We start from the raw sequence: 144,179 nt of genomic DNA on the forward strand, positions 1-144,179 counted from the left end.
TTCGTAGCTATCACTCTCTTCCAAAGTTGCTCAGTATTAATCATTGATATCCACTACCATTTGGCTAAAAGAGCTCTATTTACCAATTTCAGCTTTCAAACCCTTGAAACACCCTCCTTTTAGGTGCATACTCTATCCATTTAACTAAATGGTACTTCCTTCCTCCATTTATTGTTCTCAAAAAAATTCCTCATCAATTTTCAATCATCTTAATGATGCTACAAAAACAGTATTAATAAATCATCTTAATGTTACTTCTTGCTTCCATTTATTGTTCCACAACAATACTTCATGATCGCACAACTCCATCAAAGTATGAAACTTCCTCAACCACTATCAACGAAGGAACATAACTAAGGGTCCTTCTAGCCTAGCCATACTTCTCCAAGTAGGACTGCACCAACACGTTGTTGGGAAAATCACTATTACACCGAAGTAGGAGAAATTAGAATTTATTTTATTAATAAAAAAAGTTTACATAAGATTGCAACCTTAAAGTGAAGAATTACGGTGAACCTAAAAGATCCATCAGAGAAAATTGCTTGGATGTTGAAAATCCCTATAAGTGACTGTCCTAAAAATAGTATATCTTGCAACTTAGTATCGTGCAAAGATTGTTTGGATGTTGAAAAGATTGTTTCGAGTTCTAAAAATATAAGATCTTGCAACACATTATCTGGACCGTCTATTTATAATATTTTCAAGTGTTTATAGATATACTTGATTTAAACTATTTTTGGAGTTTAGGTTTTTATAATTAGATATGAAAATAGATTCTCTAGCGATTGTCAAAATTTTCGACAACAAAAATATATTTATGATACAATTTGGAGGCACACTTTAATTTGATTGTTTAAGGTTGCAACCTAATAAAAACTGTACCTTTTATTAATCATACAACATTGCTTAAGTTAGAATAAAAAAAAAAAATTATATAGAGTTCAACTATTAATGTAAATGGGTAAAGGCCATTCTCAATCAATTGGATGAACTATTTAAAAAAATGTGCGCTAAGAAAAAGGGATCCAGCGAGTAAGTGAATCGACTCAATTGCCCTTTAAGCAAGAGATAAATCTAAACTACAATTGCTCGCAATTTCCTAGGCTCTAATTCCACATGCATTCACCCTTCAAGAAGTCAAATTATCATATTCCATGTTCCTATTCATGCAGCCAAATTCGGAACTACACAATATTGATTATTTGACTTATGGAAACTCAAAACAACATTACTCTATTTTGACTTGTTGGCATGAGAAATTTTGGCCTTCCTGTGTTATCCCAGATTTCAAACAATATTAACCCCTTATTCACAAATTACAAAAGGATAACTTTAACAGTGAAACAAGTCCAACAAATCCATTCTTCAAATAAATAAATAAAATCAAGAAAATAAAGCCTGAACTCTTAGATGCCATTTGCATTAATAAGATAATTTCATATAATTACTTTTTTCTGGAGGAGATAAGTTAATGTTCAAAAAAGGATCAAATTGAGCGCATCACATCTGATCCCTTCCACATTTGTCCCAATAATTGACAGAATTGCAGTACTTGGTCATAACTTTGAAACACCACCGACAAAGGAAAAAAATAAAAAATAAAAAGGCTAATGATGTGGAATTATTTGTTACTCACTTGATTGAACACTTCAATTGTGTTCTAGTTTGAAGGAATATTGAGACCATAAATTCCATTTCCCATTAAGGTATTTTTAAATAAGAGTAATGGGCATGGACCTTTTCATTTTAAATGAAGTGCACTCTCTTTAAAGTTTATTTTTAATCATCATTTTCAGTCTCATCAAACATTACCTACGTTAATTTTCCCACTAAACCTTCATATGCGATGGTGGGAATGGCATGATCCCCAATTTTGTTTTCCATCGCAGTATTTTATTAATAGCCCACAGTTGTGTATGGTAATTTTCCTAAAAGTTCGTATGATATTCAATAAATGTTCCTTATAGAAGCTCTCTACAAGTTCTCAAGAAGCAATCTCTTGGGTGTGTTGTTTGAATCTTATTAATTATGTGAATTTAAACTTGTTCATAGCTTATCTATGATTATTTAAACACTAATTTCGTTAAACCTGTTGTTCTTAACTACATGCACAGTTGAGGTCATGCCGAAGAATGAAGATTTTGCGGATATCTCTCCATGCCTTTCTGTCAAGCTCATTACATTCGACGACTAATGCCAATTGAAAATGGCTAGGAGAAAACCCCTTCTAGGAAAAGCGAATTGATAGAGTGGAGAATCACGAACAATATGAAACCTACAATGCTGTGAATGCTGCAAGAGGAAGACAACTACTAGATAACAATTCTGTTGGAGAGACGAGCAACGTACAAGAAAAACCAGCGTTCAATCTTCCAAATGATCAAGAAAATAGCATTGGTAGTAACCAACCTAACTATCTCAGTGGAACCAGCCATCATGAGAGCAATGACAACGAAAACATAGAGGAAAATGATCCATACGATCACTATGGCGGTTCGACCATCGATAATCATCACCAAATTACAATTGACAATTTTAGAAAAGTGTACCATAACCCTCCCTAAGACAAACATAACTAAAGTACGAACATAATACTGGCTTGTGTTTGTGCAAACATTTAAGCGCCATATCCTTATCCATGGATCAAATGTGTGTTTCAATACGTATTTTCTTATGTTAGTGAGTTTGCAGTGAACTAGGTTTCGAACAAACGTATGCCTCAGTTCAACAAAGACTTTCCTTTGGTAGTAGTGTGTTTTTTAGGGTTTGTGTCCCACGCATTAATGGAATTTGGGCATTGGATTCCAGTAAAGTTTGTAATATATGTGTAAGTCTTGTGAGATGGTTAGACATAATATATGTGTGTTTGTGTTTTATTGTGAAATTTATTTTGTTTTCTTCTCCCTTTGGATTTCTACTAGTAGGACATGTTTGAGGTCTCATGTTCCTTCTTTCTTGGCAAGAAACAACAAAGACATGACATAACTAATTCCCTTTGAGAAAGATAAAGCTACTCAGTACAAATATTCTTAGCCTTTAATTATGGAAGCTTTGGATGCTTATCCATATCTTTATATGCTTTTGTATTGTGCTGCACTTTATAGGCGTTTATATTCCGATACACTTTAGATGGGTTGCAAGTTGGCGACATGGATCTAGTTCATCCATGAGAAAATATTTAAAGAGAAAATCGTAATATGAAAACATAGAAAAAGAAAGAAGTGGAGAAATATCCCACCTTGGATATTTTGCACGCACTTAAATGTTGTAATATAAATTAATTCTAGCATTGCTTAACCCACCATAATCCATATACATATGATCTCTTGCAGTGTTTGAAAAATCGAACCTTCCTCGGAAACCAACTAAGGCCGGTTCCAAGTAACAGGTACAATGGCTGGTCCAATCGACCTCACCGAGCAAGTCCTGGCCAAGTCCAAAAAGCGTTAAAAAAAATACCAAAGAATATTAAAAAAAAATTAAAAGTATATTTAAAGCATGATAAAACAAAGTAAATTCAAATTAAGTTGAAAATTAGTGAAAAAAAAGAGCTTAACAAATCGATTTCTCACCAGGGGAATTTTTGAAATATTTTAAAAATGGCAAAAATGTAAAACTAAGTACCATGGACAAAACGTGAAAAACATTAAAAAATTCAATACAAATATATCCTTTTTTTGGGATTTTAAGTAATTTATTTTTATTTTTTTTTAAATACCTAGTTGGATCACCAAAGCCGGCTAGTTCCAATTTGAACCGGCCGATATTACAAACACTGATCTCTCATTTTTGCTCCTTTGTTGGTTAAATGAGCACGCACTACCTTCGCTGTTTTTGTGTATATCTCCATGAACGTGTGCCATCATAGTGTTCCTGCATTTTCTCTTTCCCACCCTTGCTCTCACCCTTGCTATGCATCTCTTAAAACGTATGTGTCTTGCTATATGTCGGTATAAGTTAGGACCTGTGATAACTGAACTTTTAGAATGTCTTGTACACTATTTATGTACCCATATCAAGCACTAATCATCCATCAGCGCAGGAAAAAATCACTCCAATTCAAAAGACAGTTAAAAAGTAGGTAGCAACTCATCACCTAAAATCCTTAGATAAATCTAGATGGTGGATCTTGGGTGTTAATACCGTATTCCATCGTCATCAAATTCAACCATGGAACAAATTATACAATATTTTCCAACCTCTCGAATTCTTAAAACTCATTTACCAAAACTTGTTCTATGTTGTGATAATGAAATATAGAAGGAAAAAAATTATACAATATTTTCCAACTTATTCAATTCTTAAAACTCATTTACCAAAACTTGTTCTGTTGTGATGAATGAAATATAGAAACCAAAAACCTTGTCTATCATCCTTTAAAGCATGAATGATACAATACCTCGAACTTGATTACGAGAATTTTATCTTAACGAGTAGTAAACCAATGAAAATCGTATTATATGGATGTGCCAGACAAAAATCAAGATTTTGGAGAGAAGTGTCAAAGAATTAGATATCTACCCTTGCCGAATACTGACACACGTAGAAGTCATATTCTGTCTTTAAATGACCCAGTTAATTCAAGAAATTTACTTTAAATGACCCACTTAATTCAAGAAATTTAATTTCTTTGAGAAATGAAAGAAAGATTGACTACGCTCATCTTTTAAATTATTGTGTATTGAATTTCCTTTTGTGTTTCTATTTGTTAAATATGTAATGTAATAATGGTATAATGCACCTAGGGCTGGCAATGGATTAGGCAGCCTAGCCCTAGCAAAGCAGGGGCCTTGAGGGCCGGGCTTGGGCTTGGGCATGGGCATGGGCTAGTGCTGGCCAGGATTGGTCGGGCTAGTGCCGGCCAGGATTGGCCCCGCCAGGTTTGGCCTAGCCAGTGCAAGGCGGGGTAAGGCCAAGGTCCGCCATGCCTAGGCCTGGCCCGTTGCCACCCTTACATACACTAAAAACTTCCCTAATGGAATGCAATAAGAATGTATATCTGATGTAATTGGCTTTTTTTAGGGAGAGAAAATGCCCATTCATGAGCATCTGTTTGATAGTTTTCCAATATAGTCATGTGGCGTATGTATGAACTTTAATTGCATATGGAGACCACAAATTCGGGGCACAAACTTTTTTTTTTTTTTTTTTTGAATTGGAAAATTGACAAATAATCCTTTCAATAGGATAACTGAGCCCAATAAATATCTATGATAGGAAATAAGTTTTTATCATCTTTAAATTTCCTTCTAAATCATCATTCTTGGGATTAATAACATCAACCATTGGCTACGGCCAGATTTCCACTAAAGCTCTTGTCAGTTGGTTCCGGGAATAGGAATGACACCCCATTTGTTTGCCATTGTTCTATTTTATTAACCACTGACAATAATGCCAATAGTAATTCTTCTATAATATGGTGATACTTCTCTATCATGGCAGCTCTGTAAAGGACATAAATTGTTCAAAATTTCAAGAAGCAAAGTACAAGGTATGTTCATTTAATCTTACATCTTTGTATTTTGATTTTTTATATCACACAGGTTCTTAGCATAATTGTTCCATTATAGAAATCAGTTCATTCATATTATTATTATTTTCATCCATTTTTCTGTGTGGAACAGAGGAGAAACATGAAGGTGGAACAGAGGAGAAACATGAAGGAATTATGTTTATCTCCTAGTCATTGTACTGACCTTAACGATTTCCATGATGGATGCAAACAGAATATCAATGGAAGGAAATCACCATGGGGTAAAGCCTAAGCTCAGGAAAGAGGAACAGGCACAAGCGGTATCTGAGGCTGAAAAACATGCGATCGGATGACAATTGCTAATGGTCAATGATGTGAACGATCAATAAAATGGCAATGTAAGCAAACAACCTGCTAACAGTGACGAAAACAGCAGCGCTGATGGTATCAGCAATGGCAATACTGAAAGCAACGAAACTTACAACCACAACCACGGTTCTACCCTAGAGAATCAACACCAAATTTCTATTGATAATTTTTGGCGAATATCCCGTCAATTAGGGAGAAACCCTAAAAGAATGAAGCCAATGGAAAGAGAGCTTGACCAGAAGATGGTGTTCGTGTGAACATATAAGCACCATAGGCATGGCTTATATCTGTTGAACTTTTTTTGGGAAGATATGAACCCACCAAACTCTTTGGTATTAATGGCAATGTCATTAGACCGTAAATCGCAAAGATTAGAGTTTTACCAAAATTATTGAGAACTCTGTGTTTTTCTCTGGATGCCTCTCCGTAGCTACAAAACCCTACTTATAGAGGGATGGGAGGAGGCCATTCTCCAACATTCGGCTTTCCTCATGAAATCTTTGAATTGGTGGCCTTCTTTTCCAAGGAGATGGGTAGCTATCTTTTTCATATTGGATAAAAGCATATTCTCTCTCTAATAAGCCTTTTAGTGATAAACATTAAAATGTATTATTTATGATAAATATTAATTAGATTAAGAGAAAAAAATATAACACATATGAGGCCCCATGGTCACCCACATATACCGAAATCTCCCATTTGGACGTGAGAGCCAGATACATTGAAATATCACAAAGTCTATACCATTCAGTGTATTTAAAATTTATGAGCATATCCTTGTCATGAGGCTTTTCACACTAGTGCAATTATATATCTCATGATACCAAAAATATCCAAAGTCACGTCATGGGGTTTTTCATGCTAATACGGTTTTTTCTCTCATGATCAAAACATAAAAAAAAATATCCCTATGGGAGTTCCTGACTTAGATATTCCTAAGTCTCATCAAAGCTACATGCTTTGATAATATTTCTGCACTTAATAGGGTCTTAAAGACCCTTATTTTTATCAATTTTGTGTAACTCAATAGGCTTATTTAAAATATGTTCATAATCTATATTTTCCAAGGAATGAGCATCATGACTATCTATTAAGGATCTAATATCATGGTTATAGAATCTATAGCCCTTAGAATTTTCTGAATAACCTATAAATGAACATTTTATAGTTTTATTTTATAATTTATCTTTATTTTGAGGTGGTATAAGTATATACGCAAGAACCCCAAACTTTCAAGATAGTAACGTCAGGTTTCCTATCTGTCCATAATTCATATGGGGTCAAGTTTATAGATTTAGTTAGAACACGATTAATAATATACATTACAGTGTTGTGAGCCTCACCCCAAAAATGAGGTGATAAATTTGAATGGCTCGTCATAGACCTAACCATGTCCATCAGAGTTCTTCTTTCAGCTATACCATTTTATTGTGGTGTATATGGCATGGTGGTTTAGTGAATTATGCCTTGCTCCTTATAAAATTCGATAAAAAAGGTGAAGCAATATTTACCTCTCCTATATGTTCGAATAATTTTAATATGTCTACCCAGCTGATTTTCTACCTTAGCTTTATATTTTTTAAATGTTTCGAATGCATCTGACTTTCTACTAATTACGTATACATATCCATGACAAGAATAATCATCTTTGAATGTTATGAAATATTCCATACATCTATGTGTCTTTACATTTAATTGGTCGTATATATCAGAGTGAACAATACTAAGTAGTTCACTAGACCTTTTTCCTTTAGGGAAAGGCTTCTTAATTAGTTTACCACAAATTCATGGCTCACATGTTTTGAATACAATTTCTCCTAAGTTGGGGAGAAAGCCTCTTTTAACCATTTAATTCATTTTATCGTTATTTATATGTCTTAATTTTAAGTGTCATAAATACAAATCATCTACACACATATAAGCATCAAAAGAGACATCAATATAACTAGAGTAAGACCAACTTTCGTTAATGTTCAATCGTACAAATTGTCAACCTTAGTACCACACACCAATGCTAGAGAATGTTTACCAATGATAACTCTACCAAACCTGAACCTTATTTTATAACCCTTATCGTCTAGCTTAAGAATGGAAAATAAATTGCACATCATATTGGCCACATAAAAGTATCGAGCAATAGGAGATTCGTTCCTCTTGGTGGACACAGCCTAAAAGTATCGACACCAAGTACATCACAATAGGTGTCATTTCCATATAAATCCGTTGGTTACTGGCTATGAACGTCGTCAACTCTGTAAATCCATCTTTAGTCCTTGAGACATGTCAAGTGGAGGCTAAGTTGACCCACCAATTCCTCAAATCATGGTCGGCAACTAAAGATTCTAAGACAACACAGCTTTAGTCCTTTATTTTATTTTAATTATTTCGAGCATTGTTATTATTCTGGCTCCTATTCTTATTTTTTAGCTTAGGACAATTAAACTTAATGTGTCTAGTTTCTTTACGATTAAAGTATGTCCTTTCATCCTTATTCTTTGGATTTTTAAAAGTTTTTCCATTTTTCCTTATACCTATTATTGTTCTGATTATTCTAAGGCTTCTTTGGAAACTGAAAAGATGAGCTTTGAGCAAAGTGGAGCTCATTTGTCTTCTTCCTCATTATTCTCTCAGCTTCAATACTAACGTACATGAGAAGATTCAATATTATTATCCCTTGTGTAGAATAGTTTAATGCAATTACAACAGGCTCCCAAGATAAAGGGAGATTGCTAAGGATAATGGACACTTGCATGAGATCAGGGACTTGATTCCCGGCCGTAGCAAAGTCTTTTGCAAGCACTGTCATTTTGTTGACATGCTCGGTCATTGAATCCGATTCTTTCATTATGCAAGAATATATTTTTCTAATAATAATTACACATCGAGTAACAGAACGACAAACTTAATCATACAGAAACGAAACATGATAGACATAGACATATACATATACATATACATATACATATACATATACATATACATATACATATACATATACATATACATATACATATATATATATATATATATATATATATATATATATATATATATATATATATATATATATCACCTCATCTTTTGACTGAAATTAAAAAAAATGGTCCCTCACCACGCCAAAGATGAGCACTATTTAAGTACTCATTAAAAGGCCGTTTGGATACCTGGAAATATATTGTCTGTGAAATATATTACGGCTGTAATACATTAATGCATAATACATTACTTGCAAATGGATTGTCACCGTTTGGATAGTATTTAGATGCAACTTGGGAAATATATTGCTACTGTTTGGTTATGTCTGGAAGAAATATGAGAAATGCATTACCATCCAAATATGAAAAATATGGGTATGTTTGGCTAACATGTTTAGACTTTGGTTTCAACCTGATAAGTCAGTGGAATAATATGATTGGAATAACATGATTTTATTGTGATAAGCCTTAGTTTTATTTATGTTTTATAGAAGTCTTTCAAATGTTTCTCTATATATAATTTCAAATAACCAATAAATTTATGATTCCAAAATCAAAATCTTTATGGTACAAGTTAAAAACTGGGAAGAAGTTTGATTAGTAAACTAGAAGGTTTGGTAATTGCAGTAGAAAATTTTGAAATATTAGAGGAAACTAAAGAGGTATCTTATTTCAATTAAGCTTTTACTAATCTCTTAGGAGGATTATGTTGTGTGAAATTTTTTATTATGATTGTGTTGTGTAATTTGTTATTGATTACCAATTATTATTTTTATTATTTTTATTTTTATACGAGAGCTTATGGCGGGCTACAACCCAAATTGGGGATAGAGGGATGAAGTAGAAAATGGTCTCTCATCAAGTTCTACAACTGTTCAAATCAAATTGGATTTCTGTTCAAATCAATTTAGATTTCCTTTTATGTTCGCTTTCCAATTATTAAAATTTTTTATTTTTATATGAGAGTCAGAGGGTTACAACCCAAATTGGGGATAGAGGGATGTAAATTTTTTTTATTATGATTGCAGTAGAAAACTGACCTCGTACACCTGTTCAAATCAATTTAGATTCCTCTTTTTATATCCCCTAGTTTCACTTTCTATTTACTTTAATAATTATACAATATACTTGAGAGAGGTACACATGTTCAAATCAATTTAGATTTCTCTTTTCATCTCTCCTACTTTCCCTTTCTATTTACTTTAGTAATTATATAATATACTTGAGAGAGGGAAATGTTTTTTTTAGCAGGGATAGGGGAGACACACACGAAAGATTTTTAAAGATTACCTGTCAACCTCGTAATAGATTTTTCACCCCTCACCATACGCATAATGGATTTCGTGATTTTTGGGGAAATCTCAGATAATGTCTTTCTATTTCGTTCCTCTTAAAGTGTACCCAAACGGTGTAAATGTTATATTTCCTTGTAATCAATTCTCACGTAATAGATTTCCACGTACCCAAACAGCCCCTAAAAGAAAAACCACTTAGACACTTCCCCCTTTCTTTTAATGATAGCACCACAAGTCGTAAAACTTTAAGAACGGGTAGAACGAATGATTCCAAAGGGCTCTCCTTTTCTAAGGTAGTGGAAGGTGCTTAGCTTTAACAAAAGAAACGAAGAGAGAGATACTATCAACTGAGAGAAAAATAGGAGATATGCAGATGGCAGAGCTTCTCTCAAAGCCTAGACCACAAGCTGGAAAGATGAGGCTAGAAAGCGCTAGAGAACCAGGGCTCAGGCTAAAAAGAAAAAGTAAAAATAGGAGAGAGAAAGAGATCCAAAAGATAGAGGGAACAACAAAGCCGAGATAAATGACTACAAAACCATGAGAAAGATCGACTCGAGAAAGAAGATGGAGCAACCAAGAGAGCTTCAAATCTAGATGAGGCGCTTCAGATCTGGCGGAGGATGTGCAGATGAGAGATTCGTGTGGATTTCAGAGAAAGTTTCAATGATTTTTTAGTGGTCTATAGAGGCAGTTTCTTAAACGTTGTTTCGTAGAGGCTAGTTGATTTCAGATGGAAAACAATAATTTTTCATAGGTGCATAGGAGTTATTTTTCAAAGCGATAGAATGACCATATTTGATAGGGACAAAATGCCTATTTTTCATAGGCGGATTTCAAAGACAGAGGATTTCAGATCAGGTTTCAGATATTTTAGGTTAGGAGGTTTCCCAACAAGTTCAGGGGTTTTTTCTAGTGAGCTCGGAGCATTATCATACAGGCTTAGATAGTTTTCCAGTGAGCTCAAAAATTTCTTTTTTTGGGGTAGCTAATAGAGTCAGATTTCAAATGGATCTAAACCCTAGGATCGAGATCCAAAGACGAGACACCTAAATAGAAAAAACAATAGAGAAAAGGATGAGTAGATCAAATAAAAAGTGCACCAGATCGACCGATAAACAAGCTGATTCAGAGGACTTTAATCCTAATATTGACCTTATGTAATCCACCATCTCTAAAACCAGGCGACTTTCCTTTTAGTCAACCTCTCAAAGATTAGGTGGCAACCTTAGAGTTCAGAGAGAATGGAAGATCGCAGATGTAATGAAGACCAGTGATTAAGGATTCCGAGAATCATAGCAGAAGCAGAAGTTAGATTGGGACAAGATTGAGTAATAACAGATTAAAAGACTCGATCGTTCATGAATGGACATGTCGAAGATGAATCTAGCTCTAAAACCATGTCAAGAGTCTCGGGATTATATGAATGAAATCTCAATGTCTATTAATTTATATGTTTATACTAGCTTTTCTTATATAGACAAATAACATATGACAAGAACATAAATAAATCATAGACACATAAGCTACACCCAAACATAACATGAAATACATGATATTGTACCGACCTTTCCCATATGCACTGATTACAATATACACCATCCATATTAACCTGGTAGATTATATACACTTGCCTAAACACGAAAAAACATGATCCAATGTAGGAAGATAAGATGTATCTAGCCTTGGTTGATTTCACTAGATTTGTTTTCCTTTGTTTCTCACCAGGTTGGTTACTTGTCATTGTCGGCATTGTTGCCTTGCTTTCTTGCCATGAGAAGTCACCCACCTTTTTCATCATCACTAGAACTTTTTTCCAACTATTTCGGGTCGGCTTTATGAGTCCTAGTATGTCATTTTACACTTACGAGTGTTCTGTTTGTATAGTCACCTGCCTATGTCAAAAATTAAAATATCAAATATACAAATTGTCCATACTAGTGTCCATGTAACATTTTAGGGACTGTATATATAATATCATTTATCTTTGTTACAAGTAGGTCACAGTTTCTACTACCATCATATGTCAAATTGCATGAATTAAAGTGTGTGACAAAGTTGGAGAAATTTATTTTTTTAACTTTGAGTCTAGTCAATAACACATTCATATCCACTAAATTTGTAATCGGATGGACAATAAATTAAAAGTAAACGGTATTTTTGTATACATTTCCAACATTTAATGTCATTTCCTTACTAGTGGAACCTAGCTTTAACTGACAAACTCATTGGTCGTTTTCTAGGGTAATGAAAATTAGAAAGAAAGGGGACTAGACAAACACAAGGAAAATTTCATAGCAGTTTATCATTAATGAGATTATTAGCAACACTAAGATATGTCCATTGAAACTGCATGGCCACCCCAATCTTTCCCAATAAAATCTTATTTCCATAAAATTGAACTTCAACTACTCAATTAAAATATTCTCACAAGCAATTGGAACTAAGATGAGTCTTAGTCTGGAGAGTCCCAAAAGTGGTTCAGAATTTTTGGGGCGTTTTGGTAATTAGTTGGCCCTAGGAGCTACCCTGAATAAGAGACTGAACCTAACATTTTTACTCATGAATATATGGACGAGGGAACAACCATATTTGATAATGAATGCACCATCCAAGCAGGGAATGGGAGTTCACGGCATTTAATGTACTTTTCAACTTTTGTAAGTCATCCATCTACACATAAGGAAGTACAAATAAAAATGTTACCTTTAATTTCTCTCAATTCTAATTTTTTCCCTCAAAATACCTAAATTATCTCCTTCTCTTTTGGCTTCTCATAACACTCTAACCAGAATGCTTTTGTTTTGAAATCACTTTCATTTCTGAGAAAAATCCAATGATGAAGTTGCCAAAAAAAAAAAATCTCCTTAAAATATTTTTCGTTTATCTAATATTTATTCAAAAAATATATTATTAAGAAGAAATAGGATTTAAAAAATTAATTAATATATAGAAAGGGATTTTTCATGCTGATTTTACATGTCAAAATAGGAACTATGGACAAAAATGATTTCTATCACAGTATTCGGCTCAATGTTATCATATACGTTTCGCTTTCAGCTTGGATCGAAATGAAGTGAAGCTGTGATCCATCCACTTCGGCCTGCTTCAGGCCACTTTAGGTTTGATTCGGCCTCTTCAGCTAAAGCATAGAATTGTCTTTTTTAATTGTTTTCATTTTTTATTTTTTATTTAAATTTTTTTATTATTATATATAAATACTTTATTTATATTAATTTGTTAAAAAATTATGAAGCCTTCCCTGAATTGGCCAAGGCACCAATGTTCTTTTACCAAAACGAAAAAGGATCGAAATCAAATATGAAAACATTGATTTGGCTCCTTTGAAAAAGAAAAACACATTAATAAATTAGAAAATGTTGGAGAAGAAAATTAAACCGCCACAACACTAAGATTGAATGAATGAAATAATTATTCATCAAGAGCATTGTGCAACACATGTGCCATTTACTTTTGGCACCATATGTCAATAGTGCTTATAAAATCTGTAAAAACTTGAAAAAACAGAAGAAAAGTGGTGCAGACCTGGCTCCTAGAAAGGAGAGATCTGAAATCCGAGTACAACAATACTTGATGAATGCGGTAGTCCATCAATCAAGAATGAACTTCCACAATCACCATGAAGGAAGAAAAAGAACTAAGGGTTCTTCTAGCCTTACCACACTTCTCCAAGTAGGACTGCACCAACACCTTGATGGGAAAATCACTGTTACACCAAGTAGGAGAAAAGAAAATTCACTTTATTAATCACACTACAGAGTAAAAAAAAAAAAGGGTGTGGTTTGTATAGAGCCTAGGCTCTAAACAATCAAATTAGAGCCTACCATCAAATAGTGTCGAGAAAGGTAGTTTCAATACTGGAAATCTTTCTTATAGTCTTGAAACATGTTTTCATCTTTATTTATAATGTTTAAAGTTTAAACAATAGTTTAGATCGACAGGTCTATGAAAACTTTAAAATCTTGAAAATTGACCGTCCAAAAATGCCTTACCAAATATACTATTTTCAAAACTTGAAATCCAATTTTTTCTCATGTCCATACATCTTGATGTCAAAATGATCAATTTGAAGACATTTAGGCATCAAAACAACTTGTTCTAGTGAAATTTATATGGTAGGTTCCAATTTAATTGCTTAGAGCCTCGGCTCTATATAAACTTTTCCCAAAAGGAAATTATATACAGTTCAACATTTCATGTAATGGGAAACTATTACTGTAAATGGGGTCAAGGCTATTCTCAATCAATGGATGAACTATTTAATGATATGCACAATAAGGACAAGCTCAAACACTGGAAAAAAAAGAATCAATTGCCCTTTAAGTAGAGAGAAATTTCTATACTACACCAGCTTGCAATTTCTGAAGCACTAGTTCCACATGCATTAACCTTTCAAGAAGCCAGTGCTCATGTTTCGAGTCCCCCATTCATGCAGCCCAATTCCCATGCATGGGAACTCCACAATATTTGATTATTTGTGTCATGGGAACTCAAAACGACATTACTCTATTTTGACTCATTGACTGCATGATAAATTTGCGCCTTCCTACGTTATCCAAGACTTAAAGTTATATTAACCTCCTAATAACAAATTACAAAAGGATAACTATAACAATTAAAAAAAGTCCAACACATTCATTCCTCAAATTTGAAAAAAAAAAAAAACGAAGAGAAAGTCCAACGAATTCTTAGATGCCATTTGCATCAATAAGATAATTTCACACAATTACCTTTTTGTGGAAGAGATAAATAAATGTTAAAAAAATGGGTGAAACTGAGGCGCCTCACATCTGATCCCTTCCACTTTTATAACAATAGTGGCCATTGACCCTTTCATTCTAAAAGAAATGCATTCTCTTTAAAGTCTCTTCTTAATCATCATTATAGGTCTAAAATCATCAACCATTAGGTACATTAATTTCGCCACCCGTCGTTAAGCGGGATAGTGGGCATGGCATGATCCCCAATTTTCTCTGCCATTGCAGCATTTTAATGATAGCATACAATAGTGTAAGATAATTTTCCTATAAATTGGTGTGATATTCACTCAATGTTCCTTATAGAAGCTCTCAACAAGTTCTCAAGGAGCAATCTCTTGGGTATGTTGTTTGAATCTTATTAATTTATGTGAATTTAAACTTTTTCATAGTTTATCTATGGTTTTTCAGGAACTAATTTGGTTAAACCTGTTGTTCTTTACTACATACACAGTTAAGGTCAAGTAGAACAATGAAGATTTTGTGGATATGCCTCCAGACCTTTCTGTTATGCTCACTACTTTCAACGACTAATGGCAATCGAAAATGGCTGGAAGAAAAGCCCCTAGAGAAGAATTACAAACAACAGAAGACCTACTATCCTCTGACTGATGCAAGAGGAAGACAAGTACTAGATAGCAATTCTCTTGGAAAGGAAAGCAGCGTACAAGAAAAACCAGCTTTCAATCCTCCAAATGATCAAGAAAATAGCAATGAAAGTAACCAACCTAACAATATTAGTGGAACTGTCCAGGATGAGGGCAAAGACAATGGAAACACAGAGGAAAATGACCCATACAATCACTTGCGTGGTTCGACCATCGATAATCATCACCAAATTACAATCGACGAATTCCGAAGAGGGAACCATTACCCAGGGCCACATTCCTAAAACAACAAAGCTAAACCACAGAGCTTAATACTGGCTTGTGTTTGTGCAAACATATAAGTTCCCTATCCTTATCCATGGATCATATGTGTGTTTTAAAACGTATTTTCTCATGTGAGCAAGTTTGCAGTGAACTAGGTTTTGAAGAAAAGCATGCTCAGGTACAAGAAAGCCTTTGCTTTATTATTTGTCCCCAGCAATAATGGAATTTGGGCATAGCTACCAATAAAGTTTGTCATATATGTGTAAGGTGTGTGAGATGGTTAGACATAATATTTGTGAGTTTGGGTTTTCTTGTGGATTTTTGTTTTTTTTTTTCTTCTCCTTTTGAATTTCTACAAGTAGGACATGTCTGGCCTCTCATGTTCCTTTTTTTCTTGGCAAGTTTACGTACACTGGATAGGTTTTTATGTTATGCTACACTTCAGAGGGGTTACAATTTGGCGATATGGATCTAGTGTATCGATGAAAAAATAATTACAGAGATTCCTTTTTGAAAACAGAGAAAAAGAAAAACTGGAGAAGTATCACCCTGCAGACATTCTGCATGCATTTAAATGTTGTAATATAAATTGATTCTAGCATGCTTAACCCACCATATTCCATATGAATAAGATCTCTCATTCTTGCTCTTCTTATGATTAAATGATCACTCACTGTCTTTCGCTGTTCTTGTGTGTTATCTCCATGATTATGTGCATCATTTGTGTTCCTGCATTTTCTCTTTCCCACCCTTATGCTCACCCTTTCTTTCCATCTCTTAGAACGTATGTGTCGTGCTATTTGTCACTAGAAGAGGTCTTTGTTTTTTTTTATCAAAGTTGGGACCTGTGAAAACCGAACTTTCAGAACTTGCATGAGTATACTATTTAGGTACTCATATCTAGCATTAATCACCCATCGGCGGCGCGGGAGAAAAGCTGCTGAAAATATAGACAGTTACAAAGTAAGCAGAAGCTCATCACCTAACATATTTGGATAAACATGAATAATGGGTGTTGGGTCTTAGTGCACTAATCCATTCTTATCGAATTCCAACTTATCCAATTCTTAAAACTCATCTACAAAAACTTGTTCTATGTTTTGATAAATGAATTACAAAAACTTGTTCTATGTTTTGATAAATGAATTATAGAAGGCAATAATTATACAATTCTTGAAACTCATTTACCCAAACTTGTTCTATGTTGTGATGAATAAATTATAGAAACCATTTTTAAAGCATGAATGATACAATACCTTGAACTTGATTATGAGATTTTATCTTAACGACCAGTACAACAAATGAAAATACTATCATATGGATGGAGTAAGGAGTGAAGTATCAAAGTATTTGATATTTACCCTTGCAGAACACGGACACAAGTGCCGTTGTATGCGTAGAACTCATATTCTATCTTTAGATGACCCACTTAATTCAAGGACATCAACTACTATGAGAAATGAAAAAAAGATTGAGTATGCTCATGTTTTCACAAGTGTGTATTGAATTTTCTTTTTGTGCTTCTATATGTTAAATATGTAATGTAATAATGGCAGAGCACAACTAGGGCCGGCAATGGGCTGGGCAGCCCGGCCATAACAAAATAGGGCTCCTGAGGGATGTGCTTGGGCATTGGCTAGTGCCGACCTAGTTCAGCCTGGCTGGTCTTAATAGGGTCAGTCTAGCCCGGGCCCTGCTTGTTGCTACCCTTAAATACACCAAACACGTCCCTATTGGACAGCAATAACATAGTATCAAGACATTCTGATATGGTTTTCTTTTTTTAAGGAGAGAAATTGCCCATTCATGAGAATCTATTTGATAGTTTTCCTATATAGTCATGTGGATGATGTTTGTGTTAGTATTTTTGGTTTGAAAAATACTTGAGTGTATTTCAAAACAACATTTTGGTTTTATTACTCTTTATTAAATTGCTTTTGTAGAGAGAGAAAGAAGTGGGTTTGAGTCCCACATTGAAGAGGAGAGGGTTTGTTGAGCTGTATTTAAGAGCACGCATTCCCATGCAATGTACTCTAAATATAAAGGAGCACGTGAAGGTGCACGTGCGGAGTACGCAAAACATGCGATGTGTACGTGCATGGGTGTGGGCATGGGTGCAAGGGCACTTGATGGCGCACTTCACACGCTCGCATCAGTGCATGAGGTGCCCCTCATCCGAGCACGTGCCTGTCGGGCTCGTGGCTTGTTATCCTTGTGTGAGTCCAGCTCGTAGAAGGATCCAACGGTCATCTAGCCATTGATGTGCAACGGTTATCTAACCATTGATGTGATGGAGGCTTTTAATCGTAGCCATCGAGTGCAAGTAACTCATGTAACTTGTAGCTGTTCGGGTGCATGTAACCACATGTAACTTATAGCTATTGGGTGGTGCATATGTAACTTGCAGTATATTGGTGGTGTATGTAACCACCACAACACTAAATGAACAGCCTCTTGGATAGCATGTAACTCATGTAACTTGTAGTTGTTCGGGTGCATATAACCACATGTAACTTGTAGCTATTGGGTGGTGCATATGTAACTTGTAGCATTTCAGTGGTGCATGTAACTACCACAATACTAAATGGGCAGTCTCTTAGTGCTCTATAAGAAGGGCCCTCCTACCCATACGATTTTGGACACTTGAAATAATTTTTTAGCCTCTCTAAATAGACTATTGTTTGCAATTCCAACAAGCAAACGAGTGGGCTAACTCTCTCTATCTCTACTCGATTTTATCTCTCTCTCACTAAACTATCAAGATTCTGGTATCTATTGTGTGGGTTCCAAGCTAGGGTGCATAGAGCTTAGGAACATTGTAAAAGAACTTTCTGTTTTCTTGTATCCCCAGGACAAATTGCCCTTCTTATGCACATCAAATAATCAATCGAAGGAGAACAAATATCGTCTTCAGATAACGCTTCTGCGTGCTCGAAAACAAGAAGAGTTCAAACTTTCATTTTTGCAAATCGTACTATTTTCTACCCCCATTTTACCCAACCAATCTCCAACAGTTTGAACTTTAATTGAATATGGAGACCCCAAATTCCATTTTCAACACAAGCAATTTTTCTTTGTTGAATTAGAAAATTGACAAGAAATCCTATCAATAGGATAACTGAGCCCAATAAATATCTACAATAGGAAAGAAATTTATATCATCTTTAAATTTCCATCTTAATCATCATTTTAGGGACAAATAACATCAACCATTGGCTACAGCCAGATTTCCACTAATGTTATTGTCAGTTGGTAGCAGGATTGGAAATGACACCCCATTTTGTTCGCCATTGTTCTATTGTATTAACCACTGACAATAGTGCCATAGTAACTATTCTATAAATTGGAGGATATACTCTAGCGTGGCAGCTCTGTAAATGACATAACTTGTTTAAAATCTATAGAAGCAAACTACTATGTATGTTGATTCAATGTTACATATTCGTAGTTTGATTTTTTATATAACATAGGTTCTTGGCGTAATCGTTCGATCATAGAAGTCGTTTCACTCATGTGAAGCATGAAGGTATTTTGTTTATGTCTTCTAACTATTGTACTGACCTTGGTGATTTCAATGACGGATGCAAAGAGAATATTAATGGAAGGAAACCACCATGAGGATAGAGGAACATACCCAAGCGGCACCCGAGACTTAGAAACATGCGATTGAACGGCAATTTCTATATAATAATGTTGCGGAGATGACCAACAGAAAACAGGAAAACTCAGTGATCAATTACCTGAGCAATCAAGGAAATGGTGATGTAAGGAGATAACCTGCTAACAGTGACGAGAACAGCAGTACTGAGGGTATCAGCAATGGCAATACAGAAAGCAACAAAACTTACAGTCAGAACCACAGTTCTACCATAGATAATCACCACCAAAAGTTCTATTGATGATTTCCGATGAACCAGGGCCAAATCCCCAAAAGAATGAGGCTAATGGAGAGACAGCATAACCCGGAGATAGTGTTTGTGTGAACATATACGCACCATAGGCATGGCTTCTATCTGTATCATAATATCTGTGTTTTTACAAGAATGAACAGGTAATGCGTGAGGTGCTTCATGAACCGTTGGCCTAATGCAAGACGCCTTCCCTTTGGCAGTAGCATGGTGTTTTAGGGTTTGTATTGTGACTCGGCATGGACTTTCAATAAAGCTTGTCGTTTCTGCATGGTGTGTGAGATGTAAATAATATTATGTATAGTTTTGCTTTTGTCTTGGGGATTTGATTCCATTTCCTTTTTTATTTGAATTTCTCTACAGGTTTGATTTGCATGAGGTTGCAACCGTAAAAAATTAAATTAAGGTGCACCTCAAAATTTTATCATATGTAATTTTTGTGTAAAAAATACTTAAGATGGTACAATAATCTATTTTTATCTCTAATCATAAAACTTAAACTCAAAACATGCTTCAAATCAAGGAGATCTGTAAACTCATGAAAATCTTGAAAATGGATGGTCCAAAGTATAATTTTTAGGGCTTGAAATCTCTTTTTTTTTTCATATCTATTTACCTGATACCGAGACGAACAATTTGGTGCTTTTCCAACATTGTAACAACCCTTTTTGAAGGATTTTAGTGATGCACTTTATTTCTAGGTTTTAAGATGTCTCAACCTGTTTTTACTCTTTTTTCCCTAAAGTGTGAGAAATGCTAACACCCTTGGCCATTTGATTACATTATAGAAAAGAAAGACTAAAACTACCCCGACTTAAGTTGAAACATTATAAAAATATACCATAAATCAAATTAGATTTCCCTAAACTCAAAACATGCCTCAAATCAAGGAGATCTATAAAATGCATGGTCCAAAGTACACTTTTTAGGGCTTGAAATCTCTATTTTCTTTTTTATATATATTTCTATTTACCTGATGCCGAGACGATCAATTCGGCGCTTTTCCAACATCATAACAACCTTTTTTGAAGGATTTTAGTGATGCACTTTAATTCTAGCTTTTAAGTTGTCTCGACCTGTTTTTACCCTTTTTCCCCTAAAGTATGAGAAATGCTAACACCCTTGGCCATTTGATTACATTATAGAAAAGCAAGACCAAACCCACCCCGACTTAAGTTGAAACATTATAAAAATATATCATAAATCCATTTACTTAAATTACAACATAAAAGGTCCCTAAATTACCCTTAATTTTAATTAAAACAATAGAAACAACTAAAAGACTATAAAAACAATAGCAAATTAAAAATAAGTACCTTTAAAAATTTTAGCTTTCTTTTCCAGGATGTCCCAGTGACCTTGCGATGTGGATTGCCATAATGGGAGTTGTCAAAGGTTGGATTGATTGGGTTGAGAGGCTCATAAGGACTAACTTGACTAGTTAAAGGACTGCCTTGTACATGAAGAATGTTGTACAAAGAAAGAGAGAGACTGAGAAGAGAGAGAGAGCAATACAAGCTTATGAAAAACAGGTGACCAAGGATCTATGAGAAATCTTAAAAATAAAAAATGAAAGCCAGACTTGAAAATTAGAGAGGCACAAAGAAATATGGTACCTGTTTTGCATTGAATTGTTACAAATAAGAAGAACTCACATTTGAAAATTCTTTGGAAGTTTCTTTGACTGAAGATGCCTTTGATAGTAAAACAAAGCAATACTGAAAGAGCTAACGAACTAGGAGAAGGCTCTAATACCAAGTGAAAGAAGAAGAATTTTTCTATCTTCAACTACTTGGAGAAAATCCAATATATGTATACAGAGGCGGTTACATTATACATAACACGTGCAACATAAAATAAAGGAAATACTATAAATGTGCAGGGCCCCTAGTGTGTGGGACATCCACTATTTCAAGACTCTCGTTAAAAAGGACATTCTTTTATTTTCTAAGAGTATAGTCTTTTGAAATTCCATGTGACATTACTTGCTTTAGTGGGTTTTTCTCTTAAATCAATTGTAAATCAAAGTTAACCTACCCTTGTCAAAACCTTATTTAGTGGTGACATATACTAGTAAACCCCTTCGTGAGGCACAAAACTTAAATAAACTATTAGGCATATAATATTTAGAAAATGTCCCTCTGATATTAAGGCCCTGCAATAAATCCTAGTATGGATACTAGTGCTAACAATAAGTACACTTAATCTCACTTAATTTAGAAGCAACCTATTGGTTCAAAAAGATTCAAGTTAGAGATTGAGAACAGTAAGAGAAGAGATTTGTGGTTCTCAAAATTAACAGGTTGTAGACGTACACATCAAAACTGTTTAAAGTAGTTCTCTTACATTGAGGGATTAGTTAGCAGGAAACTCCACAGAAATATAGTATTGCAAAGAAAGGAATCATACCCTACTAGACATGGTCTTGTCCATGGTAGAATAGTTCGGTTTTTTTGTGAGCTCTTGGGATATGCTCTGTTGACTGCTGTTTGCGTCCTAAATAGACAGCATTCAAAAATATGTGCCAAAAACCACTTAGGAAAGTATGGGCCAACACAAAATCCCACTTTTGCATCTTTACCTCTCATGACTTAAAGAAGAAGTCTATAGTGCAAAACCTCACTAGATGTTTTAATAACTCTAATGGCTAAGTTATAATTTTGAAGAGGGTGACCGGATAGAAAATTGAATCACGTGATATGGACTTCCTTGAGTCGAAGTTCCTAACAATGAGATTGTCTTGGATGAATCCAAACATATGTGAGATCGTTTGATCTCAAATCAACAATAGTGAGGAGATTCCTCCACAAGGGGATGACAATAGGAGCGTTCATGGTTTTCTATAGGTATTCTCTACAAGCTTGTGGAAACTATAGTCATGGCTTTAGGGTATACGGTTCACTAGGGTTTATTGTACGAGTAGGGATCCTAATGACTTATTAGGCTGCTCTGGGTATTTTAGGGTTCTAGGAAATAATTGGAGTAGACTTAGATTGTAGGATTCCACTAAGGTTTGGATTTCGTATTTCAGGGTAAGGGATTTTAGAAATACATCCAGTTTTCAAAAAGTAATGTCTACAGCACTCCTTATAAATTGTTGGTGCTGTGCATGGCTCAATTACTTGTATTTTCATAATTTCATTTTGCCCTTTCCATGGTCGACATTTCATGTATTGGTTCCAATCGATGCAGCACAATTTAGAAGTTACAATAACATTTGACATTGGGCGGATTGGTGGATATCAGCTCGACTTCACTCCCATTTCATAGTCTTGATATCTAAGATGGTCAAAGAAAGTTTTTGGCTACATTTGGCTAACCAGTTTAGTTTGTGATTCTTAATCCTCTAGCACCTTAGTCTCTTCAAAATGTATCTCAGTGTTCATTAATTTATATGAATACAAGAGCTTGTCAAATATTAATAAATTGGGAAAATATCTCCTTATCCCCTATTTTAACTTCCATATCTGATAAGACCCAAGAATTGAAAATATTACTTGTAATCAAAAGGTCTTCATATTTTCTATCTTACAATCCCCTGGACCCCTTTGACCATAAATTTTTTATCCAAACAAACACTAAAATGATACCATATTCAAACTCTATCTCTCTCTCTCTCTAAAACTCCATCTCTCTCTTTTCGCTTCTCTGTGAGTTTACTAGCCAAGGGGTTTAGCTTGAGCTCGAACACGAGCACACCTTCTTATGTGTGTGAGAGAGATGGAGTTTGGGCTTTACAGAGAGATGGAGTTTTCGAGAGAGAGATGAAGTTTGGGTTTTAGAGAGAAAGAGATGGAGTTTGAGTTTTAGGGAGAGAGATGGAGTTTTGAGAGAGAGAGACGATGATGTGAGAGATAGAGATGGAGTTTTGAGAGAGAGAGACAATGATGTAAGAGAGATATAGAGTTTTAGAGAGAGAAAGAGATAGAGTCATTTCATAAGTTGTTGAGGTCAATAATACATGGTCAAAAGGGTTTAGGGGGTTGGAAGATAGAAAAGATGGAGTCCTTTTGCTTACAAGTAATATTTTCAATTCTTGTGACTGATGAGATATAGAAGTTAAAAATAGGGGATAATAGGATATTTTCCCTAATAAATTACATATGACAAAAATAGAAGTAAATCATAGGCACCTAAACTATACTCAAACTTACCTTAAATATAAGATATTAAACCTAGATTTCCCATGCACATTGACTATAATATACACCTTCCCTTAGAACCCGGTAGATTTTATAACTTTCCCTAACACTGCCCCTCAAACTCAAGATGCTTTAAGAGAGAGCAGTTGGATTTTGGACAACAAGTTTTGGAATCTAAATATTGGACCTTCAGTGCATAGCTTCAAATTGTTTGATCAACAATCACAGTTGGATCTTAGATTCGGAGCTCAAAACGATAAGATCCCAGATAGATCAACAGACTGAATAGGACATGCTCAAGCAATGGTTGATAAGTGGGCCTTAGTAACAGAAGGCCAAGACAAAGCAGGCCTGAGCATGGGCACATCAGCCGACTTAGAAAGGGACAAAAACTCTAGATCTTTGCTAGAAATAGAAAAATAATTGGGACAATTGAAAGAACATAACAGCACATGGAAGAGCCAACACAACTCGGTGAAAATCCTATACCAATTCAATGGCTCACAAACAATAACAAACACGATCGAGTAACAAACTAACATACTAAATCATATAAAAAGGAAACAAGGTCATTTTTTTTTTACTAATTTCCTTAAAACAAATGCTTCCCATTTTAAACAAAATGGTCCCTCACCATACCAAAAAGGATCACTAATTAATTAGCCAGCAAAAGAAAAATAACTTAGGTGCTCTCTCTTTTCTTCAAAAGATATCAACACAAGTGGTTCAGCTTTAACAAGGGGTAAAATGAAGGGCAAATATCTCCATATCCCCTATTTTTAGTTTTCATTTCTTGATAAACCCAAGTTTTCAAAAGATATCTTCTAACCCCCTGACCACATTAAACCTATTTTTTAACCTAAACAAATGTGAGAAAGACATAATCTTTTTAAATCCAATCCATTCTCTCTCTTCACTTATATACTCCAAACTTCTCTCCTTCTCTCTCTTCTCGTGCTCTCACTCTCTCTGTCCTCCTGTCAAACTTAAAAAATACATATTTTTCTGAACCCTTCGCTCTCTTCTCGTTCTCTCTTCCTATCTCCCAAACTCCTCTCTTTCTCTCTCTCTCTCTCTCTCCCTCTCTCTCTCTCTCTCTCGTTATTCCCCTATTTTTCTCTTCCAGACCTCTTTCTCTTTTCGTATTCCACTATTTTTCTCTCCCAATCCTCTCACTCTCTTTCCATATTCCTCGTTATTTTTCTCTCCCCCCTGTTTCTCACTCTCTCTCTTCACGTGCCCTCTTCTTGATCTCTCTCCCTATCTCTCAAACGCCCCTCTGTCTCTCTCCCTTATATTTCTTCTTATTTTTCTCTCCTTGTACTCTCTCTCTTTTCATATTTCCCATTCTTTTTCTCTCTTCACACCCTACTCTTTCTCTGCAACATAAACATTTAAAATTTTATAGAGAACATAGATGGATCACAAAGCTTCAATGGACGTCAGTAAATATTTTCAGAAACTAGTATAGAAATAGTTCTCAAAAGACATTCTCTAAGCTTTCAAAGGTTCCCAAAACACATCCTCTATGTTTTTAGATGGGTTGGTGAACAAATTTGAGCTTTCAGATGGGTTGGCAGTCAAAGTAGGTTATGCATTTATCTATCACATTGATCATTGGTTGGGTTCTACAATTTGTCTATCATGGGGAAAGAGAAAGAGTTTATCAAATTGATTATTGGTTGGGTTCTGCAATTTGTCTATCACAGGGAGAGAGAAAGAGTTGGGGGAGAACAGGAGGAGAGAGAATGAGAGACATCGGGAGAGAAAATGGGGGAAATACAGATAAGGGTTTTGCAAATAGGGAGAGAGAAAATGTGAAGAGAGAGAGGTTTAGAAAGGGAGGATGGTTTTAAAAAAGGCATGTCTTTTAGATTTGTTTGGCCAAAAAAAACGGGTGTAAATTAGCTTAGGGGATTAGAAGAAATAAAATCTACAATTTTATGCCCCAATATATCTTTTAAAACCTTGGGTCTAATGTGAAATGAAACCTAAAAATGGGGGGTATGGAGATATTTTCCCTAAAATGAATGATTCCTAACCATTTTTAAGGTAGTGGAAGGTGCTCAATTTTAATAAAATAAATGAAGAGAAGGAGAGAGAGAGAGAGAGAGAGAGAGAAAGAGAGAGAGATAGATAGAGCACGACGTTTGAGAAGCAAATGGAAGATCTTCTCTCAAAGCCCACACCACATGCTGGAAAGACCAGGATGGAACGAGAGTACCAGAAAGAGAGCTAGAAGGAGAGATAGAGATAGAGAGAGAGGAAAGAGAGAGTGGAGAGAGAAAAACATAACCCAGATAAACAACTGAGAAACCATGAGAGAGATCGATGTGAGGAAGATGTTGGAGCACCCAAGAGAGCTTCAAGTTTAGATGAGGAGCTTCAAATCTAGAGGAGGATGTAGAAGATTAGATATTCATGTGGATTTCAGAGAAATTTCCATGGCTTTCAAAGTGGGCTTTAGAGGGAGTTTCTCAGAGTATGGTTCCTTTCAGATGGAAAGTGGTGATATTTTAGACCAACGGAATAGTTGTTTTTTAATGCGATGGATGACCATTTTTCATTAAGACAGAATGGCCATTTTTCAAAGGTGGATTTCATAGATAGAGAGTTTCAGATATTTCAGGTTCAACTAGTTTCCCAACAAGTTCAGGGGTTATGTCAGGTTCAACTGGTTTCCCAACAAGTTTAGGGGTCTTTCTGGTTGGTTCGACAAGCTTTCAGAGTCTATAGCATTATTTAGTGAGCTCGAAGTGTTATCATGCAGGCTTAGATAGTTTCCCAACAAGTTCAAATACTTTTTTTTTCTCCATTTTGCTAGCTAATTGGGTCATATTTTAGATGGATCTAGACCCTAAGATCGAGATCTAGGGGTGAGACCTCCAGAAAGAAAATACCACAGAGAAGAGGGTGAGGCAAGAAACAAAATACATACTAGATAAAAAAAAGTACACACTAGATGATGTCCCGCTACTAACCAGAAGATACCCCACCAGAAACCGGACGATGCCCCACCAGGAACCAGAAGATTGGTGGGCTAATAACCATCTCTCTAGACCATGCAACTTTCCTTTTGGCGAACCTTGAACAGAATAGGAGGCTACTCTAGAGTTCATAGAGAAGGAAAGTCGTAGGCCTGATGAAGACCAGCAATTAAGGGATTTCAAGATTCATAGTAGAAGTAGAGGTCAGATCCGGGCATGATCAAGTAATAAGGGTTAAACAGACTTGATCGTACAAGATTGGACAAGGTGAAGATGAATCTGCCTCTGATACGATGTTAAAAGTCTCAAGTTTATATGAATAGACTTTCAATGTCCATTAAGTTATATGAATATACTAGGTTTTCTTATATAAACAAATAACATATGACAAGAATAGAAATAAATCAAAGACACCTAAGCTATACCGAGATTTACCATAAAATTCAAGACATTATATCTTCCCTTCCCATATGAACTGATTACAATATACGCCATCCATTTATGCTGGTAGATCATACAAACTTTTCTTAACACAGAAGACATGTTCCAATGGCTTACTTAGGAAGATAAGATGTCTCTAGCCTTGCTTGAATTCACTGTATCTGTTTTCCTTTGTTTCTCGTCAGATAAACTGCTTGTCATTGTTAGTATTGTTGTTTTGCTTCCTAGCCAGAAGAGTCACCGATCTTTCCAACTATTTGGGGTCAGCTACGTGAGTCCTAATCCATCATTCTACTCTATCAAGGGTCCCTAAGTGGGACCACAAGTCCCCATGTCTTTTTTTATTACTTCTAACCATGTCCTTTTGGGCCTGGCCCTTTTCCTTTTTGGGCCTTCCAATTGAACTGACTCATACCTCCTAACAGGAGCTATACTTACTAGTGTTTCGTTAATATAGTCACCAACCTATGTCGAAAGTTAAAAAACCAAATACATAAATTGTCTATACTCACTATTGTTACATGTAACATTTAAGGGACCGTATACTATAAGAGTAATCTTTGTTACAAGGAGGTCATATTTGCGACTTTCATTCGATTTGATTGTGATCGTATATTAAAACTAACTGGTCCTTTTGTGTAGTTTTCCAACATTTAATGTCATTTCCTTACTATTGGAACTTAGCTTTAAGTGACAAACTCATTGTTCGTTTTCTAGGGTAATGAAAATTAGAAACAAAGGAGACTAGAGGGGTAGACCAACAAAAGGAAAATTTCCTGAAAGTTTGCCATCAATGAGATTATTATCAACACTACATGTCCATTGAATAGCAGAGTGAACCAAACATTTTTATCAACACTAATCCATGAATAGCAGACTGAACCAAACATTTTTACTCTTGAATATATTGACGAGGGAACAACTTTATTTGACAATAAATGCATCATCCAAACTGGGCATGGGAGTTCACTGCTTCTAATATACTTTTCATCTTTTGTAGGTCATCAATCTATACATAAGGAAGAACAAATTAAAATGTGACTTCTTAATTTCTCACCATTTTATTTTTTTCCCTCAAAAATTCCTAAATTATCTCCTTCTCTTTTCGTCTCTTTTAACACTCTAACCTGAATGCTTTTGTTTTGAAAATCACATTCATTTCTTAGAAATATCCAATGATGAACTTGTCAACAAAAAAGAAAAGATTTCCTTAAAAATCTCTTCGTTTATGTTTGATTGGCCTGGTTTAGGTTTGATTGGGCCTCTTCGGTATAAGCATAGAATTGCCTTTTTTAATCATTTTTTATTCTTAAATTTTTTTATTTAATAATTTTTATTTTTTAATTATAAGTACTTCATTTATATTACTTTTTTTAAAAAATGTTGAACTGTTCCTTTGAATCGGTCGAAGCACCGAATTGCTATGTTTTTCCAACCAAACCAAAAAGGCTTCAAAAACAAATATGACAACATTGATTTGGCAATAAATTAGAAAATTCTATAGAAGAAAATTAAACCCCCAGAAAAATTAACAATGAAAGAATGAAAAGTTGAATAAAATAAGAAATATTATCTTTTCAATATAATTTTTTAGAAATTACCTTACATTCTAGTCGCTCATCAAGAGCATTGTGCAACACATGTGCCATTTACTATTGGTACATGTCAATAGTGCATAAATCTGTAAAGACTTGCTTCTCATAAAACAGAAGAAAAGTGGTGAAGACCTGGCTCATATAAAGGAGAGATCTGAGATCGAATTCACGACAATACTTGATGATCTCACTAGTTCATCAATACAAAATGAAACTTCCTCGATCACTATCATGGAAGGAAAAAAACTAAAGGGCCTTCTTGCCTAAGCACACTTCTCCAAGTAGGACTGCACCAACACCTCATTGGGAAAATCACTATTACAGCAGGTAGGAGAAAAGAGAATTCATTTTATTAATCATACAATATTTCTCAAATTGGAGTATAAAAGAAAAGTCTATAGAGTTCAACATGCCATGTAATGGGTGATTATTATTGTAAATGGGGTAAAGGCTGTTCCCAATCAATTGGATGAACTATTTAAAAGATCTGCAATAAGGAAAGGGGTCAAGCAAGTGAGTAAAGTTGTGGATGGTTACAAGCTCAAACCCTGAACAAAAATGACTCAATTGCCCTTTTTTGGGGCAAGCTTTTTATGCCACCTCTACAACATAAAACTTATACACTTCCTCTTATCCAACTGCCCATTCTGAATGGAGGGCTACGATTGCCCCAATCACAATGTCATGTCTCTATACTATTTTATTTTATTTTTTTTATAAACTATTTTGACACCAAATTTTGTATGTCCAATCCTCTATTAAACTAGCACTAGCAAAAAATATAAAAACAATATTTTCAATAAAATACAACAACCAAAATACCTCTGAAAGATTCAAGAGGTATTTTGGTCATTTTATTTTAGGGAAAAAATATTTTTAATATTTTTTATAGGTGCGTCCCAATGAGAAGATGGCACGTACCAAATTTCATATTCATACAATTTGTATAAAAAAACTAAAAATAAAATACTTTCAGATGTCGGATCTAAGATCATACGGTGAGTGGCTCTCTTGATCAAAATTGGATGGCTGGATAGTAAGGGAAGTGGATCTTCTATGTTGTAGGGGAAGTATAGAAACCTTTCCATTAAGTAAGAGAGAAATTTCTATACTGCACTTGCTCGCAATTTCTTATGCACTAATTTCACCTGAGACAATTGGTTGAATCCTGTTTCAAAGGTGTTCATTGATGTGTTCTTTATGTAAAGAAAATCAACTTCGATTATTGAATAGTCCACATCAATTCTGATTCTATTGTAACAAAATATTCCCTTTTTATGTGGAAAACACCATGCATTCACGCTTCAAGAAGCCAGGTTCTCATATTCCAAGTCCCCATTCATGCGGCCAAATTCCCTTGTATAGGATCTCCACAATATTAATTATTTGACTCACTGCTGCATGAGAAATTTTTGGCCTTCTTATGTTAGCCCAGACTTCAAAACTATATTAACCTCTTAATAACAAATTACAAAGGGAAAACTTTAACAATTAAAACAAGTCCAACACATCCATTCCTCAAAATCAATAACAAAACAAAAAAAAAAGTCTAACGATCTCTTAGATGCCATTTGCATCAATAAGATAATTTCACATAATTACCGCTTTCTAGAGGAGATAAAATATATGGTCAAAAAATGAGTAAAATTGAGCGTATCACGCCAGATCTCTTCCACTTTTATAAAATTCCCAATCATTGACAGAATTGCAGTACTTGGTGATAACTTTGAATCCCACTGTTAACACCACCGACAAAGGAAAGAGAAATAAAAATAAAAAAAGCAAGTGCTATGGAACCATTAGTTAGTCACTTGTTTGAACACGACAATTGTGTTCTAGTCTGAAGGAAACTTGTGACCAGAAATTCCATATTCCATTAAGGCATATTTTAAATAAGATTAATGTCCACAGACCTATACATTTTAAATGAAGTGCATTCTCTTTAAAGTTTCTTCCTAATCATCATTTAGGTCAAAAATCGTCAACCATTAGCTACACCAATTTTCCCACTAACCCTTCATGAACCCATGATGGGAATAGCATGTTCCATTGCAGTATTTTATTGATAGCATCCAATAGTGTAAGGTCATTTTCCTATAAATCGGTGTGATATTCACTAAATGTTCGTTATAGAAGCTCTCTACAAAATCTCAAGAAGCAATCCCTTGGGTATGTTGTTTGAATCTTATTAATTTGTGAATTTAAAATTGTTCATAGCTTATCTATGGTTTTTCAGAAACTAATTTGATTAAACGTGTTGTTCTTAACTACATGCGAAGTTAAGGTCAAGCAGAAGAATGAAGCTTTTGTGGATATGTCTCCAAGCCTCTCTGTTAAGCTCACTACTTTCGACGACTAATGCCAATCGAAAATGGCTGGAAGAAAGCCCCCTAGAGGAAAAGCAAAGTCACACAGTCGAGAATCACAAAGAACAGGAGACCTACAATGCTGTGAACGAGGCAAGAGGAAGACAACTACTAGATAGCAATTCTGTTGGAAAGACAAGCAAAGTAGAAGAAAAACCAGCGTTCAATCTTCCAAATGATAAAGAAAATAGCAATGAAAGTAACCAGCCAAAACCAGCGTTCAATCTTCCAAATGATAAAGAAAATAGCAATGAAAGTAACCAGCCTAACTATATTAGTGGAACTGGACATGATGAGGGCAGTGACAAGGGAAACACAGAGGAAATTAATCCATACATTCACTATCGTGGTTCGACCGTCGATAATCATCACCAAATTACAATCGACGATTTTCGAAGAGTGTACCATAACCCAGGGTCCCATCCCTAAGGCAACAAAGGTAAAGTACATAACTTAATACTGGCTTGTGTTTGTGCAAACATATAAGTGCCATATTCTTATCCATGGATCAAATGTATGTTTTAGTACCTATTTTCTCATGTGAGTGAGTTTGCAGTGAACTAGGTTTTTAACAAACGTATGCTCAAATGCAAGAAAGCCTTTCCTTTGGTAGTAGTGTGGTTTTTTAGGGTTTGTGTCCTAAGCAATAATGGAATTTGGGCATTGGCATCCAATAAAGTTTGTAATATGTATGGTGTGTGAGATGGATAGACATAATATGTGTGTGTGTGTTTTATTGTGAAATTTATTTTGCTTTCTTCTCCTTTTGGATTTGTACAAGTAGGACAAGTTTGGCCTCTCATGTTCCTTCTTTTCTTGGCAAGAAACAACCAAGACATGACATAACTAATTGGCTATGAGAGAGACAAATCTAAAGACATGGATCTCAGTGCAAAACGTTCTTAGCCTTTAATTATGGAAGCTTTGGATCCTTACCCATCTCTTTATATGCTTTTGTATGATGCTACACTTTATAGGTCTTTATATTATGCAAGTTGGCCACATGGATCTAGTCCATCTATGAAAAATTAATTAAAGAGAAAATCCTGATATGAAAACATACAAAAAGAAAAAGTAAAGAAATAGCCCACCGTGCAGATATTCTGCATGCATTTAAATGTTGTAATATAAATTGCTTCTATCATGCTTTACCCATCATATTCTTATGAATATGATCGCTCACTTTTTATCTTTCTTTGATTAAATGATCACTCAGTGTTTCGCTGATTTTGTGTATATCTCCATGAACGTGTTTCATCATTTGTGTTCCTGTACATTTTCACTTTCCCTCCGTTGCGCTCACTCTTTCTCTGTATTTTTTTTTTTTTTTGGGTAAATACGTGGAGATGACGATCCCCTACTCGATTTTTTAATTTGTATTAATACTCTCAATAAAGATTACATGTTAGACGGTCACAAATACAAGCACTACACAACCCTTTCAAGAGGTATGTTGGCAAGGTCCCGCAAAACGAAACGAATTACAAAATTTGGGGGATGGGCCTGCCATACCGTGGCTTGAGCCCTAGATGCTGCACTCTTTGCCACGCAATCTGCAGTCATGTTCACCTCCCAGAAGACGTGTAATATCTTCCAATGGTGATATTGAAGGAGAAGAGCTTTGTCTTGCAATTGGATCATATGGTGCACAGCTTCCAAGAAGTCCTTTTTTCTCTCTATCTCTTAGAACGTATGTGTCTTGATATGTGTCAGTAGAAGAAGCCTTTTTTATTTTTATGTTTTTTCATATTAGGTTGGGGCATATGAGAACCGAACTTTAGAATGTCCTGAGAAGATTTGCACTACTATTTAGGTACTCATATCAAGCATTAATCACCCATCGGCGTGTTGAAAATGACTCCAGCTGAAAAGATAGAGCACTACAAAGTAATGAGCAACTCATCGCCAACATCTTTGGATAAACGTGAACAGTGGTTGTTGGGTCTTAGTGCCCTATTTCATCCATATCAAATTCAACAGTGGAACAAATTATACAATATTGAGCGATTTACGTGCCGCTCCTAAAATAAATAAGAAAATAGGGTTTGCGCCCCCTATACCCGAAAATTACTGAAAAGGTCCGTCAATCCGCTATATTGTTTTTTTAAGTTTGCCTTTCAGTCCGAGTATGTCATCTTCGGACGTCTATTTCCTTCTTTTTTTGTTATTTCTTTAGTAGGTCACAGCCCTGAGTTTTAGAGGTAGTGCTCAGGCGGTCTGAGGTTGGAATCCTCGGACCTCCCCCTGGACTAAACAGAGTTCATGTTTAAGGTGATTCAAGTCTGAATTCTCAGACCACAACTTAATTTTTGAAAAGCTTCGATCCAAGGATAGAGTCCTCAGACCACAACTTAATTTTAAAAAAACTTTGGTCCAAGGTCAGAATCCTCAAACCACAACTTATATTTTTAAAAATTTTGGTCTGAGGTCACAGTCCTCGTACTTCTATCCCTTTGCTCCTACCAAATGTAATTCGATGTCTGTATCCTCGGACCACCTTGCAATCAAGTAAAGCGATTTCTTTCCCCCTTCTATTCATTTTTTCCTCTCACTTTTTCATCTCTCTCTCTCTCCTAAAGAAATAACAAAAATATTAAAATTAAAATGCGGTTCGAGGATGGCATCCTCGGACTGAGGGGAAAACTTGAAAGAAAAATATCACGGATTGACTAACCTTATTGGTAATTTTCAGGTAGAAGGGGAGCAAACCATATTTTCCTATTTATTTTAGGGGCCGTATGTAAAACGCTCTACAATATTTTCTAGCTTAACCCATTCTTAAAACTGATTTACTAAAACATTTTTTTATTATTGTTTTTTGGGTAAGTCAATGGGGGGAGATGGCCCCCTACCCGTTTTTCATTAATAAAAAATAAAAAAGAAACAGTTCATTATTTTACAACCCTATATAGAGCAGTTGTACCAAATCATGAAGTAAAAGTAGGGAAATAAAGTCCGGCGATCGAAAACCCCAAATAATAGCTCCATAATGGAAAAAAACCTTCTTAGCAAGGGCATCGGCTACCATATTGACCTCACGAAAAATATGGGATATTAACCATAGATGTGGTAAAAGTCTGCTAAGACAATTAGATGTAATCATTTGTAAACTCTATGGGGCATGACAAAGATCATGAATGATATTCACAGGTAAGGAAGAATCACTTTCTACTTGTAGAGGAACTTAATTATTTTCAATGGCCAAATCAATTCCTTCTTTAAGGGCAAAACATTCTGCATAATTATTAGAGGCGTCTCCATATGACTTCGAAAAGGCAGCAAGAAAAGCACCATTACTATCTTGGATAATACCACCACCACCTGCAAAACTTGGGTTCTGTAAAGAAGCACCAATGATATTCAACTTGAAATGTTGGCCCTTACAAAATGACCATGCCACCGGAAAAAGGGATCTAGGTTTTTAGTGGCTCCATGTGATACGAAAATTATCGATAATTGCTCTCTCTAACAAATGAAAAACCCACTTTTTTATATCTGCCAACTCCTTAATATGTGTCAAAATTCGCTTAACGATATGTTCCCTCATGTAGATGTTGACTGAAAATTTCTCCTATTCCACTCCTCCTATAAAAACTAAAATTGATGTGAAGAAAATAGAAGTCCAAATATTAAGAAGACCATTGGATTAAAATCTAAATAGTAACCAGCTTCTGAACATACCAAGAGCATAAATAACAAGGGTGAATCGCTTACCACACCGCCATGCAACTGATCTCCATACACCCTATGAAAATGCACAATGAAATAGGAGATGACAAAGCTATCATCATGGTTCCTACAGAAAGGGCATACGGAATTCAGCTCCATACCACATTGTTTCAAAAGAAATGCAGTGGGTAAGTAGTTGTGTAGGGCTAGTCAAGAATACCATTGGCCCTAAGATACATTGGGATGACCAAAAAGCACAAAAAATAGGTTGCGATGATCCTTTGTTTCAAATAAAATCCCATGCTTCTTTAATTGAAAACATACCACTCGCATAGTGTATCCATACTAAGAAATCCCTTTTATGTTGTAGAGGTATTGTCCTCGCCCCATAAACTAACAAGGGAACCTGATATGGGTGAAGGAAAAACCCACGAATGAGGAGATCTGTCAATGTAATCAGAGACTTTTCGCCGAACAAAATCCCTTAGATCCTCATGTACACTGCCGCCATAGGAATCCCATATGGACTATCCTGATAACCAGGGATCAGCCCAAAAATTCACGTGTTGGTCATCCCCAATAATCCATTAAATATTGTCCTTTAGATGAGAAAAGCCCAATAGAATACCCTTCCAAGCATGGGAACAATACGGTTTTTTCTTGGCCTCCAATATAGAAATATTCCTGAAATATTTGTGCTTGAAAAAAATAGCTAATAGAGATGTGGGATTTGTCAAGATTCTCCATGTCAACTTCATAATTCTTGCAATATTAAAATTGACTATATTTTGCACCCCTAACCCCCTTCTTCTTGAGGAAGGCAAACTGTCTTCCAATTAACAAGATGAACATCCTTTTTTTCTGCCACACCTGCCCATAGAAAATTTCTTTCCAACCTTTCAATCAAATTGCAAGTTCGTTTCCGTAAAATAAAAGATAAGATCTAGAAGATGGAAGATGCGCTAAGTACTAACTTCAGTAGTTGTAAACGACCTACATAGGATAGACAAAGACCTTGCCATGTACCAATCTTACTAATGACCTTCCCAACCAAACTGTGGCAATGTCTATGCTTTAGATGACCATAATACAGAGGCAGTTGCAAGTATCTTACTGATAAGGAGCCTTCTCCAAAGTTCTACTCCTTCAAAATCGTGGTTCGAGCAACCTGTGTTATACCAAAGAAAAACACTTTGCTTTTTGTAGTGTTTAACTTCTGACCAGTAGTGAATTCAAAGGTGGAAAGAATCCCTTTCATAATAATAGTAGTGGTAATGGATGCGTTACTAAAAATTAAAGCATCATCAGCATAGAATAGATGTGAAACCCCATAGTCATACCCAATTGTAAAAGCCCTGGGAATCATCCATTACACCATAGCATAATCAATCTGTCTACTGAGATAATCCATAACCAATAAAAACAAATATGAGGACAAAGGGTCACCTTGCCTTAACCCTCTTTTTCCTCTAAATAACCCCTTAGGCTCTTTTTTCTCTAAATAACCCCTTAGGCTCTTTTTCCTCTAAATAACCCCTTTGGAGAGCCATTTCCCAGCACAAAAAATGAAGTAATGGAAAGACAAAGTTGAACACATGAAATAAAGATTTCTGGAAACCTCAAGGCATGCATCCTAGCCAAAATAGAGCCCCAAGAAACCCTATGATATGCACTACTCAAATCAAGCTGCAAACACAACTTAGGTCTAACTGCATTCTTATAGCTAAGAGAAATGAGCTCATTTGCCATGAGAATATTATCTATAATAAGTCTACCTTTCAAGAAGACAGCTTGTCTAGGATCAATAAGATCACAAAGCACCACCCATAAACAATTAGTAATGAATTTACTAATGATTTTATACAAAACATTACATAAACCAATAGGGCAGAAATCTTTCATGACCTTAGGGGAATCTGCTTTAGGAATTAAACAGATGAAGGTGGAATTAATTTGTTTGAGGAATTTTCCTTTTCTGAAGAAATCTCTTGAGGGCTAGCAAAAAATCCTTCATGATAACCTCCCATCCAAATTTATAGAACTCCACAAAGAAACCATCTGGGCCAGGAGTACTGTCACACTTCATCCCCCAAATACAATCCTTAATCTCCTCAATAGTGACATCTTCTACCAAGTTTTCCTTTCTTATTAGAACTAAGGAAAGATGGTGGCAAACACTGATCAGCCAGATGAACATCAATAAGACTTTCCTAGGCTAGGAGATCATCAAAAAATCCAATCATATGATTATCAATATTAGCTTCAGTAGTTAGAGAATTGCCATTCTGATCCTTAAGAGAAATAATACAATCACCCATTCTCCTCATCACGGTAGATAGGTAAAAAAAAAAAAAATAGTAGTAGAATCGCCTTCCTTTGACCACTTCTTTATTGACTTTTGCCGTCATATACTCTTTTCATGGCTCAAGAGGATTTGAAATTCCTGGGTACACTCCTTCTTTTCAATCATCAAAGCATCATTAGAAGGATCATGGCAAAGGCTATCATGTAAGGAGGACAATTATTACGGAAACTTGTTCTATGTAAATGAAATATAGATGGAAAAAATTATACATTATTTTTCCAAATTATCCAATTCTTAAAAGTCATTTACGAAAAACTTGTTCTATGGTGTGATGAATGAAATATCGAAACCAAAAAGTCTTATCATCCTTTAAAGCATGAATGATACAATACCTCTTGTTCTATGTAAATGAAATATAGATGGAAAAAAGTATACATTATTTTTCCAACTCATCCAATTCTTAAAAGTCATTAACCAAAAACTTGTTCTATGGTGTGATGAATGAAATATCGAAACCAAAAACCTAGTCTTATCATCCTTTAAAGCATGAATGATACAATACCTCGAACTTGATTATGAGAATTTTATCCTAACGAACTACACCAAATGAAAATACTATTATATGGATGTGAAGACAAAAATCCAGATTTCTCTCGAAGTATCAAAGTATTCGATACCTACCACTTGCCGAACACCGACACAAGTGCCGTTGTATACTTAGGACTCGTATTCTCTCCTTAAAAGTTGTGGTTTGCATAATGGTTGCAACCTCAAACAACCAAATTAAGGCTCACCTCAAAATTTTCTCTAACTTTGATGTCAAAAATTCTTACGATGGCATTAAGATCTATTTTATATCATAAAATTTCGAACTTCAAAAATGATTCAAGTTAAATAGATCTATAAACATATGAAATTCTTGAAAATGGACAATCCAAACAATGTATTGTAGGAAACACTATTTTTGAGATTTGAAATATGTTTTTCTTTTCATTTTTGTACATATCAATATGGAGATGATCAATTGAAAGATTTTCCAACATCAAAACAGCATTTTATGATGGATTTTTTAGGTTCACCTTAATTCTATATTTTTAATGTTGCAACCTTATATACACTTTTTCCATCTTTAAATGACTCAATCAATTCAAGAAATTCAACTTCTTTGAAAAATGAAAGAAAGATTGACTATGCTCATCTTTTAACATATTCTGTACTGAATTTCCTTTTTGTGTTTCGATATGATAAATATGTAATGTAATAATGGCATAATACACCTAGGGCTGGCAACGGGCTGGGCAGCCCGGCCATAACAAAGTAGGTCCCCCGAGGGCCGGGCTTGGGCATGGGCCAATGCCAGCCGGGTTTGGCCCGTCCGGCCCTAACATGGCTAGCGCTAGCCTTGGGCGACCCAGCCCGGCCCTGTTTCCACCCTTATATACACCAAACACTTCCCTATTGGAAAGAGATAAGAAATTATCATGATATTTTGATACAATTGGTTTTTTTTAAGGAGAGAAAATGGCCATTCATGAGAAGCTGTTTGATAGTTCTCCTATATAGTCATGTGGATTATGTTTGAACTTCAATTGAATATGGAGAGAACTAATTCCATTGTTGAATTAAAAAATTGACAAATAATCCTTTCAATATGATAACTGAGCCCAATAAATATCTACATTGGAAAGCAATTTATATCATCTTTATTTCTTCTTAATCATGACTTTAGGTGTTATGGCGTGCTTCATGAACCCCTGGCAGTAGCATGGTGTTATGGTGTTTGTATTGTGACTCGGCATGGACTTTCAATAAACCTTGTCATTTGTGTGTGGTCTGTGAGATGTAAATGTTATTATGTATAGTTATGTTTGTGTCTTGCGGATTTGATTCCACTTCCTTTTTTGTTTGAATTTCTCAACAGGTTTGGTTTGCATAACATTGCGACCTTAAAAATCAAAATAAGGTGCACCTCGAATTTTTCTCATTAGATGTAATTTTGGTGTCAAAAATTCTTAAGATGTACAAGAATCCATTTTTATCTCTAATCATGAATTTTTTGAAACTCCAAAAATGTTTCAAATCAAGCAGATTTATAAACACGTGAAAATCTTGAAAATAGACGGTCTAGATAATGTGCTGCAACATGTACAACCTTTAAGACTTGAAATCTCTTTTTTCTGCATATCTATATACCTCAATGTCGAGATGATCAATTTGACATTTTCCCAACATCATAACAACCTTTTTTGAATTTATAGAAAGTAGAATCTATAAGGAGAGGTTAATCCTAAAAGTATGAATAGTTGGAAGAATGGAGCATCCATATTTCAGTGCTACTTGAAGATCAGTTTAACCTTCACCATGAACAAACATAAGAAAACTTTTAAGAAATAGGAGGGGTTTTTGTCTTTCCAATAAAAAAACAAAAAATAAGGATGGGTTTTGGTGCATAGACCAACATCAAATGAATTTTCCTCTAAAAATTCATCTTGAGATAGATTGTGGATCAAATTTAAATGTCGATAAAATCGACCCGTGAAACTGGTAAAAGAAAATACCCTTAAAGAGACTTAAATCTTACAGAATTATTAAAGGGCTTAAAATATCCTACTTAGTACTGCATGGTTTACTTTTAAAATTTCATTTCACAGAAGCACTTCTTTAGAAAATTTATTTGGAAATTTCCAAATTGACCTGTTTCATAGGAATATAAAAAAATAAAGAACATTTTTCGTAATTTTTCCCGCTTAATTTGCTTGAGTCAAAATACAAAAGTACGTTGCTCCTTCAAAGATGGGAAAGCAATACTATCAAATCAAATGACCAAAATACCTATCATTGTTTAGGGGGCAATACGAAACCAAGGGTATTTTCGTTGTCGATGGTTTCATGTTTTACTTTTGTAATTTAGCTTGAGCCACTCAAGATTTCGAAACCTTAGAAGGAGTAATTTGGGATTCATTAGGAAATTTTTGACATGGTATGTTTTTGAAATGAAAATTAAAATATAAACCTTGCACTGAAAAATGGAATGTTTTGAACCATAGTTACCAAAAATGGAGCAGAAAAGCTCCAGGATCGTCAGATTGACATAGGCCAAAAGTTCTGGTAGTCTGGGATTGTGATGCATACAACTTATCTTGCCTGGAGCTGGATACCATATACGAACAATCTCATTCTCATGTGATCTTGTTGTGCTCTAATACCACTTCTTGTGCACGGAAGCTCTAAACCCGATGGGTTGATTGATTGGCAAATAAAGTACGAGAAAAAGAATTGACAAAAACAAGCAACAAGCAAAAAAAATAAAACAAGAAACACATACAACAAGAACACAAATATTTACGTAGTTCACCCTATAAGGGCTACATCCACGGGCACGGCAAACTAAAATCTACTATACCAATGAAAGTTACATCAAAGATTTTGGAACAAACATCAACAAAAATTGAGTCGAACAAACCCTTTAAAACCTGCTCTCCCAAACAACACCATGCCAATCTCTCGTCTCTATCCCATAACTAGACCACTGTCTAGGAAGTACAACTTTAAGAACAAGCGAGATTTTATCTCACTAAAAGGGAAACTACTCAATCTCTCCATAGGAATCACTTCTCTATAAGAAACCAACATCTCCATAGGAATCGCTTCTCTACAAGAAACGAACCTCTACAGGAGTCTTCAGGAGGCACCATCAATGTTTCTTTTTATAGGAAGCTCTCTTCTTTAAAAGAAATTTACATATTATGCACAGGAGACTCTACTTCCCTCTCTCTCTAGAGGAACCACCATTCCCATATGGTGACCCAAATAAGCACACAAAACTTTCTGTACTTCCATTCCATATATATAATATTAAGAATCCATAGTAAATAGAAAACTTCCTATAGCTCTTGCATATATCTCAAAAGACCAAGAGATATATCCACGATTCCTAATCCTTTTGGATTTCTATTTTTTTTAGGAAACTTATCAATATAAATCTCAATTTCACATAATATGAGAATATCTCAATTCCGCAAAATATAGGATTTCCTTATGTTGGTAATTTTTAATAGCACCAAATCTAATAATCTCCACCTAGGTATCAAAATCACCTACTCACCATGCGAACACCCATTTTATAGCTTCATGGACTCTTCATCTTTTGTCAAATAAATTCCTTCATCATTCTTGTTAAAAAATAGTGTTTGCATTCCATCAAATTTCTCCACCTCGAACCTTGCACCTCGAACCTTGCATTTGAAACTTTTATTGCCATACCAAAAACCCAAACCATGGTTCTGATACCACTTGTTGTGCTCTGATACCAATTGTTGTGCTCTGATACCACTTGTAGTGCTCTGATCGCACTTGTTGTGCGCATAAGCTCTAAACTCGATGGGCTAATATTTGGCAAACAAAGTATGAGAAATAAAACATGGAATGCATACAACAAGAACACAAATATTTACGTGGTTCACCCTATAAGGACTACTTCCACAGGCACGGCAAACTAAAATATATTATACCAATGAAAGTTACATCAAAGATTTTGGAACAAACCTCGATAAAAACCGAGTCGAGCAAACCCTTTTAAGCATGCTCTTCCAAATGGCACGATGCCGATCTCTCATCTCTATTCCATAATTGGATCACTGTCTAGGAAGAGAACAATTTTAAGAGCACACGAGACTTTATCTCATTAAAAAGGGAAACAACCCAAAATCTTCATAAGAATCACGTCTCTGCAAGAAACCAACATCTTCATAGGAATCGCTTCTCTATAATAAATCAACCTCTCACTTTGCATGAGTCTTCAAAAGAGACCATCAATGTTTCTCTTCATAGGAAGCTCTTTTCTCTAAAAAGGAAATTTCATATTATGCACATGAGACTCTACCTCTCTTTCTCTAGAGGAACCACCATGCCCATATAGTGACCCAAATGGGGCATACAAAATTCTCTGCACTTTCATCCCATATATATAAGATTACGAATCCATATTAAAGAGGAAACTTCCAATAGATCTTGTATATATTAAAAGATCAAGAGATATATCCAAGATTCCTAATCTCATGGATCTTGATCCCATATACCAGGGGACCGAAATTCATATAAATTGGGATCCTCGATTTATGAATATGAAGGATAATAGTCTCAATGCTCATGGAAACTAGATCCCATTGTGCAATGTATCAGGTTTCCTCTTCTCGACAAGACAGTGATCAAGATTCACAAATAAGGGGATTGAGCTCTCATTATGGGGATCTAAATCCTTACAAATAAGGGGTCGAGATTCCTATAAAAATGATCTATATCCATCAAAAAAAAGAGCCCAATTGAGATTCTTGATTTGCAGCATGGAGGCTGATTCAAGAACTAGAAGTATGCCCTATAAGGACAGTCCTAGAAACTATGTTTGGAACCCTCTATTCAAGAGGTAAGATAATGATATTTTCTGAAAAAAACCAAAAAAAAAAAGATTTGGATATTAGAAAATGACAATTTTCAACTTTGCTTTTGGATCATTTATTTTACTTCTGTGCAAGTCATCAAATCTATTAGTGAAAATAGATGGTGCATGGATGAGATCAAACCCGAGATCAGAGAGGTGGTGCCATGAGGCTGGTGATCGCCGAGCCCGAAGTTTCTATCTTTTCATTTCTAGAGAGAGAAGAACTATACACATTTTCCTTGTTGTTCTTTGTTGTTCACATCCTCTCTCTGGTTTTCTATTTTATAGGGAGAAGAATGGGTAACCATTGTATTTCTCCAACAGGTCTCTGAGAAAGCGAAAGGTTCCCTGATCTCCAACGGGTATCTGAAAAAATGAGGGGTCAGGGATATCCAACGTTCATATAGATGTTGGACTATATGACCGTTGGATATATTGGATTCCCACATTGTAGGCTAAGACACGTAAGGCCTCATTGCCATACGTATCAATATTACCCACTTGGCTATGACAGTCGATGCATACTCTCACTTTTGAGTATGACCTTTAAGAAAATATTTTGTTGTGAGGTTTTTCTTACGCTTTTGTGCATATGCCTCTCATAACAAACGTCTGTCATGAGGATTTTCATGCTAATGCGGATTTGTCACTCATGAAAACTGATGGACTTAAACATTTTTAAGTTCCATTAAACTAGGGTGCTTAGACAGTAGTTCAACACTTAGACCATTTGTTAATGGATGATGAGGGCAAGTAACTAACAGTTACTTCACCTTTCTCAACTACATCCTGAATGTAGTGATGTTAGACATCTATATGTCTTCCTTTGGAGCTATTTACTCCACTTTGAATTAATTTAATTACAGCTTGATTATCACAGAATATTTGGATTGGTCTGTCGATTATTTGTGGCTTCAAGTCATCTATGAAATGTTTTATCCAAACGACGAAAGTACATGCAATGTACTTTGCTACTTGTGTGTACCTAGCTACACACCCTTGTTTGTTGCTAAACTAAGAAACAACTTCCCCTACAAAGAGGAAAACATGCCTTGAGGTGGACTTACTATCGTCCTTATCCCCCGTAAAATTTGCATCTGAATATCCTGTAACTTCAAGCTTATCTGCTTGAAAACACAATTTTAGATGCTTTGTTCTCTTATTGTACCTTAGAATTCATTTTATTGTTTTCTAATGAGATATGCCTGGATTACTTTGATATCTATTAACAAGTCTTATGGCATAACTCAAATATGATCTTGTACATCTTACTACATATACCAAGCTACCAACAGCTTGTGCATAGGGAACATTAGGTTTTTATTGTCTTTCTACTGAACAATTCTTCCTAGACAATTTTACTCCCTTTTCAACAAAAGTATACAATGGCTTACAATTTTTCATTATAAATCTTTTGATAATAGAGTTATGATATCTCTCTTGGCTCAAGCACAACATTTTTTATTTTCCATCTCTTTTTTTTTTTTTTTTTGTACCTAGGACATAAGATGTTTTTCCCATATCATTCATGTCAAACTGAGAAGAACATCATGACTTAGTCTTATCAATCATTTCTAAGTCATTTTCAGCTATTAGGATATCATCTACATATAATAAGAGTATTATGAATTTACTTCCACTTTTCAAGACATGTAAATCATCAAAGTCTTACTAGATAGGATGTAGCCATCAAGAAATTATAAGATACTATATTAAAGTAGGAGTTGCACAACTAAATGGCAAGAAAATCTCTTCATTACAATCAGCAAATACTATGTTGATATTCCTACTTATTAAGAATTATTAAAGAAATATTTCTCATTTGAAATTAAGTTATACAGTCCACTGACATAGTTCTATAACACTATATCATGTAAAACAAGAAGTTGCCAATTTCATTTCCTTTACGTTTATTTAGACTACAAATATTTTAGGGCACAAAACAACAATGTAAACATTAATAACATCAATCTCTAGTCTACTGATATCACGTTATCTTAGAAACTTCTATGTCAAACAATGAGCATCACGGTAGATAATGACCCCACAAAAGGGATGCCTCATAGCTAGTGGCTGGAACCACAAGTATGATACATGCACAACAACCAATTTGTACTGAATTTATATTTTAACCAATTTTATAAATTGTTTCAGTCTGATGATTTATGGTTGATGATCAAGTTCATTGGGTGGCATTTAATCACAGAGCGAGGGGAAAGGCATAGCAATATCTCTGAAATTATGTATTTGAATTTTAGCCCTTGACAGCCTATCGATTGTCTTATAGGAACCTCTTGAAGTTCGGAATTATACCAAAATTTTCATTTTATTCATATTTTTCAATATAACTTTCCAAAAAAATGAATAATATAGCTACAATCAAGGCTTTTAGACTGTGACTTCATCAATAATGTACAAACTGTACACCAGAAATAAAAGAGTATTCATTCATCAAATCTAATCTAACACACGTCCTAAGTCTAATACATCATGTACAAGTATAGATGCTCATTTGCATTTTACATCACATGTTTCATACACATGGGAACATGCATTCACATGCACATACATAGAATACCATAACTCCATCATTCTCCTACCAAATCAATGGAATTTTAGCAATTATAATTGCAAATCTCATTAGATATAATCTCAAATGGACATGGTGTCATGCCTCCAATGCATGACACTCGATGCCATAGTATACAAGCATGCAGGCATATGCCTCTACTTCTGTTCTTTCCCATGAAAGTGAACATTCATGGACAGTCCATATTCAAGTGATCACAGACAAAAAAAAATTAATACCATGGGCACGAAAAAGAAAAAAAAAAATCAAAGCGCTATATAAAGTCCACCTTTTTCTTTTGAAAAGTTACACAAAGTTCACAGTCAAATTCATAGGAAAATAACACTGAATTTGGTTAAGCTAACAAGACTATGTATAGGTAGCAGAGAAACTGAGAGAATTTGCAGAGTAAGCCACCATTGTAATGAGAGAATTTTCAAAGAAGAGAGAGAGAAGAGTACATAATTAGGAAATAAAATCTTAGCAAACTGGGATGAAAAATATGGTTTTAGCAATTCTAAAATACCTGGCCACATTCATGCCTGCCCTTAAAAGGTTCTCTAGCATGTGGCGTGTGCATCTGCAAGGGCACTTGATGCCATACTTTGCATGTTCTCATCGGCACATGAGGTGCCCCTTTCCTAAGCATGTGTGTGCGTGAAAAGGCATGAATGGTGGTAAGGCTCGTGTTCTTGGGGCCTATGAACTGACAAGATAGAGGGGCACGTTGCTAAGGGGCACGCCCAAGTAATCTCTCTCAAGCCATGGGGCATGCACAAGTAATCTCTCTATCAAGCCAAGGGGCACATGATAGGAACGCAATAGACCATTTGGGGGACGCAACAACCAGAAATGAATATTTTCTCTTTCTCGCGTAATTTCCTTCAATTGCAGGGAATGGGGCTAGTTTGCTCATAAAAAAAATTTAGGTAGTCAATCCCATATCACGCAGTATCATACATCCATATCACAACTTATCAGAGAAAGCAAACAACATAACTGTAACCGGAGCCAAATCACCCTCACAATTCAAACACTAAATCAAAACCCATAAAAAAAATGGGATAGAAGTGATTTGAAATTGATTAATACAAAGGGAGTGCACGCAAACTTATCCTTTAATTAATTAACATTGTGAAGCAAGATAATACTGTGAACCAAGATAAGATAGTAGCAGGTGATATTTTGAAGCATGATTTATACACAAAAAATTAGGCATAGATCGTAACAAACAAATGTATATGTAGAGAAACAAATCACATAATCTCTATCATTAAAAAAAATCCAAACTAAAAAAAAATAGGGAAGATGAAACGTGGTTGCTCGGATACCAATGTTAGTGAAAATAGATGGCGTATGGATGAGATTAAACCCAAGATCAGAGAGGAGGTGCCGTGAGGCTGGTGATAGCAAAGCCCAAATTTCTAGCCCTTCATTTTTAGAGAGAGAAGAACTATACATATTTTCCTTGTTGTTCCTTTTTATTCACATCTTCTCTATGGTTTCCCATTTTATAGGGAGAAGAAGGGATAATCGTTGTATTTCTCCAATGGGCCTCTGAGATAGCGACGGGTTTGCTGATCACCAATAAGTATTTGAGAAAACGAGGGGTTCCCTAATCTCATGTAGGATGACTTATGATGTGTTTAAATCGTAAATCCATCTCAAAAAGTGGATCCCTGGAGCGATATTAAATTTGAATAGGACCTCAACAAAGGTTTCCGAAGTATGTGATTCTTAGAGATGACATCGTAGTTCGATATTAGCACAAGCGTCGGAAAATAATACCTGGAATCCATGAAGGAGTTTCGGATGATCATATGCTAACAAAGTGTCTGATCTCCCTTGGATGCCTTGAGTTTAGGAAAGCATTTTATAGAAAGGTCGGGTCGGCATTAGGAGTTTGAGATGATCATATCATAAGAAAGTCTTTGATTTGCAAAATTGCCTTTGAGGATACCATCTTTAGACCCTTCTTTTTTTTTTTGTGTTTTGAGTTTTTTTCAATTGTAGGGCTGTGTTCAGTCGGTCGAATGTTAGCATCATTGGACCACCTTCTGTGGTGCAATTCAGAGCTGTGCGAGGTTGGCATCCTCGGATAGCAAAGACTGATCTTGTTAAGCATTTAAAGGCAGTCTGAGCCGCCCATTCTCGGACCGCCTTCTCTAATGCTCTACAGGGCGGTCCAAGGTTGGCATCCTCAGACCTCATTAGCTTATTTGTTTCCTAAAAAATAAGACGGTGCGAGGATGCCAACCTCGGACTGCCTTCTAGACTGGGCACTGCCGCTCACACTAGGGCACTACCCTACTAACGAGAAAACCGAAAAAGAATAAAAATAAAAAGCTGTCCGAGGATGCCATCCTCAAACAGAGTGGGCATTTTGAAAAAATAAAAAATAAAAAATTAAGAGTTGACCGACCTTCCGCATAAATTTTGCTACCCATCTCTTTTTCTTTTTCTTTTTGTCCGTACGTAAATTACACAAAAGCATTTTATAGAAAGGTCGGGTCAGCGTTAGTTGTGTATCAATCGTGATGGTTAGGGTTCTACTTCTATTACGTGGTAGTGCACCAATTCTTGCTATACAAGCATAGATCGTATGCCCCTTTCCTTGATTCATAAACTGAGAGTTGCAGGATGTAGGGTGTTTGGGGCAGAATGCTTTGAAAATAAGGACAAGATTCTTGTTACAAAAAGGATAACGAGCAAAGGTATCACAAGAAAGAAGTAAGAGTTATTTAGGAAGACCTGGCCACATTGAACTTTTCATCAAATCTGGAAATTTCATAGTTTAACAAGAGAGGGAAATTTACTAAAAAATTGCATTTTGTTTTTTAAAATTTTAGTATAGCTTTATGTGTCATATTTACATTAATGTCTCACATTATGAGAGCACATGTTTATTTTAATAGCAAATTATATACATACACTTTTTAGAGGGGTCAATTACCAAATGGGGTGTCATTTGTCCGAAATTATGAGCAAATGAGAATGTCAAACAGCATTGGAATGATTTCGAAAAGAAAAAAAAAGAAATTGTTCAGAGTTTTCGAGCAAATGACACCCCATTTGGTAATTGACCTGTCCCAAAAGTGTGTGTAGGTAATTTTCTCTTATTTTAATTTTATTTTTTCCGTGGGCTAGACATACTGTTATCCATGATGCACAAGTAGAAAACATTAACAAAACTGAATGAAATAAAATTTTGTAGGGGAATTTTTTATCATTTTCATTAATAAAAAATATTATTTTAATTGTCTATAGGTGTACAATGGTGAGAATTACGTATCCCTCAAATTTAGGCTCAATCTCATGTATAAAAAAAATAAAATTAAAAAAGATAATATCCTTTTAGAAAGTGGGACTTAGAAAAGAAATATAAAATACACGGGATAATGTTTTAAATTCACGAAATGAGGTAGATATTATTTGTAAATTTCCAAGAAGAAAAAGAGGTAGAGAAACATATGACTACACATAGGTCATTGATTCGTGTTTATGTATTTGTCTCATTGTATTGTGTAAGAGGTCAGAATCTCTTTCTCAGATGGAGATTGGTTTCTCTCTCACAGAATGGCAATACACACACACTCTCTCTAAGAATGGGAATAGACTCTCTCTCTCTCTAAGAATGGGAGAAGACTCTCTCTCGCTAATATTCTTCTCTCTCTGAATGGGATTAGACTCTCTCTCTCTCTAATATTGAGATCAGACTCTCTCTCTCTCTCATGCATACATGCATAGTAGGCAAACATGTACATATGACTGCACCAATAAACAAATAAGTTCTCTCTAAAATTGCACAATTGAGTCACATCATAAACTAGAGGTCCACAAATCTAAAGCAATCTCCAACTCTTGTGAAAAACCAAGCGATGTTCCACTAGCACCAAATAGGACATGATGACAGAAGCTCCAATTATATAAACAAGGAGTTAGTTAAATTAAGCTAACTCAAAATAACTTCTTAGCTCGATTCGGACCAAAGCATCGAAAGGGAGCACATGTCGATGAAACCCTAAGGTGCGACACCCTCAGCCTCGACTGCATGATCCAAGCTTCTTTGAATGATTTCCCTGCGATCTCTCTTGCAGTGTTCATCATCTTCTTTACTGTCCTCTGCAATCTTTCTTTGAAACTCTCTTCCAAAGAGAACTTATAGCTCTGAAGAAACAGCCTCCTTCCAATGTAGTCATGCTTGTTCCTTCGAATTGTGCGATGATCAGACTCATCTAAGAGCCTAGCTGATTCTCTACTGTAAGTGGGTGCATTGAAATCAACCATGGGTCGAATCTTTGAGCTCCTCATGGTTAAAGATTAAGAAAGGTTGGTCATGTGAAGCCTTAAATGGGTCCATATATAAACAGTAATTAGTATGGATTAAGTGAGGTTTAAGTAGTTGAACTATATAAGGACTGTAGCATATGGTTGGTGTATTTTTGTTATAACCATGCTATAACCACTAAAGTGTTGGTCATTTATTTATGTTAGAAATGCCCTAGAAATATTGAATAGGTTAAGGTTAGTACGTCATTAGGATGTAATTACATGCAAAGTAAAACGATAAAGGCGATCAGAATGCGCAGTTGTGATGAATTAGTTATCCACCAAGCCCATAAATGTCCGCTTTAGAAGACAACGCCACATGTTAAGAAGCGAGATTTGAAGTTACCTTAAGATAATATTTGATTGTTGCTTGTATCAATTAAATATATTACTTTTTAAATATCCCAAATCGACCTCAAATAATTGGGATAAAGCTCGGATGATGATGATGACTTTCTAAATATCCCCCCTTTCTCTGTGTAATGCTTATAAATATATACATTCAGACAAATAAACTTATGCATATATGTGAACTCTCTCTCTTAACCACTCAACATTCACACAAATAAATAAAACCCCCCACTTAATGGTGGAAATGGACCCTAACCCGACCCGACCCGGGACTCGCCAATACGGGTCTGGGTATGGATTCAAGGACCCGCGCACGTCAGGTCTTGGTCCAAAACCTGGACCCAAACACTATTCGAGTCCTGGTTCTCATTGAAAACCTAAATCAGAATACAATTGGGGTCTGGGTCCAAATGCAGTCAGACCCGAACCATACCCGACCTGTTGCCACCCCTATTCCCAATTCACCACACAACACTCACTCTCTATCTCTCTCTCCATTTAGTTTTTTTTTTCTTTTGGGTAAGTAGTTCTAACCTCGGACGTCATATCATACAAGGCTTCCAATCCATGACTTTCATTTGATGCATATTTCAGAGTGGGTAACATTGTCTTTTTCCTGTCTTGTTGGTAGGCAAGTGTTGAATCTTATTCATTGGTAAAAGTTGAAAGAGCCTTAATTTCTTAAACTAAAGAGGGAATAAAAAAGCACTCTATGCTTAGCAGGTCATAAAGTATCCTACACGTAACAAAATGTCTCTTTTTATATCGCTAAGCTGGCCCAGGTTTATTAGGTTGTTTGCTTCATGTGAAATAATTTGTAAGTGCAAAATAGTTTTGACAGTTCAATTCAAATTTTGATGATTAGATATTGACATGGCCCCAAAGAAGACGATTTCTGGCAAATAATCAATCTATATTACAACAACAAAAAAAAAGTTTATATCGTAAATTATAGAAAACTTTATTAAATACTTTGAGCCTCAAGCCTTGGTTAACTAATTTGAGCCCTCTCTCTCTTGTGGGCTCTATGAAAATAAAAATATTAGGTAAAAGATGCTCCAATTCTATGTTTTTTTTATTTCCATAGGCATGGCCAAACTTCCATGTCTATATCCACCCTTAAAATGCACTGTAAAGTTCCAAAGTTCCTCATTTGGCGACTCGAGCTATTTTTCTAAAGAAAATAGAAGAAGATACGTATTGCCACTACGACCTAGGGTAGTACAACATACAATTATTGCGATGAATAAACATATCTGTTTCTGACGCATATTGTTTTACTAAAAATTTCAAAAGATCTTTTGCTTCATCACATGTTAATCCATGTCATTTCTTAAAGGGTGCGGTTTGTATTGAGCCTAGGCTCTAAACAATCAAAATAGAGTGCACTTTCAAATAATATCAAGAATGTGGTTTTTATACCGGAATTCTTTAATATAGCTTTAAAATATACTTTTATCTCTGATAATAAAATTTAAAGCTTAAAAAATAGTGTAGATTGAGTAGATCTATGAAAATCTTGAAAATTGATGGTCCAAAAATACATTACAAGATGCACTATTTCCAAAACTTGAAATCCAATTTTTTCTCATGTCCGCATCTTGATGTCGAGATGATTAATTTGAGGATATTTGGGCACCAAAACAACCTCTTCTAGTGAAATCTTAGAGGGGCGCTCCAAGTTCATTGTTGAGAGCCTCGGCTCTATATAAACGTTTTCCTTTCTTAAAACTTTCGCCAATATTCTCTTCTTTCAAAGTGGGAAAACTCTGGTATGTTGCATCGACTCATAGTAAAATGACTCCGTTCCCAACTTGTGTATATTCTAGGTTGTGAGCCTTTGAAGACTGTAATTTTCTTTAATACATAACCAATAACCCTTATATAGAAACATAACATAAACATTCAATCCAACTCTATGCAAAACTAACATAGAACCCAATTCATCTAATCTCATTCTGCGCAAAACTTTTATATATAGACATAACTATAAAAATTCAATCACATTTTATGCAAAACTAATATACAACTATAAAAATTAAATCACATTATATGCAAAGCTAATATAGAGTTGCAGAAACAAATCCCTCAAAATCATTGTAGAAACATAACAATAAACATTTCATCCCAATCTATCCTACACAATTATACTATCACATGTCCAGTCAATCTCATGTTGTGCTAAACCATTATAAAGCAACCTAATCATAGATATTCAGTACTATTCTATGCAAACCTATTATGCTTCTATAAAACCAAAGTCATTCGAGCTCGACCAGTGCATAGTCATCATATAGAAAAGTAACCATAGACATTGAACCAGATTCTATGAAAAACAATCATATAATTACAGAATAAATCTAGATGGTAATCATCGGATTTCATGCCCAAGAATAAATACTAAAAAACTTTCTTCAAACGAGTACAGAAAATGTATTATCTTCATAACCACTTCAAACGAGTACAGAAAATGTACTATCTTCATAACCACTACATGCTGGTTCCTATTTTGATAGCGTTCCCACATTGAGGCAGTAATTTTGTCGCATAACTCCACAGTAACATCGTGATCATCCCTTTTCTGAGAACTTACCTCATGTCCTACTCAATAAGATCGGATGAGGAAACAATATCAATACCTAATCCATCTTTGTTTTAGTGACATAATCCGCCTTTTTGAGGATATTGGAAAATATTTTGAACTAAATTTGTGCAAATTTGGTTTTAAAAGATTTCACCTATGTACAAATTTGTTATATAAATTTGTTGATCTAAACTTATTTAAATACAAATCGAGGGCAGAAAAAAAAAAGGTATTTATTGGGTTTATATTTTTGATGAATTGTCATATATTAATTGATCTTGATGAATTTTATAGTTTTTCGTTTTATTTAGAAAATTTCTTGAAAATACTAGAATATATAAATATATTCTAATACTAATATATATATCCTTTTTTAGTTATTATATTTACTATCTACCATATTACTATATCATTAAGATGGATCATTTGCATATTAGAAGTAATATAGTACCTTATTATCATTATATATTAATCACGCAAATGTTGTAATTTAGTAATTAATTTTTTTATGTTATAAAATACATAATGTATACTTTTTTATTACATATGTAAATAAGAATATTTTTATATTAGAAGTTATTATAAAACAAAGTTTAAATTTATGTATACTTGTAAAGTCAAATAATTACAACCTAATATTTCTAATTTTAGAGTATACTTATTGTTACGGTATTTACGAAAACAAGATTTGAAATATTTAATATTAAAAAACTTGTGAATGTATGAATGTAAAGGAAATTATATTTGGAATTAAATTTTTAAATGACAGTTAACTTAAATGGTAAGGCATCGTTAGTTCGGCTACGACGATTATGACGTGTATATTGAGCAAGTCAATGACCTGTTAAGACAATTTAGTGAATGAAGAGGAAGAATGACACTTTTAATTTGGTATTAGATTGTATTTTAATAGTTGTGTGCTGTATTTTGGACCAAATATTCATATCAATAATGAGTGTATGCTATTTTTTTCAATTGTGTGAAAATAATGGTCAACAAACGTACAAATAGGCAAATGAAAGCTCAGTATTAATTTATTTTTACAAAATAATAAACATAACATAGAAGCCCGACTTTTAATTAAAGGACAAGCTTTCTATGTTTCCCCTATAGCATAATACTTATATACTTCCCCTCATCCAACCGTTCATTTTGAATGGAGGGCTAAGATTGCTCCAATTACAATGTCACGTCTCTACACTATTTTATTTTTTATTTTTTTCTATAAACTACTTTGACACCATTTTTAACGTCCAATCTTCTTTTAAACTCCCACTAGCGAAAAATATAAAAAAAATATTTTCAATAAAATAAAATAACCAAAATACTTTTAAAAGTTTCAAGGGGTATGTTAGTCATTATATTTTATCAAAAAATTATTTTTAATATATTTTATAAGTGCACTCCAATGAGAAGATGACATGTACCAAATTTTATATTCATACAATTTGTATAAAGAAACTAAAAAGAAAAATACTTTGAGACGTCAGATCTAAGATCAAACGGTAAGTGACTTTCTTGATCAAAATTGGACGGTTGGATAGTAGGGAAAGCATAGATCTTCTATGTTACAAACGAAGTATAGAAACCTTTCCGTTAATTTAAAACTCAAAACTATAAATTTGAGGGATTTTTATTTTTTTGAGGAAATAAAAATCCTTAAAAATTAAGTTCTTCAGGGATTTTTAATTAACTTTTTTTTTAAAAGATTATTATAATTATTATTTTAGGGCCAATTTGGCCGATTCGGTAATCTAAATGGCCGATCTAGCTATCCGACTCCAACTTGGGTGGCCAGTCCGAAACCTTTTGTTTAACCTTGGCCAGTAGAACATCATCGATTATTCAAACCTGGTTTTTTTTTTATCGGAATCAATCTTCTCTCGTTACCTGTTGATTAATGTGACCATCCCTCCTCTCTCTCTCTCTCTCTCTCTCTCTCTCTCTCTCTTCTGCTTCTCAACTTCACGTGGTGATCAAACTTTCACCCCTTCGAATCCCGCATCGGCCTATAATCAGTTCTTCTCTCCTTCTCTCTCTTCTCTGGATTTATCAAAGTTTAAATCTTTTTCTCTCTCTACGTGGTGATATACCTCTGCGAACAGGTGTTACAGAAATGAAGGCATCACAGCCACGTAGAAATCTTTCATCTCCGGAGTCCGCCCCTTCCATTGACGTTTCCTTCTCTTTGGGTTGGTACCCATTAACGTCAAAACTCAAACCATTATTCCCCATCCAAAGCTTCATTGCCTTTCAGGGTTTCATCCATGGCGCTCTCACCGCCTTTCCCTCTCTACCCATCTCCACTATCTTCCCCCTCCAAATGTTTCCCTCACACATTCAGCATTCAAGACGACCCACTTGTCCAATTTCTCTCACATATTTGGTACACACCTTCTCAGACAGAAACCATGGTGTTCTCTCTCTTTCCTTGGAAACAGCGAGCTCTACCAAAAGTCAGAGGAATACAAGCTCCAATGGAAAGATGAGCTTGAGTGGGGAAATTGTTCTGCTTTCACTTCTGAAAATATCGGTGATGTTGGGTATTTTCAGGATCTCATTGATTGCAGAGTGATCGACAATATTCGAATGCTCATTGTGGATTCAGTTCAAAATGCAAAGGCAGGGCACCCTGGAATGGCTCTTGGGATGGCTGAAGTGGGTTATATTCTTTATAGGCATGTAATGAATTATAACCCAAAAAACCCAAATTGGTTCAATCGGGACCGGTTTGTTCTGAGTGCTGGCCATGGCTGCTTCCTTCAATACATCTCTGCCTTCATCTTGTTGGGTTTCAGTCAGTTCAGGTCAGTGAATGTGTTGTGGATTGTTTCAATCAGGCTTTAACTGCTGTTTTCTTCATTATTTACCCTGTGAATGTAAATTCATGAAGAATTTGGAGTAATTTCTATTTCATTGTTCCATTGAACTGAGAAATTTTAGGAATCGATATGATTTGATTCCTTCTGGCTTTCTAGACCCATCTGGATGGAGAATGATTCTTCTTTTGATAATCAGTTTGGTTAGTGATCTTAGTCCATGATACATATAACTCCTATGTTTCTATCTAGGTAACAAAATCTATGAAGAACAGAAGGGGAAATAATATGGTGGCATGAGGTTTCTGAAGAGAACTGGTCAGATAAAGGAGGATAATGACAAGTTATTTGGACCGCCGTTATTCAAGGTATTTTTTTTTATCTGATTGATCTGTAACATTTTTAAAATTTTAAAATTTATAACTGAGGATAAAAAGAAATTTTTAAGCCATCATAAAATTTTTGACACAGAAACAACATCTGTAAGTAAATTTTATAGGTGGGCCTTATACAAACCTCACCCCTACTTAATACAAACCTTTTTCTTTATGGAATATGCTTAAAATGGGTTCTTGAGAAATGAAATTCTTGTAATGACTATCTAGCTGATAGATGTATTGGTTGATTGTTATAGTCAATGTTTAGAACAATTCGTAGGCCAAGGTACTTAGCCCTTGGTGGTGGTGAGCAACTCGGCCAAGTTTGAGTAACTCGACTGTCACACACACCCCAAAAAACGCAAAAGAAAAAAAAAATGCAAAATAAAAAGGTTAAAGTTTAAAAAATCCATACAAAAACAAAAAAGTTAAATGGATTAATAGAAATCATTAGGAGACTAATAAGATGAAAAAGCTATAAAATATGGATTATTGAAAAATTGGATTTATACCTTGAATATTCAGAAAATTTTAAAAAAGGTAAAAATATGAAATTTCCGAATTTCCAAATGTTGCTTAAATATATCTAACCAATATACTCAGTGTTCTCTAATTTTTTAATATTTTTTTGCTTTGTTTTCATATTTTTATGAATTATTTGGGCCTGGCAAGTTTGGCACCTAACTTTCCAAAAACTTGCTTGTGGGAGGCCGAGTTACTCGTTGAGCCCTGTAACACTGGTTATAGTTAAGAACCATAAACAACAAATATCCATCACCAGTCCAAAGCTTGTATGTTGTCAATCATGATCTCTTTCCAGAATTTCATATGAAAGTTCTCATATTTCTAGTTCTACTAATAGATTAGAAAGCTTCAAACTATAATGTTGTGCTCTATCTCCTAATATTTCTGACAGTATTCATTTTGGTGGCCCCCTTTTTCTCCATTGATTGGGGACCAATTGGGTAAAATAGATTCATTCCAAATTGCAAGGGGGGCAACTTCCCTTGTAGACATACATATATTTAGTGATAAGCTGGAAAAGTTAGACCTGGTGCAGTAGTTTTTCTGTCATGCGTTTGTGATCCTCTCTAAAACATTTCCTGAGCATAATGTCCTTACTTCATAATATCTGCTACAATCTCCTTCATAAATGTTTGAACCTTTATCAAAGTATGATGTTGGTTCTTAAAATTTAGGGAAAATTACAAATAGCCCCCAAGAATAGACTTCCTATGCAACTTACCCCCAACCAAACTTCTTTTCTCACTTTTTACCCCGAATTTAGCTTTCTTAAGAAATACCCCCCCAAGTCATAAAAAAGGTAAAATGTAGACCAAAATACCCTCTGGGAGGAATGCGGTCCAGCAAAAAATGGGGGTGGTCCGGCACTTTGCTTCTGGAAAGCATGCGATATGGCACAAAATAGGGGCGGTATGGTACTAGCACAAAATAGGGGCGGTATGGAACTTTGGGCATGCGGTACAGCACAAAATGGGGGTGGTCCGGCACTTTGCTTCTGGAAAGCATGCGGTTCGGCACAAAATACTGGTGGTCCGGCACAAAATGGGGGTGGTCCGGCACTTTGGGTTTTTGGGACATGCGGTCCGACACAAAATAGGGGCGGTCTGGCACTTGGGCATGGGGTCCGGCACAAAATGGGGGCGGTCCGGCACTATGGGCATTTTTTTTGACTTGGGGGGTATTTGCTAGAAAAGGTTCAATTTGGGGTAAAAAGTTCTAGAATTTTTTTTTTTATTAGGAGTAGGTTGTCTAGAAAGTCTCATTTTGGGGTTTTTTTTGTAATTTTTCCTAAAATTTAAATCTCTAATCGACTACCCTCGTGCTCTTGTAGGGCCCAAGGCCTCCCTAGAAGCGGTCTTTGAATAATCTGATATAAATTGAATTTATAGGTTTGCTAAGTGCTTGATAGATGACTTGGGTCTTCCTTTTGGTTTAATCATGTCTATGTTGTTTTGGTTGAGTTTTATTTTATTAAGATTAATTGGTGATCCAGATTGAAGATTTGAAGCGTCTATGTAAATTGGGGAGTCGCACTCCTGGTCACCCAGAGAAGGATGTAACTGCTGGCATTGAAGTTACAACAGGTTTTTACTTTCTTTATTCCATTGATCTTCTGCTAACAGTAATTAGAGTAAATTGCAATTGGATCATCACATGAAGGACTCTTATTACTTGAGTATCTTGTGACAGGCCCCCTTGGGCAGGGAGTTGCAAATGCTGTCGGCCTGGCTCTTGCTGAAGCGCACCTGGCTGGACGTTATAATAAACCTGATGCGATCATTGTTAATCACCGGACGTGAGTTTATTCTTGGAAAACATTTACAAATGGGAAAGTACATTATAGTCCACAACTGAATGTGAAAACCCATAGTCCATTTGGTTCATGAGTTTGCTGTAGAATCTTTGATGGTAGCAGAGATGGAATAGATCAATTCCACCAATAAGGTCTTGCCCTCTTCTGGCTGTGTCTATTCTTTCTGCATTGTCCATCATGCAGTAGATAATCATGGCATCCAATGGACAATGGTTTACTATAGTCCATAGGATTACATTGTTTCCGCCTTTGTCCTTTACAAATAAATATGTACCAGCGCAAATTCTAATTTTTCTCTTTATCAATGTTATAACATGCTGCCAGTGAAGTTTTGATCCATTTCTAACTGAATACTAGAGTACTATGCTGTTCCTTCAACATGCAATCATAGCATGCGGGAATACGTACCATAGTCCAGTGAACCATGAACCATGGTATTTTATAATCTAAGCTACATCGAATGTCTGGATGGTTGATTTTAACTGTATTTGGCTGAATACCCAATTCCAGTTAATCTTCTGCCATCCATTGGTGGGCAACATTTATGTATGTTGCCAAGGACTATCACCTCTAAGCTACATCCAATGTCTGGATGGTTGATTTTAACTGTATTTGGCTGAATACCCAATTCCAGTTAATCTTCTGCCATCCATTGGTGGACAACATTTCTGTGTGTTGCCGAGGACTATCACATACCAGAACCTATTGGATTATGATGCACTATTGCAGAACATACAGAAACAATTTTACTGTCTATGTTTCATTATCCTTGGGTGAGATAAGTGACACACTAGTTCTCTCCAGGTACTGTATCATGGGTGATGGGTGCGCCATGGAAGGTATTTCAAATGAGGCAGCCTCATTGGCAGGACATTGGAAGCTCAACAAGCTCACATTGATATATGATGACAATCATAATACCATAGATGGGGACACCAGCCTTGCTTTCTCTGAGGATATATGTGGTCGGTTCAGGGCGCTTGGTTGGAACACAATTGAAGTTGACAATATACATGAAGATCTGGGATCATTCAGTCGGACACTTCTTTCTGCTTCTAAACAAATTGAGAAGCCAACATTTATGAAGGTATGAGAGCTTTAGGCAATGAAGAGTTGAAATTGTTTTGAAGGCTAAAGGAATTTGCATTTTGTTTTTTTGACATTTTGTTTTTTTTTTCCATATATAATGTAAGGAGCAAGCTTTAGTTTGAATGTAGTCATCCGAATCATAGAACAGTTGAGGTCCATGCTTTCTAATGAGTTGACATGCAGGGGAAAACTTTGATTGGGAGGTTATCTGGAAAGGAGGGAACATCTAAGGCTCATCATGGGATTTTTTCTGATGATGATGTCATGAAGATGAGAGAAAAAGTTTGTTGGAAAGATCGACATCCTTTCCATGTTATACCAATGGTCTACAAGTACAGTTCTGCCACTAAATGAATCTCTCTCTCACACACATACACATACACATACACACACAAAACACAAAGACACATACACACATCCACACATACCCACCCCACACGCACTCACACACACGTTAACTATAGTTTGTATGTGAAGCTTTATTGTCTATCACTTTCTTTGGGCAAGGATTTCAGTTCTATTTTTCGTATGTAGAAGCAGTCAGCATTGTTCGCACTGTGAAATCTAGAGGTGGAAGAAATCACGAATCAAGAAAGAGAAGAGCATAATAGAAAATGAGGAACGACTAAACCTAAAAAAGAATAAGGAAAGATGATCCCCTCATCTAGTTTGACACACTAACTGGATGAAACTTACGGAACCCCGAGTGATTTATGAATGAACAATTGCTGCGTAAAATATTTACAAATGAAAATAAAGCAGAACAATAGTTTGTTGAACTTCTTAGCCCTTTCCTTGGAACCTTATGTCGAAGGTTAGTACATGCTCTATGTTCTTCGTAATCCAATATGATTGTTCTTTCTTAAAAGAACTATCTTATTTTCCATGTATCAAACATTATTCCTTGTGGTCGAAATATGAAGTATCCTGCTTTTTTAGTTTTATACCAAGGTTTTAAAAAACGGATCAGTGACTTGGATTGGGTACCTCAAAAACTGGGTCGGATAGGTGGATCGGCGATCCAGATTGGAGAATTGGCAAGATCAGCAAGATTTGGTGTAAAGAAATTTCAAAAAATCACTAAAATTTCTCAGATATCAAGTTTTTTAAGTTTCCAAAAGAATAGTTGCATTGCATTATAGTGTTTGGTTATTTTACTGAAAATACATAAAACTAAGAACCTGCCTCATATTTGAGTATTTGTTATCCTTTACAATCATTTTATGGTCAAAATGAAGCTTAAAATTCAACTAATTACAATAAACTGAATCTCTCTAAATCAAAATGGATCTGTTTTTAAATATTAATTTTAAAAAAAACATTCACATATTTTAAAAATTATAAATTTTTGAGATGCAGTTATGTTGCCTGAATCGGTTGCCCAAGAACATTTATCTCTCTATTTATTTATTTATTTTGTTGAAGTGTTTACGGTGGAAAGGGTGTCTATTTCCTTCCCTATTTATGTTATGTCCATATGCTAGATAATCTTAGTAACCATTCATGACAAAAGGATGGCCAACAATATTTCTGAAAAAAGGATGGCCAACAATATTTCTGAAAAGAGAGAGAGATAGAGAGAGAGAGAGAGAGAAAACCATTTTTTCTATGGCGATTTAATTTAAAAAATAAATGTGATTTTATTTAAAAAAATCAAAAGTTCAAGCCCTTTGGATTTAGTCCCACATTTTAAAGAAGGTTAAAGATTCTTTGAAATAATCATATATGTAGTAAACCTCTTAAAGGGTTAAGACTTAAGATGTATCCCTTTTTGATGTAGCCCATATTTTTAACTTGTAAAAAAGATTCAAGACGTAGGTCAAGTTGCATTCCGTATCTGTCCTACATCAAAGAGTGGAGCAAGGATGTGGGGCCGCGCGGCTATAAGAAAGCCCAATAGAAGATTAACGTAGTGTCACGCATCCAAGTTGAGGGGTTGGGCCACAACTTCTTTAATAAGGACTTCCAAATTATAAATTTGAGTGGAGTAAAAAAATACGGCTCTCTATTAGAGAAATAAGTTAAAGGGCGCCGTCCAAGTGTTAAGGGTGTGCGTCGGATGATAAAAATTTCACACAACAATTTGAAAGCAACCAAAAGGTGAGAGTTAGGTGGTTTGCTTGATCTGAATTGCCAGTACTCTGACAAGAACTGGTAGTTCAGAGGGGGAACCGGCTAGATCATGATATTTAGCAGGATCCAGATCAGCCAAGCCGATTCTTAATCCGGATCGGCCGGTTTTGATCTCGATCAGCCGGTTCCGATCCGGATCGAAAAAATATAAAACATTGGTTTGAACTAAATGGGTTGGAAGAAAAAATTGTTGAATTTCTCCAAATGACTAAATTTATTTACTTTAAACATTAGAAAGGGTTAGAAGAGGGTTGATTGTTTCCACACGAGAAGTTTGAAACATCAAATATCCTTTGAATGTATAACCAAGCTTATGCCAGGTCTACCCTTTGAAAGTATAACCAATTTTTTTCCTCTTAGAAAATGTGAGAACCAATCATGTTTTTTGGAATTCTTGTTATAATATCTTTCTTGGATTTGTTTAACCATTAGAGTGCTAGGTGACATGTGACTAATCATGCTCAAGGCTTCTCTTACTGGGGTTCCGTTTGAACACCTCGGTCCCTCCGCTCCTCTCTCTATTTCTCTCTTTGTATGTGTGTGTCTGTGTCTGAGAGAGAGAAAGAGAGACAGAGAGAGAGTAAAAACATTTATCTAACTCCCGTGTGTTGTTGAAACATTTGTCTAACTCTAAATGTGTGTTCTCATCTTTCTATGGTAATGCTTGTAGAGAAATGCAGAGTCATACAGAACATGGAGAAAGTATGGAAAGGGAGTGGAATGCAACACTTGAAAGATACGAACATGATTACCCAATGGAAGCAGCAGAATTCAAAATTCTTCTGACTGGTCGACTCCCTCCAAACTGGGAGTCATCCCTTCCTGTAAGTCTACGAGGTTTTTCACATGCATCCATAGGGGAGCCATATGGGCAGCTTTTTTGTTATATATGAAAAGACATGATCAGAGAATCCATCATGGGAACTTTATAATTGTATTTTCTAATGATATTTGATTGAGAAATTATGCTATGAGAACCAGTCTACGATTAAATTTGTACTATCCGATCACCATTTTGGTGGTGATAATCTGCAGTTCTGCTTGACAGACTTGGGGACTGCTGAATGGAGCATTATGAATAGCTATGGACCATCATAACTGTATGGTATGGTCATCTGACGGCAGTGACCATTGTCCTTCCTGGATTGTGCAGGACCGGGTTCAGTAGGCCCATTCCTTATGAAAAATTAGGTAAACTTATGTAAATAATGAAAAATAAATTTATGTTTATTTAAAAGTTCTTAATAAAGTATGTCTAAAAAATGAATAATTAAGTAAGATCTCTGCTGCTTCCCGAAACTTTTGAGAAGTATAACAATACTCCAAATTCATGCAAACTAAATATAGGTTGTTTAAAAGTTCTTAATAACAGTACTTCTAAAATATGATTAAATAAGTAAGATCTCTGCTGCTTCCCAAAACTTTTGAAAAGCATATTGCAATACTCCAAAGTCATGCAGCAGAGATTAACCCTTAAGTCTCCCATCTGGAAGTTAACTGAAATACACTTATTCCACCATTTGTGATGAATTAGATGGTCAAGGCAAGTTCCAAGTGCCATATTATGCAATACCTCCTGAATTTTAGATTGCTAACCACCCACATTTGACCGGCAGAAATGGTCAGAATCTGAACCTGTCGATGCCACTCGTGGGTACTCAGAGAAATGCCTGAACCACCTCGCAAAAGTGATCCCGGGCCTAATTGGCGGGAGCGCTGACCTTGCAAGCTCCAATAAAGCATATCTCCATGGCTTTGACGACTTCAAGCAACCTGCTTCCCCATGGGGCCACAACATCTGCTACGGCATCCGTGAACATGCTATGGCGGCTATCTCCAATGGCCTTGCGCTCCACCAAAGTGGCCTAATCCCCTTTGCTGCCACCTTCCTCGTTTTCTCTGACTACATGAAGGGTGCTATTCGGCTCTCTGCCTTGAGTGGAGCCCATGTTCTTTATATCTTGACTCATGATTCAATAGGGTTGGGTGAGGATGGGCCCACACACCAGCCTGTCGAGCACCTCGCAGGCCTCAGAGCGATTCCCCAACTATTGGTGTTCCGTCCTGCAGATGCTAATGAGACATCAGGAGCATATAAGGCTGCCATGGAGTACCAAACTGGTCCATGCGTTATCTCGCTTTCAAGGCAAAAGGTGTCAGCAAACTTGTTGTGGTCGTGTATGGAGAAAGTGAGCAAGGGGTGGTACATAGTGAGCGACAATTCAGCGGTGGACATGCCTGAGATAATATTGGTCGGGACGGGGCCAGAGTTGAGTTTGTGTGAAGAGAGTGCAGAGAGGTTGAGGAAGGAGGGAAGGAGAGTGAGGGTGGTTTCACTTGTTTGTTGGCGATTGTTCAATGAGCAGTTGAGGGAGTATAGGGAATCGGTGCTGCCAAGTTCTGTACGGAAGCGGATGAGTGGGGAGGCAGGGTCTCCACTTGGGTGGAGGGAGTATGTAGGAGGAGAAGGGGTGGTGCATGGAGTGTGTGGGTTTGGTGCAAGTGGTACTTATTTGGATACTTTCACTAAGTTTGGGTTCACACTGGATAAGGTTACTAGGATAGCAAGGTCTTTGTTGGGGTGAGGTAATCTTTTCTTGTTCTTACTGCATTTTACTTGCATATATATGCTCTACTTGCATTTATGCTCGTCAAGAGAATCTTACTTGCGTACATGCTCCATGGAGTGAAGTATCATTTTCTTGCTCTTGGTACATTTTACTTGCGCACATATGCTACATGAGATCCCATCTTAGTTGGCCCAGATTGTCACATAGTGAGCAAAATATGGACATTTTTCCGCTCCCAGAGTCATGCCGAGCCTGTAAATAACTGAGTCAAGCATCGACTTCAGCTTCTCTGAAATATCATATAATATATTGTATTACATTCTCACATTGATATTGATTTATTTATTTTTTTCCTTGTTCCTGAGCTTGTGCTTCACGGCTTAGTTCGACTTGATATGCTCACAATAATATTACTTTGATTTCTTGTTTATGAGGTGCTGCTTTATCGCCTAGGTCAACTTATCAATATTCCCCAATTGTATGTATGACTGTTGTTTATAGAAGTTCTCCCAACAGGGCTTCTACGCATAGGACTTCTGCCATGAACTTGTATTAAAGGCGAATGGGATAATTTGAGATGGCCATATGAATCTAATAGCCCACATGGACTCACTCCATGTATGCGATGTTTCAATGTATTCATTATCTCAAATGAATTACTGATACTCCTATTGTGGTAGCACAATTTACCTGGTCAAACAAAGCTCGCAGAACCCAATAATGTCGAACTTAGATAGGTTTTTAACAAATAGTGGGTGGTAGGAAGCTTTTCCCAAGACAATGGCTAATGCCCTTACAACGCTATTTTCAGATCATATGCCTCTGATCCTAGAAACAGCGGACAGAAACTTTGGGGCAGCTCCTCATATTTCAAAGGTGATGGTTAGCAGAGAGGGGTATCAGTGAATTAGTGAAGCAAACTTGGTCCTCTTTCGTGATTTTCGGATGGCATGGGCTTAGGATATTGAGAAAGTTTCAATTACTAAAAAGCTTCAGCAATGATAAAGGGATGATGTGAGAGAGTGGATTAACTATCCTTTGGCTTGAAATCAGGAAATAGACAGGATTGCCCGCGCCAAAATGGTTTCGATTATTTGTTGATACAATATGGAAGAAATATTTTTGGGACAAATATCGATAATAAACTTGTGGTAAGAGAATCAAAAGTCTAAACACTAAGTTCTTGCACTCCATAGAAAATTCCAGTAGCAGAAGTTTTAGTGTACAAAAATACAGGGAGTTGATGAGGGTTAAAGAGAGGCAATCAAATGGCCATGGTACATTTTTACCAAAGAACCTCTGCAGAGCATAGGCCGAGAATTAGCATAAGTGGAGTTCTTTTAAGTGTATCTAGTTAAAGTGTAGGTGGCTTGAAAGATCATTTACTCAAGAAGAAAGCAAGGGGATTCTTTTCAGGCGAACGAGAGATAGAATCATAGGCTAAATGATTTTTGTTTGAAATTCTTACAACATTACAGGAAAGTAGTGAAACATGGTATTTCCCTCATGGTTGAGGAGTTCCATCATAGAGGTATAGCGATTAGTGCAAAAACGTCCACTTTCTTGGCAGTAATACCAAAGTAAAATACTATTGGAAGCAAAATATGAGGCCAATAGCTTGTTGACTAGCCTCTACAAAATAGTAGCAAAGATTTCGGCCATGAGGTTGAAGTATTGCAAATGGTGATCTCTGAGCACCAATCTGCCTTTATCTGGGGGAGGCAGAACACAGAGAGTCTTTAAATAGCACGAGAATGCATCTATTCAAGGAAACTGGAGAGAAACAAGGGTTGATATGTGTATAGAAAAAGCCGATGACAGCGTAGATTGGGAGCTACTTGTGAGAATAATGGGAAGCATGGGGTTTGGAGCAAGATAGAGTATGGATTATGGGTTGTATCTCTTTTGCCCATTTCTCCATATTGATAAATGGAGAAGCCACTACTTTCTTTAAACCCACTAGGGTTTTGAGAGAAGGGTACTCTATCTCACCTTTTGGTTCGCGTTTGTGCCAGAAACCTTCATTTCAGTGTTCAAAAAATCGACTCAGCTAAAGTACTTGGGACTTGGCCGAGCCGATTTACTCGGGTGCGTCTGAGTAACTTGTTCAGACTCACTCGCCCGAGTAGACTTTGAGTTTAAAAAATAAAAAAATAACACATAAATTAATGTATATATAAAAATATTCTTTGAATGGTGTACTGGTTGGGTACATGATCTTTGGGGTACTTGTTCATAACACATCGTGGGTTCCAATCCTAGTTTTCATCTCAAGTTCTTTTTTTGTTAAAAAAAAAAAAGATAGTACAACAATAGATATATTATAGCTGTTCCTTTTTTTTTAATAAAATGTTTTACGACGTGCTGGGTAGGGCATCCGCTCTTATTCTTAGAGGTCATAGGTTCAAATCTTCTCCTCAAACCCTTCTTCTTTTTTTTTTTACTCATGTTTTCTTAAAGAAAAAAAAAAAGGAAACAAAAAACCAATTGTTATAGAGGGATTCGAATCCTCTCCGTAGTGAACAATAAACGTGCATACTACCCAGCGAACTACTCGAGCATTAGCTGTTGAAGTTGGGATATTATTATATATAAATATTATAAATGCGTGTACAGTATACTTGAGGCAAATTCGCCTCACTCAAAGGGCGAGACCGAGTTACTCAGCCGATTCCGAGTACACATGTCCGAGTCTCGAAACTGATTCATTTTGATGCTAAAATCAGTGGAGCAAGCAAGGTTGATGTCTGGTTTTAAACCTTCATAGAAGCTGGCCAACTATTTCATATATACAATATGCTGGTTGATACCCTAGTATTAGGTGATGCAAGAGTGGTTGAAATCAGGAATTTAAAGTGCTATGGAGTGGAAACTGGTCTATGCAAAAGACAATATTATTGGATTAGGGCTGATCTAAGGGGAGGTAAAAGGAGGTATGGGGGGAAAGCATAGCTGATCTAATGGGACATGAAAAGGACGCTCTCCCAATAAAGTACTTGGACTCCCCTTGACAGAGGGTTGATTGCCAAGGTCGAGCGGGTTGATTGCCAAGGTCGATATGGTTCCTAGAAATTAAAAGATTTAACACCTAATAAGACATATGGAAGGCTAACTACGTTATCATTGGGAGGTAAACTCACCTTGATAAAGTCCACCTTGTTGAACAATGGCAATTTGTTAGGGGAATGAGGTGGAAGTTAGGGGAATCAAGAGAATACCTAAAATATCACTTATTTCGGAAAAGGTGTCTACACAGGTATGGGGATTCGTAGATTCAGAATGATGAGCATTGCTTTATTGACAAAATGCTGGTGGAGAAATTTGCAAGAGGGCAAAAATTTATGGGTGACTGTCGAGGAGAATAAAAATGGGAAAGGTAAGGAGAAATCATTAATTGGTGGGAGAAATAGCTACTTATGAATGTATCGAGGAATACAGAGAATTGCATAGCAGTGTTCATTAATAATGTAAGTTAAGGGGAACACTATTATTTTTGGCATGGAGATATGTTATTTAAGGTATGTTTCCCGAAGGTTTTCATAGGATCTACAATACCAATAGAAATAAAGTGACTTGGTCGCAAGTGAAGACCAGAATACTTGTGGACATGGTTATGAGACTCCGGCCTTGTATGCTCGGACTCGGCCGAGTAACCCTGCCTCACCCTATGGGTGAGGCGAGTTTGCTCTCAGTACATTGTATGCACATTTTTAATGTTTATACCTAATAATGTGTCAACTTTATTATCCAGCACACATGTTTATTGGTCATTAGGGTGATCTCTCTATATGACCATTCCGTTTTTGTTTCATTTTTTTTTCTTTACAAGAAAACATGAGTAAATACAGGCTTTGAGCATTTGAACGTACGATCTGTAAGAATAAGAGTGCACTCCCTACCTAACACACTACAAACATTTTATTACAAAAGTGGAACACTAAATATATATTTATTATTATGCTATTTTTTTTTTAAAAAAAAAGAAGAACTTGAGATGAAAAGGAGGATCGGAACCCAATATGTATTGCGGATAAGTAAATACTAAGAACAGTGAACCGAACCACTGCACCATTCAACACTCTGTGTTATACATATGAAGGATATATTATATATACATTAACTTATGTGTTGATTATTATTATTTTAAAATCAAATTATACTCGAGCTAGTTACTCGGACTCACGCGAGTAACTCGGCTCGGCCAGGTGCCGAATACCTTGGCGGAGTCGAATTTTTTGTCACTGCTTGTGGAATACCTTCTGTAGATACAACAGGTAGCCAGATCATGCTGTAGGCCCAGTGTACTAGAGACCACAAAAGAAGCATTTGGGAAGCAACTCCAGACGGTGACTTCTCAAAAAGATCACTTCATCAAATTCCCTCTTTACAGAAGATGGCATAGGGTTACATATAATAGTAGTTCTAGGATTTTGATGGGGCTTTGCATAGGGAGGCAATCCAGCTATAGGACAAGATGGCCACATATACATACACTTTGACATGGTGAATTTGGCATGTGAAAGGTTTGTGGCTTTTAATCATGAAAGCTTGAGATCCTTGTTTTAGTGGCAATGACATGAGAAGTTTGACCTTATTGTTGGGGTGGATGAAGAAGGGTTGCACTGTTATATTCATGTATCAAAGTTTACAAGGTGATGACAGAGAGATGAGTTCGGTGGTGACAACAAAAAACCTTTCTAAATGAAAATTAGGATCCATAGGGCATCATAAACATAAGATTAGGAGACATTCAGAGGGATCTCTTCGGAATGGTTCTCGCAAGGGCCATAGCATCCATTTTGTTAAATAGGAAGACTTCCCTTAGCCGAAATGTGGGATGGTGGTTATTTTGTGGCTTATCAGAGTGTCTGAATGAAAGAATTGTTGGATAAATGGTTGTGGAGCACCTTCTACAAATTAATATGTTTGGGAAAGGAATTTTGGGACTTTGTTTGGCATGTTGAATTGGTGATAGTACTCTTAGGGCCGCCTTCCGTGATCTCCTCAGGATTGCTGGCAACCCTAGACCCTAAATTAAGTGTGGACTTTTATGAGAGGACAACAGGTAGCCTGTGCTGGCACCCCTGTTTTAGAAGAGTTCTTGAGGATAAATGTGTTCTAAGATATACTGGCTCCTATGACATTATTAGTAGAGGTATATATTCCGGTAAGTGAGTTAAGGATATGTATCCTGTGTCATGGAGAGTGTTCTCAACTGGGTCATTGTACAAAGCTCTCGGATGAGATTCTAGACTTCCGGCCCCTTGTCCACTGGTCTTGAGTATTTAATCCTGATTTGGATAGAAGGATATGTCCCATGCTTGCTTGAAAGGCATGGAAGAGGGTCGTAGATTAAATTTCTTTATATAAACATATTTGTCCTTTGTTTGGATTACGAGTTAATTGTTAATAGTGATCATAAAAGAACTACAATTTCAAATTTTAAATAAAATACCTAGAAATTCTAAAGTAGATGGTACTAAATGTTGGAAAACACAAATCTCTTTTTTTTTGTTGTGTTTTTTTTTTTACAGGATCTTAAACTTGTATTGATAATATAAAAAACACGGCAATTACAATGGCAATGAATCCCGAATTACATTATATAGTCCATTCACCCCAAGTTTCGGTAAAAAAATCAGCTACCTTATTGGCTTCCCTATAAACATGCTGAAATTCAAATTATAATCCAGCCATTATATCATGCACTTCTAGGGCTTCCCAATAAACATGCTGAAATTCAAATTATAATCCAGCCATTATATCATGCACTTCTAGCCATAAAGATCTGAGTGTCCATAGGGGTCTCTAATTCTTTTTACACCAGTTTATTACATTTAGTGAATACTTTTCGACCAAAACACAGTTATCACATGCCCCCCAAAAGCAAAAAAGAACGGTCCCTTCTGAATCCCTAATAACACCCCCAGACTAGGGTTCACCATCGAACTGCCATTAAAATTCAATTTGATACAGCCATTGACTGGTCCAATCCCTCTTCCCACATGGCTAGCAAGTCCCGATGGCTGCCACATAAGAGATTGAGAACAACATCCACCTTTGATATGCCATCTCCCTCCTTAGTGACTAAGAACCAGGACCAAGCAGTGTGCATAATGGTTTCCTGAATCATTCCGAAGCATAAGCCTTTTCCCTCAAAAGTTCTCCGATTAACCATACTTCCCACAACAAAGCACTCCATAGAACTTTACCTTTCTTTGGCTCTGGTGGACAGTAGAGTTGCCCTAAAACATTTATATGTCATGTGGAAGGGACCACACTTACTAAAAACCCATCTCCAAGTATTTGTAAGTTCATATTGAAGAAACAAATGATCTCCATTCTCTTCATCTTTTTTGCATGAGACAAATGTTAACTGGAAATTTACCTCTCTTCCTCAGGCTATCTCCCATTAGAACACTTCTTTGTAATAAAATCCAAAGGAAATATTTTAACTCATGAGGAATCTTCCAATTCCGGATCTTACTAAGACTCCTCTTAGACCAATGGGCCTTTGCCACACTAGAGGGCTTACGCGATGTTACTCTTTTTCTTATACTGAACCGAAGAGAATAAAATATTCATATGTCATGTGTAAATTGCAATAAAAATAAGTGGAAAGTCAATTTATTTAAAACACAATGCTATCAAGCTTTTAGCCACTTGTAGTTCCCATTATAATAAAAAGGTCAAAAAAAAAAAAAAAAACAGAACAAGACGTATTTTTGTAAAAACACAAGACATACACATCCATGAAAAATTAAGATCTTTTAATATCATAGTAAAAAAAGTAAAAATAAAAGAAATAGAAAAATAAAATATTTTAAAATTTAGAAATAAAAAATAAAGAAATAGAAAATAAAATAAAAAATATCACATAAAATGAAAGTTCCAAATTAACAAATATATATATATATATATATATATATATATATATATATATATATTCATAATTTCCTATCATATTTAAATACTTAAATGATAAAAAGGCATCTTTTTTGACATACAAATAGTACATAAATATTTAAATCCTAAGAGCTGCATGACAATGAAGAAACAACGTATAGAGGTTTATGTTGACAATCATTACGGCTTTCACAATAGTGGCACATCTTGGGATTAGAATGTACAAAATTATCATATACAATTCTATCAAAAACTAACCCCACATTGTTGATTAGCGCATCTTCTTTGACCAGGCAAATACCTTAAACTAACCGCACCTTGTTGATTAATACATCTTCTTTGACCGGGCCAATACTTCAACTAACCACACCTTGAGATGGTTTTTGGGACCCAATTTTTAGGGATATATAATGTCTAATATGGAGATCATGAATATGAAAAAATAAATAAATTTAAAAATTTAAAAATACTAATTTTATGAAGAAAATATATGGACCGTTAATTTCAACTGATTTTAGATGAACCACCTATTTTCATCCATCTTTAAGATGAATGGTTTATACCTCAGGGGATGCAAATGTAAAAATATGTCCCCGACGCATGAAACAATTTCCTAAACAAAAATAGATCTCATGGTACTGTATCCCCATCTTTTGCCATTATATTGAGAAAATAATATTGTGATTCAAGTTTGATGGCATCCCCATCTTTTGTCGAGAAAATAATCTTGTAATTTGGTTCAATCCGAAAACTATTTAGGATTTGGTCATTGAAATTTAGGATATGATATTACACTATTGCCCTTAAATTAGATGGAAAATTTTATTAGAAGATTTGGTGAATTAGAAAGAATATCTTACTATATTTTCTCTTTCATTGCACACCTCCTTGGAAACTCGTTTCTCTCTATCTTTTCTTGAATCATATTAGGATATATTTTTATACTATTTTTTATTTATCTTTTCTTTCATGTGTATCCTTCAAATTAAACGGAATACCTCCTATATTTTCTCTCTCATCACACAATTTCTAAACTCTTGTGAGGCCCTTTTGGATGGGAGGAAATTAAGAATCTTAGACATTTGAAATCCATGGATTTTCATTATCAAGGATTCTTGTCATGGATTCTTCACTCGTAGGGCCCTTTTGGATGGGAGGAAATTAAGAATCTTAGATATTTGAAATCCATGGATTTTCATTATCAAGGATTCTTGTCACGGATTCCTCAAATCTCTTGTTTGGATAAATTATACAAAATTCATGGATTATTTACGATCATTTCCATTTCCATTGTTTAGTAATCAAACAGATTTTCAATTTGTTAAGAACAAAAAAAATGATTGTAATTTAATGAAACATGATTATTACGTGAATAGTTATTACAAAATACTATTCAATTATTGAGTGATACATGACATTTTTAGAAAACACTAATATTAATAAACCAAGACAATTATTAATAACGATTTAATAATGCACTAATTATTCAACAAGACATAATTATTCTACAATATTCATGACCATCACCTGCCCTACGAAGCCATCAAATATTTCATAATATCGATTGTCATCACATTTACCATTCATAACATTCACGAGCGTCATATTCCCTACCATTCATTATTAACAAATCATGATTATCTAAAAAATATGATTTTTATTAAATATGGATATTTCATAAAACACAATTATTTAATAATGCATAAACATAGTTATTCTACAATATTCATGACCATCATCTGCCTTACAAACCCATCAAATATTTCCTAATAATGATGGCCATAATGTTTCCTACCATTTATAACATTCATGACCATCATGTTCCCTACCATTCATAACATTCATGACCATTTTCAGTGTATAAAACTTAATTGCATTTGATAATTTTGATACAATCCATAACCATCATATTCGATAATATTCCATAATATTTACAAAATTCATGGCCTTGACAAGCCATAACAATCAAGCACGATCATGACCATCAAGGTGTGACTATCTATATCATATTACCAAAAAAAACAAAAGCTATCAAACACAACAATCAGTAGAACTTTCTTAAATCCATTTGACTCATCATTAAGTATTTTTTGTAGATTACAAATCAATCACTAGCATCAAGTGGAAAGAATAACCAGTCCTTGTGTAACTCCAACTCCATATCTATGAGCATTACTGTAATATCAGGGTGTTCGACAAGATATTTAATTGCTCTAAAATAATCATGGGATGTAAGTTTCTCAACCCTCTTCAGTTCTATAATCAACTCTTAATTATTTACAACTCTCTGCCTCTTCTTAGTTATCTGTTCTATTGCATTACCTATTGCATTATCAAAAGCAATCGTGATATCAGCAATAGAAGCGGCAATTGCCTCACCCACACGACTTCTCTTCGTTTCTGGTTGTTTTCATTTTGAAGCTGATGAAGTAGTATTTTATCGATATATACCATCTCTATTCATAGAAGCCGTTGATTCACCGAAGTCTTAGTCATCACCTCCCTCACTGTCACATCCAATATCATCTATAGGGGGCCTATTGCCTTCCAAATCCGTTCCAACCACACTATATCTTCAATCGGCCTTATCATCCCCAAGTACAATGGGCAAAGAACTAAAGAAGGGTATCATCTTGGTTCTATACATCTTAGCTCTTTTATAATCCTCCCATTGAACAATATATACATTTATAAGCAAATAATATTTACATTGATAAAATTAAAAATACATGAATAACAACTATTATACTTTTAGGTACTCACTCCATAGTTCCTCTGGAGCTGTGACCTTGTGTAATTTATCATCCCATCCAAAGCCACTTTTGTTTATCATAACATTCACTTGATCATATTGTGGCTTCCATATCTTCATTCTATTTTTTATATTTTTCGAAGTGAATGTAATCCCAATTACTTTCTCAAACTCATCACATATTTTAGTATACGCCTCACGTTTGAAACCATTTTTAACTCTACACCCCAAATGCATTTGTTTAAGTAGCTGGTCCACAGGGCAATTGTCAATTTCATCCGTCCACATTAGATTTTTCCCTTTATTATCCGTTTTCTCATTCTCTTTGCTTCTTTCTTTTTTCTCCATTCCTGTTATCAAGTTAAAAAAAAATACACAAACACATCAATTCAAATGCACTACCTATAGAATAAGACAAGTCCATATTGTTAAGTTTGATCATACATGTGCGCCCGCACTTTGCATAACAGTTGAACACAGCACAAACCATAGACCCCATTGTACATGATGATCTCTAATTTATACCATTTGAAGTATAAAAAATGTTCAAACATAACAGTACATATATGTGACAACAACATACATAAGTCATATCAAACAGCTCAGAGCAAATGTCTTTAGGTCGAAGAAAGCCTAATGCTCTATGAAACACAATTGTCTATACAGTAACAATGCTAATAACTTGCAAATGACACAGTCACAATGAAAAGATAGAACTTGCAGAAAATAATGAACATTTATCATTTGTGCAACATTGATAGCATAGCAAAATCAAGCAAATATTCATAGCAATCGGCAAGCAAAAGTTTCAGCTTGTATTCATAAAAGCGTCACTTCATATCTTTGCTATTCTTATATAACTCCCATTTAATCAAATGGAAATTTGACATATGTAGCTAAATCTTCATGAAACTGAAGCAAATTGAAGTTAAACACTTCCAATTCTTATGTCTTTACTACTGCTATATTTCACATTCAACCATAAATAACCAAAAAGAAGAAGGAAAAAGGTAATCACCCACTATTATGAACAAAACACAAAATACACACACGTCAGACTATGAGCCAATCCATAAGAACGAATAACATCTCAACATTGTCATTTAACACTTGTGAGCCCCTCCTTAAAAAGGAAGAATATTTAACTTCAAGTTCATACAATTCTTCAAAATTACATGTGACAAACAAAATAAATGACTACGCTTGATAGTCATTCCATATCAGCTCAGCTAGTTCATCTCTTTTCCTTCTCCACTCATCCCTTACTCATTGTGACCTACCCTATACCATATCGAATTCTTCTTCGCTATCATCCTCATCTTGTTACCCCACTTCCTCAATGTGGTTCATGTCAAATTGATCGCCCTCTACCTCCCTAATGAGGTTATGTAAAATACAACAGGCTATGACAATCTTACCTTTTGTTTGAACACTGTATATTGGTGATGTTTTGAGGATAGGGAAACACTCATTTACCACTCCAAAAGCACTTTCTACAATATTCCTTAACGATAGGTTGAATATTTCTCTAACAGATTGAGGGACATAATTAGTCTTAAAAGCATTCAAGTGGTGTTATGGAGCAAGAAAAACAGTTGTGTTAGCATATCCAGCAACCACGACATAATACTTCCCTACAGAAAAATATGGAACATGTTATCGATTTATATAAGCTTATTTACAAACTTATAATCTCTAACTTCTATTATTGTTTCTTACCCTTGGGAACAACTAGCCTATTTTCTCTACTGAGTGCAAAGTGTCGTACTCGTGCATCAAAAGTCCATCATTCCCAACCAGCAAGTACGTATTGGAATTTCATATCAAAAGAGACTGCTGCCATAACATTTTGTGATATAAATTGCTTCCTATTATGAAATCTTGCACGCTCGTGAGCAAGAGTATGGGCTGGGATGCATGTACCATCGATTGCACCGTTATTTAAATTCACCATAAAGAATGGTAGCATGATACTAGGAAGCTCTACATATTTGAAAACAAAGTGAGATTGTAATAGATTATCTGCCAGAAATAATGTGAGATTGTGATAGGTAATCATCTTAAAATATGGGGTTCAATGAATATTGTTGTGTATCTCTAGAGGAGTGGTAGAGCTAGCCGGTTTCACAAAGTCTGAGTAGAAGCTCACTACTGCATTTAGTACAGTGTTGAAATGTCAACTAACCGTTTCGCTGGAACGAGAAAATCAGTTGTCGATCACTCAATTCTTAACATTGTGGCTAAGAGTGTGCAAAAATATTACTAATTGTTCTTCTATAAATGCCCTTCTTGTGGGACGCAGAATGCCTCTATCCCGTAAGATGTTACAAAGATAAACGAAGACACACTTACTCAATCCCAATTGGTTCCGACATTGTACATTTGATACGTTAAATGTATTTGTTTCTTTCTAGGTCCGTATCCATTTTTGGTTCTCTATCTATGTAACTTGTATGATACCAGGCTGCAGCTGCAACACATGTAGTTGCAGCTACTAACATAAGCATGGTTAACATATTAAATTCATCATTCTCTTATGTTTCCATTTCATTAGTGCAGACTTTTTCCCCATGGTTGTTAGACATCTATCATTCATAAAACCACATTCTCAGACAATTCATTCTTAAAAGCTGCATAGAACTTAAATAACTCGCAAGAAGATAAGAAACAAAGTTAAACGTCAAATGGGAAACTAAACAGTAAAGTACGAATAATAAAGAAGATGTTATAATAAAATCCAAATGCATTCAAATTGGAATGGAGATGCACAATATTAGTTTCAATCACAAAAACAGTCTCCCAAACTGTAGTGTTCACACTATGAAAAGTAGATAAAAACAATCCACATGGTTAAATCTAGGAAACTAAACTATGTTATTGGGGTAGCGCAACTTTGCCCATATTGAATCAATAGTTCGCTACATTAAGTTGCTAGATGATTTGCTAGTCCTAAATATAAATCAATGTCTTTTAGACGCATTTTTTTTACATTTTTAAACTTATTTAGAACTTTTGTGGTTGTTTTTTGTTTTATTTAATTTGCTAAGGCACTTGCTATGAGCCAATTCAATGCAGTAGATGCAATGACACTTTGAAACCCCATGCCATTCTGGTTTAATCCCTAAACCCTACCCTCAAAAGCAAAGGAGCCATAAGCTTATAAAGAAGTTTAAGGCTAGATGAATGCTTTATGAAGGAAGCATATGGTTTGGAAACAAATAACGAATAAACATTCCTGAAAAGAGGATGATAACTTTGGATATGTGCAAATGAATTTGGTGGAAAAAATAATCAGTATTGGATTTGAGATGAAATCTAGTTCGCTAATATTTAGAGGTGCTTAAGCTATTGGAAGATCAACATGTGCTTCTACTCCTACAAAACCTAAAGTTTGATATGCGTATGTTAGATTTGTGACATTCTTAAAATCAAAACAATGCATGAACTGATGAAAATGGACAAAATCAGTAACTCATTTAACACAGAGATCAGTACCTTGTTCATAAATAGATAAACAAAAATATTTCATAATAATTCCACAACTAGGTTTAGACTGTGTCATCCAATCTTAAAAGTGATCTAAGAATTTAATATACAAAAAACTTGGATCTATGAGAATGCGCACAATAAAACAAATGCATACGATGAAAATGAACAAATTCAGTCAACCATAATCAAATAGAGAGACTCAAACAATATACTAAATAACTCATAAGAAAGCCCTAAATTACATGAATTAAACTCAATGAAAATAATTAAATACCCAACGGTCTTTGGCTAAGACTACAATGATCACCCACAAAACAAATCAACCAACAAGGCATAAATCAATGCCCTAAACCACCAAAAACCAGATATCCCTCATTGTGAAAAACTCAACCATAAAGATAAAACCCCAAACCGCGAAACTCAATTAATTGTATACAAAATTTGTTCTATATTTTTACAATTCAAAGGGTAAGAAAAATGTAATAAATCCCCAATTGCAAACTTACTTGTGTGCTTGCAGATAGATTAAATAAGCCAACCTTGTATGTATACTTCGAAAAAATATGCAAAGCCCGGTAAAAATTACAAGAGAGATAATGGGGGACGGTGAGAGAGATAGTGAAGTAAAACCCAAAAGAATGAAAGAGACGGGACTTAGAGAGAGAGAGAGGGAGGTGTTGGTTAGAGAGAGAATTGGGGCGAATAGATCTTGGTGCTCACAAAGTGGGCTTAGAGAGAGAGTTTGTGGTATGAGAGAGCGGGGGCTTAGAGAGAGAAGGGGTCATGGCTTGGTTAGAGAGAGAGTGGGAGGGACAGGGGATTATCTGGTTAGAGAGAGAGCAGGGGTATGGTTTGAAGGAGTGGGTTTTAGAGAGAGAGAGAGAGAGAGAGAGCTTGTGCTTAAGTTATAACCAAAGAGTGATGGAGTTTCTGCGGCGTGGAAAGGACGTTGTGGAAATGCAAAAGATCAACTTTTTGAGAGGAAATGATATCATGAAAAATAGGTCTCATTTCCATGATTTTGATTTTCATAAATTTCGGTATCCTAGTCTTTAAGTAATCCAAACAATAGATTTTGGTAATATTCAAGATATTGTAAATCTATGCCCCAAAATCCATGTATCCAAATATGTCCTTAAATTTGTTTCTGGATCATTGGGATATATATATATGCCCTCCTAAAATTTGTATCCGCAGATAAATCCATGTAGGCCTCCTACTATTTGCACTCTCTCTCTCATTTGTCCTAATCTAATTTTTAGAGTACCTGCCCTAAATTCTCTGGAAGGATAGGACCACTTTAGTATAGGGCCTCCTACTATTTGCCCTCTCTCTCTCTCATTTGTCCTAATCTAATTTTTAGTATAGATGTACCTCATATCCTCATATGCATTGGGTCCTTTTATTTTCTTGACATGCGTCCAACGTTTAACTCTAGCTTAATAATAATATAGTATATAGATATTGTTTTTTATTTGTTTGGGCTAGGCTTTTCAGAATCGGCCGATTCGCTTCGGACTTGCCCTACTCTCGAGGCCAAAAGTACCGAGTCACCTGTGCAAGTGAAGTTATACTCCCATGAGTGTACAGGAATCGGTGGAGATCGGAAGACTCGCTCCAAAAATAATGCAAATCGTCAAGTAATAATTTTTCACGGATGAAACTCGCTTTTGAAAATATGGAAACTTTCAGTAACAAAAAATCCGAAATTTGGGGCTGATTTTGATGGATTTATGGAACCTACTTGTGTTTTTAACAACAAAAGTATCATTATGATACGATTAGGTTTCCGAAAAACCAAATCGAGCAAGAATTTATCAAGAAATTTTCAGAATTTTTGGGTTTTAGTGGATAAATACAAAATCCGCTATTCTTATCGGTTCCCACTTATTTCTCTACTAAATTGATTGATTCAGGGTTCTTTTTAAATATATTGAAGTTATCTACAAACACCCTATACTGATTTGAAAATCTATGAAGTTTAATCACCATAATCTTTTGGTTTTATCGTTATCTCTTAGGAAAAAAAAAAATTTCCGCTAAACCTTGTTGTTCTTGTAGATTTATACATCAAATCGCATGGTTTTTGGCTTGTTTTGAAGATTTTGAAGTAAGCTTCATAAGCCCTCTAAGCTTCATAAGCCCTCTACAGATTCATGGTTTTCCCTCTACAGATTCATGGTTTTCTTTCGCCATTATTGACTAATTTCGTGCATCAACAAGGTAGCTTAGAAACTTTGTTAAAAAATCGCCAACTCTTGATATTCTTTCTAATTACTCAACTATTTTTTGTGATTTTTAGTTCGTTTTGAAGATTTTGAATCATCTTCAAAGTCCCTCTACATAATAATTTTTCATTTTTTTAGACCTCACGGGATGTAAGATTTTTTTAAACAGTTGTAAAAAAACAGCTCCTAAAAAAGTTGAAATTATCATAAAAAATGAGGGGCTGTTTCTTTATAATTCACGAGAGATAAGAATTTTTTTTTGTTAAGAGTTAAGATAAAAGGAGTTCCAAAACAAAATGTAGCCCAACCCCCAATAGAACTCAAGACCTCTTATAGACTCACGAGAAATATAGTTAAATACCGAAAAAATAAATCCAAAATAAATCCAAGCATTAAAAAATAAAAATAGAAATATACAGTTAAAAAACATATTTTTAAAAAAAATTATGGAAAAAAGAACTCCAAAGTAAATCCAAATATTCAAAAACATAGAGTTTAAGAAAAATACGCTACTCATAAGAGTGGATCTCACAACCCCTTTATAGGTAAAGACCAAGCGTAGTAACCAATTTGCAACAAATTTGCCACACATAATAATGGTGGCCTGAATTTTATATAGAGCTAGTCTTTAGAAAAAGTGTGCATTTAACCATGGGTGCAGTTTGTATAGAGGCTCTAAACAATCAAATTAGAGCTTACCTAGTATCGAGAAATGTGGTTTTAATATTGAAAATCTTTGTGATAGCCTTAAAATATATTTTCATCTTTAATTATAAAATTTAAAGCTTTAAAAATAGCGTAGATAGAGCAAATCTATGAGCACTTGAAAACTTTGAAAATTGACAGTCTAAAAATACGTTACAAGATGCATTATTATCAAAACTCAAAATTTATTTTTTTCTTATATCCATGCATATTGATGTCAAGATGATCAATTTAAAGATATTTACGCATCAAAACAACCACTTCTAGTAAAAATTTTGGGGTGGGCTCTAATTTGATTGTTTAGAGCCTCGACTCCATATAAACTTTTCCCTTTAACCAGTTTGCAACCAATTTGCCACACCTGCATTTTATATAGAGCTGGTCTTTAGAAAAAGTGCACACATTGCAATTGTGGCATGCATTTTATATAGAGCTAGTCTTTAGAAAAAGTGCATTTTATATAGATTTAGGAAAAGAGAGTGTTTGGAGATCCTAGGTCGTCTTTTATTTGCGGCCGGACAAGCTACCACAACGCTGATTAAGTAAAACCTGCCGCTCATTTTTTATATACACATAATTTTTGTGATTTTTCGTTAAAAAAAAAAAAGAGCTCGATTCGGTCGAGGAACTTGGACTCAGTCGAGTACATCACCTTGGCCAGGGCCAAGTACCTTAACCGAGTCGATATTTTGAACCTTGGTTTGGGCTATTGGCTAGGAGCCTAAGGGCCTTGAGCTTGCACCATCGCTAGGTTACTTCACTAGTGATCGAAAAAACGTTGATCTCGATTAGAAACTAACGATCTGAATCGGGAATCCAAAGAGACCGACTTGGTTCCTAGCTGGAGTAAGGAACTGGCCCGATTTGGATATTTATGTCTGGATTTTTTTAGAACTTGACGAGTTTCTCGGGTGATCCAAAGTTGTTGAATCTCCCAATTATCACTCATTTTATTTCTATTATTTTTGAGTTCTTGTTTTTAATATAAAAATATTATTTACTTTTTTTATACTGATTCTCACACTCGAGAATTAGTTTGAGTCAATCCAAATTAGCTTGCTGAATCGGTTGGTATCTGATCTGGTACCCGATTTGGGATTATAACAATGTTTTCTACAAGGTAAGATCCTTATTTTTCTCATATTACCACCTGAATGTTATTACTAGATTTTCAAGAGCTTCTACCCAATGAGCCCCAAAAACAACTCGTGCTTTATAAAAAGGGCAGAGAAAAAGTAAAGTAGGGGGACCAAAATGAGTGTACCACAATCCATTGGGAAAAACATACCAAACAAGGCCCGGAATGAGTCCATCTCTTTTTTCTCATCAAGTCCTCCTTTCCTTTGTGCCGCATCGCCTTTTTACGTGACCTCCTTTTCCTTTATTTCTGCTCTTTCTTTCTTCTTCTTTTCCAATTCACAAAGATGAACGCTTTATTTTAAGATACCTCTCTCTCTCCCTCTCTTTGTCTCCCTCAATCATTCAAACTTTTTTGAGTGTTGCTTTTGTGGTGCAATTTTTGCTTGTTACTATTATTTGTCTCATTGCAGGTTACTATTATTTGTTTCATTAGACCCCAATTTATCATCATCGTCAAAACTTTTTTTCAGCTAATTAGTATCGGTTATACGAATCCTGATCTACCGTTTTGCTTTACTAAAGGTCATACTCTCAGTGAAGTTCTATATCTCTATACTTTTTCGCATTATTTCCAACAATAACCTTTTAAGCCTACTTTTACCCTTTTTCTTTGGTTTTCACTTGAACTAACTCGCATCTCCTAACATGTGGGTCTGCACCACACATGTCTTACCTACTTAAGTCTATTTCTCGCATCTGAATGCCTATTTGGTGTCATACCTACATTCTCCTGGATATATCTTTTCCAAATTATATTTTTTCTTATCTCGTCACTCATCCACCTCAATATCTTCATCTCAACTACATTCATTCTATGTGTTTGTTGCTTTTTAACTGTCCAATATTCCACCCTATAAAATAAAGTTGGTATCATAGTTGTCGTACAAAACTTGTCCTTCAGCTTTATTGGAATGCAGTGATCAAATAAAACTCTAGGTGCACATGTTCACTTCACCCACCCAGCTTAAACTCTACATGCGACATCTTCCTCAACTTCTCTATTTTTCAGAACTATCAACCCAAGATATTGAGTGTAGTAGAGATGGATGAGTGGTAAGACAAGAATGGATAGATTTTGAGATGATATATTCAAAAAAATTTAGGTGTGATACAAATAAGCGATAAGATAAGAGATATTAGACTTGATGGGCGGGCCATATGTGCCGCAAACCCAGTTTTCACACGTGTTAGGAGGTGCGAGTTAGCTCAAGTGAAATGCTCAAAAAGAGCAGAGGGTATGCCTAAAAGTACATAGTTGAAAGTATGAAAAAAGATATGGGGATTTATAGCCTCATTGAAGGTATGAGGCTTAATATAGCAGAATGGTGGACCATAATTTGTGTAGCCAATCCCAATTTGTTGGGAAAGGTCTTTGACGATAATGATAATTATGATGTTAAAATTATAAATGATTAGTGATAATACATACACCTAAACAGCTTTTATGCTTTATTTAATGAGAAAAAACGAAGTTTGTGCTTTATTTAAAGGGAAAGCATAAGGGTTATGCTTATCAAACGTAAACTAAAGTGGAGCATAATGCGGCCTTGTCTATTTCTATTAATTAATAGGGAAAATGACGTCTACCCACTCCTCGAAATTAGCATCTATATTAGCTCTTTGGGTTTACCAAAATTCCTTGTATCCCTTCAAGTGTAAAAACTTTGAAACCAATTATTTATTTATTTATTTATTTTTCATTTTTTTTGTAAATTTGATCTTTTGTTATACAAAATGCCAAACCCATCATTGCCCAAAACCAATGTTATATTTGTGGACCCACTCTACAAATTTATTACTATTGTTATTAATATATTGTTGTTGTTGTTGTTGTTGTTATCATCATCAATAAATTTGTACATCAAATCACAAAAAAATATAGACAATTAGCGTATGGGTTTGGCATTTTGAAAAATAAAAAGATCAAATTTATAAAAAGAATAAAGAAAGTATAATTTAGGGGCTAAAGGTCCCAAAGTTTTAAAGTTGAAGGGGTACAAGGGATTTTGATGAATCCAATGAGCGAATAGGGATGGAAATATACATTGGGATCATGGCGGTGATATTCTATCGTTTGCTTTAAGTGATTTAAGACAATGTGTTTTCTTTCGAAAGAAGTGAAAAGAAAAGGAATACATTAAAAATAAAAGAGAAAAAAAAAAGAGAAGTCGTCTGTAGGACCCTGGTTATACAAAGGAGGACTTCGAATATTGTCAAAAAATATATTATAAAAATAAATAAATTTCAAGTCCTATAATGCTTTTCCTTATGCTTTTCTGACCATTCATTTATAGAGGTGCAAGATTGCTAATTTTGCACCATTTTAGGAGCTTCAAAATTTATAGAAGCAAAAAACATGTTCACATGCTATCATAAGAATTTGATATATAAAGGTGCGGCCATACCAATACTGCACCAAGATAAAAAAATGTTAGTGCATTTTTTCATGTCCGACTTCCACCACATTAGTTATAGCTCATGATTTGATTTGTGCCCAAAAGAAATTCTCAATTTTCTTAAATTATGGCTTCTTTATCAAAAAATAATTAAAGAAAAAGTAAGGATCCCACTTAACGCTATGCAGAAAAGTAGGGCCTTGGGTTACAGCTGCAGGAGTAAAGTTTATACGAGCTTATCCAAAGATATCATGAAGCCTTGTCCGGTGATTAATTTAAGAAGACATTAAGCTCTCGTGGGAGTATATTATATATTTACTCCCTCAGGTAAAATCCAATCAGTATTTTAGGGATTGCATTTTTAACAAAGTTACTAGTTTCCAACATAAAAGAATATTCATTCACTCTTCGTGATTTTGAAAAAAATAACATCCTAAAATTCAATGTCGACTGTCTAATTTTGGACAACCAGATCTAAGTGTTAAAGAATTTAAAATTCTTTTTCTTTTATGGGTAAATAATCATATGGTGTTCTAAAGAGAATCACAAAATTTTGGATTAAAAACTGTTCATAAATTACTTCTTCACCCGAGCAAGTAACAGTATGTTCCTATGAGAGCATAGTAAACGTACTATTGACATATATCTTCTAATATTCTTTGCTTTTGCTCCAAGTAAGAATACACTAGCTTCTTGTAATGCACAATTGTGTCTCACGGTGAAATAAATTTTGAATGAAATGAAAAGAAAAACAGAAAGTATTTTGTGGGGCCATAACTTTATAAAGGTGAAATTTAACTCGTCGAAAATGCTGTTTGGATGCTATAAAACAATGTAAATTGATCATCTCAAACTCGAAAAACATAGATACGAAGAAAGATGATTTCGAAGCCCATTTCTAGTATTTGCAAATCCACTATATTTGCACCATTAGAGTTTACAAAAAAAGGAAAAAAATTACAAGCCATCAAAAGATTTTTTGTATTTGTTGTAGTTCTAATCTTAAGGTACAAGTTCACCATACTAGTTGTGGCTCATTATTTGATCTGTTCTACTTTACAAAAGTGCAAGGAGAAAATAAAGCAGCGACGAGTCCACTTGACCCTTCAAAGAATAGGAGGGCCGTCGCGTACTCTTGTAGGAGCATGCTGTACAACTGCACTTACTCCTTAAGGTAGATGACCATTTGTCATTTTTTTTATCTAATATTTTAGATTGCACTTTAGAATCATTCAATGAGCTATTTCAAAAACAAAATATTTGATCTCCTAAACACTAAGATCTGACATGCCAGTCTAAGCTCAATGCTTTCAAGTAAATATAGTTCTCTCATCATCTCTTTTTTTGTTTTTTTTTTTCGTTAATTTTTTTTGAGGTTGGTCACTAGGTTGATAGGTTATATCCCAAAATGCTCTAAGAAGTAAATAAACAATATGGTGCTCCGAAGGCATGTAATCTTTTGAAAACTTAGAAATGAAAATGTTATATAGGGAAAAGGATCCTCTTTTAAGGCCCCCGATAAGTACGTCCATCTTTATTTTATCATTAAGAACACCTTTCCTTTGTTCTTCTTTCCTGTGGTAGCCTTGTAACACTTTCATTTGAGTTTCTTGTGTTCACTACTTCTTCCTACTTTCTCTCCTTCCAACTTCAGCAAACAAAAGCTTTGTTTTGAGATCCTGTAATCTTTCTATTCGTAAATCTTGCACACTTCTTGCATTTCTCTCTCTCTCTTTCTCACAAGATCAGTACCATCTTCCCCTCTCCGTCTTAACATCAGCACCATCTCTCTCTCTCCATGGATTTCATAAGCCCCATTGTAGACATTGTCAGCAAATATGTAATCGATCCCCTTGTTTCGCAGATTGGTTATTTACTGCACCTCAAGAGAAATGTTGAAACTCTCGTGGGGGTCACAGAAATTCTAAAGGCTATGAGGGATGACAAGCAACATGATATTGATGCAGTGGAGAGGGACGGGCGAGTTCTCACTTATGCAGCGAGGAATTGGCTGGTGTAGCTGCAATATAAGAGGAGTACAGAAATGGAAAGACATGTCTGAGAGGTTAGTGTATAAATTGTTGGTCACGTTATAAACTGAGCAAGAAAGCGGTGAAACTCAAGGAAGAGGTCGATGAAAGGCATATCGCAGAATTCGAATCAACAAGAATACCTCCTCCGGAGAGCGTGAGAGATGGAAACCTCGACCATAGAAGACCAACCTAGTGTTCGAGATATGCTCCAAAAGGTACTTGATTGCATATGTGACCAACGTTATGGCATCATCGGAGTCTATAGAATGGGAGGTGTTGGGAAGACAACTTTGATGGCAAAAGTAAACAATAGCTTCAAATCAAATCCTTATTTTGACATTGTGATAATGGTTATTGTGTCTGCCTATCCGAATGTAACAAAGATAGAGAACAGGATAGGAGAGCGCTTGGGCTTGGATTTATCATCAGGTGATGAAGAGGCTGCAAGACACAAGTTGTTGGGTGCTTCGAAGAGGAAGAAGTATTTATTAATCTTGGATGATTTGTGGCAGGAGGATGAAATTGGAATCCCTCAACCCAAAAATGAAAGTGGGTGCAAGATTCTTGTGACCAGCCGTAATCAATATGTGTCCACTGAAATGGGGACTGAATTCACAATAGAAGTGAAGAAATTTTCAGTGTCGGAGTCTTGGAGCTTGTTTGTTGCCAAAGCCGGTCAGCATGTTATTTCCCCATCGATCAAACCCCATGCTAAAATTATCCTTCGAAAGTGTGAGGGCTTGCCGCTCGCCATCATCACTATTGCCCATGCTATGGCAAATCGAGACACAGTGAGGGAATGGGAGGATGCTATAAGAGAACTGAGACAGTCGGCTTCCAGCCTTCGCGGTATGAAGGACAAAGTATTTGATTCTTTAAAGTTTAGTTATGATAGACTAGAGAGTGATTTGCACAAGCTTTTTTTCCTTTTTTGTGCTTTATATCCTGAGGATTATTCAATAAGCCAGTATGAATTAGCAATTCATTGCCTTGGAGAAGGATTAGTAGATAGGCTAGGTAGTTTAAAAGCCACTCAGAATAAAGTTGCTGCCTTGGTAGGGAGTCTTAGAACCTCATGCATGCTCGAAAACGGAGAAGGAGAAGGAGAAGGAGAGGTGAGAATGCATGATATGATGCGCAAGCTAGCGCTGTGGATCACCTCTCTTGAGTCAAAAGACAACCTGAAATTCTTGGTGCGAGCCCGTGCTTCATTGAAGGAGGCACCAGAGGCTACTGAGTGGAAAGAAGTGGACATAATTTCACTTATGGGAAATGAACTAGAAGACCTCCCTAAATTGTCAGAGTGTTGCCCAAAACTCGTGACCCTGCTGCTTCATGAGAATTTTACCCTTAAGTCCATTCCCTCAAGTAGTTTCTTTGAATACATGGAATGCCTTCGTGTGCTCAATCTTAGTTACACAAGGATTGAATCTGTTAGTCTTGTCTGTCATCTTTAGTGAATCTCCGTGTACTGATATTAAGTTCTTGCCGCCCGCTAAGAGAGTTACCACCAATTGGAGGGTTCCAATAGCTCCAGCATTTGGATCTATCAAAGTGTCATCATTTACAGGAGATGCCTGAAGGGATGGGAGATTTAAGTAAGCTACGATACTTAAATTTAGGAAGAACGTGATTTAAAATTCCAGCTGGTGTATTTTCTCGTTTGCTTAAGCTAGAGGAGTTAGACATGTTTGGTGCTTGTAGTATATAGAATGGAGAGTGGATGATGATGAGGGGGAAGGAGATGGGAGTGGGTCTGAGGGAAAAGGCACCATTCATGACATAGGGGAGCTGACCCAATTGATCCATTTGAGCAGGCTTGGCATTAATCTGGAGAATATTACAATTTCCAACTGGTTCAAGCCTTTGGCTAGGAGTATGGAGTCTTTGGTCTTGAAAAATTGCAGGGTTAAAGATGTTGATGCCTTTGACTGCTTTGGACGAGTCTCAATGTCTACCCACATTATGCATCTTGCAGTGCCAGGGTGTGACTCGGGTACCAACTAGTGTTTCACATGCTCTCCAGATAGAAAGTTGTGAGGAATTGGAGTGTTTGGTGGTTGGAAAGGATGCCAAAGATGACGGTGACGGCGACCGCGATGGCGACGACCACTCCTTTCAAAGCTTGAGAGACTTGTGGCTTAAGTCTTTGCCTGGACTAGATGCGATATGTGTCGGTGTCCCACCACCACATTGCTTTGGTAACCTAAGGAATATAATTGCAATAGATTGAAGGTGGTGTTCACAAAGGGAATGGCACCACATCTCAGCAACTTGGTGGACATATCTGTCAGGGGCTGCGGAGTCCTGCAGAAGTTGATCGAAGAAGATGAAGATGATGGAAACAACAACAATGGTGGATCATTCTCATCGTCATCGTTATTGACTCTATCGAAGCTCAGAAATTTGGCCCTAAATTTTCTACCGCAGCTTAGCCATATATGCAGCAAAAGCGTGTTGCATTGGCCATTGATCGACAATGTGTGGGTAATGGCATGTCCGCAGTTAAAGAAGACACCACTTTGGGTGCGCAACGCGCGTGGTCTACTTTTCATTTAGAGGAAAAGCCTTAGGACCAGCGTGGAGAGGGGAGGTTGTTGAGAGCTAGTAATCAATTATTTTTTGGGCGCTTTAGACCGTTAAATTTTATTTCCCTTTCTTTACTTCATAATTTGGTACAATTACCCTATTGAACTATGATCTGTATTTTTTTTATTTTTAAATTAATTAAAATAGGTATTTAAATTTTTATATTTTTTATTAATAAAAAAATAATAATTAACTCGTTTACTCAATGAGGTAGGCAGGGAAGATGAAAGGGATTTGATGCCCCAAGAAAAATCATCCTCTTGAGAGTGTGAGAGAGAGAAAGGTGACGATCCTCCTCCTTTTGCTCTTGTTGAAGGTATTTTACATGCAATACTATAATAAAGATCCTAATTTTAGGTAGGAAAAGTATTTTCCTCCTTTGGTGAACATGCGGAGCAAATAAAAAAAGTGATACTTTGTCTTGCTCACACTCTCCGGTATTGTAATATTTATAAAAAGGGAAAATCATGTAATAAGAAAGTTTTAGTTTTTGTACAAGGCAACAATCATTTACACTTGTCATATATGAAATTAGGGGCTGGGTTATACCACCATCTACGCTATTAGCCCAAAAAATACTTGTTGAATTTTGTGTTGTAGAAGGACATACCACTAGCAGCCCGATTTCATATTTGATGACTATGGATGATTTTGTAATTATCTTGTATCCAAGGTTGCAACACTCCTATACAACATATTAAGGGAAAACTCTCTATATTTCTCTTATCGTATATAAATTATATGCTTCCCCTTCCAGTCAGCTGTCCAATTTAGATCAAGTGAGCTACTAACCATTTGATTTAGATCCACCCTCTTAAAGTATTTCATTTTTAACTGTTTTCTAATATGAAAGTTGGCATGTGATATCATCTTAATAGGGTAGATCTAAAAACTATTAAAAAAAAAATAAAATGACCAAAATACCGATGAATCTTTTAGGGGTATTTTGATTTTATTTTATCAAGAATACCTTCTTATGTTTTTTTAGGTGCGAGTTCAAGAGATGAGCGGACACGCAAAATTTGGTGTAAAATTTTTTTTATAGAAAAATAGAAATAAAATAGTATAGAGTCGTGACATTGCGATTGGATCATCTTAACCATTCATTTAGATAGGATGGATTGATAGGAGGAAGTAGATAACTTATAGACAATAGGGGAACTATAGAAAGCTTTCTCATATATTAATGGATACGGTTTCCATGAGTCCATATAGAAATGAGTCACCTCTTTAAAATCTATTTTTAAAATGGATTTTAGACCTAATTTTTTAGGATGTGTAATCTCTAACATTTAGATCATGAATACGAAAAAATAAATAAAATTTGCAAAAATTAAAATAATAAATTTGAAAAGTAAAAATAATAATTCTATTAAAAAAACATTTGGATTGTTAGATGCAATTGTTTTTAGATTGACCACCTATTTGCATCCATATTTAAGATGGATGCTTTATAACTCGGGGACCTTAAATATAGAAATGCAGTACCCGCCGCATGAATGAACAATTTTCCTATATTAATAAAGGATCGTATAATTTGAGACCATCTATCTTTGTTATAAGGAGGTCATAATTACTCCTAACCATTAGATGTCAAATTGGATGACTTGGGGCATGTCACGAAGTTCGATATTTTTTTTATTTTTATTTTAACTTTGATTCTTGTAAGTGACAAGCTCATAGCCACCTGATTTAAAATCTGAAGGACAAAGACGAATGTGACCTCCTTATGCTATTAAAAATGATCTCTTTGTATACTTTTCCTATTAGTAAAGCATCGTATTTTCGGTAGTGTTGTATAAAAAGTTACCTAGTTTTCAATCTAAGCTCACTTGATCGTTGCTCTAAAAGTAATCGGATGCCGCTTCTTTGGTTTGCCTACAAATACTAAATTTCCCTTACTAGATATAATGTCAGAAATGAAACTCGTAGAATAATTCTAATATATGGGTTTATACCAATAGAAATGAAAGAAAAAATAAAGTAGTTATTCTCTATGCATTAGTACAGGACCAGCCACTTAATAGCACTTAAAGATTGCCCATTCCTAGACATTTTTAAGAAGTTCAATTGGGAATTTATAATCTACATTTCATTTCATATGTTGTTTCTTATTTGTTTGAGCTATTGACTAGGTGCCTAAGGGCCTTGAGCTTGCACTATAGCTATCTTTCCCCACTAGTGATTGAAAAAATGTTGATCCGTATTGGGCACTGCTGATCTTAGTCGAGAATCAAAGGGGGGCGACTTGGGTCCTAGTTGGAATTCGGAAGTCGTCAAAATTAGATAGATTTGTTTGATTTTATTAGGGAATCGGGTGATCTGCATTGGCTAAATCACCCAATTCTTACCCATTTTTTCTTTTTGTTTTTATTATTTTTCAATTTTTTCATTTTCAATTCAAAACATTATTTAAGTTGTTTTATACCGATTCCCAAACTGGAGAATTAGTCTGATCTTGCCCAAATCAGCATTCTGCATTGGTTAACGACTGATTTGGCGGCCCAATCTAGGTCGTAAGACAATGATCCCTACGTGCTTAACTAATTTTTTCTGGTATCACTGGCTTTTAAAAGCTTCTACCTAACGAGCCATGATTTGATTGTGAACTTCAGGACTCCCTCTCTCTCTTAATCTCTCGATCTCTTCCAAACTTGTTAGCATTTGAGTATTATTTGCGGGTTGTTACCATTAATTTCACTAATCACCCCAACTATCTATCCATTTTTCCCCAAAGAGTGAGTTGTCTTGATTATGTTTATTGAATTCATATAACCAAAGAAGTTTTTATGTTTTATTCGAAGGAAAACAAGAGGCTTATAGCCTTACACTTTAATCTCAAGGAAAGCAAAGTACCAGCACATGAGGAGGCCTTGTCTATTTCTATTAAATTAGTATAGCGTGGGACTTTAGCCTTCAGGTTAAGGGGTTATGCGCTGCCCTTTCATGCACCATATGTTTTCTTAAAAAAGAAAAGAAAAGAAAGAAAAAAAAAAAAAAGAAAAGAAAAAAACAACTTTAAAAACATTAGTTGATAGGAGGAAAGTCACTCCACTCGTTAGGAACCTTAGAATTGTTGGATTTTGTGCTATCCAAAACTACTCGAAATCCAATATTATGTGGGATTGAGATAGATATTGATAAATTTTCTAAAAGAAATAAAAATCCCCGAAGATTTGCACTCTTGGATATAACTCTTTGTTTTTGAGATATATATATCAGATTGAATCTGGACCGATCCAATAATCACAATTGTATTTTGTAATTGAATTTTAATTTTTTTTTACAAATCCAAATTATGTGAAATTTGGAGCGTCTATTCTTCAATAATATTAAAATCTAATAAAAAAATAAAAAAATAATTCGCATAAATTGAATTGGTCAATTTATTTTATGTGAATTATTTTTTTAATATGTTTATTAGGTGTACCTTGATAAGAATAGTTTATGTTCCAAATTTTATACTATTTGGATTTATATAAAAAATTTTAAAATTATATTACCGATATATACAGTCTTAACCGTCAGATCGGCCCAGATTTAATCTAGGCCATTGGGTTTATACTATTCCATGATTTAGTGGGTTCACTCTAGCATCTTCCTATATATATATATATATATATATATATATATATATATATATATATATATATATATATATATATATATATATATATAGATAGAGAGAGAGAGAGAGAGAGAGAGAGAGAGAGAGAGAGAGAGAGAGAGAGAGAGAGAGAGAGAGAGAGCGAGAAAAGTTTATATAGAACTGAGGCTCTAAGCAATCAAATTAGAGCCTACCTCAGAAATTTCACTAGAAGAGGTTGTTTCGATTATGAAATATCCTCAAATTGATCATCTAGACATCAAGATGCATGGACATGAGAAACAAAAATGGATTTCATGTTTTAGAAATAGTGTATTTTTTGGACCATCAATTTTCAAGTTTTCATAGATCTATGGATCTACACTATTTTCGAAGCTTTAAACTTTATAAATAAAGATAAAATATATTTTAAGGCTATCACAAATATTTCCAGTATTAAAACCACATTTCTCAACATTATTTGAAGGTAGGCTCTAATTTTATTCTTTAGAGCCTAAGCTCTATACAAACCATATATATATATATATATATATATAAGTCTTTCCAACCCCAATAAGTGAAAATAAACAGTGATTTTGCCTACCATCATCAACGTTCAAAGTTCATCGCACAGTCACAATTGTCCAGTAGAGTTTCATTTTTTTTTTTTTTTTCTATAAATCAAAATGATATGAAATTTGAAACATGTGTACATATTAGTGAGCCGCACCTAATAAAAATATAAAAAATTAATTCAAGAAAACATAATTGATCAAAATACCCTCAAAATTTTTGGGCCTATTTTGATCACTTTATTTCATGTAAAATATGTTTTTGATATTTTTCGTAGATTCTCTATTTTTTTATGAACACACGCTCCAAATTTCAAATCATTCCAATTTGTAAAAAATAAATAAAAAATGAAACACTACAGGACAACTGTGACCTTGTGATGAACTTTGGACGGTGATGAGGGTAGCCGAATCACTGTTTTGCCTATAGGTGTTTTGTAGCATCTTCATATATATATATATATATATATCTATGAAAACACTACAAAACGCCAATAGTAGAAGTTCTACTGTACATCACCTACGGCTTTATCACCGTTTAAAGTTTATCACACAGTCACATATGTCTGATAGTATTTTAATTTTAATTTTAATTTTTTTTTACAAATAATAATAATCTGAAATTTTATAGTGTGTGCACCTTAGTGAGATGTACATGAATAAAATATAAAATAAATAATTTGAATGATAAAAATAACTCAAAATACCCCTATAAAGTTTAAGAGGTAATTTCATCATTTTATTTTATGGCTATAATTTTTTCAATATTTTATTTTTTTCTGACTTGGTCATATATTCATACGCCCCAAATTTTAGATAAATTTGAATAGTACAAAAATTATAAAAATTCAAATACTCTGTGACTGTGTGATGACCTTTGGACGGTGATGAAGGGTAGGATATATATATATATATATATATATATATATATATATGGGTGCGGTTTCTATAAGGTTGCAACCTTAAATGATCCAATTAAGGCGCACCTTAAAATTTTATCATAAAATGTAATTTTGTTGTAAATAATTCTTAGTAGTATCTTAAAATCTATTTTCATACGTAATTAGGAAATTTTAAAATCCAAAAATAGTTAAAATCGAGTAGATATATAAATATATGAAAATCTTGAAATTGTACGGTGTAGATAATGTATTGGAAGATGCACTATTTCCGGGACTCAAAAACGTTTTTTTTTCATATTCATACATCTCGATGTCGAGATGATCAATTAGAGGGTTTTTTTCAACATTAAAATAACATCTCTGATAGAGTTGCGTCTGTGATTCTACATTTTAAGGTTGCAACCTTATTAAAACTTTTTCCTATATATATAGGAAAAAGTTTACATAAAGTTGCAACCTTAAAATGTAGAATTAAAGATGCACCTCAATAATCTATCGGGCCAGGTTGTTTTAATGTTGAAAACCCTCTAATTGATCATCTCGACATCGAGATGTATGAATACGAAAGAAAAAAATACTTTTAGTCCTAGAAAATAGTGCATCTTGCTACATATTATTTAGACTATCCATTTTCAAGATTTTCGTATGTTTATAGATCTACTTGATTTTAACCATTTTTGGAGTTTAAACTTTACCATTAGAGATGAAAATAGATTTTAAGATAATCCTAAGAATGTTTTACACCAAAATTACATATAATGATAAAATTTGTAGGTGCGCCTTAATTGGATTGTTCATGGTTGCAACCTTATAGAAACCACACCCATATATATATATAGGAAATAGCTGGGATTTACCCACTAGTTTATATATATATATATATGAAAAAGCTGGGATTAGCCCACTAGCTCATATGAGCTATAGGAAAAAGCTGGGATTCTCCTTATCTTTAGGTTTCATTTCATGATAGACCCAAGGTTTTAAAAGATATCTCAGGGCATAAAAATTGTAGATTTTATTTCTTCAAACTTCTGAGCTACTTTAAACTTGTTTTTTTAAGCCAAACAAATCTAAAAAGACATGCATTTTCTAAAAGTCATCCTCCCAAAGTTCCATCTTTCTCTCTCCCTACACCCCTTCTCTCTCTATCTTTTTTATCTCTAACCTCTTACTCTCTCTCATCCTGCTTTCTCTCTTCACATTTCCATCTCTCTCCCCTCAGTCCCTCTCCTACCAAATACATTGTAAGTATATGGAGAGACAGATCAAATATATAGTAAGTATAAAGAGAGAAAGAGGGGTATTTGGATAAATACACGAAGATAGATGTTTGGCGGTGAGAGGTTATCAGGAAGAGAGAGAGAGATAGGCGTTTGGATAAACACAAGAAGAGAGAGAGAGGAGTTTGGATAAACATGGGAGGGGAAAGATACTTGGTGGCAAGAAGTTACGGGAAGGAGTAAGAAAGAGGTGTTTGGATAAACACATGGAGGAGAGAGATACTTGGTAGTGAAAGGTTACTTGGAGGAGTGAGAGGGAGGTGTTTGGAGAGGTTACTAAGAGGAGTGAGAGAGATGTCTTTGGATAAACACATGGAGGAGACAAATACTTGGTAGTGAGAGGTTACCGGGAGGAGTGAGAGAGAGGTGTTTGGATAACACAAGAAATGAGAGAGGGAGGTGTTTGGATAAACACGTGAGGAGAGGGAGTTTGGGGTATATAAATGAAGAGAGAGAAGAGATTGGATTCAGAAAGAGCATCTCTTTCTCACATTTGTGATGGCTAAAAAATACGTTTAAAGCGGCTAGAGGGTTGGAAGATATTTTTGAAACCTTGAGTTTATTAAGAAATAAAATTTAAAAATTGGGGATACGGAGATATCTTCCCATTTATGTATATATATATATATATATATATATATATATATATATATATAGGTGAAGTTTTACAGTACTTCATCTACGGCTTTATCATCGTTTAAAGTCGTTTAAAGTTTATCACACGGTCACATATGTCTGATAGTACTTGAATTTTTATAATTATTGCACTAATCATATTTATCTAAAATTTGAGATGTGAGTACACATGACCAAATCACACCAAAATAAAATATTTTAAAAATAATAGTCACAAAATAAAATGACAAAATTACCCTTGGAAATTTATAGGGGTATTTTGCATAATTTTTGTCATTCAAATTATTTTTTTTGTATTTAATTCATGTGCATATCACTAAGACGCACACACCTACAAAATTTTAGATCATTATGATTTGTAAAAAAAAAATATTAAAATACAAATACTATCAGACATCTGTGATCGTGTGGTAAACTTTGAACAATGACAAGGTCGTAAGTGAAGTACTGTAGAGCATAGAGAGAGTCAATTTCTCGTTTCTCTCACGTCTCTACCAGTGTGGTAATGGTTGCCAGAAGTAAAAGAAGAAGAACGACATATGGTATCGATCGGAAGTGTGGTTTTTGCCAGAAGTAGAGAAGAAGAATCACATATGGTGTCGGTCGGGAGACTAGTTTAAAACGGTTTGCTTGAATGTGTTTTGTCGAGGTTTAGAGAGGTAACTCTATATTGCAAAATCTTTTAGGTAACTTTCATTAGTATAATGGACTTCAGTTTGCCATCTCCATGGATGTAGCCCTTATGGATGAACCACGTTAATCTTTGTGGTCTTGTGGTATGTGTTTCATGTTTTATTTTTTGTACTTTATTTATCAAAAATCAACCCATCTGGTTTAGAGCTTCCATTAGAGATTATTTTTTAATTGATTATTTTTATGACATAAATTTATGATGGGTGCAGACGGATGCATCTGTAGGTGTACAGGTAAAGTGCACCTTCAAATTTTATCATGGTATATAATTTTGATGTAAAATATTCTTAAGATTATCTCAAAATCTATTTTTATGTCTAATTATAAATTTAAAAATGGTTAAAATCAAATAGATTTATAAACATATGAAAATCTTGAAAATGGACAGTTTGCATTATTTCTGAAACGAAAAATCTTTTTATTTTTCATAGTCACACATCTCAATGTCGAGATGATCAATCAAAAGGTTTTTCAACAATAAAACTACCTTTTTTTGATTTTTAAAAGGCGTCCGTAGTTCTACATTTAAGGAAGCATCCTTATATAAACTTTTTCCATTTATGATATCATAGATAATAATATAAATAGATAAGAGAGAGTTAGTGACAGAGTTAATGTATGGGAGAAGTAAAGATTTAACATAAAGATCAAAGTAGATGGAAAAAGGAAAAAACTAAAATAAGTTATAATTCAATAGGACAAATTGGTTATTGAGAGAAATCTTGTCGTTGCAAGAATAAAAAAGCTCCCTTTTCACTTAATATATCGTATAAAATAGATAATGGCGAATTCACATCACAGTTACGTAATAATATAATGAAACCACCTTTTTAAAAAGTCACATTTATATGATCCTGTATTTTCGAGCCCTATTCTCTTCATGCCAACAATCAAATACCAAAAACAAAACAAAGTTGAATTTGTACCTGGGAAAAGGTCAAAATACCCTCCCATAATACATTTGTTAGGTGTTGAGGTCTATACATTTGTTAGGTGTTGAGGTCTAAGCCGTTAAGAACTCAAATTTGATTTTTTTGTTTTTCAGAATTTTTCATCGCCATCTACAAAAATTGGCATAAAATAAGACTCCCTCCAACGCATAGATCTAATAAGGGTGCGGTTTATATAAAGCTGAGGCTCTAAACAATCAAAGTAAAGCAAACCTTTAAATAGTGTTGAGAAATGTGGTTTCAATATTGGAAATCTTTGTGATAGTTTTAAAATATATTTTTTATTTTTTAATTACAAAATTTAAAACTTCAAAAATAGTTCAGATAGATTAGATCTATGAAAACATGATAATCTTAAAAATTGACGGTCCAAAATTATGTTACAAGATGCACTATTTTCAAAACTTGAATTCCATTTTTTTCTTATGTCCATACATCTTGCGGTCAAGATGATCAATTTGAAGATATTTGGGCACCAAAACAACCTTTCCTAATGAAGTTTTTGAGGTGCGCTCTAATTTGATTGTTTAGAACCTCAACTCTAAATAAACTTTTTCCAACTAATAATCCCATCAAATGGACGGCCTATATTCATTAGGTAAAAAAATTATTTCCATTATATGTCTTCAAATTTTGTTGTTTTAAATTATTCCTGTTAGTGAATTGAGTATATATTAAAAAATAAGGTCAAAGAGTTGCTCGTAACATGGTTTTGAATGTGTAGCTCATTATATTATTATAAGATAGCCGCATGGAATCATTGGTCTACACAACACAACAGTTTGATGGGCCACTATTTTATATTTTTGGATTTTTTTTTATTTTAAAACTTATTGTGGGTTTCTTTTTTTTCTTTTCTTTTTTTTTTTGTAATATCAATTTAATACTTCAGCCGGTTGTTCTTGCTATCTAATACCATAATTCTTGCGTTTAGTATTATTATTGTGGTTGCATTATATGTACAAAATAAAATCACTCACCTTGTTAAAGTCCACCCTGTTCAACTATCCCAATTTGGTGCATGTCCCTACTTAGAATGCTTAATGATCTAATTAAGAGACTAGAGAGCCTAATGTGGGAATGCAGGGGTGAGGTGAGGTTGGGGGAATCAAGAAAATCATAAAAATATCGCTTATTTCGGAAAAGGTGTCGACATGGGTTATGGGATTCATAGATTGAGAATGATGAAAATTGCTTTATTGACAAAACATTTTTGCAAGAGGGCAAAAATCCTTGGGTGACAGTCAGGAAGAAGGAAAAATGGGAAAGATGAGGAGAAATCACTGATTGATGGTGAGAAATAGCTACTTATGAATGTATGGAGGAATAGAGAGAATTGCAGAGCATTGTTCATGAGTAATCTATAGTAAGGAGGACACTATTATTACTAATCTACAGTAAGGGAGGGAATGAGAAAGTGGACCTTTTTGAAAACTGCCAAACAAGTAAGAGAACAGAGAAAGATCCAAATTTTTTCAAATCTACTGCTTTTTGAGCAATGAGCTCGTTTTTAATTGACACATCCAACCAAGCCCTTAAGTGAAATCCTTCCACTATTGTTATTCAACATTAAAAAAGATGAACTGAGCAAATTTATCTATTTTGCTTGTTTTGCTCAAACTTTGTCCCTAAGCAATGCGACTGTTATTTCAACATTCAAAAGGACGAACTATTTATCTGTTTATTTCCCAGTTGTTTTAGTTTCATTAACATAACATGAATTAAAAAATCCTATCCCTAACCTAACCCAAAAAAAACTTTGTTATTCAAGCGAAAAAAAATGGAGCATTCATCCACTTGAGGATTCATCCTATCAGGTATAGGAAAGCATGAGGAAGTACGCCATGATGCATAATAGAAGGCACACCACTTCGAAATTGGGCTTGGGTGGGAGTGAGCATGTAGCAGTTGACGTTTAGCAATGCTACATCTCAAGTTCGATTCCTATCCCTGAACTACCCAAAAAGAACAAAAAGGCACTCCATTTCGAAGCATCCAATATCTATTCTTTACAACCGATAGTTGATATTAAAGACATCAAACTAATTGCCCATCATTCAAAACAGTGGTTAATCTCCACCACCATTGTCAGGAAGCTGCAACGGCAATAGATAACCTTGTGGTGTACCATGTGCCATTTACCATTGGTACATAAATGCAAATACCACAATCACAGCAACTCTCGGTGGCCAGCTTCCATGTCGTGCAGCTGCTGTCCCACATGGGTTTGATTCTCGGCTGATATCTCCTCCAACGACTTCCCCTTTGGCTCTGGTGCCAAAAGACCGATCAAAGCTCCCAAGAGATTGATCACAACAAGCACAATCAATGAATTCTTCATTCCAACTCCAGCCGGGTAACCGGGATCAGCCAGTTTTTTGTTCTTGTTCTGAGCCGCATATAAAAATCCAAATGCACCAACGATGGCCCCTGCCTTGCCTGAAGCCGCCGATATTCCATGACAAGTCGACCTCATTCTAGCAGAAAAAATCTCGGCAGGAACCACAAAGGTGGTGGCATTTGGCCCGAAATTCTAGAAGAAGAAGGGGAAAGCATACATTACAACGAACCCATTTTGGTTATTATGAGTCCAATGTTCGTAAGGTATGGCAAGAGCGAATATGAAGATGCTCATCATCACGAATCCCATTACTTATATGGCAAAGCGGCCCATCTTGTCGATCAAGGCCACAGTCAACCAGTAGCCAGAAACTAAAAGAAAGACCTATGTAATCTTTTATCGGGGAATAATTTTTTTTTTTTTTTTTTTTTTTTTCACCCTTTTCTTTTGGCAAAAGATCATTTACAAGTGGTCGTTATTATAATAAGATAAATTTCAAAATAAAATCAACATAACAATAAAAAAAAGATCTTAACAGTTTGATGCCATTGAAACAACCATGCACTATGCTTGAGAATAAAATATAAGATTGCAAAAACAAAAGGAAGAGTTCCCGAGATTATCTCAACTGGGTTTATTACACCTCACACCGAGTCACCACCATCCGATGGCGCGGGATCAACAATCTAGCTTCAATCTCAAACCGAGAAAGTAAATTTCGGCCAAGTCACAATAATGGAACATGAAACCTTTTGATCACAAACTTAAACCCTAGGTGAATTTTCTTAGCAACCTAGTTTGAGAGAGATGGATTCACATTTTGCTAAACCCTAAAACCTTTAGCCAAGAGAGATAAGAGAGAAGAACTCTTTAACCTAAACCCTTAAATTCTTTCACAATGTGGGAGAGAAAGATCAAATATTAGAGAGATAAACTTTCTTAAGAGAGAGATAGAAAGATAAGATGTAGAGATTTTTTGCTAAAGACAATCCATTTTTATAGGCTTTGAATAAGATTAGGGTTTCTTAGGGTTTTTTTTGACTTGCCTCTTCTTGTGAGATTGAACATAGACCATCGATCAAGGGTGACTTGTGGGGTGAGAAATCTGAACCATCCATTCCATAGATGGGCCATTAACATTATTATCCCGCTTTCCTAAACCATTTTCTTATGAATAGAAATTAAATCTAATCAAACTATTGTGCATATCATAAAATAGCACAAGTCTACTCTATCTTTCCACAAAATCTTTGAAAGATATATCAAGTTAATATTTTCCAACCATATGGCCACATACCACATCACCAAAAAAAATAGGAAAGAGAATAAGGCCGGGTGCCACACAAGGTAGGCACTCGTGGGCCCCACCTTCTAAAAATATGACGGGCTTATGTGCACCATGGACCTCCATGATATTTTTATATATTTAAAATTAATAAAAATATTTTAGAATATAATTTGAATATTTAAACAATTGTAAAATCAATATCTTTAATTTTAAAAATCTAAAAATTATAAATAAAATATCCAGCGGTTCATAAAAATTCAAATAATAATCTTAAAATAATTTTCATCATAAAAAAAACATAATTAAATTAATTTGATGGGAAAAGGATCCATATGGTTTAGGAATCAACAATCATGGGGCACGCCACCTTCAACTATAAACTGCATACCACACTTGCTTTATCAGCCCGACCCAGTGTTTTTCATGACCTACAGTCCAAGCAGGGGCTCATTAGCAGGTCATCAAAGTCCGGCCAATGAGTCAAGGGATCGCAATCTCAGTCTGTGGATTTCAGGTCCTCCCTTAGAGACGAGTCAATGTCACCTAGACCTGATGCGACCATAGCTCCTATGGTGCATAGAGGTATCTTTTGTACATGCATACACTTCACTCTAAAAGGTGGATTTTTGGCTTTCCCGAACGATCTATCGATATGCATGCCGTGTGATGGCACATGGGTGAGGCTTTGGTCCCGTCTCTGTAGGCTAACATCACATACAAGAGTCACAGAGTCCCTCGGCTCACTCATCCGGGCATATTCTCCGACCTCATCAAGGGCTAACCCATTAGAACCCTTCTCGGTTTGTTCTTTATGCCCAGGTAATATGAGTTTTTCCCAACAGACTGGCCTAGATCATCAATTACAGTCCGGTATCTGCAAATATCATTGGCTTAATATGGTCCACGAGGGACCACACTCCCATTGAGTTCATGTTCCACTATATCATTTCATTTTACAAGCACTTATAAGGCCTTTAAAGGCCACATAAACCCAACATCTCCCACTTGGGCTTTTAAGGCCTTACATTTTTCTCACTTTTTCTCATTCCCATCTCTTTCTCCCAATTACAATCTCTCTCAAACATTTTTACTTATTCTCTCAACATATTAATCATGACTTTCGCCATCAATCCTTTCACAAAATGATTTATAAAGGCAAACCATTTTTCTCTTTACTGCTCGGATCTCATCCCAAAAATGGTAGTAGCTCATCTTTCACATCGCATCGCGAATCATGGACCTATTGTCGGAAAAGACCATCAAATATCCTCATCGCATGGGGTCTTATGTAAATGGGCTCAAAAGAGTTCTTCAAATAAGCTGCTCCCTTTTGTAGCTATACATCTAGTACCAAACATTTGGGTTCCATGGGTGAACAACATTATAGTCTTTTGTTCCATTTGACAGGTCAAATACTAGCAGGTGCTCCCACTGGAATATTTAATTTATCTAAATCTCAATCTTTCTCAATCTCACCTCATTCCTCAGGATATAAAAACATGGTTTTATATGCTTGGAGTTCTTCTGGAATCATGGCTCCTTTGACACACATATTGTCATAGTACTGTCACAGAAAATTCTTACTGTCTCACAACGCACGAGGTGAAAGTCAAGTCGATTAAGAAATTTCTTAATCCATACAGCCTCTTCGATCACCAAACAGCACGTCACGTACTTTTCCTTCATGGTGGACAATTTTGTCACATTCTGCTTATTTGATTTCCAAGAAACTGCACCCCCTCTAAGAATGAACACATATCCAAATGTAGACTTCGCATCATTTGGATCTGTGAGATAGCTTGCACCTGTATATCTGAATATCCAAGCAACTAAAAAAACGTGGGATTGTAGCAGCTCCCACTCAATTATTGTACATACAACATATACATTATCAACATTCTTATGCATATATCATGAGGTAACATATCAAGTTTCATGAAATATGTAATTCAATACCCATTGGTTTCACAATATGTAAAACCATGAACCACAAATGTTCAACCACACTAGGCATCTTGGTAGTAAATTCATACAAACTAAGTTATCTAATCAATACAATATATGTCAAGGAAGCTCAACATGATAACATTCTTACAACATTCCCTATAGTTCAAAGTCCTAGGTAATCAAGGATTCTAAATAACAAAAAACATGGGTCAAAAGCATATAGGTATTTTAAAAAAATTGGATGATAGTTTTTCTCCCACTTTTATAAATACCTTCAAGACACAATGTGTTTCTTTTTAATAAATTTTTTTTGACTTGGTATATATATATATGCATCCAAAAGCAGTAGTTATATAATAGTATGATAGTTTAAAATGATTTTCATAAAGACTTAATGGACCTTGCAAGACTATATGATTTTCTCAAAACCATATTCATAGACTTAGGCTTTTTTTAAATCATCCTATTTAATTTTAAAATATATGCTTAGCCTTCATAAATCATTTTACCGCATTCACCTTCTAAAAATATGGTGGGCCCATGTGCACAATGGGCCCTCATTATATTTTTATATATTTAAAATTAAAAAAGGATTTTGGAATATTATTTGAATATTTAAATAACTATAAAATCAATATCTTTAATTTTATAAATCTAAAAATTATAAATAAAATATCCAGGGGGTCATAAAAATTCAAATAATAATATTAAAATAATTTTCATCATAAAATAAACAAAATTAAATTAATTTGATGGGAAAATGATCTATATGGTTTAGGAATCAATAATCATGGGGCACTCCACTATCAACTGTGGAGTACATACCACACTTGCTTTATCAGACCGACCTAGTGTTTCCTATGACCCACAGTCTAAGTAGGGGCTCATTAGCGGGTCACCAAAATTCGGCCGATGAGCCAAGGGATCGCAATCTCAGTCTGTAGATTTCAGGTCCTCCCCTAGACATGATGCGACCATAGCTCCTATGGTGGATAGGAGTATCTCTTGCACATGCATACTCTTCACCCTAAAAGATGGATTTCTGGCTTTCCCGAACGATCTATCGATATGCATGTTGTGTGATGGCACATGGATGAGGCTTTGACCCCGTCTCTGTAGGCTACCATCACACACAAGAGTCACACAGTCCCTCGGCTCACTCATCTGGACATATTCTCCGACCTCATAAAGGGCTAACCCATTAGAACCTTTCTTAGTTTGTTCTTTATGCCCAGGTAATATGGGTTTTTCCCATTTGACTAGCCTAGATTGTCAAGGACAGTCCGGTATCTGCAAACATTGTTTGCTTAGTGTGGTCAATGAAAGACTACACTCCCACTGTGTTCATGTTCCACTATATCATTTCATTTTACAAGCACTCATAAGGCCTTTAAAGGCCACATAAACCCAACAGGAATAGTGGAACAAAGGGCAATGAGGGTTTGGGAATGAGCTATAACAAAGACCTCCTCAACAACATTCATGGTTTTGGAAGGGGAGATCCATCCTCTGGCCGAGAAGATATCCTTTTGGAAGAGGTTTTGGCTGTAGAATGCGTTGTCGAAGAGGAACCATGTGGTGGCAGTGGCAAAGAGATGGAGTCCATGTCGATGAGCAAATTCGAGTCTAAAGAGACTAAAGGAGTTGGCCTTTGTGTCTGCAAGCTTCTTGGGCTCAGCCTTGATCTCAACTTGGAGCACCTTTAAGACATTGATAACACACACATACAGACACATGCACAATATCAGGTACACAGTTCTAATTTCTAGGCAATTAGATTCTGGGATTAAAGTCTAAGAAATCCACAAAACATAAAATTTCATATATATATGCAGTTAGAATTGATGAGGAAAGTGAAACAAAGGAGAAGTAATGTAACCTTATGGATTGTAGAAAACCCCCATGGTCCAATGATCGGTCTGTTTCATATTTCGTATTTGTGCTATCCTTGACTTAGCCATGATCTGCCATTCTCTATAAACTTTTTTTTTCCTTTTTTTAAAAAAAAAACTTTTCAATTGTACTTCAACTAAATCCTAATTTCTCTCTTCCAAAAATGTAGGGGAACCATGTTTCTCATCTCATCTATTTCCTAAGTCTTCAAATCTCTTATTTAGAATTGGCATTAGTTAAATAAGAAAATAAAAAGTTAATAAAAATAAAATAAAAAATTAAGCTAAACATTGTAAATTTGGAGGTTGGAAATTAGTTAACTATACTGGATCAGATAATCAAAAAATAAGAATCAAATAATGATTTTTGTATAATAACTAATACCAATAATTATATGAAATTAGAGATTCAAATACTAATTACTATGCAGAATGAGATGCATAAGGGTTCATTAGTTTATATATCTATTTATTTTATTTTTAACTACTTTTTGTATAGGAAAACAGTTGAATTATTCAATATTCTCAAGAAATTTTCTATCTAGATAATATTCGATACAACTTACAAAAATTTAGAGGTGGGTTTATACATTTTTCCAAAAGATAATCTTGGATTTGGTTGGAGTTATAGATAAAGATAAACATTAAATAAGGTTATACTTATCGACAGGGATCCTAATATAAGGAGAGCGATGATCTAGGAATTCAAAATTTACTAACTTCTTGTGGAGAGATTTTAAGATAAGTCGTAGAAAATAGGCATAATTCGGCATTTATTATCCAATTTGTTCCTCCTTTATTAACAAGCTAATTGTATGTGTATTTTGCATGTTACCAATTTTTTAAAAAATAATTTATTTAACTCTTTTATTTATTTTTTAGTCGATTAAATTTTCTATACGATATTTTTTCAGTCATATATTTTTAATTTGTCACTTTTTAATTAATTCTCCTGATTTAGTCTTATTTAATATGTTCCAATTATTTCTGAATTTCATTTGAACATTGACATTTATTTTTTGGAAACAAAAAGATTTTTTACATTGTAGGGAATCCTACTTTAACGTGCCATTGGTAGAGTTAAAAGAAATAGATTTAAGCTCAATTGGGGCGATAAATAAAGGAAAAAGAAAATAGTGTTTTAAAATTTAGGGAGAGAAAGAGAGAATTTAAGAATTTAGAAAGGAAGGAATCATGTAGAGAATTCAAAACTAATACTCTTGTCCTTTCCATGATTAATAGATTAATATATATATATATATATATATATATATATATGAGTTTTCTTAAGACTACTTGAAAACTCCAATTATCTTTTCATGACGTAGTTCAAAATAATTGAAAATATCCACAATTAGAAAATGTAGTAAAACAGGTTATAGTAGGACTCCTTTCCTAATATTTTAAATATTCATTTTACGTTTTGGATTATTTCATTATAGAACTAAATTTTTTTATTAATTATTAGATGTTATTAATATGATTAATCTTGAGAAGAAGGAAAGAACCAATCTTTTATAATAACGTAAATTACTTAAAAACAAAGTGAAAAGTTGTAAGTTAAAAGTTTGAATAATTATGATAAATTTTGAAAATTAGAGAGAATGTGCACCTGGATATAGGATTGGCCGCGTAGTCTGACCTGGGGGGCTACAAACTGTGGCCCGAGGGCCGGGCTAGGACCAATGCCAGCCCAATCCAGCCTGGCCCTAGTTTTTTCTTGCTCTTTTCTTTTATTTTTTTTCATTTGTTTTTTGCCCGACGCAGCCTGTATAGGGCCAAGGCCAGACTTGGGCCGAGCCAAAAACTATTATACAGTATAACTATTATGCAAGACCAGATTACAAATATAACTACTATGCAAGATCAAAGATGCATATGAGTATAGATGATGTAACTCCACGGTATTAAACAGAGGAAGGACTGTTAAATTCTATACAAGCCGATAAACTTCACATACTATACAAGCTCTCATAGACTCTGTCATCAAAGATGCCAATGCTAAAGACTATACAAGATGAAAGATTGAAATACTAATCGCTTCACATGATCAAATGTGTTTAAAACCAGTAGGTCTGCAACTTTTCAGGCAAGCATACATACCTTGGACATATCGGCAGCTGCCTGATTTGCATCCTTGGTGACGAGTGCTGTGTACCGCGCCGTCTCCGGCATCCTCATCCGCCAGTAGTATGTGAGCGCCGTTGGCAGTGGCCCGAACATCAGTATGATCCTCGACACATAGTCTGCCAGTGCCACCGTTGAAGCTTGCCCTGCTACGGCGAATGCTGGTGCAGGAAACACGGCACGGAATGTCGCTGACACAACGATTGCCACCATCCCTCCTCCCAATATCCCAAACCCCTGCATTGCAAACACTTCTGCAATGAACGACCCCCTTGTCTTCTTGTTGGCGTATTCCGCCATGATGGTTGCCGACAAAGGGTAGTCTCCCCCGATGCTTAAGCCAAGCAAAATCTGAAAAAGCACAGAGTTGCGATGACAGACTTTGGGGAGGGCCCAAAGGAGAGGCCGGACCCGATCGAGGACACCACCATGAGCATGAGGGTCATCCCGTAGACATGGTTTGGACCCATCTTGTCACCGAGCCACCCAAAGAAGAGCTGCTCGACGAGGTTCCCGCAGAAGGTGACACCATTGACAGCAGCAGTCACATTCAGCGGGAGCGACCCCAGGATCGGGCTGCCTTCATCATAGTAATATATTCGGCCCAATAACTTAGTGACCGAAGAGATGGAGAAGAGAACATAGGCCTCTGTGAAGAAACCCATGCCTGCAATAACAATGGCTGTGAACTGATACCATTGAGTCTTGGCAGTATCAAGGGCTTTGATGGAGTTGCTGCTCTCCAGCCATGGCTTCCTTGTCTTCTCTCTCTATGTAGAGATAGAGAGAAGAGAAGTTTCTTTAGAGAGAGAAAGGACCAAACTCGATTATATGCCGGCGCAGGTGCAGGTGCAGGTGCAGGAGATAGAGACGCCAAAGTGTATCTAAATCTCGAAAACTAACTGGATTATGTCTCCTTGGCTCTTAAATACTCTTTAAACTTCATTTAAAAAGGGGAAACTTCTTGGCATCCTTTTTTTTTAGCACTATTTATTAAGAGATCCAAATATTTAGAATATTAGAATAAGGTCACTATCTTTTCTATTATTCGAACCGTTATATTTTTTTGTACGACCCAAACAAATAGTGAAATACCATCCTTTTAACTAAACTTTTTCTCTCTCCGTCTCTCTCAAAACTCCATTTCTTTCAAAAGAAATACCCTAGTTCCTGTTAGGGTTGAAAAACTTCAGGAAAGATTTAATATAATTATCCTTTGTTGAAAAACTTCAGGAAAGATTTAATATAGTTATCCCTTGTGCATAATAGTTCATGCAATTACAATAAACTCCCAAGATGGAGGTAGACTGTTAATGACAATAGACCTTTGCATACGATCGGGAACTGGATTCCCAGCTACCAGCTATAGTAAGGTTCTTTGCGAGCACTTTCAATAAATGCTCAGTCACTGAGTCTGTTTCTTTAATTATGCAATAACTGTATTTTTTTAACAATTGTACATGGGTATCAGAATTGGTCCCTTACTTTTCAGCCTATCATACTTTGAGCTGTGGTGTAATCCTCAAAGACTCTAATTAAATCGTCTTCCAAAAAGCTCAACATAGTAGTCCTAGACTCTAATTAAATCATCTTCTATAAAGCTCAACATAGTAGTCCTAGCTACCTTGTCATCTTCTAACTATTTTTCAAGTCACCTTCTGGCTTGACCATTGACATTAGGCGACATTAGGTTGTGGTTATGTTTTTAGGACATAATCTACTCTATCTTGAAAAAGAATATATCCAATTTTTCTTTTCTACACAGAAAAATTGGTCCCATTGAGTTTTTCAAGTTTGGATAATTCTGACATGACTTGTTTAAATGCCATTTTAAATTTTTAGATAATACCTAAAAGTTAAAAAAAAAAAAAAAATTAATTGCATTTAAGAAAGGGTTATCTGCTAGTTAACTCAATAGGTTTGCCGACTCTCAATGAGTCGCAACTTCAAAGAAAATTTTTCTCGAACAGTTTATGTTCACACTGCTGTGATGCAACAAAAAATTAATAAAGTAAGACAACAACTATTTTTATGTCAAATCTTGCATAAGAATAATTTTCATTAAATATATGAATATGTCTTATCACAAGATAGAGAGTCTATCTATGATGTTTGATATTTTTCAACAAAACAATATGGCATTGCATAATCACAAAAAAAAAAAATTCACAAAATCAAGATCATGAAATTTTCTAACTTAAATAGACTAAAGAATAGGATAATTATGTAATTAAGTGAAAATTATTATGCAAATAAAATACATCAAAAGTCTCTAAATTATAGGTAAAAAGAATTAAAATAAATAAATACATGCAATTGATATGTAAGCCTTTGCTCCAATAGAATTGGAGTGTGTATAATCAAGATCATGAAATTTTTTGGACACTCTTTACAAATTACTATTATTATTATTAATAATTTTATTAGAAAATAGAGAGGAGAATTATTTACCTTATTTTCTGTTACTTACCGTCGGCTCAAGTATGTACTCTTATAAAGAGAAAAAATATTGAGGCTTACAGAGAGAATCTAATATTGAGGCGAATGCTAAGTCAAGATAACTCTTCTCCAACAACCTAAAACTTATTTTCTCTTTCTTCCTATTCTTTGGATGATTCTTCTAGAATCTCTATCTCCTTAACTTTTCCCTACAAAAGCTTAAACAGAGGATTTATCCGAGTACGCTATGATCACGTAAGCCAAACACAATCTAGAGAGAGAAAATATGGCAAAAGAAGTTACGGATAGAAAATATTCCATAGCCAACAATACCAGTAAAAACAAACACTGAATCGCAAATGAGGAGCAATAAATGAAGAAAGAGAAATTCATAAATAAATAAATTCAGACTATTAAATTTAAGGTAAATTCAGACTATTAAATTTAAGATTGGAAAAAATTTACAGCAAGATACACGTGAATGACAAAGCACAATATCAAAATTGCTGTAAATTAAACTCAGGAAAAAAAAATATATAAAATACCAAAAAAAAATTGGGACATCTAGATTATGAGCCCAACACAATATCAAAGTTATTGTAAATTAAACTCAACAAAAAAAAAAATGTGTAACGAGAAGAGGGATAGAGGAATCTCTGAAACTGTAATCCTGAGAAGTGGGTAGTTACTTTCTAGCAGTTTGATAACGATACTTTCTCACTGCAATCTTGTGTGTACCGAGAAGAGGGATGGAGGAGACGCTAACGATACTTCCTCACTGAGGGATGGAGGAGACGCTAACAATACTTTCTTACTGTAATCTTCTGTATACCGAGAAGAGGGATGGAGGACTGTTAAAGCTGTAATCTTCTGTGTACCGAGAAGAGGGATGGAGGAGACCGTTCTCCAACGTTTGGCTTACTCTTGAAATCTCTTAAAAAAACAGTCGGAAGTGGGTGGTGACTTTGTAACCAACGTTTGGCTTACTCCTGAAATCTCTTAAAAAAACAGTCGGAAGTGGGTGGTGACTTTGTAGCCAACGTTTGGCTTACTCCTGAAATCTCTTAAAAAAGAGTCGGAGGTGGGTGGTGACTTTGTAGCCGTTCGATAACGATACTCTCTCTCTAAAAAGCCTCCCTTTTTTAATGATAAGTATTGAATTGTGAGTGAGAAAAATATTACACGTTTAAATGCCTCATGCCCACACACACATATTGCAGCCCCAACATACAACAAGTTCTCTCTCTCAAAACTCCGTGTCTCTCAAATACCCAAAGCTTGTTGATATGGCTGAAATTATCAAAGGGCAGCAGATTCACTGTTTGGGCTTAAAGCTGGGTTTATCATATGGGTTTTCTTCTGCTCTTCTGAGCATGTATTGTAGATGTGGGTTTATAACTGAAGCTATTGAGGTTTTTGAGGAGATAAAGCAGCATAATATTCTCTTGGACTGCCTTCTTGGAGCTTATGGTGGTGAGGAATGTATCAAAGTGTTCAAGGATCTGTGTAGGAGTTCATTCTCTCTGTTTAAAAACTGGGTTTGGGTCTTTTGTCTGCGTAGCCAATGCATTGGTTTCAATGTATTCAAGTTGAGAGAATTGATGATTCTCGAAAAGCATTTGACGATATAGAAGAAAGAGACGTCATTTTCATGGAGTGCCATGCTTGCAGGTTATGCATAAAATAGGTTTACGGATCTAGCTTTTACAATTTTTTCATGGATGAATTGGGTTTCAGTGAAACACACCAAAGCCACCTCTTTTAGCCTTTTGGAAGGAATTGCAGGCCTCCACGAAACTGTAAAAACAGTGCAAATCCATACCCACAGGATGAAATTGAGAGAGAGACGTCTTTTGAGAGAGAGAAATGGAGAAGTTAACATAGAAGAAAATGTATTTGTTAAAATGTGTCATTTCATCATATATTTGGATTGATAATGGTCCAAGTGGTCTAGAGGTCTCAAAATAGAAGAGAGAAATTTAAAACCGCTCGAAATACTTAGAGTATTTAGGTCTCTTGATAAATGAGTGCCAAAAATAGAAAGTTAAAAAACCCATGACCACCTCTCTTTATCTCTTATAATCTCCAATATTATCTTTTAATACATGCGAAAAGTCCCCATTCTTTTATCCTGAGCGCATGATGGGTGGGCACGTTGCATTGCCAAAAATTAGGAGATGCGGAGATACCACCTCTCTCTTTGGATTATCTTTTAATACATGCGAAAAGTCCCCCTCTCTTTCTCCTAAGCACATGCTGGTTTGGCATGTGGCATTCAAGAAGAGGCTTGATAAAATTAATTAGTAGCGTAAATATTGGTTATCTCTCTGTATCTTTATCTCTCCTCTAGGAAAATTTTATCCTAATAAATCTCAAATCGTGAGCCATATGTTGCATGGGAGTATATGGTCAATTTAGTCCCGGGAGAGCTTTCTATGCGATCCACCCTTGATCTCAGCCGTTAGATCTGAGTATATGGCTGAGATGACTTGAGTCACAATGTCACAAGTTAGTTCTTAATCAATAGATCTTGATTAAACAGCTTATAGTATTTTATTTTTTATTTTTATAAAAAAGGTATGTGCCCCCATAGGAAAAAATTCAAAAAAGATTATATTAAAAGGGCCATCCCCCTAATTTATCAAATGCATAGAGTAGAGCGGGGCCCACGCCAAAGAAAAATGATGCGGCCCATAGGAAAAAATTCAAGAAGATTATATAGAAGGGGCGGCGGGGCCCACGCCAAAGAAACATTATGCGGCATTGAGAAAAATCAAAGGAAATTGTGGCCCATAGGAAAATTCAACAAGATTATATAGAAAGGCCGTCTCCCTAATTTATCAATGCATGGATAAAAAGTACCACTGAAAAATGTTGCTTCATCTACCATGGGAAACAAACTACATTTTGTCCCTTGGCAAAAACTTAACTGTAAGTGCGTAGGTTCGATTTTGAGCTTGGTCAATGAAATAAAATGCAGTCACTCAATTACACATCCAATAGTCAAGACTAATTTTGATTTTCTTGTATCAAAGGTAAATGATCTCATTGTATTTGTTCTTATGGTTTATTCTTAACTTCTCTATTTATCAAAGAAAAAAAGATTGTCTACAAAAGACCATTTGTCTTATTAAAAGGATATCACAACTATTCCCACTCATTAAATGTCAACTTGGATGGTTTGGCATGAGTCACGAAGTTGAAGAATTTTTTTTTTTGCAAAGTTGTATTAACTCAATGAAATTTTTCTGGCCACCGATTTTGAAAGATAAGGGGTAAGAGTGATTGTGACATCCGTTTATAAAAGATAAATGAATTTTTTGTATAATGAATTTTTTGTATACTTTTTTTGAAACAAATACTCTGCTACACACATTTTTTTATAATGGTAAATATATATTTTGAAGGAAATCCAATATCCTCCAACAAAGATGTTTTAATTTTGGGAACCACCTAAATATCACTAGATGAATATTTTCAAAATAAAATTTTGGATTTTGAGTTCTCTTATACTTGCATCTCGCCCTTCAAAATGGTCAAATTTGATAGTTTTTTTTCAAGCCTACTGAGATTGTAATTTGGATTTTATTGTTATTGTTGTTGTTGTTGTTGTTGTTGTTGTTGTGGTTCTTATTCTTATTATTATTTTAAAATAGTCTAAGAGTCAAAGATTACGTTTGTAAAGTTTGAAGTTCTAAAGTACCCCTGGATTGGGTTTTACCCGAAGGAGTAAATAGAGTCAAAGAGATTACGTTTGCAAAGTTTGAAGTTCTAAAGTACCCCTGGATTGGGTTTTACCCGAAGGAGTAAATAGGTAGTATGCTATAAACTCTTTTTGAAGTAAAAAAGGGCTCAGGTCTTGGTGATAGCACACCTCATACATCAGTCCTATGTTGTACCCTAATCTTATTGACAGCTTCAAAAAAACCAATAATTATTTGAAAAACAGATAGGGTCTATATCCTCATTGAATTAGTCGACCAAAAAAAAAAAAAAAAAAAACAGGACCTTTACTAAGTGAGGATGAATATTATGCTTTTTCTCCGACTTGGCTTGCTGCATGCCAATTCTTTCGTTTAGCGAAGTAGTACGGAAAACTTTGAATGATACCTTGACCCTAATCAGAGTTATGCTACTATATGCCTTTTCTTTTTTAGAAAAAGTTTATGCTACTATATGCCTTTTCTTTTTTAGAAAAAGTTTATATAAGGATGCAACTTTATAATGTAGAATTATGGATGCACCTCAAAAATTTATCGGAAAAGGTAGTTTTAATGTTGAAAAACCCTTTGATTGATCATTTGGACATCGAGATGTATGACTATGAACGTCTCGGAAATAGTACATTTTACAGCATATTATCTACACTGTCCATTTTCAACATTTTCATATGTTTATAGATCTACTTGATTTTAACCATTTTTGAAACTTAAAATTTTATAATTCGATAAAAAAATAGATTTTGAGATAATCCTAAGAACATTTTATATCAAAATTATATACCATGATAAAATTTGAAGGTGCACTTTACCTCTACAGCTAGGATGCATCCTCGTATGGCACCTGCACCCTTTCTGTTTTTGAGGTTGAATCGTATTATACGTATGGAGGAGCAACCTGTGTACTTGCTCCATTTGGCAAATGAATGAAAAACTAAATTGTATGTGTTCAATCCTGCGAAGTGAATTTTCTAAGAAGGATTCAGGAGTAGATTACATCCCCAAAATCTTCTTCCTTACTTTTTGGTTTTTGTTGCAATGAGAGGTCGTTGTTTATATTGTTTCCTTATTTCCAAATGGGAGCCAACCTCAAAGTTGTGTAATCTAATATGTGTTCCTCCTACCAACTCTACCTTATTAGTACTTTTAGCATATTTCATCAATACTTTTTGAACTTTGTGATTGGTCTGTAGAATAAATGCAACTACCCAATTTCACATCTAAAAGTAAAGATTAATTGTGACCACCTGGTAGAAAAAGTAAATATTCTCACTGTATACTCTTCCTAACCAAATTTGTATTGTTCCAATTTTTTTCTTAGTGATGTTCACTATTCTTTATGGTCCCAAGGGCCATTATTGCAGCAATAGTCCCCCCAACCAAAAAAAACTCATGAGTCACGTTTGATTGGGACATACATTTGAAATTTAAGGTGTCTTCTCAAACGCATAAGGACTTCCTTTTGCTTTCCCAAACACCGTAAGCCCGATTACTCAAAAGGAGTAATATAAATCACTTCTCCATATGAGGTCACACCAACAAAACAAAATATCAAGGGAGAATATCTATATATCTCTTATTTTTAGATTTTTTTTTCTTAATAAATCCAAAGTTTCAAAAATTATCTTCCAACTCCTTGGCCACTTTAAACTTATTTTTTAACCTAAATAAATTTGAGAAAGACATGCTCTTTCTTAACCCAATCCCTTCTCTCTCTTCATTTATATACCTCAAACTTCTCTCTTTCTCTTGCTTGCTGTATGTTTTACGCTCTCTCTCCCCCGTATTTATCCAAACACCCATCTCTCTCTCTTTTCCCGTATTTATCTAAATAGCTCTCTCTCTCCTCCGATAGCCTTTCACCACCAAGCATCTCTCTTCTTCCGTATTTATTTAAACACCACTCTCTCTTCCTCTGTTTATCCAAACACCTCTTTCTCTCTCCTCTGGATAACCTCTCACCACCCAACACCTTTCTCTTCGTGTGTTAATTCAAATACCTCTCTTTCTTTCCATGTTCTTAGTGTGTATTTGGGAGGAGAGAGATGGGAAACATGAAGAGAGAGAAAACGAGAGGAGAGAGAGAGAGGGGTTAGAGATGAGAAAGATGGAGAGAGAGAAGGGGTGCAGGGAGAGAAAGAGATAGAACTTTGAGAGAATGGCATTTAGAAAAAGCATGTCTTTTTAGATTTGTTTGAAGAAACAAAATCTACATTTTTTTTATACCTCAATATATCTTTTAAAACCTTGGATCTAATGTGAAATTAAACCTAAAAATAATGGGTATTGAGAAAAATCATTCTCGCCCTCTAGCAAAGGTAAAGCTTGGAAAGCAAGGAAGATCAATGGGTAGTGGACCTCGAGAACAACCTAAAAACACTTGACCTCAGCTCTGAGTTTGAGCTCTCGGAGAAGCATTGCATATACAAGGTTCCCACCTGCCTATACCAGCTTAACAAGTAAGCCTACACCCCCGAGCTCGTCCCCCTCGGTCCCTTCCACCGCACCCAGGCCCACCTCTAACCCATAGAGCGAAACAAGCAACGCGCCCTTCTCCACTTCCTAAATCGCTCGAAGTGTCAAGTCCAGGACTACCTCTGTGCTCTGAAACCTGTGGAACAGTACCACAGGGCCTGTTACCAGTGGCCGGCCGGTATTCGGTCCCAACGATACTACACACGTGCTTCCATTTATACGCAGGGACATGTTGATTCTCGAAAACCAGATACCTTTGAGGGTGTTGCAGAGGCGCAGGGACCCATTCGGTGATGCCAGTAGTGCAATTGCGCACAAGCTGGTGCTTGAGTTCTTTCTCTCGAAGGGCACAAGTCTTGGTGGGGGAGATGACAATAGATTGGGGCAGCATGTGCTTGATGTGTATTGGCCGCATTTGGTGCAGGGGACAATGAATAGCAAGACTGAGAAGTCGGCCACAAACATGTTAGGCGACCGAGAACACGAGGTGAGAGGGTGAGGCTCAAGACAAGCGAATCGGATGGATTGATGGATGTTACGTTCAGCAAAAGGAAGCGGCACCTGCAGTACATAATCATCGATGATGCCACAGTACGCTCGAATGCGGGAGGAATCTAGAAGGGGACCTAGTCTAGTCGGGTCCAGATCCAACAACCTAGACACTTGCTGGAACCTAACCCAAGCGGGGTCAGGGACCAGGACCTAAATAGGTAGAATTGGGTCTCGGACTTAACAGAGCTGGAGTCTGGACTTAACATGTGGTCAAGGTCCATCCTGAACCTATTCATGTACAACTGTGTACATGTGTGGATGCGTGCATAGAGATACCCGATCAAACCTGATGCGTGACCCGATTAGGGTGAGGCCTAGGCCATATCATCTCGGCATGCAACACTAAGCTAAAGGCAAGATATCTAGGCAAAAGGGCATGAAAATAGTCTCTCTCGAACACCAAACCGTTTGCACCATGGAAGAAAGAGATTCCTACAATATTACCTAAATACCTTGATTTTTACATAATATTATGTGTCGACACTTTGACACGTGGTTGACATATCAACTCTCCTCAGAGGCGTGTGTACATTTTATCAAGTAACAACATCCTCACAAGAGAGGAGTGTGTACATTTTATCAAGTAACAACATCCTCACAAGAGAGTTTGTATTTTAAACACAAGGCTTCCTGTCATGGGAAATAGACGCAGTTGCGTTGTCAACCATTACACCATTTAAGCTCTAGCGATTAAATATGGATGGGTTTAATGTAAGTAAAAGTATATGATGAGACTGTTTAGTTTTGGTACAACGTGGTTACAATTAATATTTACATTGGATATAAATTGATACAAAGTGGTTATAATTACTATTTGCATTGGATAAAAAATTGGGTGATTGCATTTACCCCATCGACTAAGCTCAAATGTTAAAAGTTATTATGATATACTTTTTAGTTTATGTTATTACATAGATATCCGTTTTTTAGACTTCATAATACTTTTTTTTTGTAAAAGATAGAACTGCCCATTTTTTATTTTTCAAAAACCTAAAATCTTAAATATTTCGGTTTTTCAAAAACTATTAAATTATCGACATTTCGGTTTTTGAAAAAACGAATTTATAGAGAGAAAAAACTTGAAAAGTTCATACAGACAAATACGGCCAAAAATTTAAAGAGAGAAACACCGACTCCTACATGGAGCTTTATAGACCAACATCAATGGCTTGAAGAAACGTCAAAAAGCGTGTTTCTCTCTCTAAACAACGACTAAACAGTTCTACTGCTTCTGTTGAAGCCCACTGGTCAGCGTCCATCGCCTCTGCAACACCTACAAAAGACCACCATTTCGAAAGACAAACTTCAAAAGAAAGTTCGAACATGGATGAATCAATTTCGCTCCTCCTGCCTAGCCCTCACCCTATTTCAGTTTCAGGGCACATAAAAATATTTTTAAAAAATAAGATAATTGTGAAATCTCTGTCTTTGTCTCTCTCTCATTTCCCACCATTGGAGGGTTTATATTCTCTCCATGAACAAGCTTCTTCGTTTCCACCCTTGATCTCAATAGAACGATTTTTCTCTCATTATTTCAGAGGATTTCCTGTTATTTTCACCAGAAAATATGTACAAAATGCCATGGGTTGAGAAGTACAGTGCGATGAACGTTGCACAGGTTGTGGGAAACTTGGACATAGTTCCTAGGTTCAAGTTGAGAACATGATAATCTCATTCTATCATTAATACAAGATGAGTTATTTGTGTACGGACTTTAAATAAGTTAAAAAAATATGAGTTGCTCGGTATATACTCTAAAATTACAATCAAAATCGGTCAAGACAACCTTTTTTTTTATATCAAAATTACCTCCGGTCCGAGGATGCTATCCTCGGACTGCTTTCTTTTTTTAAAACTTAAATTTTCGGTCCCATGATGGAATTCTCGAACCCCTTTTTTTTCATAACTTAAATTTCGATCTGGGGTTGAAATTTAAGTTTTGAAAAAAAAAAAAAATTGTTCGAGAATGCTATCTTCAGACCGCAACTTAAATTTTGACAAAAAAAATAAAAAAAAGCCGTTCAAGTATGGAATCTTTGGAACGAATGATAATTTCTTAAAACAAAAATTCTCGTTGACCGACTTTCGATGTAATATTCACATATAAGAAGAGCATACCGTATTTTTCTATTTATATAGGTTCCGTATGTAATTAACTCATAAAACAATCCATGAATATCAATTCTCTCTCCTGAATATCAAACATGGTGGAAATAGCAGATGAAAACCTCGGATCATTAAGCTTTGAAAAACCTGAAAAGGAAATTGTGTTTCTCTTTATGGAACTTGTGAAGTTTTTTATCTCTATTAAATTTGGTTTTTCAAAAACCAAGAATAAGCAATTCCATCTTTTTTAAAAAAAGGTGTTATGAAGTTCAAAAAACAGATAAATCTGTAATAACAGAAACTAAAAAGCTCTTTTGTAATAACTAAAATATAATAGATATATTAAGAAAAACTACATATCATCTGCTTGGTAGAAGGCAGATTAACGGATGAAGAGGTGTCCAAGTTAATACATGACTTTTGAGTAAAATTTTGTTTACATTAAAGTTCTCTGGTGCATGCTTACTGGATAAACTAGCATTTCATGCTCGTGCAGATAGTACATGCATGTTTATACGCAATGCATGTGTCAACGTGCATGCATATGCATGTGCACCTATTTTGGTATCCATATAGGTATGACGTGTTAAGTATAAATTGGAAATTTACGTGATATTTTTATTATTAGGATTTAAGAATCTTTTTAGATATTAAAAAAAGAATTCCAAAGGTTAGATTCCACCAAGATCGTGTACTTATTCTGTTAAAAACAAAATAAGAGAGAGCACTAGCCATAATACGAAAAATAAAGCATGAAACATACACCCCAAGAACACAAAGATTTATGTGGTTCACCCCAATAATGCTGCATCCATACACACCACAAGAACACAAAGATTTATGTGGTTCAGCCCAATAGGGCTACATCCATGGGCATGACAGAAATCCATTATATCAATCAAAGCTACATCATAGATTTTGAGACATAGAGTTACTAATTTAACCTTCAACAATACCCTGTCAAGCAAACCCTTTTAGACCCAGTCTCTCGATCGGCACCACCCGTCGATCTTCCATCTCTATTCCACAACTAAACCACTATCCAAGAAGAGACACATATTTTACAGCTAAACCACTGTTCAGGAAGAGACCCTTCTCTATTCCACAGCTAAATCACTGTCTAGGAAAAGACCCATCTCTATTCCACAGCTAAACAACTGTCCGTCAATCCCTCATCTCTATTCCACAGCTAAACCACTATCCAGAAAAAGACATCCCTATTGCACAGCTAACCACTATCCAAAAAGATATCCATCTCTATTACAGCTAAACCACTGTCCAGTAAGAGATACATCTCTATTCCACAACTAAACCACTGTCCAGGAAAAGACCCATCTATATTCCACAGCAAAACCACTATCCAGGAGGAGACCCATATCTATTCCACAGCAAAACTACTGTTCAGGAAGAGACTCATCTCTACTCCACAGCTAAACCACTATCCAGGAAGAGACCCTTGAAAGCAACCGAAACTTTCTCTCTTTGAAAGGAGAACCACCCAAAATGTTCATGGGACTCGCTTCTCTATAAAAAAATCAGCAACTTAATCTACATTCAGCACATTCATGGTGTTTCTCTCTGTGTAGGAAGCTCTTTTCTCTCTAAGTGATGTTTTCCTCTGTGTAGGAAGCTTTTTTCTCTCTAAGAGGAGTCCTTGCCTCTGGAGCAAAGGAGGCCCAACCTCTCTCTTTAGAGAAAGCCACATTTCCCATGTGGCGACCCAAATAGGGCACACAAATTCTCTACTCGTTCATCCCATATATATAAGATTAGACGTCCATACCAAATAAGAAACTTCCTATAGGTGTTACATATATCTCAAGAACCAAGAGATATATCCTAGAGTCTTAATCTTTTTGGATTTCTTTTTCTTTTAGGAAACTTATCAATATCAAACTCATACACTAGTTAATAATGTTACAATGTTGTAGGGAAACAAACGAGGTTGCAGATGGCCTTGCAAAAGAGGGAATTAACCTTCCCTTATTATTAGTTACTCCATTTCGAAGATAAGTCATTGACAACAATTTTTTATATCAAAATGATTTGGCTGCAAATCAATTTTGATAGTGTAATGAAATACTTGTTAAGGTTTCAAAAAAAGTAGAAAAAAATTAAGCAAATGCTCTCAAGGAAGAGTATTATAATTAGTCTAAAACCAATGTAGGAAAGAATGCCTCGGCCCACAGGGTTGGGCTGAATCCAGGTAACTTGACTCGAGTTTGGCAGGTTTTGGCCAGAAAGTGTTAAAAAACAAAAAAAGGTCCTAAAAAATATGAAAAATATATTTAAAGTAAAATTAAATAAAACACAGCTAAATGGGGTTAAAAACAAATAGTGAAAATGTATTTTGAAACAATCAATCCGTGATTAGGTGTATTTTAGAAATAATCTAAAAAACACTTCCAAAAATCTTTGTCGAAATGATAGAGTAACATACTACAAATAAATTTCTTATTCCTTTGGATTTTTTATAATTTTTTTTAAATCTCAAGCATCACCACCAAACTTGGGATACTCAGGCTTGCCTTCTGAGTTACTCGGGTGAGTCCAAAGTAGTTGCCTGAGTTTTCGAATAATGGCCTAAACCATCTTTTACGTTTTGGAATTTGTGTTAGATTTCCTCTTTGTGCAATATGCCACACAAATTAAAATGTTAGTGATTTATTGTTTTTGGGCTCGAACGAGTCTACTAGAACTCAGCCGAGTACCTCGGCAAAGATTGTATACTATGTGTGTGTGCACATTTTGATTGAAGGCCAAGAAATACAAAAACTATCACATTTTTTATATATTGGGTCGATAATCTAGGAAAATGGAGAGATTGAGGAAGATATCGCACACAGAATTAGAGCTGGGTGGGCGAAGTGGAGATGTGCGACTGGAGATTTATGTGATCACTGAAGGCAAGTTCTACATGACAGCTATGAGACCGACTTTGCTCTATGTGGCTGAATGTTGGGCAGACAAAAAACAATATACTCATAGAATGAGTGTAGCGGAGATAAAGATGTTGAAATGGATGAGTGGTAAGATAAGAAGGGATAAAATTCGAAATAAATTCATTCAAGAGAATTTAGGTGTGGCACTAATAAGCGATAAGATGAGAGATAGTGGCTTAGATAGGCCTATCATGTGTGGCGCCGACCAAGTACAACACTTGTTAAGAGGTGCAAGTTCGTTCAAGTGAAAAAGACATAAAAGGGCAAGGGGTATGCCCAAAAGGATGTAGTTGGAAGTAGTTTAGAAAGATATAAGGGCGGCAAGGGGTATGCCCAAAAGGATGTAGTTGGAAGTAGTTTAGAAAGATATAAGGGCTTATAGTCTCACTGAAGATATGGTATTTAATAGAACAGAATGGCAGACCATGATTCGTGTAGAAAAATGCTAATGATCTATGCACATTTTAACTCAACTGCTTACAAACGTCTTGTTCAGTACTATGTGTGGTAAACATCATAAATTGGGTGATTATATAATACATATCAATTTTGTGATCTTTATTATTTTCTTTCTTTTAACTTGGACTGGACTTAAGCGAGTTACTTGCCAAGGGCCCAGTACATTGGCTGAGCCAACTCTCATAACACTGTAATGATGTATTCAAACGCAGTCCAGTAAAGCTTTTTGTTTTAGGATACGGTTTTTATGCGTCCAGCCCACATATTGTAGAAATACGAACTTGGCAGTAAATATATTTTTAAAATTTAATTTGATCCTAATATTTAGAGAATATATAATCTTTAACATAGAGATCATGAATATTGAAAAAAAAAAAAATTGAAACCTATAAATAATAAATATATTAAAAAAACATTTGGACAGTTAATTACACTTGATTTTAGATGGACTACCTATTTGCATCCATTTTTAAAATGAGTGCTTTATACATTTAGACCGCATATTGTAGAAAAGCAGTCCAGCCTGCATGAAACAATTTTCCTTTGTTTTTATCACATTGTGGCACCCACTAGCGTAACTAAATCCCCTAACAGCCCGTTATAAAAAATTTGGATTATTTCGTAATTTGCCTCTCCCTCTCTCTCAGGACCTTGGTTCGTCTGTATTTTGACTGTTACTATGGTTCCCATTTTTTTGTGCGCATTTCGAAGGTTTCCAATGAAAATTGAGGAAACACACTATACACATCACTTTATGCATGGTTAATAAAGGACAAATATAATCATAAATGTTTTAAGAAGAGGAAATTCAAAATAAGAACTTTCCCATCATAGAAGCAAAATTTCCAAGTCGAATTAGACCATTTTGAAAACCCTGGTTCCGACAGAAAGGGAAGTTTGAAGCTTCCTGTAAACATCCCTAGAAATGCTTGAAAGCATGTAGGTGTAGGTAGGGCGCCCTTCAGCTCATGGAAAGTAACCCTCAACTTCAGTGTTTCATAGAATTCCATGTCTTATTTATGGGGATGGGTGTGTTTCACATTCAATCAAAATGTGTGCGGAATTATGCAACTTACAATTATTGAAGACCCATGAGGAGGGCTGTGGTAGCCGGTCGCACAACATGAAACCAAGTCCCAAATTAACATTAATAAAAGAAGAAGAAATACAAGGACTTGTAAGTTTGGCATGGTAATATGTGTGATAGAAGTTAGAACGGAGTATTTTGAGGTCCCCAAATTTACCCATCTGGGTCAACCTGATCATGTGATCTATTCGGCCATCCAATCCGTTTTTCAAAACACGGATTAAACGTAAAAAATCTGCTCAAAATACAGGGAGCATGATCGAGGATAGCATGATCGGCAAGAGAACAATCAACCTTGTTGGCAAGGAACACTCCGACATTAACTTTCCCTCCCAGACATCTCTTTCTTGGAGAAGAAAAAAACAATGAACACTCAGACATTGACTTTCCCTCCCAGACATCTCTTTCTTGGAGAAGAAAAAAAAAGAAAGAGAAAATAGGTCCAATTCAAGGGAATGCGATGTGGATTTGTAATTTCTTGGAGGAAGCCCTCTCTAACAAACATACAGAATGTAATATGGACTTAAAGAGTGCGCGCTTTGTCTTATTGATTGACTTACTAAGTCAGGGTGACTGATGAAGACATGCTGTGAGGAGGGCAATTCCACACGGTTCTAAGCCATTGTTTATTTCCTAAGGGTTTATTTCCTACGTACACTGACTGATGGTTTTTTTTTTTTTTTTTAACAAAAGCTATTTAAATGTAAAATGGTTAGTTTGAGTGTTCATTTTTTTCATTCATCTTTTTCTTTTTTTCCATCTTCTGTTTTTTTTTTATTATTTTTTTTATTTTTTTATTTATTTTTAATCTTTTCACTCTTGAAGATGAAACATGGGATTGAACCACTTGAGCTCCAAGCATAATGTTGGAAAATTTTATGAAGGAAGACTTTTGAGAGTGATTTTAGATAGAGAGGAAGAAAGAGAGAGAGAGATATGTGAGTGAGATACTTAATAGACATGTCTTGCAATTGTGGCTTTAGAAAATGTGGTAGGTATCTCCTTACTGCTCTCAAAAAAGTGAGTGGTAGGGGTCTCACTTTTCTCAAGAATTCATTTTGATGGGAAATTACAGACAACTTTCCTTGCCCTCCAACACTCCAGCAACTTGTATCAAGATATTATTTTCCTTAGTAGTTTTCAGGCAACATTGACTCTTAAGGATTATCTTATCTTAAGGGAGATTAAACTTAAGGGAAAGTAACGCATCACCAACCCCCCAGTCAAGTCTAAACTGGTGGTCCATTTCCCTTGATTTCAACCATCCTAAGCCTCAAAATTTGTGGTTTGTATAAGGTTGCAACTTTAAAGGTGCACCACCAAATTTTATCATCAGATGTAATTTTAGCATAGAAAAATTATTAGGATGACCTGATAATCTATTTTCATCTCTAATTATAAAATTTTAAAGTAAAAAAATGGTTCAAATCAAGTAGATCTATAAATACCGATGATTTAAAAAATGGATTAGTGTCCCGGATGGGGTACCCCAAAAACCAGTCCGAACAGGTGAATCGACGGTTCGGATCGGCGAATCGGCCAGATCGGTCAGATTTGGCCCTAAAAAAATTCGAAAAAATTACCAAAAATCACTATAAATGTTGGTTTTTAAGAATCCAATAAGAAATGGGGTACTATATTATTAACTTTCTTTTTATTGCATCAATCTACAAATATTGAGATGTTCTTTTTTCCCTCTTTGAAGTACTGTAAACCATTAAATTTACATCAAACAAAAGAATGAGCATAGAACTATCATGAATGAAGCATATAATCATACATGGACTACAATAAAGCATACAAAATACGACCTAAAACCAAAATGAAATATGATTTTAAAACAAAAAATCAAATTTATAATAAATGGTAAACACCTAAAAATAAATTAAAATTAAAATTTTAAAAATAGTGAACAAAAAACTCAATTTTACAATGGTAAACAACAGAAAATCAATTTTATAATTAAAACATACACCCAAATAAATTTAAAAAATGGTAAAAAAATAAAAAATTTAAAATTTAAATTTAAAATAGAATTTTAAAACATTTAGATTTCTGTATTTTTACATATTCCTTTGATAATTAGTAAAAAAAATATAAAACAAACAAATTTTGCTAAAAACCTATCATAAAAAAAATACAAAATAACAAATCATGTTAACTGATTTTGATGAAAGCTAATCTTAACACGATCATACGACAAAAAAATTGGATCAAATTAATGAAGAATGGTCCCATGATTCACGGTTTTGCAGAAAACCCAAACCCGCTCAAAAAAACAGAAAATCACACTTAAAAAAAATGGTAAAAAAAAATACAAGACAAAAAATCACATAACTTGATTTAGATGACAGCTAGTATTAACATGATCATTTAGCAAAAGCATTGGATTAAAGAAATGGAAATGGTCACTAGATTCTCGAATTTGCCGAAAACCCTAACCCACTCAAAAAAACTGTAAATCTCGCTCAGAAAGAACAAATTGCTCAAAAAATAGTGTAATGACTTGCTATATTTACTGTAGCGACTCACTGTTTTACTGAATTGGCACAGTATGACCGATTCCCGGGTTGAACTGGGAGATTCAGTGCCGACTCGCCGCTGTTGTATTGAATTGGCACAGTATGATCGATTCTCGGGTTAAACTGGGAGATTCCGAGCCGACTCGCTGTTTTTTTAAATAGCTGATCAAGATAATGTATTACAAGATGTACTATTCTTGGGACTCGAAATTTTGTTTTTTTATATGCATGTGTCTTGATATGGATATGATCAATTAGAGGGTTTTTAAACAACAAAACTGCTTCCGATATATTTTTTTATTTGAAGTGCACCTTAATTCTACAATTTAAGGTTGAACTTTATATAATTTTTTCTTAATCAAAATGTTCCCTCTAAAATCTACTCTCTCACTCATGTAGCGTCTCTCTCTCTCTTAATGGAATCACGTACAACATTTGATCATCTCTGCACCTTTATTTCATTCATCAATTATTTTTCATCTTACTATTTCTCTTTCTACTCTTTGATTTGGGAATCACGTAGAACATTTGATGACATCTACAACCATTATTTCCTTGATCAGTACGTTTTTCTTCCTTTGTTATTTACTTGTCATTTTGTATTGTGTTTTTCTCCCCAACTTTTTAGAGTTCCTTCTTTCTTCTTAATGTGCCTTCATTCTTTGTTTTTGGGAAATAATTAGCGGTTTTGGAATGTGAAAAAAGAATATTATTCCTCATAGCGAATCATGACATTCTTTTTTTTTTCTGAGGAATTATGTGGGGGAGTCTGTGGGGAAGATAGGACCCATCCGTTTTTTCAAGTAGAAGATTAAGAGTAAGGATTTTGAAAGTATTTGTGGGTTTATTTTCAAGTTTCTGATTTGGGAATCATGTAGAATATTTGATCACATCTGCAACCATTATTCCCTCGATCAATTTGTTTTTCTTCCTTTGTTATTTACTTGTCATTTTGTATTGCGTTTTTCTCCTCAAATTTTTAGAGTTGCTTCTTTCTTATGTATGCGCAACCATTTTTTTTCGGGTAGATCAGTGAGGAATACCGGCCCCAACCCGTTTCTAGAAATAATGAAAGGTTTTCAAATGCATCAATGGGAATGAAAACCTGGACCGGTAGCTGAGGCTCTAGTGGCACTACCACCATGACCTCAACCCCATTCTCTGTGTGAAATCATTCTACCAACACCATATCAAACTTTGAGCATTTGTTCACCGCCCACCTTCAATGGTGAAAGTAAAACGGCTCCTCCAAAATGGAAGAAAAATATTATTCCTCGTAGCGAATCATGACACTTCTTTTTTTATTTTATTTTTGAGTAATTTTGTGGGCGAGTAATTATGTGGAGAAGACAGGTCCCACTCATTTTTTTAAGTAGATTAGAAGTATAAGCTTTTTGAAAGTGTTAGTGGAGTGGTGTTAATAATGGAAATGGAAACTGCAACTTGGTGACCAAGATATAGGGTAATACCATCACGATCTCAACCCATTTCCTAACAAATCATGACCCCCCATGTTCATTTCACCCCTCTCGACTGTTTTTTTGTTTTTTCCTTCTTTTTTTTATTTTTTTTTTATTTTTATTATTTTTTAATTGAAGGATTGCTTTTAATGGAAGGATTGTTTTCATAGAAGGATTTTTTAATTTATTTGAAGGACTGCTTTTAGGGTGCAATTTCCATATGGACGCCCCAGTAGGTGTAGAGGTACGGTGCCCTTCAAATTTTATCATGATATATAATTTTGATGTAAAATGTTATTAGGATTATCTCAAAATCTATTTTTATATGCAATTATAAAATTTTAAAATTTTAAAATTAAAAAATGATTAAAATCAAGTAGATCTATATACATATGAAAATCTTGAAAATGGACGTTGTAAATAATATGTTATATAATGATGATGATGGACATAATTTAGTCAATTTAAATGTTTAAAATATTTTTTATAATTTTTATATGGTGCGTGATGGTGTCAAGTATAAAAGAAGATTAAAAATCATTAGTAACATATAATTTTAACTATCAGATTAGGATCATGGCTAAGAGCATAACCTAGATTATTTTAGTGATAAGGTACGCAAGCATAAGTATTTTTAAATATGTTTATATAATATAATTTTAATATATGTACAAATTAATGACCCAATATTCGTTAAAAAAATAAATAAAAAAATAAAAAATAAGGACACTAAACATTTGACTTTGACTTTAGAAAAGACAAGACCGGCTGGGGAAGAGAGAGTGTGAGTTTGTAAGATGGGAAAGGTTTATATATTTTTCCTATCGCATAGAAGATCTATGCTTTTTCTACCACTCAGCAGTTCGATTTTGATCAAGAGAGCCACTCACCGTTTGATCTTAGATCCGACTTCTCAAACTATTTTATTTTTAGTTTTTTTATACAAATTATATGAATATGAAATTTGGTAAGTGCCATATTCTCATTGGGGTGCACTTAGAAAAAATATTAAAAATATATTTTTGATAAAATATAATGATCGAAATACCTTTCGAAACTTTACGAGAAACAACATTACGAAGAATATGAATGATGAATCGCCTAAATATTTTGGACTTGATTAAAAGGAAAAGTTCCCATCTCATAAAAAATTAGCATGCCATTTTATTTTATTGGTTTATTGGAGAGTAGGGATGTATGTAATTATTTGGAAAGTGGTGGATGGGGCTGCTTAGCTTCCTAAAATTCTTGATTAATGTGGAGGGCTAGGGCTGCAAATATTAGACGCAGTCTGGGGTAGAAATGGAAGTTCCTCTTTCCTTTATGATCGACCAAGAAAATAATTAAAATATGGAATATTCATTGAATAAATAATTCTCCCAGTTTCTAAACATCCCTCGTCATGAATTGGCAGCAAAGGGTCGGAAACGGGAGGCAGTTGACGGGAAATGGCGTGGAGGTTCCGATTGTTGCGTATAAATACAAGACGCCAACCCCTCCCCTTCTCTCAACCCCTCTTTCTCTTTCTCTTTCTCTTTCTCTTTCTCTCTCTCTCTCTCTCTAAGTCTTTGTCTCTGTGCGTCTCCTCTCTTTTCTCTCGAGACGCCAAGGGAGACTGCACACACAGGTGCGCCTCTCTCTCTCTCTCTCTCTTCGTATTCCCTTTTGCCTCTGCTTCTTTGGAGCCACTGAATTTTTATCGTTTTATGTAGCCGAGGTTCTAAAGCTCATTTTCAAATAGCGTCGATAAATATGGTTTCAATATTAAAAATGTTTGTCATTGCTTTAAAATATATTTTTTATATTTTCATCTAATTGATGGTTCAAAAATGCCCTATAGGATGCACTATCTCCAAAACTTGAAATCTTTTTTTTTTCTCATGTCCATGCATCTTGATATCGAGATGATCAATTTGAAGATTTTTTAGCATTAAAATAACTACTTCTGGTGAATTTTTTGAGGTGGGCTATAATTTGATTGTTTAAAGCCTCGACCGCTTTTCAAATCTTTTTCAAAAAGAGTAGAAAACATTAAAGGGTGCGGTTTGTATAGCGCCCTGGCTCTAAACAATGTAAAGCGTACCATCAAATTGTATTCAGAAATGTGATTTCAATATTGGAAATCTTTGTGATAGCTTTAAAATATATTTTCATCTTTATTTATAAAATTTAAAGCTTCAAAAATAGTGTACATAGTGTAGATCTATGAAAATTTCAAAATTTTGAAAATTGTCGGTTCAAAAATAAGTTACAAAATGGACTATTTTCAAAACTTGAAATTCATTTTTCTCTCATCTTTATGTCTTATGATCAATTTGACGATATTTGGGCACCAAAACAACTTCTAGTGAGATTTTTGAGGTGGGCTCTAATTTAATTATTTAAATCCTCAACTCTATATAAACCTCTCTCTCAAGAGTGAAAACCTATTGCAAACAAATTTCTTACTTTTTAGATTCTTTTATAATCTCTTTGACTTTTTTTTTTTTTTTTAATTACAGAGGCAAGGCAGGTTGACCGGGCCGTTTAGAGAGTGTGCTTGTATATGTGCATGTTAAGTGTGTCTGCTTAATAAAAAATAAATAAATAAATAAAAGAGAAAGAATTATTTGTATGGTCAACTGTACTTCTCTTAATCCAACTGTACTTCTCTTGATCTTTCTTTCGAATTAATTGCTTTTATGGATCTATAATGGCTGCTTTATTGGCTATCTGCAACTGTATTCCTCTTGGCGGCCTTTGTTTTGTTTCTCTGCGATAGAATGCTTTTTTGCTTTTATCTTCTTTCTTTCTATTTTTAACAACAAAACAGGAACAAAATCGCCGCTTAAAAACCTCTTCTTTCTTTTACTTGAACGGTTCAACAATTCAGAGACTATTCACAAAAATTTCCTCCCCTTTCTCATTCCACTAAAACAGGAAGTGAAAACCACCATGAGCAAACTCGATTTAATTTGAACATAGAGACAAAACCACAATTAGAAAACAAACTTTTACTCCCTTTCAATCTTCAAGAAAAACAGAGCAAAATCATTTTTTCTTTTTTTGAAATATAATAGAGCAAAACCATTATCGTGAACTAACTTCCATTCTTTCTACTGTCCTTAAATCTTCACAACAAAATAGAGATAAAACCACAATTCAACAAACGTTTGCTCTCTTTCCTTCACCAACTCAACAGGAACAATAAAATGAACTAACTTTCCTCCTTTCTTTAAACAGGAACCACCAAACCCAACGAAAAGCCAGTAAAAACCTCAGTTTTTCGGATAGAGCCAAGGCGGCTTAGGCAACAATGGCTAGAGACAACCTTCAAGTCCTCACCGCCCTCGATGTTGCCAAGACCCAATGGTACCACTTCACTGCCATTGTCATCGCCGGTATGGGCTTTTTCACCGATGCCTATGACCTCTTCTGCATATCTCTAATCACAAAATTACTGGGTCGTATCTATTACTATGACAAGAACGGCTCTCGTCCAGGGTCCCTCCCCCCAAATGTGTCTGCCGCTGTCAATGGAGTGGCCTTCTGCGGGACCTTCTTAGGGCAGCTCTTCTTCGGGTGGCTTGGCGATAAGCTGGGCCGAAAGCGTGTCTATGGTATTACCCTCATGGTCATGGTTGTGTGCTCCATTGCCTCTGGCCTCTCCTTTGGCTCCTCCCCGAAGGGTGTGATAGCAACACTCTGCTTCTTTCGATTTTGGCTTGGCTTTGGAATTGGGGGGGACTACCCGCTGTCAGCTACTATTATGTCAGAATACGCAAACAAGAGGACACGAGGAGCCTTCATCGCTGCAGTGTTTGCGATGCAGGGGTTTGGGATACTCGCTGGTGGGATGGTGGCAATCATAGTGTCTGCGGCGTTCAATGCCAAGTTTGATGTACCTTCATTTGCAGTGGCAGGGAAGGCATCAACAGTGCCTGAGGCAGACTATGTGTGGAGGATTATACTGATGTTTGGGGCTTTGCCAGCAGCACTTACATACTACTGGAGGATGAAGATGCCCGAGACTGCTCGTTACACTGCGCTTATCGCAAAAGATGCCAAACGGGCAGCAGCCGACATGTCAAAGGTATGCATGCCTTCCCTCATAGGGTTCTAATGGTGTTAGTAATAGTGTAGTGTATAGAATATTTTACGGCATTTTAAGAGTATGGTAAAGTATAGTCAGCTGGGATCATGACCGTTTGATTGGATACCATGTGGTGATGGAAAAGAGTGAGACCCAGAATTGGGGTGGTGGTGGTCCTTTAATGTTGGTTCTTGCTCTCCACACTTTCTGTTCATCTTTCCATGACTTAATGGTTTCTGCTTTCAATTTGAATTCAGCTGCCCCGACAGGGTGCAAGGGATTTGAAATTGGGGTCCAATTTTTTTTTAATGGATTTTCATTTTTTTGTGGTTCACTCTTTCATTTCTATAGTTATCGATGCCCACAATGAACTAGAAGCATGTTTTGTGAGAATATAAATTACAATTCATTATTGAGGTATGATCCCCTAGATAAACTAAAGTGTAGGATGTCATTACCATTTTGGTTACTTCAGTTTCAAAACCCATTTGAATCCCTATTCTCATCTTGAGGAATAGTAGCTTCATGTTCTAAATAGATGTTAATCTCTTTTTGTTTTTTTGGTTAAATACTTCTCCTTTTTCTTTTTCTTTTTTGTTTTTTTACAATTTTTTTGGAATCTCTGGCATGATAAAGTTATAGGGTACGGATTAACAAATCTCTGTAGCATTTTCTCCTCTCTTGTACTAGGAATTTTTTTGAAAAGAAAAGTAAATTTTGGGAAACTAGAAATTTTCTCGGTTTCTTAACATAGGGCCTAGTCCATTTGTTAGTGTCCAATTACGAACCAAAATCCCCCATTTTGAACAATGCTCAATATCTTATTAGACTATTTGCCTGGCATTGCCTCTTATGTTTTCTAATTCTGATTATGCTGCAGTTTCTTCTATTTCTTGAAGGTTCTGTAGTCCATTATCCTATGGCACATACTTCCCCTGATTATATTTTCTGATGACATTTCACCTTGTGTTTTTCTAATTCTGAAATTCATTGTGTTTTATCTCTCACTTGAAGGATCCACAATACATTAGACCATAGGATATACTTTCCCTTATATAAATGCTGGAGTCAATTCTCCTCGTGTTTCTAAGTTAAATCCACTGGGTTTATCAATATCTTGTAGGTCCTCCAAGTTGATATTCAAGCAGAACCTGAAAAGTCGTGGCCCGATGCTAATGCCAACTCGTTTGGCCTCTTCAGCCGAGAATTCGCTCGTCGCCATGGCATCCACCTCTTTGCCACCTGCTCCACGTGGTTCCTCCTCGACATTGCATTCTACAGTTCAAACCTCTTCCAGAAAGACATATTCACAGCCATTGGATGGATCCCCCGTGCCGAAACAATGAACGCTATCCAAGAGGTCTATCGCATTGCTCGTGCCCAAACCCTGATTGCTCTGTGCTCCACTGTTCCTGGCTACTGGTTCACTGTCTTCTTCATCGACAAAATGGGACGTTTAGCCATCCAAGTCATGGGATTCGCGATGATGACCATCTTCATGTTTGCGCTTGCCATACCTTATAATCACTGGACCCATCCTGATAACCGCATTGGGTTTGTTATGATGTACGCTCTCACCTTCTTCTTTTCAAATTTTGGGCCAAATACCACCACATTTGTTGTGCCCGCCGAGATTTTTCCAGCAAGGCTTAGGTCAACTTGTCACGGGATATCTGCTGCTTCGGGTAAGGCTGGGGCCATGGTTGGGGCATTTGGGTTTTTGTATGCAGCCCAAAAGAAGAACAAGGCTCTTGCTGAACTCGGTTATCCGGCTGGTATCGGGATGAGGAATACATTGATTATACTCGGTTGTATCAATCTTTTGGGGACGTTTATCAGTTTGTTAGTGCCTGAATCGAAGGGTAAATCACTAGAGGAGATGTCAGGTGAGAATGAAGTTGATGACGAGAAGCAACAGAGGCTGGAACTCTCTAATCGGACAGTGCCGGTTTGATGGCGATGATGATGCATCTTTTCTCTTGAACCACTTAATTTGTTTCATCTAGCTATCTTTAACTGGATGGTCCCTGTCTGATGATGCATCTAAAACCGATATGAGGAGTTTGATACCAAATTCGGTGATGTTGGTCGTAACTGTTTCTACAACATATCCAACCCCCATAGTCAACACATTTCTGATGTGAAAGCGATTCAGCTCACAACCGGCTGATCTGCTGGGCAGAATTGTAATGGAGATGAATTTTGGCCCCTTGGATTCCTCTATCTTCATACTAAATTTCGAGTCCTTTGGACTGTCCATCAGAGAGTAGAATGAGTGAAACACGCGCAGACTGGCATACTTTCTTATCAACATGAACCTTTTTTGAGGATGGTTTGAATTTAAATTTGTTTTGGCTCTATCTTATGTAAATATCATAAAAAAGAGGCTATCACCACTTATGGGTCGTTTGGGTCCTGCTAAAAGCTGAATTTGAAAGAACAATGATGTTTGGTTTCTGCTGGTGGTTGCTGCTGGAAGAACCAGTATATGAAAAATAATGAAAATCAGGTTTCGGCTGTGGGTCGTTAATGCAGTTTAGCCGTTCATTGTATATTCTATTCAGCGTTTTAAAAATCGCCGAGTCGAACCGGACTCGACTCGGAATTCACGAAAAAGGTACCGGATCGGTTCGAAAACCGGGAATCGTCCGTTTTTAGAGAGAACCGGACGATTCCGCACAGTGACTCGCCGATTCACTGTGCGGAATCGGCGAGTCCGTGAAGAACACGGGTTGCACAGTGTTCTTCACGGATTTTTTCAAATTTGTCATTTTTTTATCATTTTTTTTGTTATTGTCGGCATGTGATCTGTTTTGCAGGCTGTAAACAGCTTTATTCAGCTTTTTCAAGGATTAAATGGTGGAAAAATTGGTTGTTTTTGGATCAAGAAAAATTCGGGGTTTAGGGTTTCCGCCATTTTTGAAATTTCATGCCAAATAGGGCATGAATCTTTCAAAATTTGTAGGCATATTGATCTTAAAGCTGTGAATCAAAAGTTTTTGTTACTAATTTGTGATAATCGTTGAGAAAAACAGAGTTTTTTGGAGATTGAAGGCTTTGGTTCACAAAAACAGGTAAGAACTTTGGGTTTTTTTTTTTTTTTCCGCCATTTGATTTATTTCACGGCATATTTTGAACAAAATGAGTTCAATAATTAGGGTTTTTAATCTTTATTGTGTCTAGTATGATTTAAAATTTTCAATTTTACGTAATCTGGTCAATTACAGCAAGAAATTTGATATGAACAGTGAGATGTCTGCGGAACCAAATTCCGCTGTTTTTTTTTTTTTTTTTCCGCCTTTTGATTTTGTTTTCATGATATATTAGAAATAATGTGTTAAAAATTTAGGTTTTTGATTCCTTATATTGTTGTTTATCAGAAAATATAGTCAATTGGATGTAATTTATTCACTTGGAGGTGAATTTTTGAGTTAAAATCGCTTATGTAAAACGACTCTGTGAAAAACAAATTTTTTTTTTTTTTTTTTTTTTTTTTTTTTTTGTGTAGCCCATGATAGAATTTTTTGTAATCTATGATCGAATTTTTTGTAATCCATGATCAAAATGTTTGTTTTTTTTTCTTGTAATCCATGATCGAATTTTATTTTTTATTTTTTATTTTTGTAACCCATGATAGAATTTTTTGTAATCCATGATCGAATGTTTTGTAATCCATGATCGAAATGTTTGTTTTTTTTTGTAATCCATGATTGAATTTTTTGTTTTTTATTTTTTATGTAACCCATGATAGAGTTTTTTGTAATCTATGATTGAATTTTTTGTTATCCATGATGTAATTGTTTTTTTCTTTTTTTGTAATCCACGATCGAATTTTTTGTTTTTTTTTGTTTTTTTTTTTTGTAATGCATGATCGAATTTTATGTAATCCATGAACGAATTTTTTTTAATCCATGATAGAATTTTCTGTAATCCATGATCGACTTTTTTGTAATCCATGATCGAATTTTATGTAAACCATGATCGAATTTTTTGTAATCCATGATAGAATTTTCTGTAATCCATGATCGACTTTTTTGTAATCCATGATCGAAATGTTTGTTTTTTTTACTTGTAATCCATGATCGAATTTTTTGTGTTTTTTTTTTTTTTGTAACCCATGATTGAATTTTTTGTAATCCATGATCGAATTGTTTTTTTCTGTTCTTGTAATCCACGATCGAATTTTTTGTTTTTTTATGTTTTTTTTTTTTTTTGTAATCCATAATCGAATTTTATGTAATCCATGATCGAATTTTATGTAATCCATGATCGAATTTTTTGTAATCCATGATCGAATTTTTAGAAAATTTATGATTTTTTTTAGATCGAATCAATGAATTGTCAAACGAATTCAATCAATGGCACCAGCGTGACCAAGAAGAACAACAACGTCGTCTATCATTTTATTTTTAGATCGTATGTTACTAATTTTATGCTTTATTGTAGTCCATGTATGTTGATATACTTATTCCATGATAATTCTATGTTTATCCTTTTGTGTGATGTAAATTAAATGTTGAATGGCAGTTCATGTAGGGGAAGAACCTATCAATATTCGCATATTCATTCAAAAACATGAAAATTCTTAATGGAGTACCCTCATTTTTTATTGAATTCCTAAAAAACAATATTTATAATGAATTTTAATAATTTTTTCGGATTTTTTTGAAGCTTTATTCTGAACGATACACCCGATTCCGATCCGGATCGCCGATTCGCAGATCCGGATTGCCGATTCGCCGATCCGGATCGGTTTTTGGAAAGCCCGATCCAGGTCACCGATCCGGTTTTTAAACCATTGATTCTATTAGTTGATGATTCCCTAGTAATACATAGCCAATAAAAAATATTTTTTGAGAATAACTTATCAATGACGTAACAAATAAATTAGATGGGAACATTTTTATAGGGCGAATAATGATTTTTTCTCTATCTATATATATATATATATATATATATAGGAAAAGTTTTTCCAACGCCTATAGGTGAAAATAAATAGTGATTTCGCCTACCTTCATCACCGTCCAAATTTCATTGCGGGGTCACGATTGTCTGGTAGTGTTTTAACTTTCATTTTTTTTCTACAAATCGGAATGACCTGAAATTTAGAGAGTATGTACATCTTACTGAGGCGCATTTAATAAAAATATAAATAAACTTATCTTTGAAAAATAAATCGACCAAAATACCCCCTAAATGTTTTAGAGGTATTTTGGTCAATTGTTTTCATGTAAAATAGTTTTTTTATAATTTTCGAAGGTTCCCTATTTTTGATGAATACACACTCCAAATTTTAGATCATTCTGATTTGTAAAAAAAAAAATGAAAAATGAAACACAATCGGGAAATCATGACCACGCGATGAAGTTTGGACGGTGATGAAGGTAGGCGAAATCATTGTTCATTTTCGCCTATAGGCGTTGCGTAATGTTATATATATATATATATATATATATATATATATATAGGTGCGCGACGTCGCGTATTGGGCTCGCGTGCGCCAACGGTGTTGATCTTTTTTTTTCAATTGGACGTTCCCAATTCAAAAACTCTCTCTCTCCTCGAACGTATGAAATTGTCCATTTCCCGTAGCTCACACAATCACCTGACAGAGGGCAGACCTTCCCCCTCCCTCTCTCTCTCTCTCTCTATGCACTCCCTCTCTCTCACACGAAGCCACCTCTCTCTCTCTCATCGCCCCTAGCTATTTCCACCCCACTCTCTCTCATTTTGTATATGAAGCATGCTCTTGCGTAGGACATTTTGAATCTGAAGCACGCCCCTCTCTCTCATATGAAGTACACCCCTCTCTCTCTCTCTCATTTGAAGCACTTTCTTTGAGGCCATTTCAGGTATGGATTCATCCCTTGTTTTTTTTTTTTTTTAAGCTGCTTCATCCATTTTGAATCTGAATCCTATTGCAGCAGGGTTTGCCATTTTTAATCTGAAGCATGAAGCATATTACAATAGGGTTTTGTTACTTTTCGAGTTCCTTGATTAATCGCACAATATTTTTATATCTGCATTTTTGGGTTTTTTGGATAAGTAATGCTTGTTTATGGTATGTAAAATTGTATGAACTCAAAATCATTTTACAAAATGAATCAGCCTTTGTTTGGGGTTTTTTTTGCCACATTTGGGGGTTTTTGGTTTTTCAGTCATTGAATGTTTTACACAAAGCAAAAAAACTACGATCACAGAAATTCTGTACAAATTAATATATTACATATTTTTTTGCCACATTTAGGGGCTTTGGTTTTTCAATAATTGAATGTGTTACACAGAGCAACAAAACTACGATCATAAAAATTATGTACAAATTAATATATCACATAAGTTTTTGCCACATTTGGGGGTTTTGGTTTTTCAGTGATTGAATGTGTTACACAGAGCAACAAAACTATGATCAGAAAAACTCTGTAGAAATTAATATATGTCAGAATGTTTTACCACCTTTGGGGGTCTTGGTTTTTCAGTGATTGAATGTGTTACACAGAGCAACAAAACTATGATCGGAGAAACTATGTAGAAATTAATATATGCCAAAACAAATTGCCACATTTCGGGGTCTTGGTTTTTCCGTGATTGAATGTGTTACACAGAGCAACAAAACAATGATCATAAAAATTTAGTACCAATTAATATATCACATAATTTTTTGCCACATTTGAGGGTCAACTGATAAAAGTGCCATGACCCTCCATACTTAAGGGATTGTGTCTATCACATACAATGAACTGGAATTTATAGATCAAATTGGATGCCTTCTTTATGGAAATGAGTCAAACTTATGTTAATGCATGGAATTAATAATTATTCTTATAGAAATTTATCAATGGCCTCTGTTTCTTATCTGGTAGTCTGACATATATGCTATGTGTTGGTGATTCAATTAAACAATAGTTCACCATTCAAGCACTTGGGTATTCGAATGCTTCTACTGATCTATGCATGCTTTACTATCGACATGCTGTTGTACGAAAATTGTGACATGTCAAATGTCAGTTGCCCTATTATCCATGTGCCATTATAAGAACATTTTGATATGTGAAATGTTGTATGTCTTATTTGTATATTGAGATGTTGATCATGTGTATATAACTATGTTGAGTTACTTTAAGAGTTAAGTTCACATTAATAAGGGTTGTCACCCCTATTATCTACAATTGCTTTGAATATGGTTGATCCTATAATGGAAGCAATAAAATTTGAATCGATAACAAATGGGCTATCTAGTCTACTAGGAGTGTTGTTATATTTAAATAAAGGTTTGAATACATATATTTATATAGTTTGTTTTTTTATGTAGGGTCAGTTGAAAAACTTAGATGGATCACACCATTTCAGACTGTGTGTCATCTCCCACTTGCGCAATTGTTGACAACTTGGGTGACACCAATGAGGTCATGGGGCAACTTCCTTATCTTGCAACCCCTCCTAGAACGTTTACAGAAGTGCAAGATAGAGAACCAGACTCCTCAAGCAAACACTTAGAAACAAATGTACCCCGTGTAGAAATGGAGTTTTGTTCAGAAGAAGATGCAATTGACTAATATAAGGCTTATGCATTAGCCAGGTTTTCGTATCCGTAGGAGCACTACCCATAATAATAAAGGTGAAAGGATTCACAGAGAAATTATTTGTTCTAAGGCAGGATTTAGCAAAGAGAAAGAACAAGTCAATGGAACAAAACTTCCTGAATCAAGGTGTGGGTGTAAGGCTAAGCTTGGAGTCAGCAGAAAAGTAGACAACAAGTGGGTCGTGATTAGGTTTATTGATGATCACAATCATGATCTAGTCAGTCAAAGAAAAGATCGTCTAATTCGCAACCACCGAACATTGTCTAGTGCCACAATGTTGATGATAAATTCAATGAGTTTGGTAATAGTTAAGCCAACATATATTCATGACATATTCATAGAAACATATATTCATGACATATTCATAGAGGGATCGAGAATATGACATGTACACAAAATGATATCGAGAATGAAATTGCTAAGGCCAGAAGAAAACTAAGAGGAGAAGATGGTAATCTAATGAAATAATCGAATCTATATTTTTTCTATAGATTGAAATTAGATGCAAATGATCACATTCTTAGTAGATGCGACATGTAAAGTTCCATAGCAATGCTTCTCTGATGTGGTTACATTTGACAACACATACAAAACAAAGACTTTTAGTATGTCCTTTGCACCCATTCTTGGTGTAGATCACCATTTCAATACAACCTTCTTTAGATTTGCCCTCATATTTGATGAGAAGGTAGAATCATTTGTTTGGTATTTGAAAATTGGTTAGAAGCAATGGGTGGGCAACAACCGAGCGTTATTCTCACTGATCAAGACTGTGCAATTTCAGTGGCAGTAAGACAAGTTTTTGACAAGAGTGAGCATCATTCCAGATATCTTCAGGAGTTATATAGTTAGCCCAACAATAGAAGAATTTGGATTGGGATAGAAATTAATGATAGTGAAATATGAGTTGGAAAATAATGAATGGCTACATAGGCTTTATGGTTTCTCACATACAATGAGTGGATGCATACTTGACTAGCAGGTTCACAGCGTGTATGACTTCTACCCAAAGAAGTGAATGGATGAATAAGCATTTCAAGATGTAGTTGGCATCCAAAACTGAAGTAAAGGGATAAATAAGCATTTCAAGATGTACTTAAGATCCAAAACTAGCTTACAGACCCACCAAACTAAGCATGATTCATCCCAAACAAGCCTGATTTTGACATACTGTTTCATTATGACAGACCCCCAAATCAGGTTTGTCAAGGCTCGTATTAAAAAAAAAAAAACCCAAACAAAGCTTAATTCATTTTGTAAAATGGCTTTAAGCTCATACAATTTTACAGACCATAAGCAAGCATCACTCATCCAAAAAACCCAAAAATATAAATCTTTTATCATAGTTTTGTTGCTCTGTGTAACACATTCAATCACTGAAAAACCAAGACCCCCAAAAGTGGCAAAAAATTCTGGCACAAATTAATTTCATACAAAATTTCTCTGATCGTAGTTTTGTTGCTCTGTGTAACACATTCAATCACTGAAAAACCAAGATCCCCAAATGTGGCAAAAAATTCTCACATATATTAATTTCTACAAAGCTTCTCTGATCATAGTTTTGTTGCTCTGTATAACACATTCAATCACTGAAAAACCAAAACCCCCAAATGTGGCAAAAAATTCTGTGATATATTAATTTGTACAGAATTTCTATGATCGTAATTTTGTTGCTCTATGTAACACATTCAATGATTGAAAGACCAAAGCCCCCAAATGTGGCAAAAAAACCCCCAAACAAAGCCTGATTCATTTTGTAAAATTGTTTTGAGCTCATATAATTTTAATGACCATAAGCAAGCATCACTTATTCAAAAAACCCAAAAACACAGATCTAAAAATATTATTTGATTAATCAAGAAACTCGGAAAGTAACAAACCCCTACTACAATATGCTTCAGATTAAAAATGGCAAACCCTACTGCAATATGATTCATATTCAAAATGCATGAAGCAGCTTAAAAAAAAAAAGGGATGAATCCATACCTGAAATGGCCTCAAAGATAGTTCTTCAAATGGGAGAGAGCGGAGAGTGCTTCAGATTCAAAATGAGAGAGAGAGGGGCGGAAATGGCTAGGGACAATGAGAGAAAGCACAGAGGGCAGAGAGTGGCTTCATGCGAGAGAGGGAGGGAGAAGGTCTGCCCTCTGTCAGGCGATTGAGTGAGGTACATGAAATGGACAATTTCAGATGTTTGAGGGGAGACAGGGTTTTTGAATTGGGAACCTCCGATTGAAAAAAGAAGATCAACACCGTTGGCGCACACGACCCCAATACACGACGTCGCGCACCTAATCTTTTCCCTATATATATATATATATATATATATATATATATATATATATATATATATATATATATATATATATATATATATATATAGGTGAAATCCCCGTCCAAAAAAATTGGACGGTGTGCATTTCTTGACCACCACGGACATAGCCATGGCCCTGTCACGAACATGCCATGTCCATAACGGTCCAAAAACATGCGGCAACTGCAACAGACGCGTTCCATTCAATGAACCACCACGAGATTAATCAATAATTTAACATAATAAATATATTTTTATAAATAATAATATAAATATTATATATAATATCATAAACATATATTATATATATTAATAGTATACATTACATTAGTAAAATAAATATACATATATAATATATATTATAATAATATATTACAATAATATATTATAATATATTGGAATATAATATAATATAATATAATATAATATAATATAATATAATACAATATAATACAATACAATACAATACAATATAATATAATATAATATAATATAATATAATATAATACAATATAATACAATATAACATAATATAATATAATAGAAAAAGTGTATATAAGGTTGCAACCTTAAAATGTAGAATTATATATGCACCAAAAAAATCTATCAGAAAAAATTGTTTTCACGTTGAAAAACCCTCTAATCGATCATCTCGACAACGACTCTATGAATCTGAAAAAAAAGATTTTGGGTCTCAGAAATAGTGTATCTTGCAACACATTATTTAGACCTTTCATTTTCAAGATTTTTATATGATTATAAACGTACTTGATTTTAACTTTTTTTGGAGTTTAAAATTTTATAATTAGATATGAAAGTAGATTTTGAGATAATCCTAAGAATGTTTTACACCAAAATTATATTTTGTAATAAAATTTGTAGGTGTGCCTTAATTAGATTGTTTAAGGTTGCAACCTTATCGAAACCACACACTAATATAATATTATGTTATAATAATATTATATTATATTATATCATATCATATTAATAATACTTTTATATATATATATATATATATATATATATATATGGAAAAAACTAGGGTTAGCCCACTAGCTCATATGAACATATGAGCCCAACGGTCCAAATTGAATATGGGCCGATCTGACGATCACGGATGTCCCTTACGAACTTAATCTTTCATGTTTTAATAAAGGAATGGGAACTTTTGTTGGAAGATTACTTTCTTAACTTTTAGATGAAAACATGTGTTAAATGTAGAACTTTTGGAAAAGAAAGATTTTTTTCATGAACAAATCTTTTAGAAAAAAAAATGTGCCCCTAGAGAGAAGAAGAAGAGAGAAAGAAAGAACATTTTCTTTTAGAGAGAAAAAGCCTCTAGAGAGAAAAGAAGTATGTGAGAGATAGAAGAACCTCAGAGAAGAAAACCTAAAGACTGCAGTCTCTAGAAGAAACCAGAGAGCCCAAGAAAGCCTGTTTTTTTAGATGACCATTGTAACCTGTGAGTTTATAATAGCTTTGATATCCTTTCTCCCGTGGACATAGCTTAAAAAGGTAAACTACATAAATCTGGTGTCAGTAAGATTTATTTCTTTATTTGCTCTATTGCATATTTTCCCACTCATACACACACATCGGTTTTAGCATAATTTTGTTTCCCATATTTCCTAGATCCGCTGCGTGCATCCACATTCATGCGAAAGGGATCTAACTGGGTGAGCCCAACAAGTCGTATTAGAGCATGTTTCCCTCGCTGCTTGATCCTCCCTATCATCGTTTTTTGGTATTGTGAACCTAGTGGTCGTAGGAGTAAGGAAGAAAACAAATCTCGCTCCTTTAATTTTTTTCACTGCTCTAAGCTTTGCGCTGACTTGACTTTCGATTAATTGAGCTTACATGAGGTTTTGGGATTCAAACCCTCATGTGGAAGCTCTGCCGAAATGCTATGAAAATGTCTACAAAGGCTTAACTAACGTTGGATACTCTAACACACGGGCAATAGCTGATTGTAACACATGGGCGATAACAGTCTGTAAAGCACGAGCGATAGCTGACTGTAACACATAGGTGATAGCAGACTGTAATATACAGGTGATAGCTGACTATAATGTATGGGCGATAGCTAACCGTAACTCACAGGCGATAGCTGATCATAACGCATGACTGATAGCTAGCCGTAACGCACTGGCGATAATGAACCATAACCTACAGGCGATAACTAATTGACGGGGGATAACCGTAACATATGAGGGATAATTGTAAGAGACGGTGGATAGACAGTGTGTGTGGATAGATGGATTCCAGTACTAAAAGCAGGATGATATCGCTCAATGGGAATAACTGGATCATTTGGAAGCCAAATATGGAAGATCTACTATATTGTCGAGACCTTTTGGCACCCATTGAAAGGGTAGAATACAAGCTCGAAAGTATGAAAGATGATAAGTTGAAGAGACTAGACCGAAAGACTCTCGAAACTATCTGACAATGGTTGGAAGAAAATGTGTTCCACCATGTGTCGACGGAAACAACTGCCAAGTCATTGTGGAATTAACTACGTGACTTGTACAAGAGGAAGACCGTCGGAAATAAGGTGTTCTTCATCAAGAAGTTTGTGAACATGAAGTTTAGGGACGAGGGATCTATTGTAGAGCACCTGAATGAGATGCAAAGCATTGTTAACCAACTCGCAACGATGAAGTTGTTCTTGTAAGATGAGCTACTAGCTCTATTTTTGCTCTGTTCACTACCGGAACTATCAGAACTAAGGTTGTCGACGGAACTCGCTACTAGCTCTGTGAGACTCTCGGAACTATCTGACAATGGTTGGAAGAAAATGTGTTCCACCATGTATTGGTGAAAACAACCGCCAAGTCATTATGGAATTAACTACATGACTTGTACGAGAGGAAAACCGTCGAAAATAAGGCGTTCTTCATCGGGAAGTTTGTGAACATGAAGTTTAGAGGGATCTACTACAGAGCACCTAAATGCGATACAAAGCATTGTTAACCAACTCGCAGAGATGAAATTGTTCCTGTAAGATGAGCTATTAGCTCTTTTTTTGGTCGGTTCACTATCGGACAGTTAGGAGACCTTGTTAGTCTCAGTGAGTAACTCAACACCTAATGGGACACTGACCATAAGTAAAAGAAGTAAAAGAATAGATTTTGAAAAAGTCAATTTGTGACTTGGCCAATTTTAAAAATAATCCAAAAATAAGGAAAATGTAAAATAAATATTTATAGCTAAAGCACTTTCCAATCTTTGCCAAAATAATAAAAAGTATAAAAAGATATATTACAAATGATTTTTGTTGAATTTTTTATAATTGTTTTTAGGGAAAATTATGTAAATATCCTTTTTAGTTTTTGCTATTATGAAAATACTTAATACGTTTTGTTATTACATGTATATCCGTTTTTTTAACTTCACAATAATTTTATTTTAAAAAAGATGAAACGACCCTTTTTTTTTTGTTTTTTTTTTCAAAAACAGAAATGAGATTGATTTTAGTTTTAAAAAATGGAAAATAGCCGCCTTCTCTAAACTCTGCGTATAGCCTTTCGGTCTCCAAACTCTTGATCCGTTAGCAAACCTTTCGTTGAAAACGTTTTTTTAACTGGTGGCTTGGAGAAACATCAAAGCGTGTTTCTCTCTCTAAACCTCCACCACTCAATGATTCTACTGCTTCCGTTGAAGCCCACTGGTCTCTGCAACACTTTCAAAAGAACAGATGGGTAGGGCGAGAAATATTTAAGAAGAAAGAATAAATGGAAAACTCGAGAAATCTGGATCTCGAACTCGTGGATCTTAGAGAACCAGAGCTTGTGCTGGACCTTGATTCTCTCTTCTAAAAGCTTCCTTTCATCGGGAAAGAACTCGGGTTAAGATTGCTCTCTTCTGAAAGCTTTCTTTCATCTGTAAAGAACTCGAGTTGACATTGCTTCAAATAGGGTTCAGCAATGAATAGAAGAAAGTGGGTCTGAATCAAAAGTGAGACAGACCCTCTCCTCCTCTATAGAGTCTCCACTCTTAAGTTCCTTATCAATTCAATCGAAGAAAACTTCAGGAAAGAACAACCCAACTCTCACCTGTATTTCAATGTAAACAAAAAAGAAGGCCGTTAGGTAGAAGAAAGCCCAAATCCCTCTCTTTCCTGTACTTCAATGGAAAAGGAAACAAAACCCAAATCCCTCTTTTTCTCTCCTCGGCTTCAATGTAAATGAAGGAAAGCTTGAGGAAACAAACCCCCAAATCCCTTGCCTATA

General features: G+C 35.1%; 3 protein-coding genes, 1 long non-coding RNA gene and 1 pseudogene across 11 annotated transcripts; 4 read left to right on the forward strand and 1 right to left on the reverse strand.

The window, feature by feature from the left end:
* The first annotated feature begins 30,904 nt into the window (after window positions 1-30,904).
* Window positions 30,905-31,900, forward strand: LOC148781389 (uncharacterized). Its single transcript, XR_016059117.1, has 2 exons — window positions 30,905-31,001; window positions 31,112-31,900. It is a non-coding gene; the product is annotated as an uncharacterized LOC148781389 (long non-coding RNA).
* A 22,325-nt stretch (window positions 31,901-54,225) lies between these two features.
* LOC18422789 (transketolase, chloroplastic) lies at window positions 54,226-64,129 on the forward strand. Of its 7 annotated transcripts, none has more exons than XR_016059985.1 (9): window positions 54,231-55,249; window positions 55,514-55,629; window positions 57,656-57,746; window positions 57,853-57,958; window positions 58,781-59,063; window positions 59,249-59,397; window positions 61,869-62,022; window positions 62,234-62,389; window positions 62,815-64,129. XR_016059985.1 is itself a non-coding variant. In XM_020671498.2 (8 exons), exons 2-8 carry the CDS (start codon window positions 55,558-55,560, stop codon window positions 63,781-63,783), a joined length of 1,824 nt encoding a protein of 607 aa, XP_020527157.2. In that variant the 5' UTR covers window positions 54,226-55,249; window positions 55,514-55,557; the 3' UTR covers window positions 63,784-64,129. The 7 variants fall into 7 exon arrangements, 2 of the variants coding, with proteins under 2 accessions (XP_020527157.2, XP_088728987.1); XR_016059986.1 differs by having other exon boundaries at window positions 62,247-62,389; XM_020671498.2 differs by lacking the exon at window positions 62,234-62,389 and having other exon boundaries at window positions 54,226-55,249.
* A 20,630-nt stretch (window positions 64,130-84,759) lies between these two features.
* Window positions 84,760-88,170, forward strand: LOC18422938 (disease resistance protein RPS5). Its single transcript, XM_088872961.1, has 2 exons — window positions 84,760-86,850; window positions 86,949-88,170. The coding sequence occupies exons 1-2, from the start codon at window positions 85,579-85,581 to the stop codon at window positions 87,048-87,050; spliced, it is 1,374 nt and encodes a 457-aa protein (XP_088729087.1). The 5' UTR covers window positions 84,760-85,578; the 3' UTR covers window positions 87,051-88,170.
* A 9,359-nt stretch (window positions 88,171-97,529) lies between these two features.
* Window positions 97,530-115,268, reverse strand: LOC18422791 (low affinity inorganic phosphate transporter 1-like; annotated as a pseudogene).
* Window positions 115,269-127,263: 11,995 nt separating this feature from the next.
* Window positions 127,264-132,587, forward strand: LOC18422793 (low affinity inorganic phosphate transporter 1). Of its 2 annotated transcripts, XM_020669049.2 has the most exons (4): window positions 127,470-127,608; window positions 129,204-129,361; window positions 129,464-130,053; window positions 131,177-132,587. In XM_020669049.2, exons 2-4 carry the CDS (start codon window positions 129,277-129,279, stop codon window positions 132,005-132,007), a joined length of 1,506 nt encoding a protein of 501 aa, XP_020524708.2. In that variant the 5' UTR covers window positions 127,470-127,608; window positions 129,204-129,276; the 3' UTR covers window positions 132,008-132,587. The 2 variants fall into 2 exon arrangements, with proteins under 2 accessions (XP_011624576.2, XP_020524708.2); XM_011626274.3 differs by having other exon boundaries at window positions 127,264-127,608; window positions 129,204-130,053.
* Window positions 132,588-144,179: the final 11,592 nt, after the last annotated feature.

The sequence above is a fragment of the Amborella trichopoda genome, chromosome 7, assembly GCF_054954075.1.
Source record: "Amborella trichopoda isolate Santa Cruz 75 chromosome 7, AtrichopodaSantaCruz75HAP2 v2.0, whole genome shotgun sequence".
Lineage (NCBI taxonomy): Eukaryota > Viridiplantae > Streptophyta > Magnoliopsida > Amborellales > Amborellaceae > Amborella > Amborella trichopoda.

Bases quoted from the DNA above. Each gene is read 5' to 3' on its own strand.
- LOC18422938 (XM_088872961.1), top strand. From the start codon at position 85,579: ATGGAAACCTCGACCATAGAAGACCAACCTAGTGTTCGAGATATGCTC. The intron at 86,851-86,948 runs GTTAGTCTTGTC...GGGTTCCAATAG, and splicing joins GTTACACAAGGATTGAATCT to CTCCAGCATTTGGATCTATC.
- LOC18422793 (XM_011626274.3), top strand. From the start codon at position 129,277: ATGGCTAGAGACAACCTTCAAGTCCTCACCGCCCTCGATGTTGCCAAG. The intron at 130,054-131,176 runs GTATGCATGCCT...AATATCTTGTAG, and splicing joins CAGCAGCCGACATGTCAAAG to GTCCTCCAAGTTGATATTCA.
- LOC18422789 (XM_020671498.2), top strand. From the start codon at position 55,558: ATGAGGTTTCTGAAGAGAACTGGTCAGATAAAGGAGGATAATGACAAG. The intron at 55,630-57,655 runs GTATTTTTTTTT...TTGGTGATCCAG, and splicing joins TTGGACCGCCGTTATTCAAG to ATTGAAGATTTGAAGCGTCT. The intron at 59,064-59,248 runs GTATGAGAGCTT...GTTGACATGCAG, and splicing joins AGAAGCCAACATTTATGAAG to GGGAAAACTTTGATTGGGAG.